Source organism: Salmo salar, chromosome ssa24 (assembly GCF_905237065.1).
Source record: "Salmo salar chromosome ssa24, Ssal_v3.1, whole genome shotgun sequence".
Classification (NCBI taxonomy): domain Eukaryota; kingdom Metazoa; phylum Chordata; class Actinopteri; order Salmoniformes; family Salmonidae; genus Salmo; species Salmo salar.
Window position 1 is genome coordinate 27,477,855 of NC_059465.1, and position 117,177 is coordinate 27,595,031.

At 41.4% G+C, this 117,177-nt stretch overlaps 9 protein-coding genes and 1 pseudogene across 14 annotated transcripts; 4 read left to right on the forward strand and 6 right to left on the reverse strand.

The window, feature by feature from the left end:
• Positions 1 to 4,725: 4,725 nt before the first annotated feature.
• Positions 4,726 to 21,447, reverse strand: scarb2a (scavenger receptor class B, member 2a). The gene is made up of 13 exons (XM_014171522.2): positions 20,928 to 21,447; positions 15,324 to 15,481; positions 14,810 to 14,957; positions 14,087 to 14,281; positions 13,121 to 13,212; positions 12,631 to 12,750; positions 11,980 to 12,158; positions 10,834 to 10,952; positions 10,538 to 10,611; positions 10,371 to 10,422; positions 10,012 to 10,164; positions 8,863 to 8,910; positions 4,726 to 8,549 (listed from the first exon to the last, which is right to left on the reverse strand). Exons 1-13 carry the CDS (start codon positions 21,048 to 21,050, stop codon positions 8,412 to 8,414), a joined length of 1,599 nt encoding a protein of 532 aa, XP_014026997.1. The 5' UTR covers positions 21,051 to 21,447; the 3' UTR covers positions 4,726 to 8,411.
• Positions 21,448 to 30,798: 9,351 nt separating this feature from the next.
• fam47e (family with sequence similarity 47 member E) lies at positions 30,799 to 41,305 on the forward strand. Its single transcript, XM_014172298.2, has 8 exons — positions 30,799 to 31,048; positions 35,647 to 36,022; positions 36,378 to 36,556; positions 36,670 to 36,832; positions 37,007 to 37,204; positions 37,364 to 37,507; positions 37,632 to 37,709; positions 40,850 to 41,305. The coding sequence occupies exons 1-8, from the start codon at positions 30,963 to 30,965 to the stop codon at positions 40,949 to 40,951; spliced, it is 1,326 nt and encodes a 441-aa protein (XP_014027773.1). The 5' UTR covers positions 30,799 to 30,962; the 3' UTR covers positions 40,952 to 41,305.
• On the reverse strand, positions 41,306 to 53,042 carry LOC106585732 (coiled-coil domain-containing protein 158). Of its 4 annotated transcripts, none has more exons than XM_014172296.2 (23): positions 52,593 to 53,041; positions 51,046 to 51,100; positions 50,754 to 50,896; positions 50,406 to 50,572; positions 50,137 to 50,246; positions 49,589 to 49,895; positions 49,411 to 49,487; positions 49,093 to 49,203; positions 48,396 to 48,510; positions 48,132 to 48,251; positions 47,330 to 47,761; positions 46,902 to 47,070; positions 44,965 to 45,117; positions 44,419 to 44,531; positions 44,075 to 44,233; positions 43,878 to 43,970; positions 43,595 to 43,702; positions 43,109 to 43,263; positions 42,796 to 42,855; positions 42,545 to 42,627; positions 42,186 to 42,356; positions 41,885 to 41,989; positions 41,306 to 41,450 (listed from the first exon to the last, which is right to left on the reverse strand). In XM_014172296.2, exons 3-23 carry the CDS (start codon positions 50,860 to 50,862, stop codon positions 41,383 to 41,385), a joined length of 2,985 nt encoding a protein of 994 aa, XP_014027771.1. In that variant the 5' UTR covers positions 50,863 to 50,896; positions 51,046 to 51,100; positions 52,593 to 53,041; the 3' UTR covers positions 41,306 to 41,382. The 4 variants fall into 4 exon arrangements, with proteins under 4 accessions (XP_014027771.1, XP_014027769.2, XP_014027770.2 ...); XM_014172294.2 differs by having other exon boundaries at positions 52,225 to 53,041; XM_014172295.2 differs by having other exon boundaries at positions 42,557 to 42,627; positions 52,225 to 53,040.
• A 98-nt stretch (positions 53,043 to 53,140) lies between these two features.
• LOC100194937 (cyclin G2) lies at positions 53,141 to 59,497 on the forward strand. Of its 2 annotated transcripts, none has more exon segments than NM_001139966.1 (8): positions 53,141 to 53,308; positions 53,907 to 54,036; positions 54,120 to 54,257; positions 57,078 to 57,328; positions 57,468 to 57,546; positions 57,637 to 57,735; positions 57,996 to 58,198; positions 58,445 to 59,497. In NM_001139966.1, coding segments are annotated over 7 exon segments (1,014 nt in total). In that variant the 5' UTR covers positions 53,141 to 53,308; position 53,907; the 3' UTR covers positions 58,560 to 59,497.
• A 1,061-nt stretch (positions 59,498 to 60,558) lies between these two features.
• On the forward strand, positions 60,559 to 76,500 carry LOC106585731 (sia-alpha-2,3-Gal-beta-1,4-GlcNAc-R:alpha 2,8-sialyltransferase). The gene is made up of 4 exons (XM_014172291.2): positions 60,559 to 61,140; positions 63,382 to 63,504; positions 63,698 to 64,255; positions 72,429 to 76,500. Exons 1-4 carry the CDS (start codon positions 60,977 to 60,979, stop codon positions 72,709 to 72,711), a joined length of 1,128 nt encoding a protein of 375 aa, XP_014027766.1. The 5' UTR covers positions 60,559 to 60,976; the 3' UTR covers positions 72,712 to 76,500.
• A 1,112-nt stretch (positions 76,501 to 77,612) lies between these two features.
• On the reverse strand, positions 77,613 to 87,378 carry LOC106585376 (ras-related protein Rab-27B). Its single transcript, XM_014171513.2, has 6 exons — positions 86,728 to 87,378; positions 82,835 to 83,012; positions 80,139 to 80,224; positions 79,913 to 80,016; positions 79,043 to 79,166; positions 77,613 to 78,607 (listed from the first exon to the last, which is right to left on the reverse strand). Exons 2-6 carry the CDS (start codon positions 82,985 to 82,987, stop codon positions 78,421 to 78,423), a joined length of 654 nt encoding a protein of 217 aa, XP_014026988.1. The 5' UTR covers positions 82,988 to 83,012; positions 86,728 to 87,378; the 3' UTR covers positions 77,613 to 78,420.
• On the reverse strand, positions 87,370 to 94,619 carry poli (polymerase (DNA directed) iota). Its single transcript, NM_001140237.1, has 10 exons — positions 94,419 to 94,619; positions 90,998 to 91,132; positions 90,704 to 90,868; positions 90,376 to 90,522; positions 89,881 to 90,117; positions 89,516 to 89,694; positions 89,311 to 89,402; positions 89,087 to 89,220; positions 88,632 to 88,840; positions 87,370 to 88,490 (listed from the first exon to the last, which is right to left on the reverse strand). Exons 1-10 carry the CDS (start codon positions 94,498 to 94,500, stop codon positions 87,597 to 87,599), a joined length of 2,274 nt encoding a protein of 757 aa, NP_001133709.1. The 5' UTR covers positions 94,501 to 94,619; the 3' UTR covers positions 87,370 to 87,596.
• On the forward strand, positions 90,342 to 102,047 carry LOC106585729 (RNA exonuclease 1 homolog). 2 transcript variants are annotated; one of them, XM_014172288.2, is made up of 17 exons: positions 90,342 to 90,548; positions 95,103 to 95,203; positions 95,566 to 97,208; positions 97,291 to 97,389; positions 97,491 to 97,761; positions 98,028 to 98,221; positions 98,419 to 98,559; positions 98,685 to 98,799; positions 98,968 to 99,039; positions 99,185 to 99,328; positions 99,801 to 99,914; positions 99,985 to 100,058; positions 100,156 to 100,260; positions 100,414 to 100,529; positions 100,643 to 100,781; positions 101,001 to 101,121; positions 101,520 to 102,047. In XM_014172288.2, exons 1-17 carry the CDS (start codon positions 90,499 to 90,501, stop codon positions 101,609 to 101,611), a joined length of 3,591 nt encoding a protein of 1,196 aa, XP_014027763.1. In that variant the 5' UTR covers positions 90,342 to 90,498; the 3' UTR covers positions 101,612 to 102,047. The 2 variants fall into 2 exon arrangements, with proteins under 2 accessions (XP_014027763.1, XP_014027764.1); XM_014172289.2 differs by lacking the exon at positions 90,342 to 90,548 and adding an exon at positions 93,974 to 94,294.
• A 760-nt stretch (positions 102,048 to 102,807) lies between these two features.
• Positions 102,808 to 105,278, reverse strand: LOC106585641 (UDP-glucuronosyltransferase 2A1-like; annotated as a pseudogene).
• A 3,850-nt stretch (positions 105,279 to 109,128) lies between these two features.
• Positions 109,129 to 111,318, reverse strand: LOC106585373 (T-cell acute lymphocytic leukemia protein 2). Its single transcript, XM_014171507.2, has 2 exons — positions 111,016 to 111,318; positions 109,129 to 110,373 (listed from the first exon to the last, which is right to left on the reverse strand). Exon 2 carries the CDS (start codon positions 110,359 to 110,361, stop codon positions 110,023 to 110,025), a length of 339 nt encoding a protein of 112 aa, XP_014026982.1. The 5' UTR covers positions 110,362 to 110,373; positions 111,016 to 111,318; the 3' UTR covers positions 109,129 to 110,022.
• Positions 111,319 to 117,177: the final 5,859 nt, after the last annotated feature.

Here is a 117,177-nt window from a genome sequence, read left to right on the forward strand (position 1 = left end):
TCCATTTGTGATGTTATTTCTGAAGGTTAAAAAGCATTTTATTGGATTTTCAGAATTGATTGAGAACGTAATTGCTCTGTTGGCGATCCACAAAAAAAACGAGGCCCAATAAATATTAAAGTGTGAACCACAAGGAAGAACCACACCTTTTATGACATGGAAATATTAGTTGAACAAACCAGTGGCTTGAAGCAGTACTTTCTTGGCTTACCCTTCTGTGACCTAGACTCACAAACAATTATCATAAGCATCAGGAACACATTTCCTAAAGGATTTTGAAATGAATGACCATTAAGTCATGTCTCAACAGAAAGAATAAAAGGACCAGAGAGAGAACACGATCTGGTTACACCCACACATTGCAGACAGTGCCCAAACATGCCTCAAACATGCACTGTTGGAGCTAGGAACACAAGCATTTCACTACACTCACAATAACATCTGCTAAATATGTGTATGTGAACAATACATTTGATTTTATTTTTATTTCAAAACAACTATGGTAGAAGATATGGAGAACCATGCCACAAGTGTCCATTTCAAACGTATATAGGACAAATAGAATGGCTTATAGGAATTCTGAGCCTGAGGTCATGTTAGAAGAGGGACAAACACCACTATTATCTGCAAGGCGAGGTTTTCAATGTTTTGAGACTACTGTGTTCCTTAGTTGCTCAGGAGCCATATAGGGCCTATGGGGTGGTTGCTAGCTGGCCAATAAGGTGAATGACCACCAAAGACGGCCCTCCGGCCCTCCTCTCAGTCACAACCCCCACATCACACATTGGTGACTAATGACTGCAAAGACAGGCTGGGAGCGCATCAGGGGACATGCATTGTTACTGGTCACCCTAGGAGATCTGGGATACTATTTACTTTGGCCTCTTCTAAACCAAGTTAAAAACCTGCTGTTGGAACAGAACCTAGGTCTGGAACTCCGAGGCTAGCCCAAAAGTTATAAGTAGGCCTAAACTTGATGGTTAAGATGAGATCATCGCTAGGGGTACTACTAAGGAGGAAAACATTAGTATTTTGTTCAGTTAAAGCTGTAGTTTCTGACCATTTATTGTATAGTTAAGCTGCACAAAGCTCTCATCCTGAATGGAACGTTACAGCATTTCACATACGATCTAGAGGAACATGCCATCTATTCGATGACAAGAGGAACCACAGACTATGAAACCTGATCAGTGAATCTGGCCAACACAAACCTCCTTTGTATAGTAGTCTAAATGATCTGTATAGTAGTCTAAATGATCTGTATAGTAGTCTAAATGATCTGTATAGTAGTATAAATTATCTGTATAGTAGTCTAAATGATCTGTATAGTAGTCTAAATGATCTGTATAGTAGTATAAATTATCTGTATAGTAGTCTAAATTATCTGTATAGTAGTATAAATTATCTGTATAGTAGTCTAAATGATCTTAGGGCAGTCATGACTATTCAGATCTGCTGTGTCATGGTTCTGTTGCCTTTTCTGACCAAGCTTGTTAAAATGTGAGTCATATTTTTTTCACAAAACTCGTAGAACTCATAACCAAACTCCCAAAGTGATTTCCCTCAGTTCTCAAAAACGAAATGCATATATTCTAATATACTACACTTTACAGTGCATTTGGAAAGTATTCAGATCCCTTTCAAAGCGAAAACAGGTTTTTAGAAATGTTTGCAAATGTGTAAAAAAAAATAACCAGATACCCTATTTACCTAAGTATTCAGACCCTTTGCTATGAGACTCGAAATTGAGCTCAGGTGCATCCTGTTTCCATTGATCATCCTTGAGATGTTTCTACAACTTGATTAGAGTCCACCTGTGGTGAATTCAATTGATTGGACATGATTTGGAAAGGCATACACCTGTCTACCTAAGGTCCCACAGCTGACATGTCAGAGCAAAAACAAAGCCATGAGGTCGAAGGAATTGTCCGTAGAGCTCCGAGACAAGGTTGTGTTGAGGCACAGATCTGGGGAAGTGTACCAAAACATTTCTGCGGCATTGAAGGTCCCCAAGAACACAGTGGCCTCCATCATTCTTAATGGAAGAAGTATGGAACCACGAAGACTCTTCCTAGAGCTGACCGCCCTGCCAAACTGAGCAATTGGGGGAGAAGGGTCTTGGTCAGGGAGGTGACCAAGAACCCGATGGTCACTCTGACAGAGCTCCAGAGTTCCTCTGTGGAGATGGGAGAACCTTCCAGAAGGACAACCATCTCTGCAGCACTCTACCAATCAGGCCTTTATGGTAGAGTGGCCAGATGGAAACCACTTCTCAGTAAAAGGCACATGACAGCCCGCTTGGAGTTTGCCAAAAGGCACCTAAAGACTCTCAGACCATGAGAAACAAGATTCTCTGGTCTGATGAAACCAAGTTTGAACTCTTCAGCCTGAATGCCAAGCGTCACCTTTGGAGGAAACCTGGCATCATCCCTATGGTGAAGCATGGTGGTGGCAGCATCATGCTGTGGGGATGTTTTTCAGTGGGGACTGGGAGACTAGTCAGGCTTGAGGCAAAGAGGAACAGAGCAAAGTGCAGAGAGATCCTTGATGAAAACCTGCTCCAGAGCGCTCAGGACCTGTCTGTGGCGAAGGTTCACCTTCCAACAGGACAACGACCCTAAGCACACAGCCAAGACAACGCAGGAGTGGCTTCGGGACAAGTCTCTGAATGTCCTTGACTGGCCCAGCCAGAGCCCGAACTTGAACCCGATCGAAAATCTCTGGAGAGACACGAAAATAGCTGTGCAGCAACGCTCCCCATCCAACCTGACAGAGCTTGAGAGGATCTGCAGAGAAGAATGGGAGAAACCCCCCAAATACAGGTGTGCCAAGGTTGTAGCATCATACCCAAGAAGACTAGCTGCCAAAGGTGCTTCAACATAGTATTGAGTAAAGGGTCTTAATATGTATGTACATTTTATATTTATGTTTTTTATGTTTAATAAATTAGCTAAATGTTTTTAAAAACTGTTTTTGCTTTGTCATTATGGGGTATTGTGTGTAGATTTATGAGGGGGAAAAAAACAATACATTTTAGAATAAGGCTGTAAAAAATGTGGAAAAAGTCAAGGGGTCTGAATACTTTCCGGAGGCGCTGTATATATACAAAGTATGTGGATACCCCTACAAATGAGTGGATTTGGCTATTTCAGCCACACCCGTTGCTGACAGGTATATAAAACCAAGCACACAGCCATGCAATCTCCATAAACAAACAGTGTCAGTAGAATGGCCTTACTGAAGAGCTGTGACTGTCAACCTGGCACCGTCATACTGTAGGATGCCACCTTTCCAACAAATCAGTTCGTCAAATTTCTGCCCTGATACAGCTGCTCCTGTCAACTGTAAGTGCTGTTATTGTGAAGTGGAAACGTCTAGGAGCAACATCGGCTCAGCCGCAAAGTGGTAGACCACACAAGTTCACAGAATGGGACCACAGAGTACTGAAGAGTGTAAAAATCATCTGTCCTCGGTTGCATCACTCACTACCGAGTTCCAAACTGCCTCTGGAAGCAACGTCAGCACAATAACTGTTTGTCTGGAGCTTCATAAAATTAGTTTCCATGGCCGAGCAGCCACACACAAGCCTAAGATCACCATGTGCAATGCCAAGCGTCAGCTGGAGTGGTGTAAAGCCATTGGACTCTGGAGCAGTGGAAACGCGTTCCCTGGAGTGATGAATCACGCTTCACCATCTGGCAGTCCGACGGACGAATCTAGGTTTGGCGGATGCCAGGAGAACGCTACCTTCCCCAATGCGTAGTGTCAACAGTAAAGTTTTCTTTCTTTCTTTCTTATGGGGTAGATCAGCTTTATTGCAAATAGATTATAGCTTCCATCAATGTAATTGTCTGCATCATTTCCAATCCCCCATAGATTTTTTTGCAAATATATAATATATATACACACAGATACACTTTCCACTAACCCTACCACCCCTCCCCTAATTGGAGTAAACTAATGAACAACACTAAGCTTCTACTTCCAGCTTTTACATACTTGTACATTTTACAGACACAATCTATTTTACAATAATAATCTGTAAAGTTTGGTGGAGGAGGAATAATGGTCTAGGGTAGTTTTTCATGGTTCGGATTAGGCATCTTAGTTCCAGTGAAGGAACATTTTAACGCTACAGCATACAATGACATTCTAGACGATTCTGTGTTTCCTACTTTGTGGCAACAGTTTGGGGAAGGCCCTTTTCTGTTTCAGCATGACAAATACCCCGTGCACAAAACAAGGTCCATACAGAAATGGCTTGTCGAGATCGGTATGGAAGAACTTGACTGGCCTGCACAGAGCCCTGACCTCAACCCCATCAAACACCTTTTGGATGAATTGGAATGCAGACTGCGAGCCATGCCTAATTGCCCAACATCAGTGCCCGACCTCAATAATGCTCGTGGCTGAATGGAAGGAAGCAAGTCCCCGCAGCACTGATCCAACATCTAGTGGAACTCCTTCCCAGAAGAGTGGAGGCTGTTATAGCAGCAAAGGGGGGGGGGACTAACTCCATATTAATGGCCATGATTTTGTAATGAGGTTCGACAGGCAGGTGTCCACATACTTTTGGTCATGTAGTGTGTGAAGGCACCAACAAATACCACAAGCAGAAAAAACATGTTAAACTACTACGGTCTCCATGTATTAAAAAGTAAAACTTTAGTATTTAACAGTAGTGTATTAAAAGCAAGGAAGACTGAAAAAAATGAAGTCATCAACTGTATTCTTTGCATTCATTGCAAATTTATTTATTTTTGCAAATACACTAAAAATGTTTACAAAAGCATTATATAAACATTTGTGCAGTGTAAATTAACTAAAAATTATGGATTACTTTTGAAATAGTTTTGCACCCAACATGACGATTGTCATTCAGCAGCAAAAAAATATAAATCTCAGAAGTAACATGAAATGTCTGTTAGTCGGTGACTGAGAAACTTACACGCAATGTCATGTGAACATTATACAGTTGCTACACTGCTTAAAACAAAAATCGGTAACTTGAAAGTAAATTGATGAAATAAAAGGATGTATGGCACCAGCGTTCTTCTTCCCTGAAGGAGGGCTTCATTCATCTATGGGTTAGATTGTGTGTACACTTCCCTTGTTCCTGTTCTGGCACCAAGGCAATCTCCCAGATAGTCAGCCTTCCAATTAATCACTCCAGTTTGACAAAACTGTGCATTAGCTCCACAAAAATAGGTCTACATTAGCTTATTATCCTATACACACACATTCACAACCATCAAGGAATTCTCTCAGAACATTTGGGGACTTTGCTACTCTCACTGATGGATCAATATATCACATTATGAACCATCTTTACAAGATGCATTTTTCTGTGAGAAACATTTCATGATACAAACTGAAAATGTGTGCGATAACCCTCGTTGAATATTAAAAAATAAACTGTACTTAGAAATGAAACAGGACCACAAAACATGTACACTCGGGACAAATATAACATTGAACATATGGATACATAAATAGTGTCAGATTAAAAAACATTTATAAAAAATTGTACATAATCTTGTATTGCTGTGTCAATACATAACTCCGTTTTTTACCCTTCACATTAGAGATGCATTTTAACCCTTTGAAGTTCGCTTGATATTAATAATCCTGATCAAATTGTAAAAACCACATGTTTTGGCCTTGATGGGAGAAGCACATTACTCAAACACTGTTGTAAATACACAGAGCCTGTGGGCCCTGGTCAAAAGTAATGCACTGTATAAGATATAGGGTGCAATTCCAGACGCAGCCATAGTGTAGAAGGTAGGCAGGCGCTGGTGGCGGCACAGCCGTTATCTCCGAGGAGAGTAAACACGAGCTGGAACAGATCCATGTAGGTTATCTTTGGTCAAGCACAGGGGAGCGAATGGACTTGAATGATTGGGTACAAAAGGTGAATGGGACTAGTCAGTCAGACAGTGGTAAGTATTGGCTCAGGTGTATGTGTGTGTGCGCATGTGCACACAGTTCAGGTTTAAGGTCTTATAGATTCAAGTCAATAAGGATGGTAAGATATACTGTGATGATTAAACAAGTAAGCAATACATGCACAAGGCCATGATTGCTTGTATAGAGATTGAGCTGAAAAGGCCTACTGTTTATTGGTCCTTAACATAGAATATAACCAGGACCAAAGTTTCAGAGAGTATGGCCAAAACCATGTCTGACAGACGTCCTTAATTGCACAACCAAACTCATGCTTGAAAAAATTAAAAAAATATATATTAAAAAAAAAAGATTACATTTGTTTACTAGGGCATCCCATCTAGAACTCCAGAGTTTCCAGTTGAACAAACCCTATCATCACCCACAGAAACAAGTATTATAAATATCTAAATTATCCCAATATGGACAATTCCTCATGTTACAATGTGTTGCTATCTATAGTTATGTGCTAATTCCAGTAAATGACAGCAAGCTTTGGGCTTTGTATCCTGCTCAAATATTCTTCGATATTTAAAGAGTTGCTTCACAGAGACCAGACATAGCAATTCATAAGTTGATACTGGTTTCTGTTGGAACAACCTTAAAAAACAGAATATGAGCATGGATGGCTCATCCATAGAAAAATACAAGTCCATAGGTTATGGCAATTAATAGCAGCAATAATAGATACAACAAAAAAAAGAATATTCAATGTACTGAAAAGTAAGTAACAAAGGCAAAGTGTCCATCTAGAATAACCCTTCAGGAACCACATTGAAAAACAACCCTGGGGCAAACTACTGAAATACACAGAAGGACCCTTGCATTTTATATAACAACCCCCAAAAAATACAGGGCATGTTCTCTTTTTTTGGGAAAGTGCAGGAATTTTCAAGTTGACAGTATTATGGCCTTAGTTCATTTTTTCCAGAAGCAACTGCCAAAAGGCTTGACACGACAGAGACTAGTGACCAACGATGGCCAAAAAAACATCAGACAAAGAGTGTTTCAAGTGCCATGTTCGTCGGAATACCTACAGCTCCTTGGCAAGCCAGTTGACTCTGACATAACATGCACAGCAGAAGCGGTGTGCAGGGCCCGACTGTTTATTCTACAATTCACCTGTGTTTTCTTTATGGCGCACCAGTCGGTGTTTCTAACAGTGTTTCGTCTTTATGTGAAAACCTGGTCACCTTATGAGGACTGTACTATCAATCCAAATTGTGCTTTCTCCAAGTATTGATGCAGACAAAGTGGGTCGACACTGATGTTAAAAAAAAATAGTGTCTTCGGCACACCTGTGACTACTTGCTGGATTAGGTCAGAGGTAGCCAGACATTTCCCCATTGCATATGTACAACTATTAAGATATCCAGCTTTTTACCATATCAACAAAGAAATACTGAAAATTGTAAGGCAGAAAGTAGGTTCAAGTCTCCCTTGTAAGTTTTGTGGGTATGTTTTTTTTTTCTTACAATTTCAATATGAGATTAAAGTTTAGGCCATATCTACTTTGGCTATTAATCATCCTTAATGGGAAAGCAGCTATTTACTAATGCCTTATCTGAGGAAATGTCTAAGATTTAAAAAAAATTCTGTCTCAAACTAGTGTTGGGGAAAAAGGTGAAGGGGAAAAAATCTAAATGTCTAGTTTCTCAGTTGTCATACTACACTGAGCCTGCGTCAAGAAAAATAGTCACCCATAGTCCAATCAAAACAGGACACTGCATCGTAAGACATGCACACACAAACTGTCAGAAATTCTATTTGATAACAACTTGGGTGTGTGCACTGACGGATTCATCCCAGGAAAAGAAAATATATTATAAATAGTCCATTTCTTTTTTCTTCAAAAAGTATATGCCAAGTACAGTTTTACTAGCAAAACCACTTCTATTCTGAGTCAGTGAATAATCAGTTACAGGGAGGGAAGAATACCAGATGTTTTAATCTGATGGCTGTTTGAGGTGACCTCACAAACACTGATACAAAGAAATGTTTCAGGACCCTCTAGTCTTCATTAAATCAGGTGAATACTACCCATCAGTCAGTGGAAGGCTGATAGTGACTGCTCAGTGGTTGTTATTAATAAGTGTGAATACTGCCTAATTTGATACTTATTCCCTCGCAGAAAATACTCAAAAAAGCTTTGTCCTGGCTGTCCAAGTGTTCCTTCATGAACCCAGCGCTGAGCCCAACAGAACAGAGACAGAAGTGACAGTAGTAGTAGTAGTAGTAGTAGTAGTAGTAGTAGTAGACAGGAGTTGTCGTTTTGCACTATGGCAGGCAGAAAGACCATGCTCAGCAGGATAGTCAAGAGCGTCATTGAGAAGAGCAGCATCTTGATTGACATGGACATTTATTGGGGTTGTTGCCCAAAAGTGAAAACCCCTGGCCGCACTGCAAAACCCTGCCTTGGTTATAATACCACGCCCAGGCTGCTCCGCCACACAATGCAGCCTGCATCAACACTTCTGAGCCTCCACGGGAGACATGGCGATGTAGGAGCCGTTCCTCATTGGCTGGTTGGTGTAGTTGTTTTCTGATGGTTCAACCTCTGGTTTGTCGCTGACTTGAGTGTAGGCCGTTTCATCTTTTGCCGTCTGAAGAGGGAGAGGGGAGGACATTTTGTAAACGACAAAGCAGAAATCAACCATGAAAACAACAAACATTTGATATATTTACAACTAAATCGGAATTATATTGCAATGGTAGATAAAACTAATTGTGGATAAATCATTAATTAATGTCACTGTACAAAACCAACAAACTCAAAATACTTTCAACTTAATGAAGAAATACCACTATGAAGCAGGAATGTAAAATAAATGTATATATTATACCTAAAGATATTAAAATAAGCAAGAATTGCTAATAACTGAACGAAAATGACAAATGAAGCAAATGAAGACTTACAGTAAAAGAATGAAAAGCTTCAGTAAAATCAATACGTTTTACTTCATTCTAAAACAGAAAGGAAAAGGGGGGGGGTTACAGAACATTTTAATCATAGCACGGTAACTATACAGTTCTTCAAAGCTGGAATCCTTAGTTGATACATTCATCTTTGGTCTTATAAATGAACGATAAACTCATTGATTTTGGAAAATATAACTTATGACTCAAAAGCTTATTTCAACTGTCTTACCCCATCAGAACCCAAAATACAGGCTTGTTTTACTCCAATGTTTGTAAGCGATGTAAATGTAAACAAACACTGAAGCCTCAAAACATGGTTAAAACTCTATTTTATATCATCAATGGTCAGTCCATGCATCCATGTCTGGTGCTTCTGTCAGTGGCTACATTTCTCCAGACCCATTCCTCAGCTTTTTACCAAAACACAGCTTTGTTAATGTTTGAATGAAGGATTATAGCTTTATTTGATATTCCAAGATATGACGTGAACTTCTACTAAGATAACCCCTATCGAGCCGAGTCACAACTGATGGGTGGGGAATGGGGTCAGAGGGACTAACCTAGACAAACACAGATAAGTGTTGAAAGTACCCTGGCTATCCTACAAAACTATTGTTACTAGAGTTCAGAGCACTCTTTGGCCTGTACGGTAGTGTAGACTATACACGGTCATCATTGAGACTGTCTATCTGCTAAATTAAGATCTATACTTCCTGTTTTGACCTCAGTTATTTAAAATTGTTAGAAAGGCCAGCAGCACTATCATTTCACACGGAGATTACAGAAGGCAGCACATGTTGACTATGTGAGGTTCCTCATGCACGGTGTTAACTTAACATGCAAGGAGATGGAGAACTCAGACACCAGACCACTGATGTTAATATAGAAGAATAAATTGTATATAAAAACAGATCAAACATGCAAGAGCACAGTCAAAGCTAACATAAAACCTTTGTTGTGTCAATGCACCATTCAATTCTAATCACTTAGAACCTCCTGGGACAACAACTGACATATTGTGAGTGACGTGCACAATTTACACTATATTTTAGAGAAGCTTATAAATAAATATTATAGATTTTTTGCTACAAAAAAATTGTTTGGGGTCTCCTGGTAATAAGCGCAGGGGTAGAGGACAGGTCTTACCTTCTTCTGGCGAGACCTGCAGACCAGGACGACTAGGACAATGAGCAGGATGGCTCCCATGCCCACGATGAGCAGAGGGAAGTTGGACACCAGGGTCACGATGAGCAGCAGGGTCCTCATCTGGGCAGCAGAGTCATCGTCAATAGTAGCCGTCTGGGGGAAGGGGGGGGGTCACTAAGGTTATTAACCTGTCTTTAATATGTTGTTATTAACTGATCTTAATAATAGACTAGAAGGTTCTCCAGCTAAATATCTGGATTTTTGTCTAATACAACTTAATTTTACATGTCTTGGCTGCACGTGAGGCTGACTGAATTTCACAAAATAAATTGGAGCGAAAGGAAGGAGATAAGTCTTACCTCATTGACAAACATGATGGGAAAAATGATCTCGTTTAGATGTTTGGTTTTGCTGTGGAAGAGAAAATGAAGTGAGGACTTGAGGTTCAACAATAGGCCTTTTCACTCAGTTCGTTTGAGGGATGAGAAGGGTCAGTGTGGCAAACTGTTCAGATTGCTATACTTACGGGAAGCCTTGAACTCTGTTCAAAATTATATTGAGCTGGGCCCTCTTGCAAGCACGGATGGGAACCCCAGTGGTCTAAAAAAACAAAATAAGCCTTTAAAATGAAGTAATATAAACTAATTCAGTTAGAACTGGCCCTTTCCAACATCGAGGCATTAACACATACAACATGTAATAGAGCTATTAAATACAGTATACTTATACTCACAATGAGATTATGTAAGTGTATAGGCCCCATAACTGATCATGCATATTGGCCTCATCACTATATGTGGTAGATAAAATGTTTGTTCATACCGGGTTAAGGTCAAGGTAAGTCTCGTGCTCCTCCTTGTTGGGGTGCAGTCCATCAACAGCATTAATGTACTTGTCATCTGCCTGATAAAAGTGGGGGAACGACACCACGATAGGTGCACCTATGGACAAGAGGAAGGAGATGGGAAAGACACACGATTTAAGACAAAACACCACAAGCAACCTAAATGATCAAATGTCTTTATCCTGGACTGCCATAAGAGAGGATTAGGCAAAACAAAGTCCAATGTTTTAATATTGGGGCTCTAAAAGGGAAACATCAAGGACAAAATTGAGAGATTGATAACGTGTGCATGGAGATAACGGAACAAATAGCAAAAATATGTCAAGTTCCTTCCTTGCCATTGGAAAGGCGGCCTGTACCGGACATGTTCTGATACAGTGAAATTATGGACGGGTTTTTACAACCCAAGACAAAACGATTCCTTTGAGGTCAGAATGACCATTATGAAGTTCCACAAGGTAGTACTCATAGAGACACCATGTAATGTGTTCCAGTGTGGGAGCCAATAACCCTCACTAAGGAATATGGAAACTATTCAAACTGCTATATCTGACAAATGGAATTCAAACCACCACAAGGAATTAATAAAGGGTCCTATTCACTTTGTAGCCCGAGAGGACGCGGTTAAAACAGCCTCAAATCAATAGAACTGTGATTTCAGCATTACGAACACTGAGGAATAACTTTGCCCTGATTGTTGAACTTTCTCTGCACCACACTACGAAAGCGGATGTTTCTTAAAAATATATCTACTTCCCTCACGAGACTTAAGGGTCACAGTAGTGCATTTATATGCCATGTGATCGTTTTATGAGGGCCTTTGGAGATTATCCTTATCCTCAAATTCAAGTGTTTTATAGCCCTCATCCAGAGTTATTCATTCACCATCTACACTACTATGAAATCTGGATCCTCAAACATGGACATTTCTGATATCTATTGGAGCTTGGATTGCAGCTAGAACTAGATTGATTGGGTTATTATTATTATAATTTTAATTTTTATTTTATTAAAATCGGTCAAAAAAACTAGGTTATGGGGTTAGTCAAAACAAACAGTGGGTATGTGGGGCACATATAATGTTATGCCAACCAGGGTTGTGACAGTAATGAACCATCTCTTACCTTCTCTGCAAACACTGACTTTTAGCACCCCGGTGCCGAGGCAGTCCCCAGCTGGCACACAGAAGCCGGCGTTAGTGGGGTTCTCCTCAGGACTCTGCAGGACGTCGTGGGGCGGGGCGAAACGGTAGGCTGGGATGCCCTTCACGTCCACGTCCTCAACATAACCCAGATGGATAGACCTAAACCCCAGAGGCAGGTAAGAATAAGGAGGAGAACACATAAGCTGTGTAGGAGTTTCTCAGTTCACAAAACTTACAGCAGGAATTTGGAATTCAGTTCGACACATGTCATTTTGCAGAGGAGATTGTGAGGTCTGTGTTAACAAATGTGTCACCTACTGTGTGGAACATTGGGTAAATATGAAGACAAAGTACAACGGTCTTGATTGAGTCAAAGCTCCATTTTATATTATGTGCCTCTTCTCCAGATTCTCCTCACGCATTATGGTGTTGGTTGGACCATGCCCAACTCACACCTGTTTACCATGGCCAGGGTGTGGCGTCTTCTACAGCGGTTTACCAGTCCGATACGAATACGAGTCAGTCGTTTCTCGATAATTCTTGGCTGTCACCTAAACCACCATCCCTCTCTGTACTGGCTACAAATAATAAAACTACAGACAATACAGATTTGGAGATATAACTGACGTACCTGCAGAGGTCAGCCGCAAAGATGTACAGTAGCTCTTTCCTGGACAACAGAGGGTGGAACACACTGCCGTCCGTCCCGTTGATCATGTTGCTCTGGTTAGAGGACCACCACGACATTTCACTGTCGATAGGGGAAAGGTATGGGATATGTTAGACATCAAGAAGAAGCTTTCGTTTACACAAGGTTATTATAAAACAACATGGCGGGGCCAAATACTGATTTCATTTCAAATGCCTGGAAGCGGTTTTCTATTTCTGATATTTAAAAATACGAATTTGTAATCTGCTCTGTCATGACAGGGAGCAAATGAGTTTATCCTTGGACTTTGAATACTTGATTTGGACAGATCCCAATTCATTCCCGTTCAATGAGTAAGCCCAATGTCGCAGGGCAAGGACCAAAAAGAAAAATGCTGACATGAGAAATGTTTTTTGAGAACCATTAACTACAACAACATGAAGGTGGAAAACAGGGAAATACAGGTCCTTACGTCAACCCGTTCCATGTGTCTATTCTGCCATATTCCATGTAGTCACGTTCGCCAGTCAAGAACACAAACTCTCCTTCATGAGTTCCATTTTTCTAGGAGAAGAGAGAGAAAGACAATAGTTCAGTTAGACTGTCATATCAAAAGGAATACATCCAACATCCAGGAGAACAGTGGACAGGTACAGAATTAGAAACAGACACATGGACTCTTGATAAGCAGAGGAAAAACAATGCTGTTAAAACGGTCATTTGGGGAGGAATTTCAGTGTTTAAAGTGTCTGGTTGTAGTTGTTGGAACTGTACTGACGGGGGATATTGTGCTATAGAGGGAAAAAAATGCCACTGCATTACTGTAGCCTGCCTATCCTGTTCCGTTTTTCCTTCTCATTACAGTTTTATAGGCAGCGGTAAGAGACTGTCGTTGACCAAAACGGTTGACAAATGCTTTGACAGTTGAGATTTTACAATTTTGGTAAAATTCTACCCAACGTCTAGTTCTTTCAGGGGATTTCCAAATAATGCACCATTATCTGGTTTGTGGAACCTGAGAAAACTATTCGCATTGTTATTGCATGAGGTGGAATAGCAGATGTGAGTCTCCATAGACACGAGTCTCCCAGAAAAAGGGGAAGTAAACAGCTTCATCAGCATTTTGTCATTTTCACTCATCACGTGATGACTCCACGAGACCTCCTCCCAGGCCCTACCAACAGAGACCTCCTCCCAGGCCCTACCAACAGAAACCTCCTCCCAGGCCCTACCAACAGAAACCTCCTCCCAGGCCCTACCAACCACCTACTGGTTCAATGACTAAAGGATTTCTAGTGCAATTTCACACAACTTTCGGTTAAATCACAAATTTCAAGACCGGCCATTAGCTAAGGTTATAACTTTAGTGAATGACTATTCAGAAGTGTAATCTGACTAAGCATATTTCGAGGTTTTACTAAACACAAACAGTGCCTACCTTCCACATCAGCCCAAACATCTCATCCACTTCTGGCCTAATGTTGTGGATTTTGGTGAGCAGAGGGTCCTTGAAGCCCCACAACACCTCGTGGACGGTGCGGGTCATGAAGATCTCCACGCCGATGGAATTCATATACATGGAGACGAAGGTACGCAGCAGGAAGGGGTAGGAGTTCAGCTCACTCATCACCGCCTGTAGAGGGAGAGGAAACCGAGAGAGAAGGGGTTAGAGCTCACATTCTATCATACCACTAGTAACAAAATTATAAACGTTTCTAAGTCTATAGCTTTTGTTGCTGTCTAGACTCTGGTCTGGTTCTCATTAATGGAAATTGGATTATGTCCATGAAAGTGTCTGCTATAAAGTAAAAAGTTGGTAGGAACAAGTCACCAAGATGTCATAATACAGCGTTTAGCATAATGCTTGGAAAGTCTACTGGAATGATGCAGTAAAGGAATGTCAATACAGGGTTACAGTGGTTATACTGGGACTCTTGAAAGGTTAAACTTAACCAAAACAGAAGAGGATACACTTGTGGAATAATTCACACCCTCATGTTTCTAAGTACTCAAACTGTGTTGCACCACAGTTTATAACACACTATACTGCAGATACAACGTGTCCATGGCAGCTAAGATACAGGGCATAAGCGAAGACTGTACAAGTATACCAAATGTAGAGGTAACAAGCAGAGGTCGAGAGAGACGCATACTAACTCACCACAGCTGGGATGTTGACTGTCCTCAGAATGTCGACCTCTGGATTACCTCTGGACTTCTCTGGGACGAAGACAAAGCTTTTGGGATTCAGGGCATAAACCTTGGTTCCATTTTCAAGGAAAGTCACATTTTCCCTGGGTCTGTATTCCCTGTTATGGAAAGATGTGGATATGAGGATTAAGTCGGTCCACATAGATGTTCACATGGGGATGAAAGACATGTTCAAACAAGTCCAGCAGCAGGTTCAGCATCATGGAACCGCTTTCATTCAATAGGACTTTCCCAAGACCTGAATTACCAGCTTCCCATGATCAAACAAACAGATAATAAAACAAATACATTGTAAGCTGAATTTTAACTTGAGATGCGCACATGCAAAAACCTTCCATTGGCATCGATACATGATTTCCACTTAAGTCAAAGTTATGATTCTGGATCTCAAGATAAGATTCAGCCCTGTGTGAACTGAGGCCTCCTAATTTCAAAGGACAGCAGTGAGTGTGTTGTCAACCCACCTGTAAGTGTAAGGTCCAATCTGGGTGACCACTGCTTTTCCCCCTGCTAAGAACACTTCTGGATTGGTCACGTTGAAGAAGTAATACTCCATGTAGACTGGAGGCGGCGGGTTCTTCCATGACTCAAATACTTGGCTTGCCTCTGTCAAAGTCAATTCCTAAAAAAAATATTGTAATAGAGAAATACAGTTATTTAAGGACGATCCAAAACAACAATGATCTCTCCAAGTGTAATCTGTTTAGGGTAGTACATTTGAGGGATAGAAGGAGCGTTGGCGGAGCGTTGGCCTAAAAAGCTATTTGAAACAGTAACCCCATTAATCTCTAAACTAAAGATATTTTGGCTTTCAAAAGCTATTTAATTTTTGATTTCAGCTACACCACCCATCAACAACCCTTTCACCTTATACCAGGAGAGAGCACACACACTGCAAATAATGTAGCGAAGACGCAATGCCAGCACACCAAAACCCCAGGGGAAGGGGGAAAACGCCTTCGTAGGTGAATAACTGTCAGAACAAGAATAAAACCTGAGTGAAAACAGCAAAGGAGGTTTGGGCGAACCCCAGCAGGCTGATCAAGGGATGATTGCATTTTTCCTTAAATGACCACTCACCAAATTGGCAGCATGACAGTTTAAATAAACAATACGGAGTAGTAGCACTGTCCTATTGGTCATCATATGAATAGAGGAAAGTGGTTAAATGTGTTCAGATAAGTCTCTCACACCACAGTAATCCATGTGGGACTAAATTTGTCCTGTTTTTGAAACGCTGCAATGATCAGATAAAAAAAAAAAAGTTTACCGGTAAATTCTAGGGCTGGGAGGATACCAGTATCGTAGTTTCAACCCGGTCTGGTCTCAGACTAGATATGGGTGTTTACTATGTTGCGTCTAGTCTGAGACTAGATATATAAAACGATACTAATGAGTATTGCGATACTGGTATCCTCCCAGCCCTAGAATTTATCCGGTAAACTTTTTTTTATTTGATCATTGCCGCATATAAAACGTTTGGTAAGGTTACTTAAGACAAAAACGAAAGGAGGATGGGTGGGCGTATAACGGAAATGTTGAATCTCACCACGGACAACGTTAGCATTTTAGCTAATTAACAACTTCTCAACTACTTACTACTTTTTTTGACCTACTTTGCAAGTTAGCTAACCCTTCACTCTAACCTAGCTAACATTAGCCACCTAGCTAACAGCCACAAGAAATTGGAATTCCTAACATATCTTACGTTTTGCAAATTCATAACAACCCCCCCCCGTCCTTTACATAAGGGGTTACTGATTGCCTTCTCTGTCCCTTGAGTAAAGTGAGGTGTACATGAGAAAGGCCTTTACCATTCACACCGCTCACTCGCTCATCTTGAGGTCTCAGAGAAGCTCAGTTGTCGCTTTTAAGGTGTGGCTCAACACGGATGCACAAACTCGTTTCCCGTCCAGACTTTTTCAGTCATTGAGCCAATGGACTGTCCATTTAAAAGTGCGTCTCAGAATAATTATATGCATAAAAAAAATGTACATCATATTTGGTGGCAAGAATTAAGCAGCGGTGGGCCACCTCTACTAAATGAATATAGGGGAAACAGAGTCCTAAATGATCTGACAATAATTTTGCCTCATACACACATTCTGACAAACACTACACAACACAACTGGGCAGAAGGTCACCACTCACTAGCTAGAGCATTGAACTGGGGGCATGCTCCTCTGGGGGAAAGCAGAAGCCTGTTGCTTCACTTAGACTCTAGTCAGTTTTAAACATAACTGGAGTGGGCATATTGAGCCAGTGAAATAGGCCGTTTCCAGCACAAGAAATATGAATCAACTCAATTAATAGGCCATTTCATGCTGTACAGCAAAGTATGAAGGCTGTGGAGTCAAATATCGCTTTGCATGGAATAAAGATATCCCTGAGATCTCGAAATATATAACAAAATAGCATATTTGATGCTGAGAAGCCATTTCACTTTAATTTTACTAGATCATTTGACTCACCTGAAAGTTGTGAAAAGTCAAGCCAAACTAAGCCAGCTATTCCAATCATGCCTGTTGTATTGGCTGCATTTATAGTTAGAATCCGCAGTTGAAACAATTAAAGCAGTCACTCCGCCCGTTTTGGTAAAAAGCTGAGGGATGGGCCTGTAGAAAATGTAACCATTCTCAAAATCATGGACAGAGCTATGGATGCAAGGACTGACCATCCATGGCATTACAATTATACTTTTACCCATGTGTTGTGGGTGTACAGTGTTTGTTTACAAACAACGGATTAAAATAAGCTTATATTTTGGGTTGATGGGGTATGACAGTTGAACTAAAATCATGAGGCATTTATAAGTTGCAGTACATTCGGAAAGTATTCAGATCCCTTGACTTTTTCCACATTTTGTTACGTCACAGCCTTATTCTAAAATGGATTAAATTGCCCCCCCCACTCAATCTGCACACAATACCCCATAATGACAAAGCAAAAACAGGTTGAGAATTTTATGCAAACGTATTAGAAATAAGAAACTGAAAGTCACATTTACATAAGCATTCAGACCCTTTACTCAGTACTTTGAAGAACCTTTGGCAGCAATTACAGCCACGAGTCTTCTTGGGTATAATGCTGCAAGCTTGGCACACCTGTATTTGGGGAGTTTCTCCCATTCTTCCCTGCAGATCCTCCCAAGCTCTGTCAGGTTGGATGGGGAGCGTTGCTGCACAGCTATTTTCAGGTCTCTCCAGAGATGTTCGATCGGGTTCAAGTCCAGGTTCTGGCTGGGCCACTCAAGGACATTCAGAGACTTGTCCCAAAGCCACTCCTGTGTTGTCTTGGCTGTGTGCCTAGGGTCGTTGTCCTGTTGGAAGGTGAACCTTCACCCTAGTCTGAGGTCCTGAGCGCTCTGGAGCAGGTTTTCATCAAGTAGCTCACTGCACTTTGCTCAGTTCATATTCCCTCAATCCTGACTAGTCTCCCAGTCCGTGCCACTGAAAAACATCCCCACAGCATGATGCTGCCACCACCATGCATCACCGTAGGGATGGGGCCAGGTTTCCTCCAGACGTGACGCTTTCTATTCAGGCCAAAGAGTTAAATCTTTGTTTCATCAGACCAGAGAATTTTGTTTCTCACAGTCAGAGTCGTTAAGATGCCTTTTGGCAAACTCCAAGTGGGCTGTCATGTGCCTTTTACTGAGGAGTGGCTTCCGTCTGGCCACTCTACCATAAAGGCCTGATTGGTGGAGTGCTGGAGAGATGGTTGTCCTTCTGGAAGGTTCTCCCATCTCCACAGAGGAACTATGGAGCTCCATCAGAGTGACCATTGGGTTCTTGGTCACCTCCCTGACCAAGGCCCTTCTTGGTCATGGAGGTGACCAAGGTCACTTTCTCCCCCGGCCAGCTCTAGGAAGAGTCTTGGTGGTTCCAAACTGTTGGAGGCCACTGTTTTTGGGGACCTTCAATGCTGCAGACATTTTTTAGTAGCCTTCACCAGATCTGTGCCTCAACACGTGTGTAGATTGATGAGGACATTTTATTTAATCTATTTTAGAATAAGGCTGTAACGTAACAAAATGTGGAAAACGTGATAATCTGAATACTTTCTGAATGCACTGTATATTCTTCAGGAATCAAATGGATGTAGCAACTATGGATTCTAGTTTTAAAGCCAAACACTGACTACATACACGAAAGGTGAGTGTGAAAAACACCACCAATATGTGATTCAGACTCATCTTCAGCAGTATGGTGCCAAGTTTCAATCAGTGATGTCTGTTTTGTTTTTATAAATCAAATGGATTCCCTCTCAAATGGATACAATTCCCAAGAGTGACCGTTTCTCTGCAACACTAACATTTGGTAAAGTCAAGGCCTATATTAGAAGAATACCTGTTTTTAACACCCTTGAAAAATGTCTCTCAAAGGCTTGCATAGATGTCATGTTCACATCATTTCGCTCTTAGAAATGCTTCAAACCTTGATCTCACAAGCACAGGCAAGCAGGGACAAAGGGCTGAGGGTTTATCAATGTTATCTAAAATCAAAAAACTCACTATTTTTGTAGCTGGTGGTTGGGGATGGGTCACATGAAGAGTGGTAAAGACATTAAAACATAACCATCTGGTTCACTCAAAAATAAATGAAAACCTGACCTGAAACATCTGTGGGAGTTGTGGTTTGATAACGTTTCTCAAGTACATAATAAATGTTATTCAGTGTCATGTTTTCCAGTCTAGAGGATGACACACTGTTTGAATGAAAGTTAACATATGTCATACGTTTAAATCGTTGTCAACTTTTTTGACGGGGACAGAGGGTTGTTTTCCAGGCAGAGCAGTCCTCTAGACCTAGATCAGGCCAGGGCTGAAACAATTAAATAGACGAATGCTCACTGTTGTTTTAAGATCCAGGAAAGTCGTTCTATGAGCCGTTTTAGATATAAAAGTGGTACAGTTGTGGATGGACATTCATTCTTAATTTATCCATTATCTTTTCAGTCACCGGCAATATGTCCACATAACACTCCTGCACTTTATTGAACTTAAAATACAGGTAGGCCGATTGACAACATCAACAATATTTTGTTTCATTTCATGATGTTATGTATTCTAGGTCTAGGGTGACACCATATCCCAAATAAACCCAGACCCAAATTCATTTAACAGCGGCCACGAAACGAATGTTTATGTGTCTATACCCTATGACAGTCTGACATTTCTGCTGATGTGGGCATGGCACTTTAAGAAAGAGGGCTTCTCAGATGCGAGAGATGTTGAACCTGGTAAGCAAGAAGGATGAAGAGTGAAATGAGGGAGCGGGACTCAGCCTTCATGGTCTCTCTCCCTTCCCCCATCCATGCGCACGCACCTCCCCAGACCCTTCTCTGACGAGATGCCAACCCCTTACTGATAAACCCAATAAACCACGAGGAAAGCTCTTAGAATTTTAAATCCCATTCCCAAATAAATTATATTGTGACAGACAGGTAAATGAGATGAATACCCCGCAAATAAAGATGCAGCAGTACACTTGTATTTCAACTCATCTGTCAACCATTATGTATAATAAAGCAAATGAAGTGAGTGGGCTTTATTTTACTGTTGGAATAAAACAGGCTGCTTGCCTACAGTGCACCAATCCATGGTGATGATGATGTTACCGCCACGCGCTGTGACAGGAACATACCTGGCATTGTAAATCAGCCGGTGAGATTCAATCAGGCTATACATTGAGTTTAAATGCTAAACGCCTTGCAGAGCTATTCAAGAGGGTTGAATCAATATTGCGGATTTATGAATGATACAATGTTGCTTTCCTACCACACAAAAAAAAACATCACTGGTTGGTGGTAAAGCATGCAGCACTTGTAAATTGTCGACCTTGGAAGGCATGCTGCACTGACCCATGTTGGGTGGGAGAATGACTGGAGATACGGATTGAGCAAACAAATACTGTAACGTTATCAATCGAACATAATCACCTAATAACAAGGGATGGGAAATGTCACTCACCGTCTACTGTTCAGTGCAAATACAACTAACAAATTAAAGCCACCAGACTATAAAACTATCAAATGCATGTTTGAAGTGGGAAAAAGTTGCAACTCACCTTTTTTAGCCGGTTGTGAATCATTGTTTGGAAGACTTGAGCCACCACCAAGGTGATCCCCACTATCAGTAGGTGGGCGCAGACAATTCCAGTAGCGTAAATTACACAGGATCTCCGAGTCATGATGCCGGCCAACTATCAAACTAATTTGGCAAATGTGAAATTACTTACCAAATAACATTAACGATAATACTTTAGGTTCTGATCTTTTAGGGTTTATTTTACTCAAAAGGTAGCCGCTACTTCTCACTTTGCCTCTTACACTACAGCGAAACTCACTATACGAATTTCAAAATTGCTCGTTGATATGCATCTACTTGCAAACTGTCTTCGAAAATAAGAAATGCTGGTAGTTTCCTTAGTGTCATAGAACAATGTTCTTCTCCCCATACAGCCGTTCTCCTAATGAGAATCGACTGTGTTATTCGAAGGCAGCGGGAGAAATAACAGTGCTGAGGACGGGTGCCAGACCTCCACTCCCTCCCTCACCAGATTCAAATGAACTCGGTCATGCGAAGAGGTTCGTTTTGGTGTCTGGTGGGCGGTGGGTGTGTTAAAATGTAGCGTGCTTTCTGTGGCTGAGGTCACTGTTTTACTTTTTAGCACCAGAAACATAAGACGGCACAATCTAAATAACTACGATTTGCCCTTGATTTGATCTACCTACATAGCGCTGTTTTGTATTAGGATACATTCAACCAAGCAAAGATTTAAAAGTAAACTTGAGGTTCTGACGTAATTTGAGACCAATTCACTTTCATGTGTAACTATGCAAGTAATATTCTTTCAAGAGATAGCAGTGTATTTATTTATATACAGATCAACAATTTACATTGTTACATCATACAAAACAGAACGCAGGTATTAACAAGAAAAAACTAAAGCATATAAAAAATATAAATTAAATAATCAAAAAATTAACAATTCTAGTGCAATTATAATCACTCTGAAAAAATCTTATTATAATGATTCAGGAAAATGTTATTCTTGTTGTTTGTTATTCACTAGGGTTAATGTTTTAATAAGATCGTTAAATTCAATTAAACATGTGTAATTTTGGTATAGAATTTTTGTTTGTTAAGAGATAGCAGTGTAGTAAAGTGAAGCTAACAACGTCTGACAAAGAGCTTGTGAATGAATTAGCAACGCATGCTCGTTCACATGTGATGTCACACTAGGATTGCTACTAGTTAGTTAGTAACTTTCTAGACTGAGAGAGTGGGGTGTGTAGCCTAGTCCTGCTATACTACTGCCACTTATTCTTAGCAGGGTGCCGTATAATATTGGATAACTATAAAACATTAAAAAGCACATTGCATCTGATGTGGTGAGTTAGCTAAATGAATGTACACATGATTCTGCCTTCATACATGTTTGGGAGTCATCGACCGTTACTTCTCAACATGAAATACCGCTATCTCGCCTCATCATCATCAGGTCTCCCTTAAATAACCAGCATGAACATGAATAATGTGTTATTCAGAGAACCAACGATAGTTGACGTGAAGCTTTTGTTCACTGAGCAGTAAACTTGATTGGCTAACAGCTTCCCGGACCACCATCCTAAGACCACCCCTGGTGGGTTATGATTGGACAGACGAGGTTGAGCGTGATGCAGAATTTGATCGACTGATTCTGGGGCGGGGCTCGTTTAAAGGGGGACTGTCAGGGTGATTCGCTTGCACTGCATCAGATGTACTCACAGAGCTAACTGGAAATCTCCCCTACTACCCAGTCCAGCCAAGGTCGAGGGAAAATAACAAATAAGTACAGACATACTACTTGAAATAATTTATAATTTCAGCAAATACTTCTTTTTTTCCCTTTTTAAATGTTGTTACATTTCCTTCATTTGCACAATAATAGGCTACTGTTGCAATGCTTAGTAAAAACACTAATGACAGAATGCCAAAACTTTATACATTTTTTATTTAACCTTTATTTTATCAGGGAGTCATACTGAGACCACGGTCTATTTTACAGATGAGCTCTGAATTACATACATTACAGAAAATACACACATCAATATAAATACAAAATACAAGCAGAAAGAAAAACATGGTCATAAAAAACAAACACATTCATCAGTAATAAGGTCCTCAAGCAGCTTTATGAATTGCCCAAGATACATATACAGTATGTCAATACTGTATAGTGTCTATTATTTAAATCAATGCAGTAAATTAAATAAGGCAAGTCAAAAAAAATGTTTTATAAGAACACAGAGGATCGAAAACAGGGATGGGCAACTGGTGGCCCGCGCCCCCAGGTCAATTTCCAAAGACAAAAAAATATATATTTTTTGGCTTAGAACCCCAAAAGACTTCACGTGTGGGTACACAGATCCACTGCGGCCCCTCACCCACAAAGTTGCCCAACCCTGATGTAAAATATGTGTGGGTATATAAAGGGTGTGCAGCATTCTTATGGCACCAGGAAGATACAGAGTTATATCAATGTGCACACTGGACCGTTTCAGTATAGACCATTCTAGACCAGAGGCTATTTACAGTAAGCTATAGAGTTCTGCACACAAAACAGAAGATGTTTGTTAGAATAGGAAAATTCATGAATAGATTTTATAGCCTAATTGTGATATCAGTGGCAGGTAAATAGAGGATGAACTACAGAAGCAATGCTTGCTGCATGGGGCCTTGACATAGCTGAGAACCAGTCTTTTGTAAACTGACAATTGCCAGGGGACAGTTATCAAGTTTTTTGTTTAATTTGTTTCACAGTCACACAAGTTAACCTTCAGAGACAGATCACGCCATGTTTCAACTAGATGTCCGGATGAGACGTCTTCCTGTTTCATGCTCAAGCTCATTGCTGCTATTAAGGGGGTTTCAGGACCTTTTCAGGACCTATTTTCAAAGGACATTTTTGCCTTTTGGATGCTGTGGCATTCACAACTTGAGATGGACGGTTGGGTATAATGGGATACGTTTAGAGCACATTAAGAGCAACCATCCTTATTTACAGACAACACCTTCTGCTTGACTCAAGGACATGTATTTACACATAACTTCTGTGGGGTGACTTAGTGGTCAGATAAAAGGCATAGGGAAATGTCTGTTGTGTTCTGACTTGGAAAATGTGGCAAATATTTATAAGGAACAGAAGACTGCCAATGCTGTGCATATCTGCTATAGATCCGCCTGAAATCGCTTGTTTACAAAACAGTAAGCCTCTACTTTAACTTGAGGTTTAATCCAGCACCAAATTAATATATGTTTCACAAGTAGGCCTAAGATCGTGACTGCTGAATCAAATTCAAAGGGATGCTTTACCGGCGTCTAAAATGTAATCTGTTTCCCACTGACTCTCACCATCGCTTAATTGTAGTTTGGTTGGCCAATAGATTCGTTTTCTATTATTTCTGTATTTCTTTCTCTCTGCATTGTTGGGAAGGGCCTGTCAGTAAGCATTTCACTAATAGTCTACACCTGTTGTTTATGAAGCATGTGACAAATAAAATTAGATTTGATATCCTGCAAAAAATGCTGTTTGGACAGTAATGGAGGCTACAGAGAGAGCTGTTGAGTGCGTTCATGCAACAACACGTTTACCTCAGACAACCTTTTGCATGCCATTCACTGGAATCAAACAAAAGAGGCCCATGGTTTTATAAACCATAGGAAATGTTATACATCATATCGTTTGATGTCGCTATCTGGAAAGGGAACTTACTTGGGTGTGCTCTAACATTAATATAATTGCGTGTTACTTCATTGTACTAAGTACTATAACAATCCCGGGGGACGGGTCATGCTGGAGGGGGGCGGCATCTGTTCAAACAAGAGAAGTGAAAAATGCTGAAGAAAATCATCAGGGGGGAAGGTTAACAGTCAAGTAATGCAGCAACATTGTTTCTGGCCAAAAAGAAAAAGACAAAAAGAGAGAAAAAAAACTGGTCAACCTTTGTAATATTCTTTTTTAGTTTGGTCAGTGAAGCGAAGACTGGTTTGTTTGGTAGTTGCACCTAAGATGGTTTACTTTGAAGACCTACACAATGATATTTGATCATATTGGGAACAAAAACTTTTGGGTACAAGGGACATATCCTTGGTGCATTCTAAAAGGGTCCAGTATGCGAATAAGGCAACCATTCATGCATCCCAGAACAGGGAGACTTTTATTTAGAGGGTAAATACTTTTTCTTCTAACCCATCTGGGTATCTGATGTCCCAACAGATCATTCATTGTTTTCTCACACGTTCCTGTCCTATAAGCAAGAAACTGTAACCATAGCGCTTGGTTTGCACTTTGGAGGCAGGACCTGTAGCACAACAGTGAGGCATTTGTCGGACAAAACATGAATTGTGAAATGCAATTAAATGACAATGTCCCATAATTTCTGTAAATGCAGCAGTTTTGCATTCCCCGAAATAGTGCTAAATGGATTCAGTCAAAGAGCCAATGTGTATTTGCCTTTCACATGTAAGCGCACTTAAAGGACAAGCAGATTTGTGTATTGTTCAGTCAACAAGCACTCTGAATTCAGTGCTTGGCTGCCCATGCCCTCACAGTAGTGAGTGGTGGACATGTTGCAAGTCTAGTTGCAGCTTGTCTGACCTAAGATAGTAGAACTTTCATTTTGAGTGAGTTTACAGAGAGGATTCAACCCATCTCTAAATAACTTCCTAGAATCGCTCATCTATTACAGTTCTTTACAGTAGATGGAAACTGATCCAATAGGTCGGGGATAACATCTTTTACTAGATCATTCACTGACCTAAAGCCTTTAAAGAGCAACTACTTAATAAAACCCCATGTATTTGAATAGTAAATTAACTGTCAATGTAAAGCAGAAGAAAAACAACAACATTAACAATACTATGGCCACTTTGCATCACTCCCTGGCTTGCAGCACATTCTGAATCATGGAAAAATCTGTGTGCACTTCAGGCCCAGTCAAGCCCAACTTACAAAACATTTAACATGTCTCGTCATCTAACTCTTAGATATTTCTCATCATCTAAATCTTAGACAAGAGGAGAGAATTCCTTGATGGACATCCAATTCACCAAACACATTATGAATGCCCTCCAAAATGCCCTCCTTAAATCAACACAATTGGAATAATATTAATACTTTCAGCAAACAGAGCTTAACATAAGTGAAGAGTTCATGGAGGCTAATCACAGTGCACCCTGGTACTGCCTGTTTGTCACGCCACTTTCAGGCACCAGACAGTCTTTGTAGACCAGAGACTGATATACAGGCATAGCTGTGGGAGTGGAGACTTGTAAGGAGTGCTAGACCTTTTCAGGAGACTTGATTGATGCAGCCAGAGCCATTAAGTACCATGGGAGGGTACACTATACTGAATTTATATTTGTGTTATTCCATTCCAAGCTCTCCTTGGAGATATCGTGGTGTTAAGAGAGAACTTGTGGTGCCAGGGTGAAAAGAAAGGACAATAAGTGTTAAGTAGTAGAAATTGTTGAGTGCCATAAGTAGAAATCTATTGCATAAAAAGTTGTAACTAAATCTATTATGTTAAAATAATGAATGACAATGTCTTTGATGCATTGTTTAATTCATTCATTGGTCAAGGTAAAAGAGCCTATCACACATTTTTCATGGTATTGAATTTATGTACTTAACTATAAAGCTTTGCACTGGCCATCTGGGTGTGGTCCAGTTCCCACCATTGAGTGAGAAGTTTTGTACCTAGTTGTTTCAGGATGGAGCAGTGATTAGTGTAAGGAAGAAGGGCAAAGCCATCTCATGACAGAAAACAGAGCAATGTCTCTGTTATAGCAGATCCTAAAACATTTCTTATAATACAAATGTTATAAGCTTACAATATAGTTTTGCACTGGTCATTCAAATTCCAGTGGTAACCTAGATGTGATCCTCCTGTTCTCAACATTGAGAGGAAAACTTTGCTACAACACTAAAGAGGATGCAATGCTGAGTGGCTGAAACGCATTAAGAAGGAAAGAAATTCCACAAATTAACTTTTAACAAGGCACACCTGTTAAATGAAATGCATTCCAGGTGACTACCTCATGATGCTGGTTGAGAGAATGCCAAGAGTGTGCAAAGCTGTCACAAAGGGTGGCTACTTTGAAGAATCTGAAATATAAAATATATTTTGATTTGTTTAACACTTGTTTGGTTACTACATGATTATTCTACAATATAGAAAATAGTAAAATAAAGAAAAAAAATGGAATGAATAGGTGTGTCCAAACTTTTGACTGGTACTGTCAATGTCTTACACTTTTATCTTATGGCATACAATTTTAGGAAAAGCTTGACAGTTTCCCACTTTTTTTTTTTTTTACTTCTGTGCATATTTCTGAAAGTGAACAGAAGCAAAAATCCACAAATTGCAGAGGTTTGAAAAACAATACATGAAAAGGTTCATATTTCACACCTTTACCCATTTATTTTACAGAACACAATCTGAGGAAAAGCTTGACAGTTCCCCACCCTTTTTACTTTCTATGCAGATTCCTCACCCCGTGAGAACATCATCTATGGTTGATTGTTTTCTACAGATAATACCTCAACATATTTTTGGCTGTAAAAGGTTGCTAAATGTGGGCCGTAACTCCCTGGCTACTGAAAACTACAGTGCAGCCAAACCAGCCTCTGATTATTGTAAACAAAAACATTTCCTGTATGTTAAGCTGGTTTCCCCCAATTGTATGTGTGCTGTCAATGACAGGTAAACACCCCCTAGAGAAAAATATTATGTCCTGTTGCTTTGGTTCCATAGCTGTTTGTAAATTTTTGGAAATGTGCACTTTATTGTCAATACAACATCATGTGGAACAAAATATACAATGGAATATATTTATGATTACAAAATATGATTAGCAATAGAATAATAATAGTTCCACACACATCCACCTAAATTAGTTAGAAAGTTTCCATCACGCAATGAATACTAATGGTAAATTACACTGACAACATCCACCTTGACAATCAGAATTTGAAGTCCAAGTATGTGATGTGTCACAATGTCTTAAGGTTTGTACATATCAATAGTGTTTGTGTTCTGGGAGTATGCCGGACAAATAATCCTGAGATCCTTTTCGAATCCTAATATTTACTCCCCTATGAATATGCCAAAGGGCACGGCTCCAGAGAGAGTTGGACCAGGGCCAACACAACCATTTGAGAGCATTGTCCAAGTGATCACAACTGTCAAGGGTGTCATATTTCAGTCAATTAACATCCATGACACAAGTGGTGGAATTGTTTCCCAACCTGAAATGCTGATCTGTTTCTTATCAAGTGTTCTGAACCATAAACCAGAAGACAGTAACAAGTATGATGGAAAATTGTACAGTAACCTAAACATGTCAAAACTAGACAAGGAAAGTAGACAACCTGTCAAAGGGACAACAATTCCCTGTGAGATGGTCCTGGAGCCAAGAGGATACATTTGCCAAAGAAGTTCCAATATGTTCTGGTGGTCTGGCTAAAACAATGTAATGTCTAGGGTTGCAAAGGGACGGTATATTACTCGAAACGTAAGTTTACCAGTAAACTACCAGAATGTTGGTATCTTTCAAGAATTGTATGTAATCTATCACAAGACATCTAGTGGTCATTTTGGGTAGTTCAGATTATCATAGGTGTCTGTAATTATCTCTGGCCTTACCATGTAAAATATACACAGAGTGTACAAAACATTAAAAATACCTTCCTAATATTGAGTTGCACCCCCCCTTTTGCCCTCAGAACAGCCTCAATTCGTCAGGCATGGACTCCACATGGATGCTGGCCCATGTTGACTCCAATGCTTCCCACAGTTGTGTCAAATTGGCTGGATATACTTTGGGAGGTGGACCGTTCTTGATACACACAGGAAACTGTTTAGTGTGAAACCCCCAGCAGCACTGCAGTTCTTGACACAAACCGGTGCTCCTGGCACCTACTGCCATACCCCCTTCAAAGGCACTTAAATATTTTGTTTTGACCACTCACCGTCTGAATGGCACACATTCCCAATCCATGTCTCAATTTTCTCAAGGCTTAAAATCCTTCTTTAACCTGTCTCCTCCCCTTCATCTACACTGATTGAAGTGGATTTAACAAGTGACATCAATAAGGGATCATAGCTTTCACCTGGTCAGTCTGTCATGGAAAGAGCAGGTGCTCATGTTTTGTACACTCAGTGTAATTCAAAAACATTATAAATAAATGTAAGTAAATATGACTAAGTTGTAAAACATTATCCTAAACATAAACCATCAACTTAGTGAATACCATTGGTGTTTAATATGAGGGGTTTTAGCATGAACTATTCTTTACACATTGATTTTACTATACCAATATGTATTTGTTGTCAATGTTTTGGCATCAAACTAGTGGCAGTTGTGAAAAAAGTCAATAGTTGGAGTTGCAGAGATAATTGCTAAATAATAACATTGTTGATTAGATGCCTTTGTCATTAATTAGTATATTCTCTGCTGAACCATGTGGTCTATCTACTAGAAACTCATAGACAATATGGATACAGATATTAAAAAAATATAAACTACCAAACTTACGATAGATTGCCATAGATATTCTGTTAATTACCAAAATTACTGAATATTCCGGTAACTTTGGTAAATTATCAGTACCTTTTCAACCCTAGTCATGGCCTTTCTGTGTCCAGCTCCAACAGGCCCAGGCTGTTTCACAGTGTGCCGAAGAGGTCAAAGCAGCGGTCAGCCGGTCACCCAGCCAAGCAGGTCACAATATGGTGCCTAGTCAAGCTGAGGCATGTGGGTGAAAGCTGTCAGAGGCACTAACTAAAAGCTGGGACTTCTACAGTCCACAAATCCGTGAAGTGGATTTTCCCTGGCCTAACAAATGGTGCAATGTTGATGGAATTGGATGATGATGATGAGGATAATGATTTGTCATTTAAGAGGCTGTGCTGTTGTTCAACAGCGTTGACTGACCTCAGTCCTGTGACAGCACGAGTAATACATAGAGAAAGAAGGAATGCAACCTCTGAAGACCTCAAAGGAGCCGTACATTACAATTATTTCTGTTAGCACTCTTTTCTCTGTCTACACAACCACAGGCTGGAAATCAGTTTTACTTAACTTACTGTGGGATAATGTATGACTATGACGTGATCATCTGTTGTCATAATAACCACTTCTACCACTTGAAGAGGTATTTATTTTTGATTTATCCTTATTAGTAGTGGTAGTAATAAAAAGTAGCAGGTTTTAGTTAATTTGTTGCTATAAATTGAGTTTGACGATGCACAAACAAGGGAACAGTAGCAACTCTCTCATTTTCACTTTTTTCACTGGTTTGTTTAAACAAGACATGAGGGCCTATGGACCTGAACTGAGACTTATTAGCTAATTCATGAGCCCTGACCAGAACCGCATGTAGAGGGGCACATGGTCAACATACACATGCATTCTACATTCAAATTATGTAAACATCATCATACAATAATCCCAATACATGTAGAATTAGAAAAATATCGATTTAAATTACACAATAACTAGTTTACTAATGCATGACGGCCAGAAAAACAAGAGCAACCAATCTGACACCAAAAGGGCTCTGCTCTGTACTTCCAGCTATAGTTTTCAGATTTGTCAAAGTACTTATTTTTTTTAAATCTAGTAGTAAAATGTTAACAATGTTTAGGATCACCCAAAAGAAGAGGAACTCATCAGTTCCATCTGATCACATACCACCATCTAGTGGTCAAAATCCTAGCAAGGCTGTATTGTCTTCAGTGAAAACCGCATTAAGATGATATTGCTCTTATTATTATTTTTTGACGTGTTGATTTGTGACTGTCAAGTTAGTTCATAACCGTAATTACAGCAAAGGCCCTCTGGAACGGAAACTACATTTATATTTTGTGACATCCCATAAGAACTACAATTTATCGCGAAACACTATCACCATAGTAACCATCTAACAAACTTTGTATTAGGACCATGGAGCTAGCCAGATCGCTTTAAATAATACCGGAATTACGAAAGGGTCGATAGCCTTTTGACGTGCCCCGAGGGCAACACTCGTTTGACTTTTATTACATGGAAATTGATGAGAAAACAAGGACACATAATGACTGATAAAAAGTTTCAAATTGGACCACCGGAGACTAGAACGACGCTTCCTGCCTACCATTGGTAATGTGGATGTGCTAGCTGGCTAACGTTGCATCACACTAAAGACAACATTGGGTAGCCTCTTTTGTAACAATATAGTCATAACTGTATGTGGTTGACAACATAATTGTATGTACACTGAACAAAAATATAAACGCAACATGCAATAATTTCATGATTGCACTGAGTTACAGTTCATATAACGAAATCAGTCGATTGAAATAAATTCATTAGGGCCTAATCTATGGATTTCACATGAATGGGAATACAGATATGCATCTGTTGGTCACATATACACTATCTACAGTGCCTTCGGAAAGTATTCAGACCCATTGACCTTTTCCACATTTTGTTACTTTACAGCCTTATTCTAAAATTGATTAAATCTACACACAATACCCCATAGTGACAAAGCAAAAAACAGAAATACCTTATTTGCATAAATATTCAGAGCTTTTGCTATGAGCCTCCAAATTGAGCTCAGTTGCATCCTGTTTCCATTGATCATCCTTGAGATGTTTCTACAACTTGATTGGAGTCCACCTGTGGTAAATTCAATTGATTGGACATGATTTGTAAAGGCACACACCTGTCAATATAAGGTCCCACAGTTGACAGTGCATATCAGAGCAAAAACCAAGCCATGAGGTCAAAGGAATTGTCTGTAGAGTTTCCCGAGACAGGATTGTGTCTTGGCCAGTGGTGGAAAAAGTACCCATTTGTCATACTTGAGTAAAAGTAAAGATACCTTAATAGAAAACGACTCAAGTAAAAGTCACCCAGTAAAATACTACTTGAGTAAAAATCTAAAAGTATTTGGTTAAATATAATTAAGTATCAAAAGTAAATGGAATTGCTAAAATATACTTAAGTATCAAAAGTAAAAGTATTAATAGTTTCAAATTCCTTACATTATGCAAACCAGATGGCACAATAATAAAAAAAAAATGTATTTACAGATAGCCAAGGGAACACTACAACACCCAGACATTAATTTACAAACAAAGCATTTGTGTTTAGTGAGTCCGCCAGATCAGAGGCAGTAGGGATGACCAGGGATGTTCCCTTGATAAGTGTGTGAATTGGACCATTTTCTTGTCAAAATGTAACGAGTACTTTTGGGTGTCAGGGAAAATGTATGGAGTAAAAAGTACATTATTTTCTTTAGGAATGTTATTAAGTAAAAGTTGACAAAAATATAAATAGTAAAGTAAAGTAAAGATACAGTACCCCCCAAAAATATGTAAGTAGTATTTTCAAGTATTTTTACTTAAGTACTTTACACAATTTGTCGAGGCACAGATCTGGGGAAGGGTACCAAAACATTTATGCAGCATTGAAGGTCCCCAAGAACACAGTGGCCTCCATCATTCTTAAATGGAAGAAGTTTGGAACCACCAAGACGCTTCCAGCCAAACTAAGCAATTGTGGGAGAAGGGCCCTGACCAAGAACCCGATGGTCACTCTGACAGAGCTCCAGAGCTCCTCTGTGGAGATGGGAGAACCTTTCAGAAGGACAGCCATCTCTGCAGCACTCCACCAATCAGGCCTTTATATTAGAGTGGCCAGACGGAAGCCACTCCTCAGTAAAAGGCACATGACAGCACGCTTGGAGTTTTCCAAAAGGCACCTAAAGACTCTCACACCATGAGAAACAAGATTCTCTGGTCTGATGAAACCAACATTGAACTCTTTGGCCTGAATGCCAAGTATCACGTCTGGAGGAAACCTGGCACCATCCCTATGGTGAAGCATGGTGGTGGAAGCATCATGCTGTGGGGATGTTATTCAGCGGCAGGGACTGGGAGACTAGTCAGGATCGAGGCAAAGATGAACTGAGCAAAGTACAGAGAGATCCTTGATGAAAACCTGCTCCAGAGCGTTCACCTTCCAACAGGACAATGACCCTAAGCACACAATGCAGGAGTGGCTTCGGGACAAGTCTCTGAATGTCCTTGAGAGGCCCAGCCAGAGCCCGGACTTGAACTCGATCGGACATCTCTGGAGAGACCTGAAAATAGCTGTGCGGCGACACTCCCCATTAAACCTGACAGAGCTTGAGAGGATCTGCAGAGAAGAATGGGAGAAACTCCCCAAATACAGGTGTGCCAAGCTTGTAGCGTCATACCCAAGATGACTTGAGGCTGTAATCGCTGCCAAAGGTTCTTTAACAAAGTACCGAGTAAAGGGTCTGAATACTTATGTAAATGTGATATTTCAGTTTAGTTTATTTTATAAAGTAGCAAAAATGTCTAAAAACCTGTTTTTGCTTTGTCATTATGGGGTATTGTGTGTAGATTGATGAGGAAAATAAACAATTGAATACATGTTAAAATAAGGCTCTAACCTAACAAAATGTTGAAGAAGTCAAGGGGTCTGAATACTTTCCGAAGGCACTATATACAAAGTATGTGGATACCCCTTCAAATTCGTGGATTTCACTATTTCAGCCACACTTGTTGCTGACAGGTGTATAAAATCAAGCACACAGCCATGCAATCTCCATAGACAAACATTGGCAGTAGAAAGGCCTTACTGAAGAGCTCAGTGACTTTCAATGTGGCATCGTCATAGGATGCCACCTTTCAAAAAAGTCAGTTGGGCAAATTTCTGCCCTGCTATAGCAGCCCCGCTTAAGTGCTGTTATTGTGAAGTGGAAACGTCTCGGAGCAATAATGGCTCAGCCGCGAAGTGGTAGGCCACACAAGCTCACAGAATGAGACCGCCGAGTGCTGAAGCGCCTAGCGGGTAAAAATCGTCTGTCCTTGGTTGCAACATGCAGTACAGAGTTCCAAACTACCTCTGGAGGCAACGTCAGCACAAGAACTGTTCATCTGGAGCTTCATGAAATGGGTTTCCATGGCAGAGCAGCCCCACACAAGCCTAAGATCATCATGCGCAATGCTAAGGGTCGGCTGGAGTGGTGGAAAGCTTGCCACCATTGGAAATTCGTTCTGTGGAGTGATGAATCACGCTTCATCTGGCAATCCAATGGATGAATCTGGGTTTGGCGGATGCCAGGAGAACGCTACCTGCCCCAATGCATAGTGCCAAATGTAAAGTTTGGTGGAGTTAATCTTAATTAACACTACAGCATCGAATGACATTCTAGATGATTCTGTGCTTCCAACTTTGCGGCAACAGTTTGGGGATGCACAAATGAGGTCCATAGAGAAATGGTTTGTCGAGATCGGTGTGGAAGAACTTGACTGGCCTGCACAGAGCCCTGACCTAGGTAGGGGCATGTATCAGAAAACCAGTCAGTCTCTGGTGTGACCATCATTTGCCTCATGCAGCGCGACACATCTCCTTCGCATAGAGTTGATCAGACTGTTGATTGTGGCCTGTGGAATGTTGTCACATTCCTCTTCAATGGCTATGTGAAGTTGCTGGATATTGGTGGAAACTGGAACACGCTGTTATACACGTCGATCCAGAGCATCCTAAACATGCTCAATGGGTGACATGTCTAGTGAGTATGCAGGCCATGGAAGAACTGGAACATTTTCAGCTTCCAGGAATTGTGTACAGATTCTTGCGACACTGGGCTGTGGATTATCATGCTGAAACATGAGATGATGGCGGCGGATGAATGGCACGACAATGGGCCTCAGGATCTTGTCATGGTATCTCAGTGCATTCAAATTGCCATTGACAAAATGCAATTGTGTTCGTTGTCCGTAGCTTATGCCTGCCCATACCATAACCCCACCGACACCATGGGGCACTCCGTTCACAATGTTGACATCAGCAAACCGCTCACCCACACAACGCCATCTGCCCGGTACAGTCATTCATCCGTGAATAGCACACTTCTCCAGAGTGCCAGTGGCCATCAAAGGTGAGCATTTGCCCAATGAAGTTGGTTACGACGCCGAATTGCAGTCAGGTCAAGACCCAGGTGAGGACTACGAGCATGCAGATGAGCTTCCCTGAGACGGTTTCTGATAATTTGGGCAGAAATTATTCAGTTGTGCAAACCCACAGTTTCATCAGCTGTCCGGGCGGCTGGTGTCAGACGATCCCGCAGGTGAGGAAGCCGGATGTGGAGGTCCTGGGCTGGACGTACTGCCAAATTCTCTAAAACATTGTTGGAGGCAGCTTATGGTAGAGAAATGAACATTCAATTATCTGGCAACAGCTTTCGTGGACATTCTTGCAGTCAGCATTCCAATTGCACATTCCCTCAAAAGTTGAGAAATCTGTGGCATTGGGCTGTGACACAAAACGGCACATTTTAGAGTGACCTTTGTTTTGTTCCCAGCACAAGGTGCACCTGTGTAATGATCATACCGTTTAATCAGCTTCTTGATATGCCACACCTGTCAGGTGGATGGATTCTTTTGACAAAGGAGAAATGCTCACTAACAGGGATGTAAACAAAATTGTGCACAAAATCTGGGAGAAATAAGGTTTTTGTGCATATGGAACATTTCTGGCATCCTTTATTTCAGCTCATGAACCCTGGGATGAACACTTTACATGCTGCGTTTATATTTTTGTTCAGTATACATAATATTGACACATAACCTTCCATCCAGTCTCTTTGGACTGGAGCTTCCAAATGTTAATGAGGGCAATGTGAAAGTAGAAAGCTTTAATTTAGCTTTGACCCACAGGTACAAGGAAAAGTTGATGACCAAATGCCTGAAAGATGCAAAGAACAAACATCATCTCTCAGGTGCTTTGGATGGCCGTCGTTGGCGTTTTCTAAATGTGGGACTTGATGACTTCAGAGATGGGTATCCTACTGCTGGGACAGCGGTTTTCTCTCAGGCCCAGAGGGGCATGTCCCCTTCCATTTTTGGGATTCCAAGTCCTACATCTCTCTCTGATAAAACACAATGGAAGCGCTTCTCGAAAGAGCAGGCTTGCTTCTCTAAGAAGAACCCTCAGCAGCAGGCACACCGGGAGCATGTGGCTGCAGTGGAGCTCAAACTCAAACAGCATCCTCTGGCTCTGTACCCACATTTAGAGCATAGCATGCCCCCAGAGGTGAGTGGCAGGTAGATAAGACTAATCAGCGATGTAATCACATTGCAGATAAAAGTTGCCTCTTGATCCTTTTTGCAATAAGGCATAAAGGGCTGGTTTCCCGGACACCGAATAAGCCTAGTCCTGGACTAAAATTTGAAAAACATGTTGAATGGAGATCCTCCATTGTAAAGGCTTCAGTCCAAGGTAAGATTTAATCTGTGTCTGGTAAACCAACCCCTAAAGTATACATCAGATGGCCCATGCACACACAATTCTGAATTACAGTAATCAACTCTTACGCTGTTCTTACAGCAGGACTTTGTTTTGCTTACTTGTAAACACAATGTCCTACTGATTGTCTTTCATCCCGTAGTTGTTTGATCAGGTGATATGTGTCCTGGACCCGGATATTTGTGTGAACAGAGCTTCTGCAGTGACTTCACCAGAAAAAGAGGAGCAGGCGGATGACTGCACTGAGCCGTGGGAAACCATCATGCAGGAATCGGAGTCAGAGAAGGAAGTGAGAGAGGGACCACTTGTCAGTGCAATAATGTAAGTAGATTTCTAGAGAAGTCTGTTTTGGGGCAAACTCTTCATTACTAGGGTATAAACTGTTCATCTAGTGGTATAACTACTGTTGTTAACCCTTTATTATTTGGCTGAAGGACAGACGATTTATGTGCAAAGAACCCTTACAAAGGGCTGCAAAGAAAGCAGAGCAGTGCCAAGGAAGACCAGATTGTAAACGTCAAACGACTGCGCTCCCCATCTCAAGACGAGGACATCAAGAAAGTCACTAAGCTTTTCTGTGACTGGGTCGCCTCATTGGTAAGCACAGCTAACAGAAACCAGCCAAGAAGGTGAGGAATACACAACCCAATTAAAGGTCAAGTAAAGATCAGAATGATGAATCATCATCATATTCTAAATGACCTTGTAGAAGCAGGAACAGAGGCTTAATGATCTTAACCTCCCTGGTAAATGAATGGTTGACTCTCGCAGGGAGGAGAGAAAAACAACCTGACTGAATCCACCCTACTGGGCCTGTTTGTCAGTGGGTATGAGAAGAAGCCGTCCCTGACCTTCCCTATCCAGGTGGTTGAGCCTAAGAACGTGCCAGAGGAGCTATGTAACTCTGTGGAGGATCTGCGCAGAGCCCACACCTGTGAAGACCCCTTAAAGGACTCAGAACCATACAAGGTATTGAGTGTCTCAGCTTGAGGCCCACAGAACTCACAACACAGATGGATGAAAATGTATCAATTGCTTGTACAGTTCTTCACTTTCTAAAACAGCATTATCCACAACTATGTCCACATCCTGCCTATGGAAAAAATATAAAATGCACATGTTCAACAGAGCAAACCAGGAACTAAAAGACCCAAATATGGAGCATGGTACCTGGATACTAAAACATGGAAGAAAAGAGATGCTGATGAACCATTAAGAGACCCTAATGTCATCCCTGAGGACTTTAAGTTTCCTGCACAACCAAGTGAAATGGTGGGTCTTTGGTATAACTCTTACACTTGTCCTTGTTCTTTGTGGGTATTGACTATTAATCAGAATATCAATCCCCATTCACGGTTCAGGTAAAATTGTCTGATATAATTTGTCTTCTCAATAGGATGATGAACTGAAACAGATGCATGGGACTCAAGCGTTCAAGCAGTTCATCATCAGCAAAGGGCTGAGGGTACCTAGGGTAAGACAACATTGCGTCACATTTTTACACAGGTCATGCTTCACAGCACAGGTGTTTGAATTTCAATGTCAGTTAATACACTGCTCAAAAAAATAAAGGGAACACTTAAACAACACAATGTAACTCCAAGTCAATCACACTTCTGTGAAATCAAACTGTCCACTTAGGAAGCAACACTGATTGACAATAAATGTCACATGTTATTGTGCAAATGGAATAGACAACAGGTGGAAATTATAGGCAATTAGCAAGACACCCCCAATAAAGGAGTGGTTCTGCAGGTGGGGACCACAGACCACTTCTCAGTTCCTATGCTTCCTGGCTGATGTTTTGGTCACTTTTGAATGCTGGCGGTGCTTTCACTCTAGTGGTAGCATGAGACGGAGTCTACAACCCACACAAGTGGCTCAGATAGTGCAGCTCATCCAGGATGGCACATCAATGCGAGCTGTGGCAAGAAGGTTTGCTGTGTCTGTCAGCGTAGTGTCCAGAGCATGGAGGCGCTACCAGGAGACAGGCCAGTACATCAGGAGACGTGGAAGAGGCCGTAGGAGGGCAACAACCCAGCAGCAGGACCGCTACCTCCGCCTTTGTGCAAGGAGGAGCAGGAGAAGCACTGCCAGAGCCCTGCAAAATGACCTCCAGCAGGCCACAAATGTGCATGTGTCTGCTCAAACGATCAGAAACAGACTCAATGAGGGTGGTATGAGGGCCCGACGTCCACAGGTGGGGGTTGTGCTTACAGCCCAACACCGTGCAGGACGTTTGGCATTTGCCAGAGAACACCAAGATTGGCAAATTCGCCACTGGCGCCCTGTGCTCTTCACAGATGAAAGCAGGTTCACACTGAGCACATGACAGACGTGACAGAGTCTGGAGACGCCGTGGAGAACGTTCTGCTGCCTGCAACATCCTCCAGCATGACCGGTTTGGCGGTGGGTCAGTCATGGTGTGGGGTGGCATTTCTTTGGGGGGCAGCACAGCCCTCCATGTGCTTGCCAGAGGTAGCCTGACTGCCATTAGGTACCGAGATGAGATCCTCAGACCCCTTGTGAGACCATATGCTGGTGCGGTTGGCCCTGGGTTCCTCCTAATGCAAGACCTCATGTGGCTGGAGTGTGTCAGCAGTTCCTGCAAGAGGAAGGCATTGATGCTATGGACTGGCCCGCCCGTTCCCCAGACCTGAATCCAATTGAGCACATCTGGGACATCATGTCTCGCTCCATCCACCAACGCCACGTTGCACCACAGACTGTCCAGGAGTTGGCGGATGCTTTAGTCCAGGTCTGGGAGGAGATCCCTCAGGAGACCATCCGCCACCTCATCAGGAGCATGCCCAGGCGTTGTAGGGAGATCATACAGGCACGTGGAGGCCACACACACTACTGAGCCTCATTTTGACTTGTTTTAAGGACATTACATCAAAGTTGGATCAGCCTGTAATGTGGTTTTCCACTTTAATTTTGAGTGTGACTCCAAATCCAGACCTCCATGGGTTGATAAAATGGATTTCCATTGATTATTTTTGTGTGATTTTGTTGTCAGCACATTCAACTATGTAAAGAAAAAAGTATTTAATAAGATTATTTCTTTCATTCAGATCTAGGATGTGTTGTTTAAGTGTTCCCTTTATTTTTTTTAGCAGTATATATACACACAGTACCAGTCAAAGGTTTGGACACACCTACTCATTGCAGGGTTTTTCTTTATTTTTTATTATTTTCTACATTGTAGAATAATAGTGAAGACAACATTTGAGATTCTTCAAAGTAGCCACCCTTTGCCTTGACAGCTTTACACTCTTGGAATTCTCTCAACCAGCTTCATGAGGTAGTCACCTGGAATGCATTTCAATTAACAGGTGTTCCTTGTTAAAAAGGTTATTTTGTGGAATTTCTTTCCTTCTTAATGCATTTGAGCCAATCAGTGTTGTGACAAGGTAGGGGTGATATACAGAAGATAATTCTATTTGGTAAAACACCAAGTCCATATTATGGGAAGAACAGCTCAAATAAGCAAAGAGAAATGACAGTCCATCATTACTTTAAGACATGAAGGTCATTCAATCCGGAACATTAAGAGCTTTGAAAGTTTCAGTCGTAAAAATCTTCAAAACGCTATTATGAAACTGGCTCTCATGAGGACCGCCACAGGAAAGGAAGACCCAGAGTGACCTCTGCTGCAGAGGATAAGTTCATTAGAGTTAACTACATCTCAGATTGCAGCTCAAATAACTGCTTCAGAGTTCAAGTAAGAGACACATCAACATCAACTGTTCAGAGGAGACTGTGTGAATAAGGCCTTCATGGTCGAATTGCTGCAAAAAAACTACTAAAAGGACACCAATAAGAAGAGACTTGCTTGGGCCAAGAAACACGAGCAATGGACATTAGACCAGTGGAAATCTGTCCTTTGGTCTGATGAGTCCATATTTGAGATTTTTGGTACCAACTGCCATGTCTTTGTGAGAGAGTAGGTGAACATATTGTCTGCATGTGTGGTTCCCACCGTGAAGCATGGAGAAGGTGTGATGGTGCTTTGCTGGTGACACTGATTGATTTAGAATTCAAGGCACACTTAACCAGCATGGCTACCACAGCATTCTGCAGCGATACGCCATCCCATCTGGTTTGTGCTTAGTGGGACTATCATTTGTTTTTCAACAGGACAATGACCCAACACACCTCCAGGCTGTGTAAGGGCTATTTGACCAAGGAGGAGAGTGATGGAGTGCTGCAACAGATGACCTGGCCTCCACAATCACCCGACTTGAGATGGTTTGGGATGAGTTGGACCGCAGAGTGAAGGAAAAGCAGCCAACAAGTGCATATGTGGGAACTCCTTCAAGACGGTTGGAAAAGCATTCCAGGTGTAGCGGGTTGAGAGAATGCCAAGAGTGTGCAAAGCTGTCATCAAGACAAAGGGTGGCTACTTTGAAGAATCAAAATATATTTTATATACGTTTTTTGATTACTACAGGATTCCATGTGTTATTTCATAGTTTTGATGTCTTTACGATTACTTTTCAATGTAGAAAATAGTAAAAAAATAAAGAACAACTAGTAGGTGTCCAAACTTTTGACTGGTACTTTAAATATGATCTGAAATTGGTTGGCTTTTAAACTTGGGTTTCTTTTCAGTTTCTGAGTACTCTCTTTGAAGAAGAGGAGGAGGGAGACAGCCGATCAAGGCCAGATGGACCAGGCTCTGCTTCAACACGGAAGGGGACAGTGGTACTTTAGGCAGGTTTCAATAGGCAATATGTAGGGCAGTTACACAGTAGTATACTCAATTTGTCAAAACAAACTGACATAAAACATTTGACGCTACGCTGGTACAAAGGTTCTCCTCATTTTTCACGAGTTTTCATACGTTTCCAAATCACTGACTGGCTGTCAATGCATGTACATCAAAGATCATCCTCAGTTACCTTGACTAATGACATCTTTCATGAATAACAAGAATATCCTGCTAGCCTGTTGTTTATCCTCCTGTCATCATATTTGGTGCCAATTATATTTGGTGTCAATTTTGCCATGTTGATAGTAATATGCCATGGACAAATTGTATTCATAATAAAAGACAATTCACCATAATGATCATTGAGTGCCTTTACTTTTAAATACAAGTTTATTTTTATTACAGTACACATTCACTCAGAGCCTTGATTGTTCTAAAGCTTCCTTTTGTCTTTGACATTTCTCATCCTCTTCTCCTGACCCTTTATCATAGAGGACATTTCTGAAAAAAGTAAATCATTATTACTTAAAATGCATTTTGTAGAGTTTCTTCAAAGAAACTGTGTTTTCAAGATAAACTGTATTGTCCCAAAGGTGGCAGTTATCTTATCGGACATAAACAGCAATGGAATTTTTCTGGATTAATCAGGAATTTCTGTTTTCATCAACTTGACCTATCCCCAAACCAATATAATCATTGTCCTGATTCTCTGTGTCCTGATGACATTCCAGTTAAACAATTTGGTCTGGTACGTGAGGCAGAGAGGGCCAGACATAATAAGGAAGTCAGGATTCTCACAACTGTTATGTTTGGACAACATTGGGCAAATTCAAAACTCCTAATACAGATTCAGTTCTTTAGCACTGATGTCAGTCACTAACCACTGTGCTGCACAGCAGTCAGATGAACAGAAAAAAACACTCTGTTCAACAAACCTTGGTTCTTCATCTGCAAGTCCTCCACTATGTTTTGGAGGCTGTCCAGTTTTCCATGCAAGTGCTTGCATGTGTGTCCTGTAAACTCAGCCTGCGGATTGGCCACTGGACAAACATTTCAAGTGAAACCACAAGTTACTCACTCAGAAGTCATCAAATTAGAGTTCTGAAATTTAAAACATTATTATGATGCCATACTGTAAAGTAACCAAGGTTCTCCAAGGCCATTTCATTGGGGACATTGTCTCCCACATTGGTTACACAACAGAGTTGTAATAATGCTGAAGGCAGTGGGACTTACATGTGTGTGTGTCTATGAGAGAGCTTTCTGCCTGAGTCCTGCTCTGTGGTGGAGGTGTGGGGTTGTGGTCAGATGTCAGAAGCGAGTGTACAGGGGACCTGCGGCCCAGTGCCATGGCTCGAGAGGACGATGTGTAGCAAGGCAGAGATGCAGCAAAAGAAAAGTCATGGCCTGTAGAAATAGCAACAATGTCTGAAGTGGAGGAATGGTTAACTGCTGAAAAACTGTATACCTTGAACATATGTTTGAAGGGGGACCACAGGGATGATAATGGGTCTAGTAGAGTGATATGAAAGGTGAAATGAGGAAAATAAAGCACATGATTGGTTGAGTGTGTTAAAATGTTTGATTGTACTAACAGAGAAACTCACTGGCGCTTGAGAAGGTGCTGTTTAAATTCCGCTCATCCAGATCAGTTGTCCTAAGGAGGTGAGCCACACCACTGCACATATTGCATACACAAACATGCATTAGAACGAAGCCACAGACAGACACTGCACATTCATGTGGCCTGAGGATTAGTAAAGCCAAAATACAGAGGTAGGGACCGGTTGCCAACAGCCATGCTCAGGCAGTCAGAAACAAGAGGTTCAAGGATACATGCTCTTACCTGCTGTTGGTCCCCTTTATCGTTTTGGCATTGCTTGTAACATTTTTGGTCACTTCGTTGCTGTAACAGACATTTTTATTGCATGAAATTTGAATGAAAGAAGCTCCACATGATTGTAGTTGATGGGTTGATTGAGAACCAAAAAGAACACAAGCTCTGCATACATTGAGAAACATGTCACATGGCTGTGAAACATTTTTGTGAAATAAACCACTGTGGTTTCAGAAACCAAGAGAATGACGCACAACAACAAAAAATGTGTGGGGGAAAACACTAGTAGCATGGTGATCTTTAACGTCACACAGAGACTTACAGTGTGGTCCTGTGATCTCTCTCTGGAACAGAGCTCCTTCTGAGGGTGCTTTTGTTGGTGTGTGGTCCAGGATTTTCAGAAATCACACCTCGTAGCTCTTTGACTAGGGACCGCAGCTCCGTGGTGGGGCTTTCCAGCAGCTGCTGAGGTTTCAACTGTAAGAGGGGTGAAGAGATGCTGAGTAAAATACCATTATGGGTTACACTATATTCAACACAAAAATCTATTGTTGACCACCTGGCATACTTCCATGCTTTGAATAAATTGGCTTAGATCCGGCTGTTCCGGAGTCAAGTCAAATGGTTGATGAACGAGTCTGTCATGCTGCCACAGGAATGCAATCAGGGAGTGTTTTTAATTTTGGGGAAGTCAGATGTGCTGAGCTTGTGTCTTTCTTTTCCACCACTGAAAAAACCTCAACAAAGCCAGGCCCTGGAAGGATTGGAGCCACAAGGCATTTTGTAGGAAGTTTCTGTATTGATCTACCTCTAGCAGGCACTTTGAGCTGTGCTGGCTGGAGGGTAGTGCAGTCAGGGCTGTTGGGCTGGAGAGGGAAGCACGCTGAGCATTCCCTGTGGCTCGCAGGTGTTGGCCCTGCAGCTCATGCAGAAAAGACACAGCACTTGAAAAAGCATACATACAGCATAGAAGGCTATAGACAGTTTAGAGGAGAAAGGATATTCTGAGTACAATGCAAATCAAACAATAAAACAGCATATGCATTAGACCTCTATAGAGGCAGATGGACACCCATCCTAGTGAGCTGTACCTTCACATCCAGAGCATGCTGCAGCTTCAGCCGTACAAACTCCTGCTCTTGCAACTGGATGAAGTCTTGACAGTGGACAAAGCTCTCAGACATCTGAAGAACGTCGTAGGTGTAAATGGGGGTCAGTCAGAGCGAGATGTATATTTCTCTTCATACTGTGTGATAAAGTAAGTAAATACAAGGTAGTGCCACACCACCTTGTGTAGGGCCGTCTCCAGTTTGGCCACTTTCTCCCTGAGCCGTCCCTCCAGGGAGCGGACGGTCTCCACCTCCGCTGCCACCTGTCTCTTCTCCTCAGTGACTGAAGCCAGCAGCTGGATCTGACGCTTACTCTCTAGACTCTGGTAACGCTTCTCCTGGGAAGGGAAAGACCATATTGAAGGCAGATTATTATGCATTTAAGTGAACACAAGAATATCTTGCTGTTTTAAATCCCTACTTAATTAAGGACACAGGGCTTTTATCTGTGTGGAAGCCAGGGCATGTGTAATAACGATAGACACGATGTGGAGCACTAAAGTAAACATTGAGGTGTTCCTACCTCGGTCAGTTTGTCCATGGTCTCCTCCAGGAGCTGGATTCGGCCCTGGAGAGTGTCAATCTGTTCCCGCTTGGCTGTTATCTGCTTCTGCATCCCCATGGCAACCCTCAGGCCTGGACAGAGAAAGGGGAGACAGGGCAGAGAGGATCGAGTCAATCAAGGTCTATCTACTCTCATCTCTTTCTGTCGATTCAATGGAGGAGGAAATGAATCAACCAAATCCAAAAGGTGAAGTGTCACAATGAGTGACACAGAGCATGAAAGATAACAGAAGGGCCCGCACACTGAATAAGCTCCCAATTACCACATTTATCGACCACGTTTCGATCCAACACGGATCTTTGTCATGTTAAAAGAGCAGCCATTTTGGGGGGGGGGTGTACAAAAATTCTCATTACTTCCAGAACTATTTACTTATCAGTGTCCCTAGTTAGTCCTCTCTCATCTAAAAACTCATGCATAAAACACATACTGTAGACTTCCCATAACCATATAAACACAGATCTCCGCTATAATATAATGATCTCAGTGATGTGCAGTGCTGACCGTGTCCGTCCGCTCCCTCCAGGGTCCTCAGGGTGCTCCTGGCCTGGTCCAGCTCAGCTCGGGTGGTCTTCAGCTGGGCCTTCAGACCCACCACCACGCCCTCCTGCTCTTCACTCTTACTGCTGTGGAGCCTCTTCAACTCCTCATACTCCTCTGGAGGACAGACAGATGGTGAACAAGAAAAACAGACAATACATGCTGTACTGTTTTCCAACACAGTCTAGCAACATGATCATTGTTCTTGCCGTTTGCCACTGAAGACCTGTATTTTTCCCTAAAGACTGGAGAAATGGAAGCCGTTAAATCAAATCACTGAAAGGTCTTTATTATTGCAGAATTAATAAAGATCATAATTCATACAAAAACGTTAGCATATAAGTGTTTGAATGAACAGAGAGTCGATGCATCATTTTATCTGTGAGGGGAATATTCTCATCTGAAAGCCATCTAAACTCAGCAAAAAAAGAAACATCCTCTCACTGTCAACCTCGTTTATTTTCAGCAAACTTGTGTGTAAAAATATGTGTAAATATTTGTATGAGCATAACAAGATTCAACAACTGAGACAAACTGAACAAGTTCCACAGACATGTTATTAACAGAAATGGAATAATGTGTCCCTAGGAAAAGAAAAGGGTGGGGGTGGGGGGTGGCCACCAGCTGCATTAAGTACTGCAGTGAATCTCCTCCTCATGGACTGCACCAGACTTGCCAGTTCTTGCTGTGAGATGTTACCCTACTCTTCCACCAAGGCACCTGCAAGTTCCCGGACATTTCTGGGGGGAATGGCCCTAGCCCTCACCTTCCAATCCAACAGGTCCCAGACGTGCTCAATGGGATTGAGATCCGTGCTCGTCACTGGCCATGGCAGAACACTGGCATTCCTGTCTTGCAGGAAATCACACACAGAACGAGCAGTATGGCTGGTGGCATTGTCATGCTGGAGGGTCATGTCAGGATGAGCCTACAGGAAGGGTACCACATGAGGGAGGAGGAGGTCTTCCCTGTAACGCACAGCGTTGAGATTACCTGCAATGATAACAAGCTCAGTCCGATGATGCTTTGACACACCGGCCCAGACCATGACGGACCCTCCACCTCCAAATCGATCCCACTCCAGAGTACAGGCCTCGGTGTAACGCTCATTCCTTCGACGATAAACGCGAATCCGACCATCACCCCTGGTGAGACAAAACCTTGACTCGTTAGTGAAGAGCACTTTTTGCCAGTCATGTCTGGTCCAGCGACGGTGGGTTTGTGCCCATAGGCGGCGTTGTTGCCGGTGATGTCTGGTGAGGACCTGCCTTACAACCGGCCTACAAGCCCTCAGTCCAGCCTCTCTCAGCCTATTGCGGACAGTCTGAGCACTGATGGAGGGATTGTGCGTTCCTGGTGTAACTCGGGAAGTTGTTGTTGCCATCCTGTACCTGTTCCGCAGGTGTGATGTTCGGATGTACCGATCCTGTGCAGGTGTTGTTACACGTGGTCTGCCACTGCGAGGACGATCAGCTGTCCGTCCTGTCTCCCTGTAGCGCTGTCTTAGGCTTCTCACAGTACGGACATTGCAATTTATTGCCCTGGCAACATCTGCAGTCCTCATGCCTCCTTGCAGCATGCCTAAGGCACGTTCACACAGATGAGCAGGGACCCTGGGCATCTTTCTTTTGGTGTTTTTCAGAGTCAGTAAAAAGGCCTCTTTAGTGTCCTACCTTTTCATAACTGTGAACTTAATTGCCTACCGTCTTAACGACCGTTCCACAGGTGCATGTTAATTCATTGTTTATGGTTCATTGAACAAGCATGGGAAACAGTGTTCAAACCCTTTACAATGAAGATCTGTGAAGTTTTGATTTGGATTTTTACGAATTATCTTTGAAAGACAGGGTCCTGAAAAAGGGACGTTTCTTTTTTTACTGAGTTTATGACAGCCAGTGTACCTGTGAGGCAGACCAGTTGCATGCGTTGCACCTCTAGCTCAGCGGTGAGCTGCTGTTTCTCCAGCGTCAGCTCCTTGACACAGCAGCTCTGTTTGGACAGGCCAGCCTGCTGTACTCGCCTCTCCTGCTCCAGCACCGCCAAACACTCCTCACGCTGCTCCAAGCACGTCTGTAAAGGGAGGGACTCAGCAGGTTTGGAACGGTATATAGTAGGATAGCTTTGAAAACACACCCAAAAAGAAAAATATGGAGTATTATACAATCCAAGACAATGAACAAGTCTGAGGATTCCCCTTAGCAGCCTGAATGACCTCAAAATCTGGTCTTGATTTAGAAGCATGCCAAGTTCCCCCCCAGAGGGGTAGGAGACAACCAACCTTGAAACTAAAGTAGATGATCAAAACTAACTAACTAGCCAACTAACTAACCCTTAACTGTTGGATCTCCAGCTTGTGCTCATTGAGCTGGTTGCTGAGGCGGCTCTTCTCGTTGTGCAGGGAGTCAATGCTACGTCCATGCTGCACCGTCCTCTGGGTGGTGCTCTCCATCTGCAGCCGCAGCAGGTCCACCATCTTCTCCCTGTCCTCCAGCTTGAGCCTCAGCACCTCAGTCTCTGCCCTGAGGGCCTGGCAGCTGCCCTGGGCTTCCTCCAGCCTGGCCCGTCCCTGCTGCAGCTCCCTGTCCCTCTCCTCCAGCAGCGCCAGGACCTTCCTCAGCTCCTCGTCCCGGTCACCCTTCAGGGCTTGCAGCCGCAGCTCCTCGTCCTTGGCCTTGTTCAGCTGGTCTGCGGTCAGTTCCAGCTCCCGTCGCACCACAGCCAGCTCCTTCTGCTGCTCCAGCTGATGCTTCTCGCTCAACAACTGGCAGAGACAAAAAATAATGAGTGTTTGACAACTAAAGCCTTGGTGTCATCTTCCATTAAAAAAATAAATGATGCTTGGTCTGCTCCTGCTCCAGGGCCAGCTGCAGCTCTGACTGACCCCACACACATAATACACTACTGACTCTTATTCAAACATCTGTTTGATTTCATGGGTTTGAAATGATAAAAAAATAAAAATAAACTTATCAAAGCCAGATTCATATTTATATATCAAACACAATGACAACACTGAGTTGCTGGAATCAAAGAATGTGCAATGTTAACATAGTGTACCTCTTTCTACAGCTGCAGGGAGCTAAGGACGTACAGTATCCTTGCTGTTTGTGTCTGAGGCTGGGCTGTATTACCGTGAGCTGGCAGAGCCGAGAGTCCAGCTCCTCTGTCTGCTGGAGGGATCTGTCTCTCCCTCTCTGGGCCTCCCCCACCTGAGACTGGGCCTCGGCCAACAGCATCTCCAGAGCACCCACCTGGTACACAACATCATGACAACCCAAAGCATCAGAACCTTCACATAGAATATTACAATGTCTCCCTCCTAAACCTTTGTTTGAAAAGACTAAGGCCACTCTATTATTCTACATCACAACCGGCATGTGTGTGTTAGCGGTAACCTTGTCTTCATGGCCCTGCTGGGTGTCCAGTAGTTTGGAGCGCAGGACAGAGAGAGCTGACTCCAAGTCATTGACCTGACACTGGTGCACTGAAGCCTGGCTTTCACCTTGTTTTCTGGTGAAAGGAAATAATGCATTCATTTGGACACTTTCTGAAAGATTTGACTGAATGAAAAGATGAGTGACTATATACATTTATATTCATTTTTTTTGCATTTTACCCAGTTTTTCTCCCCAATTTCGATCTTGTCTCATCGCTGCAGAAGTGAAGGTTGGGTCATGCGTCCTCTGAAACATGACCCACCAAACCGCGCTTCTTAACACCTACCCGATTAACCCAGAAGCCAGCTGCACCAATAAGTCAGAGGAAACACTGTTCAACTGACAACTGAAATCAGCCTGCAGGCACCCAGCCTGCCACAGGGAGTCGCTAGACTGCGATGAGCCAAGTAAAGCCCCCCCGGCCAAACCCGGACGACGCTGGGCCAATTGGGTGCCGCCCTATGGGACTCACGGTCACAGCCGGTTGTGACACAGACTGGGATCGAACTCAGGTCTGTAGTGACGCCTCAAGCATTGCGATGCAGTGCCTTTGACCGCTGCGCCACTCGGGAGGCCCGAAAATAGAGAGCTTTGAATTTAATTCAACTCAGGAAATATGTAGATATAGTATTGCTAGATAATTCATGTCGCTCACTGTAACAACTCCACCTGGACATGCAAGCTGGAGGCACTGCTTCTGGAGCTGCTCAATTTCTCAGTCAATATCGCCACCTCCTGGTCATGAGTGGTAGTGAGCTGCTCCATTCTGGAAAAGAGTAAAGCAACTCAAGCAAGGCAACTTTACATGTCACCTCTAGGAACTTGCCTCGAACATACATGCGGTTTTAGGGTTACAACAAATTCTATACCAGATGGCCTTACATGCAGGTAATGTGTGGGCTAATCAGATTAGAGAATGACTGTAATCCCAAGTCACTGAGACAAGAATTGTGGAAAGTTAATGAATATGCACCTTTCCCTTTGCTCCTTCAACATGATCTCTGCTTTCTCTTGGCATTTCTGTTCTTGAATCTCCATCTGCTCCTTCAGCTGGCACAATGAGTTAGGAATGGAAAATACAATGTCAAGAACAACATTTCAAACCCTTGATAAAAGTGTTGTGTGAAATAAAACATAACACACTGTCTTACCAGCAGAAGGCTTTCTCTCAGACTGTGATTTGCATGCTCCAAGTCGTGTAATACTTTCTCCACTGCAACACCCAGTGCGTCCTGGCTGGTGTACAAATTGTTTCCACAACGTTTTTCGTAAGCCAACAGCGTGGAGTACACCTCCTGTAGTGTCCGCTCCCTTGACTCTGCTCTCCTACTCTGAGACTTTGCTTCATCCTCAGCCTCCAGGAGCCTCTGGTCCCCGGTCTGTTTAGTGGCTTGCAGATCCCTGATCATTGCTTGCATTTTCCCCATTACATCTGCCTGTTTTCTGCTCTCTTTCATTCTGAGGGACAAAACAATTAACACCCAATTGACACTCACTGGTTGAATTAACGTTGTTTCCATGTAATTTCAATTAAATTAGGTGGAACCAACGTGAAATAGATGTTGAATTGACGTCTGTGCCCAGTGGGCATTGAAGGGACTGTAAAACATGTCCTATACTCCCGTTGCAAAGAACCTGTATGTGTCCAAAGGTATATAGTACAAATGGCCTACAGTGCAACAGTTTCAGATTCAATTACCTTAGATCAGCCAGGGCATCTTTCTCAATCTGGAACTCCTGCAATTTTGTCTGCAGCTTGATGATGGACTGACGGAAGTAGAACTTCTGCTGTTCATGAAGCTCATGTGTCTGAAAAAGTATTAGCAAAGGTTGCAATCAATGGCACCTCGTGGCAAAGAACTGCATGGATTTTGATATTAGAATCATTGAGTTCAAGAGGCCATCCACAATAATATATAACTCTCACCAGGAAAGGAGAAGAAAAATAGGACTGTATCTCACACTAACCTCACTCAGCTGCTTTTGGAGCTCCGACACCTGTTGAGAGTAGTCCCCTATTGCATTTTCCAAAACATCTTTCCCAGGGAAAGTTATGCCACTTCTGACCAGCTCCAGGCCATATGTAAGAGGCTGGATCACAGACAGCACTTCTGAGTTCTCCTCCGATGAACCATCTGTAAAATAAAAAAATGTAGTGGCAATAAGGAACACTTATCACAGCAAACTACTACAAGTAGTTTCATAATTCAAAATAGGCTAGTGACATATTTGGTTGTGACAATAGCTCCGATGTGTAACTGTATAGCTAGTACTGGCTATATTTTTCTTCATGACACAAGAAAACCACATACTCACCCATAAAGATGGGAAAGTAATTCATTTGTGAAGGTGAGCTGCTGGGACATGTGCGTCCCATTTTCTCCATGGTAATTTTAGTTGCATGTTCCACCTCTTCTTGCAGCATTTGGGTCTCCTTGGTTCGTCTGTCAAGCTCCTCACTGTAAAGAAAGAACGTAACAAACTTGCTTCCAAATGGATGATGGTTCATGGTGCAAAAGGCAGACAATCTGTTTTCAAATACTAGTGTTATGAAAAAGGATGTGGGAGTTAGTTAACTAGAGTAATTTAAAGAAAAGGGCAAAATTACCTCAACTCATCCAGATTGTTGTACCTTCTAGGGACAGTGCTTGTGTCATTTGTACCTGTAAGGTAGAGGTAGCTTGCTAAATTAGAAAGCCAAAGAGGGATTGCTCAGTGCTGCCACTGATGCCAGGAGAATCAGCACAGTGATGTGATAAGACCGTGAACTTTGCTAGAATGTTAGTAGTTAGCAACGTTATACACTATATATACACACAAAAGTATGTAGACACCCCTTCAAATTAGTGGATTTAGCAATTTCAGCCACACCCGTTGCTGACACGTGCATAAAATTGAGCACACAGCCATGGAATCGCCATAGGAAACATTGGCAGTAGAATGGCCTAATTGAAGAGCTCAATGACTTTCAACGTGGAGCTGTCTTAGGATGCCACCTTTACAACAAGTCAGTTAGTCAAATTTCTGCCCTGGTCAACTGTAAGTTCTATTATTGTGAAGTGAAAACGTCCAACGGCTCACCCACGAAGTGGTAGGCCACACAAGCTCACAGAATGGGCCCGCCGAGTGCTGAAGAGCGTATAAATAGTCTGTCCTCGCTTGCAACACTCAGTACAGAGTTCCAAACTGCCTCTGGTATCCACGTCAGCACAAGAACTGTTCATCTGGAGCTTCATGAAATGGGTTTCCATGGCCGAGCAGCCGCACACAAGCCTAAGATCACCATGCACAATGCCAAGCGTTGGCAGGAATGGTGTAAAGCTCACCACCATTGAACTCTGGAGCAGTGGAAACACGTTCTCTGGAGTGATGAATCGCGCTTCACCATCTGACAGACTAATCTGGGTTTGGCAGATGCAAGAACACAACCTGCCCCAATGCATAGTGCCAACTGTAAAGTTTGGTGGAAGAGGGCTGTTTTTCATGGTTCAGCTTAGGCACCTTAGTTCCAGTGAAGGGGCATTTTAATGTTGCAGCATACAATGACATTCTAGACGATTCTGTGCTTCCAACTTTGTGGCAAGTTTGGGGAAGGCCCTTCCTGTTTCAGCATGACATTGCCCCCGTGCACAAAGCGAGGTCCATACAGAAATGGTTTGTTGAGATCGGCGGGGCCAGACCAACTCCATATTAATGCCCATGATTTTGAAATGAGATGTTCGACGAGCAGGTGTCCACATACTTATGTAGTGTAGCTAGCTAACGTTAGTTAGGTTAATTTACTTACTTGTTGTTGGAATCTCGTGCAATAAATCATCAAACAATTCAGAGGATTTGTAAATAGATAAATTACTATCTTTGGATATGGAATTTTGAAATCCAGATGACATTATCAGTTGGTTAGCTAGCTAGCGTATGGGATAGCATGAGGAAATCAACCAGCGCCTGCAAGCAACAAGTAGTAGCGAAGCTTCATCGCCATGGAAACTGTTGATTTCGCGCTTTCTTCACTCAGAGTTGGTGGATTTTAGAAACAGGCACTCCCCAAAGTTGTTGCTAAATCTGGACGTTTGTAGATACCATCTCAAGAACAAACAGAAATATGGTTACTTTTCCGTTAAAACAAAATATTGAAGGGTAGTAAAACATAGTTACCACAGCCATTAAGCCATATGCCGCGTTCAACACAACTGGGAACTCGGAAAAATACAAGGTCAAATCATGACGTCAGTGATCTTCAGGCCGGAAAGTCGGCGCTCTAGAAAGAGGCCGAGTTCCCTAGTTGGATGACCGTTCAAATCGATATTTTTCCCAATCGGATCATTCCGAGTTCCCATTGTTTTGAACGTTCTGAAGTCGGAGATTCCCGAGTTCCCAGTTGTTTTGAACACGTCATGGTAATTCGGAAATCTTCGACGTCCGACTTCAGTGCGTTCAAAATATCTGGGAACTCGGGAAAAAAACGAGCTCCGACTGGGAACAATCGATTTGAACGGACTTCCAACTCGGACCTCTTTCTTGACCTGAAGATCCTGACGTCCATTACGTATTTTTCCCGAGTTCCCAGTTGTTTTGAATGCAGCATATGATGGAAACCCTGTCCGTCGTTAGCCTACAACGTGTCGTCATCCACTGGTGCAAGATGTTGGATGTTGTAGTCTCGCAGTTTGTTTAGACAACGACCGTTTGATCCTTCCGCATTTCAGATGGAAATGATCAATACCAACATCAGGAGATGAGAATTTAGGAACTATCGTGTTAATTTACGTTATAGCTAACTAATCGATACAATTTGTTGTAAACGAAATGGAAATTTGAGTATTGAGTTGCTATATTTTCATAAAATCGTCTTGTTTCAAGCGTTTGACAAAGTAAGACATGTCTCTGTCTTGTTAGCTAACGTTAATTAGCTGGTACTAGCTTGTTGACCCAGTGTTTTGCTGATGGTAACTACTGTAGCTATATAACGTTACTCTTTGCATGTAATTTGAGATACATGGGATAGTTTATATGATTAATGTGAATAATTGCGTCAGAAATAATTTTCCACATACGGCTACAAATATGAGCTTGATAGCTAACTAACCTACGTGACCCATATCGATTTCTCACGTAGATAACTTAAACACCTCTCCCTTCAAGTAAAGCATTAGAATAGACTGGTTGCTTTTCAACAAGGTTCCGTCCATCCATTCTACTGTCGAATATTTTCCTGGATACTTTATATAAGAAGTAATGTAAATGATTGAAAATGCTAGCCTTTTTTGTGTTTAAGATGACTGTATTGGGCATATATTGTTATGTCATAGCTAGCTATCTAGCGGGGTGATGTGCATATTATTGGTGGCTTACCGTTGATACTTGACACCCTGTGGGTGGGGTAAAGACAGTCTAAATGTCTAGGCTCTTTCTCGGAGGGAAACATTTTAGTTATTTCTTTAGGATCTAGCTAATCGCGTGTTTTTTCAGGATGCAGGATCTTCAATACCTTGACAATGAAACATGTTGGCTTGTCAAAGAGCTGAAGTCAAACATTTCTCAAGAATCATACTTTTTACCTCGGGAAACTGGCCTGAATATAATGGAGTCTGCAGCAGAGGTAAGTATTGCTGACCCAAGTACATATACTCACTGTACTTACCTTTCAGTTTTTTGATGTGCTATTTTACCATTCATTTTCAGAATCACAATGGAGTCTCTGCAAAATGCAGAAATGCCAAAGTTGAAGACTTGTGGAGCCTGACCAGTTTCTTTGGTTTCAGCACCCAGACATTTGTTCTGGCTGTCAATCTACTGGATAGGTTCTTAGCCATTATGAAGGTGTGTATTTTAACCTATTATAGGCTAAGCCCTGTCTAAGCTTTGGGGGGGTTCTACTAAGCTATATGGAATTGTTTTAAGAAGGTCATACCAAGGACCGTTTAGCTATTTGATTTACATTTTAGTCATGTAGCAGACGCTCTTATCCAGAGCGACTTACAGTAGTGAATGCATACATTTCATTTCATGCATTATTATTTTTTTGTACTGGCCCCCCGTGGGAATCGAACCCACAACCCTGGCGTTGCACACACCAAGCTGGCATTGCAAACACCATGCTCTACCAACTGAGCCACAGGGAAGATTTAGAATTGTAAGACCCCTTGAAGTATCCCTAAAAATGTTTACCTTACTGCTATTCACCCATACAAATGCATTGAATAACCGATTCTACATGGAACAACAGATAGTCCCCCCCAAAAAGTAAAAAGGAGAGAGATAAGAAAGCTCATGATTTTTAATTACATTTTTACATGTATTTAACCCCTTATTTTTGGCTCTAAACAGTCTCCATATATACTTCCATTCAGTTTTTTCAACTGGTACTGGGGGACCTTCAGATGAGTCTTGTGAGGCCTTTGGGTGTCATAGACCAAAACATGTATGTGAGAGTCTCACCTTTCCACAGAGGGGTCATATTAGTGTGTAGCCCAAACTGTTTGGACGCCACAGACAGAAGTTGGCAGATCGGCTGTACCGACTTCAGACGAGTCCCAAGACGGTGGTGGGAGTCGCCAAACCGCTTGGACGCTACCAATGATTTTGTGAGAAGATGGATTTTCAGGATGTCTCATGGTCTAACAAACACTGCTCTAGCTCTGTCACTTTTCACCGCAGAGGCGGAAGTGCGACATCGGTGGATGCGGTGGATTGAGACGCATCCAATGCAAAAAAACATATCTATATCTCTATCTTAAACTGACAGATTTTTAGGGGGATTTTTGTATTATGCTAATTAAATTTCAGTGGGGGCGAGGACATCGACTTAAAGATATGCTTGTTGTGTTGAGATATGGTAATTCTGGATATTCTACGGAATTAGCGTTTTGTATGCATTTTGTTTGTTTAATACCTGTGTTTGTTGTTTAACTTATGTCAATTTGCGTGCCCTTTACCTTGTTTAATTATAATGAACAAAAATATAAACGCAATATGCAACAATTTCAAAGATTTTACTGAGTTACAGAAAGCAGTCAATTAAAATAAATAAATTAGGCAACCATTTTCTATGGATTTCACATGACTGGGAATACAGATATGTTGGTCACAGATACACACCCCTACTTTTTTTTTTTTTTAAAGGTATCAGAAAACCAGTCAGTATCTGGTGTGACCACCATTTGCCTCATGCAGCGCGACACATCTCCTTCAGCATAGAGTTGATCAGGCTGTTGACTGTGGCCTGTGGAATGTTGTCCCATTCCTCTTCAATGGCTGTGTGAAGTTGCTGGATATTGGCGGGAACTGGAACATACTGTTGTACATGTCAAACCAGAGCATCCCAAACATGCTCAATGTGTGACATCTCTGGTGAGTATGCAGGCCATGGAAGAACTGGGACATTTTCAGATTCCAGGAATTGTGTACAGATCCTTGCGACATGGGGCCGTGCATTATCATGCTGAAACATGACGTGATGGCGGCAAATGAATGGCACAACAATGGGCTCAGGATCTCGTCGTGGTATCTCTGTGCATCCAAATTGCCATCCATAAAATGCAATTGTGTTTGTTGTCCGTAGCTTATGCCTGCCCATACCATAACCCCACCGTCACCATGGAGCACTCTGTTCACAACGCTGACATCAGAAAACCTGGTCGCCCACACAACGCCATACATGTGGTCTGCGGTTGTGAGGCTGTTTGGACGTACTGCCAAATTCTCCAAAACGACGTTGGAGATGGCTTATAGTAGAGAAATTAACATTAAATTATCTGGCAACAGCTCTGGTGGACATTCCTGCAATCAGCATGCTAATTCTGGGGGGGGCTCCCAGGTGGCGCAGTGGTCTAAGGCACTGCATCTCAGTGCTAGAGGCATCACTATAGATCCTGGTTTCATCCTGGGCTGTATCACAACCGGCCATGATCGAGAGTCCCATAGGGCAGCACACAATTGGCCCAGCGTCATCTTGGTTAGGGGAGTTTTTGGCCGGGGAAGACCGTTTATTGTAAAATAATAATTTGTTCTTAACTGACTTGCCTAGTTAAATAAAGGTTAAATAATTGCACGTGTAACCGATGTGAAATGGCTAGTTAGTTAGCGGTGGTGCGTGCTAATAGCGTTTCAGTCAGTGACGTCACTCGCTCTGAGACTTGAAGTAGGGTTTCCCCTTGCGTTGCAGGGGCCGCGGCTTTTGTGGCGCGATGGGTAACGATGCTTCGTGGGGTGTCAGTTGTTGATGTGTGCAAGGGTCCCTGGTTCGAGCCCAGGTTGGGGCGAAGAGAGGGACGGAACCTACACACGCTCCCTTTGTGTTGAGTAACAAAACTGCACATTTTAGAGTGGCCTTTTATTGTCCACAGCACAAGGTGCACCTCTGTCATTATCATGGTGTTTGATCAGCTTCTTGATATGCCATAACTGTCAGATGGATGGATTATCTTGGCAAAGGATAAATGCTCACTAACAGGGATGCAAACAAATTTGTGCATCAAATCTGAGTGAAATAAGCTTTTTGTGCGTATGGAAAATTATTTCAGCTCCTGAAACATGGGACTTTACATGTTGCTTTTATATTTTTGTTCAGTATATAATAGAATTCAGCAGAAGTATCCCATTTATGCTGACTTATGTATCACTATAATGGTATGTTCACAGGTCCAACCTAAGCATCTGCCTTGCATTGGAGTCTCCTGCCTCCATATTGCTGCCAAAATGGTTGAGGATGAGTGTAACATCTCACCCACCCATGAACTCATCCGCATCAGCCAAAGCAAGTTCACTGTTTCTGACCTCAGCCGCATGGAGAAGATCATCTCTGGAAAACTCAATTTGGAGCTCAAAGCCGTCACAGCCTTAACCTTTTTACACTTATACCATGCTGTCATCGTATCACTAACATCAGAAAGGTGAGTGCTTTGTTTCTTAATTGATCACTTTTTGCATTATGTCATCAGTGAGTATTTTTCCAATTGCTAGAAGCTGTAAAGTTGATCTTCTGATGATCAATTGACATGAGGCTCACATGAGGGTTGCCTTTATTTTAAGGGAGGAGATCCCAAGCATTGGGAGACTGGAAGCCCAGCTTAAAGCCTGCTTATGTCGGCTTGTTTTCTCTAAAGCAAAAGTAAGAATTATTCTCAGGCCAACACAATTGCTAAATTATAAGAATGTTTACATTGAGTTGCAGGACCGATATGTTATTATTTTTTTTCAGCCATCGGTGCTGGCACTGTCTGTCATTTGTCAGGAGTTTGAAGCCCTCCAGTCTCTTGCCATGTTGGAAATTGTCCAAGAAGTCCAAAGGCACCTAAAGGTATTATACAGTTTAATTACAGACCTCAGTATGTATGACATGATGGTGTCATGACCAATGACAGGTATTATATTTTTATAATACAAAGACCCACTGAGACTGACATACAGTAGCTTGACCCTGCCACTAAACAAGTGACATCAAAGGAAAACATGCTACTTGAAAACTAGCACCTTCTGACTTGGCTGAGACAACATTTTCCAGGACTATTCTATTTGTCTTCTGTCAGCCTCCTCAGATGTTTCTTATTTCTTTCACAGATTGTTGACAGTGAGTTACTCTACTGGAGGGGACTTGTGGCCAAATGCATGACCGAGTACAGCTCAAGTGAATGTAACAAACCAGACAACAAAAAACTGGTGTGGATCGTGTCCAGACGAACCGCCCAAAATTTGCACGCTAATAACTTCAGTGTCCCTGAACTGCCGACCATTCCAGAGGGCAGCTGGGGTGAAAGTGAGAGGTAATCAAACAGCCCCTTTAATGCACTTTACTGTATAATAATATTCATATTTCATATCACTAGAGCTAATGTGTGTGTGTATATAAAGGCTCATTATTGAACTGTAACATAATGCACCACATTACTTCTACATTGTACAGCATTGCTATGATGTTTCAGGGAAGAAGAAAAACATAACATTAGATCAGTGGAACAGTGACTTGAAGACAGTAATGATGACATCTGTTCTCCCCTATGTATATTTAGTGAGGATTCCTGTGAGGACATGAGCTGTGAAGAGGACAGCCCGTGCAGCTCTCCTGGCAGCGACGAAAAGGGACCCTTCTTCCCCGTAGAGTTTCGCAACCAGGGCAGAAAATGATAGTCCCTCTTTTTGATGAGCTCAAACTTGTGATTGAGATTATGTGTAACCAGGGTGCTAACTGTAACTTTCCCTAAATTTAATGTTCCCCTTCCTTGTAGTCATGATTCAGAACAAAATTGTTTCTTTCACTTAGCATACTGTATGTGTGACAGACTGGTATCAAACTCGGGTTGCCTGCGAGCCTGGTTAGCCCTCTCCACTAAAGCCTAGGTGTGGACATAAGTCTTCCTGTCTAAAGCTAGGTTACTGATCACGGGAGAGTAGTCCAACAAACCACCTCTGCTACATACATATGTATTCTGGAAATACTGAACAACAGGCCCTATCAAGTGCCTGTGTTAGTCCATGTGCTGTTTTTAAACTTTTGTTCTGATTTTTAGATCTGAGTGAGATTTAAATTGCAATATGTTGGCAGCTGACTGGCAATAAGATCTTTGAAAGCCTTTTTAGATGTTGCTGGTGTCAATCTATGTCCAAATTTGACACATTCCAGGTGACATTAAGCACAACGGTGAAGTTATTTTCTTCCTAGGATGTCAAACCTGTGCACTGACTGTTTAAATCAATGGGAAATACCCAACATATTGGTACATTTGTGCAAAAATGTACCTGTTTTATAGAATAATATTCATGTAAAGGTTTCCTATACACCACGTTATTGTAATGTGTTTGTAAGATTATGCAGGATGATACTGTATTCTATGAATGGTGACTTGTATGTAAATGTGATTGTGTTAGAGAATGATGGTGATTGTTGTCTATTGAGATTCAGTACATGTGCAAAATATTTATATTTTAACAAATAACAATGTACATAAAATGAAGAAAGTTGTATCATGCTTTGTAAATAGGCCATCTTATGTTACTGTATATCAACATATTGTTAGAAATGAACCACAAACCAAGAACCCTACAGATAAAATAGTATTTTTAAACCTGTTGTGTATTCCCTATTATTCTTAATTTTGTTTAACGAATGAATCATACACGCTATATATACAAAAGTATGTGGACACCCCTTCAAATTAGTGTATTTGGCTATTTCAGCCATACCTGTTGCTGACAGGTGTATAAAATTGTGCACACAGCCATGCAATCTCCATACTCTCCAGAGCTGCCCCAGTCAACTGTAAGTGCTGCTATTGTGAAGTGGAAATGTCTAGGAGCAACAACGGCTCAGCCACGATGTGGTTGGTCCAACAAGCTCACAGAACGGGACCGCCGAATGCTGAAGTGCGTAAAAATCGTCTGTCCTCGGTTGCAACACTCACTCCCGAGTTCCAAACTGCCTCTGGAAGCAACGTCAGCACAAGAACTGTTCCTCTGGAGCTTCATGAAAGCAAGCCTTAGATCACCATGAGCAATGCCAAGTGTCAGCTGAAGTGGTGTAAAGCTCGACGCCATTGGACTCTGGAGCAGTGGAAACGCATTCTCTGGAGTGATGCGTCATCATCTGGCAGTCTGACAGACTAATCTGGTTTTGGCAGATGCCAGTAGAACGCTACCCGCCCAAATGCATAGTGCCAACTGTAAAGTTTGGTGGAGGAGGGGCTGTTTTTCATGGTTCGGGCAGGCCCCTTAGTTCCAGTGAAGGGAAATGTTAACACTAGAGCATACAATGACATTCTATATGATTATGTGGTTCCAACTGTGTGGCAACAGTTTGGGGTAGGCCCTTTCCTGTTTCAGCATGACAATGCCCCCGTACACAAAGCGAGGTCAATACAGAAATGGTTTGTCGAGATCGGCGTGGAAGAACTTGACTGGCCTGCACAGAGCCCTGACCTCAACCTCATCGAACACCTTTGGGATGAATTGGAACTCTGACTGCAAGCCAGGCCTAATTGCGATGCTGATCAGGCTTCCACATTTGCTTAATATTTTGTGCTGCAGTATTTTATACAGTCAGCAAGTAATCTTGGATGGTATGCATACCACTAAGTTAATTGCTCCCATCTGTAAACCCCAGAGAGTTATAATACAGCCATGACACTTTTAGGTTCTTCTTTTCATCTTGGCTCAACAAACACACCGAAATATGTGAAATTATTTCCTGAGGAAAGGGTGCGTAACAGAGCAGTGAGATGTTTGCTGGTTTGATGCGTTGACGTGAATTTCAGATGCATCGCCCTAATTGAATTAATCGGGCTGGAGAGAAATTGCATTTCAGCGCGAAGCCAAGGCAGGGATGATGAGAATGCACGAAGACGGATCGCCAAGGCAGCCGACTGCCATCCAATGACTATCCTGCCCTCTCAACCGCAGTGCACATTTGCCGTCCGTTTTACATGAGAAAGCATGTTTATTTTTTATCATAATACCAATACGTATAGCCAAAATCAGCATCTCGAATCGAGGTGATGAAGGCTCGCACATTTTAATCGCTTTTCTTCAAGGAATGAAAACGCTCCAAGATGGTCCGCATCTCAAACGCCCTGGGTTTGGTCATATTGATGGTCGCTCTTCTCATTTTCTCCTTAATAAGTTATGTGTCCATTAGAAAGGACAGCATCTTCTCTTCCACAAAATATGACAACATGGGAGGACCACCACGGATAATGTTCCACGCAGGATTTCGGTGAGTAGGCTAAATCAAGACCTTGAAACTCATTATTTTTTATTTTGACATGACTCAAACCACCTGAAATTGTCAAATAAGATGTGATTTATGTCACCGACAAGGCGCATGCGTGACAATTTTGTTCCTAACAATCTTTATGATTGTTTATGGCCACATTGTTCTGTAGGCTATGGCATAATATGGCTAACTGCATCAGGGCCTTAATAAATAATACAAATAAATAATATTCTGCTGCACGCTACAGTAGCCTAATCTAATGCAAATCCCTGCATCAATTACATTTCTTTTTTTTAAATGAAAATTCAACTGTAGAATCATTGACAGGAGGTTAGTGTTTAAATGTAAAAAAAATGCCATATGTGACAACAAATCGTTGCTCCACATGGAGCCGGATTTCAAACAAGAGAACTGTCCAAGGTGCTGAGTGAACGAATCTTGCCTATTGTGACAAACCCACGCCTGAATGCATGCCGTAAATGGGCTTTGGTCAGTGCTATCTGGAATCCTTGGGACGTCCATACCTTAAACCCTTAACCCCTACCCTAACCTTAACCCTTAACTTAACCAGTTTAAAAGTCAACTTCAATGGGGTAGGGACGTTCCACTGAGCCCGGATAGCACGGACTGAATGGGCTTGGACAAATAATCGAAATAAAAAATATTCCTCTGCACGCGACTGTAGCCTAATCTAATACAAATCCAGCATCAATTACATTTTAAAAAAGTATGAAAATTCAACTGTAGAATCATTGAATGTCCATAAGTATTCACCCCCTTTGATTTTTTTCTTCATATTATGTTGCCTTACGAAGTGGGATTGAAATTTATAATATTTTCATGGTTTGTAATTGATCAACACAAAAGACTTCATATTGTCAAAGTGAAAATATAATTCTACAAATGTTTCCAAACTAACACAAAATCATTAACTAATATAGGCTAATGTTAGTCTTGCTTAAGTATTCACCTCCTTGTTTAGGTAAGCCTAAATGAGTTCAGGAGTAAAACGTGGTTTAACAAATAAGTTACGTGGACTCACTCTGTGTGAAATAACAGGCATTGACATGATGTTTGAATGACTACTCTGTCCCCCATACATGCAACCTCTCTAAGGTCCCTCAGTCAGGTATTGCATTTCGAGCACAGATTCAACTACAAAGACCAGGGAGCATGGTCAAGGAGCATGGTCAAGTTAATAATTAAGCTGTGTATTAAACCACTCAGATACAACAAAGATACGTCATCATTCTGAACTGAGCTGCAGGACAGGAAGGAAACTGCTCTGGGATGTCACCATGAAAAACAGCTACAGAGCTACAGACTGATGAGAGAAAACTGAGGATGGATCAACAACATTGTAGCAACTCCAAAATAATGACCTAAATGACTGAATGATTGAAAATAACAATATACAGTAAATATAATGAATACAAATATTAAAAAACATGCATTATGTATGCAACAAAGCACTAAAGTTATACTGCAAGAAAACACAGCAAAGGAATACAATTTTTGGCCGAAAGCAAATCGTTATGTTTGGGGCAAATCTGCCTCCTTACTTTCATAAAAAGAAATGGGATTGCGCAAAGCACATACAAAATCCTATTGCAAAACCTGCTTCAGTCTGCTTTACACCAGACACTAGGAGGAATTAACTTTTCAGCAGGACATTGACCAGGCCAAATCTACACTGGAGTTGCTTCCTAAGAAGACAGTGACTGTTCCTGAGTGGCCAAGTTACAGTTTTGACTGAAATCTGCTTGAAAATCTATGGCAAGACTTGAAAATTGCTGTCTAGTCATGACCCCCAACACCTTGAAAGAGCTTGAAGAATGTAGAAGAATAAGGGGCAAATATTGCACAATCCAGGTGTGCAAAGCTCTTAGAGACTTACCCAAGAAGACTCACAGCTGTAATCACTGCCAAAGGTGTTTCTAACATATATTGGTTCGGTGGGGGGTGAATACTTTTCTAATCAATGTATACAAGTGTTTCATTTTTCATAACATTTTCAAATTGAAGACATTTTAATTTTTTTGTCATTTTGATATTACAGTGTATTTTGTGTAGATCGTTCACAAAAAAATAAAATTCAATCCATTTGAATCCCACTTTGTAACACAATAAAATGTGAATAAATCCAAGGGGGTGAATACTTATGATACTCACTGTAATGCTTACAGTACATGCTGACAATATCAACAGTGTCTTTACTAAGGGAAACCCTCTTCCTCTCAGGTCACAGTTTGCCCTGAATTTCCTGGACCCATCCTTCATCCCATTAACCCATGCTCTGAATGAGGAGCTGCAAGGGAAACCATCCAAATGGAAATTTAATAGGACAGCTTTTTATCAGCAAAGGTATTATGATTATGTGGGACATCTGTAATAATCTGTAGAAACTTTTATATTGTTTGTAAAGCAGTTTAACAGAATACTGTTTGTGTTTAGTAAAACATGACAGTTTATTTGCCATTTGCAGCTGGCTACATAACTACATTTTGTAGAAACAGCAGCTGTGAGCTGATATTTTTATCTGTTAACTACCTTTCAGGAAAGAGATCTTCCATTACATTGATGTGGCCAACAACTTCTCCCTCACCAAGAACAGTGTACGCGTCGGCCAGCTGATGCACTTCGACTTCTCCAGTCACAAGTATGTCTTCTCCATAAACAACAACCTGAAGTCACTGCTTCCTGATGCTTCGCCCATCCAGAACAAGCACTACAACGTGTGTGCCGTGGTGGGTAACAGTGGGATCCTGACAGGAAGTCACTGTGGGCCAGAGATCGACAGCGCCGACTTTATCTTCCGCTGCAACTTCGCCCCTACCGACTCCTACTACAAGGATGTGGGCCGGAAGACCAACCTCACCACTTTTAACCCCAGCATCCTGGAGAGGTACTACAACAATCTGCTGACCATCCAGGACCGCAACAACTTCTTTCTCAACCTGAAGAAGCTGGAGGGGGCCATTTTGTGGATCCCTGCATTTTTCCTCCACACCTCGGCCACCGTCACACGGACCCTGGTGGACTTCTTTGTTGAGCACAAGGGGCAGCTGAAGATCAAGCTGGCCTGGCCGGGAAACATCATGCAGGATGTCAACAAGTATGGAGAAGGAAGGGACTGAGTTTTGTGCCAGAGTTCTGGGCATCAGGGCAGTCATGGGTGGTTTTGTTCTCACTTTCAGACACCATTGTTACTACAAACTGTACATTTAAAGCAAATGCTGGATTGCAGGCATTGGGTCACTTAGTTGTGTTGTGTTCTTTAAAAAGAGCAAGGTTGGGTTGTTGATGCTGGGTTATTGAGATATAACCCAACAGAGGTATGTATTAATAGGGGCGTGGCTTTTAGGTGGGTTTTTTTGGCCACCGGTGATAGTAAATGTCATTCTTGTTCATCTGTTCTATACCGGATGTTACCGTTAAACACTTTTCAAGCTTTTATGAGGCTTACAGAAGGCTTACAGGAAAAGTCCACCCCAAAAACATATTTTGGTATTTGTTTCATAAGTCCATTGTTGATATTGTCCTAAAATGTGTTGTATGTCAGCAACCAAGTTAAGATATATAACTTTCAAAATTCAAAAATACAGCCGGTATGATGCATTTTGCATCATATGTTGCTAGGCCTCTAATAAGCCACTTTTATGTTCCCCAGCAAGAAAACCAAATAATGTCACTCAAAGAGAAGGGCTACTAACAAAGAGTCACTGACCACAACCAAAATGAAACAGGTGGGGTTTTAGGAGGGGTTCTGAAAGACACTCATGGAGGTGTCCACTGAAAGTTGACTAGCAACAACAACTGGAACCTAAAAGACACCCATCATGAGCGCCCACTAAATTTGCCCAAGAGGCAAACAAAAAAAACCACACCAGTAAGACAGTAAGCAAAACAAAAATGGGAGCAAAACGAAAACTGGGAAGATCAGATAAAGGATTGTTTTAACTCTCTACATCTCTCAAGACAACTGGAGCACTGGTCCAGCCACTCGTAAATATCACCTGGGTCAGCACAAGTGAAACACCTTCCCACTAACGAGATGACAATGAGGTGACACCAATCAGTGCGCCCCATGTTCTAGCATGCATCCTCAAAATATAAATGGAAAAATCAAAGCCTGTAACACCTTCCCCTTAAGACAACAAATATATCCTATATGTTTGTTGGACAAGTTTGTTCTCAACCAACAGAAAATAACTACCATCTCACAACATGATCAACTTAAATGCATCCCTACTTAAATGTGTCACCTTCTCCAATATAAACATTGTGTCTACTGGCTGTCAATAATTCAATGCCAGACTGAACAGCCACTTGTTTTTGGTAAATATGCAGTGAATACAGAAAGTATTCAGATCCCTTCACTTTTTTCCACATTTTGTTAAGTTACCGCTTTATTTTAAAATGTATTAAATTGCTTTTTCCCCCATCAATCTACACACAATACCCCATAATGACAAAGCAAAAGCAGGTTTTTAGAAGAAAAAAATGGAAATATTACATTTACATAAGTATTCAGACCCTTTACTCAGTACTTTGTTGAAGCACCTTTGACAGTCAGAGACTTATCCTGAAGCCACTCTTGCATTGTCTTGGCTGTGTGCTTAGGGTCGTTGTCCTGTTGGAAGGTGAACCTTCGCCCCAGTCTGAGGTCCTGAGCTCTCAGGAGCAGGTTTCCATCAAGGATCTCTCTGTACTTTGCTCTGTTCATTATTGCCCTCAATCCTGACTAGTCTCCCAGTCCCTGCCTCTGAATAACATCCCCACAGCATGATGCTGCCACCACCATGCTTCACCGTAGGGATGGTGCCAGGTTTCTTCCAGATGTGACGCTTGGCATTCAGGCCAAAGAGTTCAATCTTGGTTTCATCATTTTTTTCATGGTCGGAGAGTCCTTTAGGTGCCTTTTGACAAACTCCAAGCGGGCTGTCATGTGCCTTACTGAGGAGTGGCTTCCAACTGGCTACTCTACCATAAAGGCCTGATTGGTGGAGTGCTGCAGAGATGGTTGTCCTTCTGGAAGGTTCTCCCATCTCCACACAGGAACTCTGGATCTCTATCAGAGTGACCATCGGGTTCTTGGTCACCTCCCGACCAAGGCCCTTCTCCCCCGATTGCTCAGTTTGCCCAGGCAGCCAGCTCTAGGAAGAGTCTTGGTGGTTCCAAACTTCTTCCATTTAAGAATGATGGAGGCCACTGTGTTCTTGGTACCCTTCCCCAGATCTGTGTATCGACACAATCCTGTCTCAGAGTTCTACTGACAATTCCTTCAACCTCATGGTTTTTACTCTGCCATACACTGTCAACAGTGGGACCTTATATAAACTTCTTTGGGCTAGGGGGCAGTATTTTGACGTCTGAATGAAAAACGTGCCCAAAATAAACTGCCTGCTACTCAGGCCCAGAAGTTAGGATATGCATATAGATTTGGATAGAAAACACTCTAATGTTTCTAAAACTGTTAAAATTATGTCTGTGAGTATAACAGAACTTATTTGGCAGGCAAAACCCCGAGGACAAACCATCCAGGAAATTATTTTTTTGAGGTGACAGTGTTTTCAATGGGTTTTCTAGATTTATAAGGCACATGCTTGCAGTTCCCATTGCTTCCATTGGATGTCAACAGTCTTTAGAAATTGGTTGATGTTTTTCTTTAGAGAAATGAAGAAGTACGGCAGTTCAGAACGAGGGTCCACCCGAGTGCTCTCTAATGTTTTGATGCGCACTCCAGGTCACGCGCTTCACGTTGTTTTTATCTGGTATTGAACACCGTTTATCCCCTCTTAAATTTTATCGATTATTTACATTAAAAAATACCTAAAGTTGTATTAGGAAAGTTGTTTCAAATGTTTCAAAATCGAAAGAAATTATTACAATTCAAGAAAACTCCAGTCTGTTGTGTTGGCCCTCATGTCAGAGAGAAAGCTGATGACACAGGTAACTTATGAGATATTTTGTAGTCATGCTGGACGAGTTGGAACCGGTGTTTTTCTGAATCAAACGCGCCAAATAAATGGACATTTTGGAGATATAACGACGGAATTAATCTAACAAAAGGACCATTTGTGATGTTTATGGGACATATTGGAGTGCCAACAGAAGAAGTTCTTCAAAGGTAAGGCATTAATTAAATCGTTATTTCTGACCTTTGTGTTGCGCCTGGCGGGTTGAAATCTGATTTTCATGTGTTGGTATGCGGGGTGCTGTCCTAAGATAATCGCATGGTTTGCTTTCGCCGTAAAGCCTTTTTGAAATCTGACATGGTGGCTAGATTAACGAGAAGTTAAGCTTTAATTTGTTGTGTTGCACTTGTATGAAAGAGCCATTTCACCAGATTTTGTCAAATCGATCCACGGGATTTGAGCCCAAAGAAGTAACATTTTTAAGGCTAGGGGGCAGTATCTTGAATTCCGGATGACTGACGTGCCCAAAGTAAACGGCCTGTTACTCAGGCCCAGAAGCTAGGATATGCGTATAATTGGTAGCATTGGATAGAAAACCCTCTGAAGTTTCTAAAACTGTTAAAATAATGTCTGTGAGTATAACAGAACTGATATGGCAGGTGAAACCCCGAGGAGAATCCATCCAGATTTTTTTGTTTGTTGAGGTCACAGGCCATTTCAATGCAAGCCTATGGGATATTCAAAAGAATTCCTCTCAGATTGTTTATCTAGTGGAAGCCATAGGAACTGCAGTCTTTAGAAAGGGTTTCAGGCTTGTTTTTTGAAAAACGAACAAGTAGTTGTAGTTTTTCCAAGGTGTCTCTCATTAGAAAAGTAGTCTTGTTGTGCGCGTAAATGAGGTTCGCGCTCTTTGTTATTTATCTTCCCTATAGAACATACTATTCTCCGTCTTAAATGTTATCATTTATTTAGATATTAGAGTACCTGAGGATTAATTAGAAACATCGTTTGACTTGTTTGGACGAACTTTACTGGTAACTTTTTGGATTCGCTTGTATGCATGTTGAACGAGTGGATTACTGAATCAAGCGCGCCAACTAAACTGAAATTTCTGGGATATAAAGAAGGACTTTATCGAACAAAACGACCATTTGTTGTGTAGCTGGGACCCTTGGGATTGCAAACAGAAGAAGATCTTCAGAGGTAAGGGATTTATTGTATCGCTATTTGTGATTGGGGCGCTGTCCTCAGATAATCGCTTGGTAGGCTTTTGCCGTAAAGCTGACAATGCGGTTGGATTAACAAGAAGTTAAGCTTTTAAACGATGTAAGACACCTGTATTTTCATGAATGTTTAATATTACGATTTTTATATTTTGAATTTCGCGCTCTGCAATTTCACCGGATGTTGTTGTGGTGGGACGCTTAAGTCTCTGGTTGGAACTGATGTATCTCCTAAACAAGATTTTGTATCAGATGTATATGAACCCTTTGTTTCAGACGGGTTTGTGTCTCTGCAGATGCTGTTAAGCAGCCAGTGAAGATACTGCGAGATACTGGGGCAGCCCAGTTCTTCATTTTGGAGGGTGTTTTGCCTTTGTCTGACACATCAGCAACTGGTTACATTACCAGTCAAAAGTTTGGACACATCTACTCATTCAAAGGTTTTTCTTTATTTTTCCTATTTTCTACATTGTAGAAAAATAGTGACGACAACAGAACTGTGTTAACACACATGGAATCATGTAGTAACCAAAAGAAGTGTTAAACAAATCAAAATGTATTTTATATTTGAGATTCTGTGACACTGTATGTGATTTATTTAGAATTCAAGGCACACTTAACCAACATGGCTACAGTACCACAGCATTCTGCAGTGATACGTCATCCCATCTGGTTTGCGCTCAGTGGAACTATCATTTGTTTTTTAACAGGACAATGACCCCAACACATCTCCAGGCTGTGTAAGGGCTATTTGACCAAGAAGGAGAATGATGGAGTACTGCATTAGATGACCTGGCCTCTACAATCCCCCGACATCAAACCAATTGAGATAGTTTGGGATGAGTTGGACCGCAGAGTGAAGGAAAAGCAGCCAGCATGTGCTCAGCATATGAGGGAACTCCTTCAAGACTGTTGGAAAATCATTCCAGGTGAAGCTGGTTGAGAGAATGCCAAGAGTGAGCAAAAATGTCATCAAGGCAAAGGGTGGCTACTTTTTGAAGAATCTAAAATCTAAAATATATTTTGATTTGTTTAACGCTTTTTAGGTTATTACATGATTCCATATGTGTTATTTCATAGTTTTGATGTCTTCAAATAAAGAAAAACCCTTGAATGAGTAGGTGTGTCCAAAATCTTGACTGGTACTGTATATATTTTTTAAGTACATACAGTACAGTGCATTCGGAAAGTATTCACATTTTGTTACGTTATAGCCTTATTCTAAAATGGATTAAATACATGTTTTCCCTCATCAATCTACACCCAATACCCCATAATGACAAAGCAAAAACAGGTCTTTAGAAATGTTTGCAAATGTATAAAAAATAAGAAACAGAAATATCTTATTTACATAAGTATTCAGACCCTTTGTTATGAGAATCGAAATTGAGCTCAGGTGCATCCTGTTTCCATTGATCATCCTTGATGTTTCTACAACTTGATTGGAGTCCACCTGTGGTAAATTCAATTGATTGGACATTATTTGGAAAGGCACACACCTGTTTATTTAATGGGCTGGAGTGCTCCCATAGTAAGAAACAGCTTTTTCTCTCTTTCTCATTCTCACAGCAGTAATTACAAACTGTCGGATACAAAAAAAAAACTGTTTTCTGATGATTTTATCTTTGGGCACTGTAGAAAAGGACTGAAACCTCGCGGTAGGAGGTGACTTCTCTGGATTGCTTTTTGCGTAGGGATAACTACTGGGTGCTTTATTTGTGGAAGTAGTTTTATGTGTCAACACAAACTCATCTGCCAGAACTGCAGCTTTCTTAACTCATAAATGTATTGTAGGTAGCAACCCTTTTGTGAAGCCAATTCTTGAATTGCTCGAGAAGTATGAGTTTCTTTAAATCCTCAAGGTCCTTGACCTCTTGAGAACCACAACACCGATCAAAAAGACATGCTTGTTGCCTTGTTAACTCAACATGGCTTTGTGATTCTGTCTTTCATAATTTACGGAACTGTTGTCTGTATGCCTCTGGGACCAACTCGTAAGCCTGAAGGATAGCAGCTTTAAAAGTTTCATAATCTGAACTCTGGTCAAGAGATAAAGCGGTGTACACTTTGACTTTACCCACAAAAACACTTTGGAGGAGCAGTGACCAAATTTAGGGATGTTGCAATCCGCTCAAACAGAGTAAAATATACATCCACCTCCTTTTCATTGAAAGGCGATAAGTCGGCTGTTCCGACAAAGATCAAACTCTGTTGAGGGTGCAGGATAGCCTGATTCGATTCGGAGCACTTCCAGATCCATCTCTCTTAATCTCTTAATCGAATGGCATTCTTGTTCTAGTCTGGTGTCGTGACTTTACTTTCATTAATCTGATGGCTGTTATTTATCTAATCAACTAACTATGTTTAATTGTTACCCGATTAAATGAATCATGTAACAATTAACTAATTAGGAATTTGGGGCACCATGAGAGCGGTTGTTTAAAGAGTTACCATCTCCAGAATTAAACTCTAAAGGTCTTTACCTATCACATCCATGAAACAGTCAACCTATTAATCATAACCTCGTATCATATCGTCATTCTGAACAGTCGTAACCTCCTGCATCTGCAAAAAACCCAGCCTTACTTATGATTCATTACTACACAAATTAGTTGAATTATTTATTTACTAGCTAACTAAATGATAACACAGGATAAACATGCACACTTAACACATTACAAACAGGTCCCGAGCGGACTGACACAACATATGGTGGCTTGTTACAAAGGAGATGGAGAGGAAGGGAGTGAGAGAGACACTTCTCTCACAGTAATCATATACTTTGCACACAAACCACCGCCCATTTCAAGAAAGAAATCATGAATGTATTTACGTGTGAATGCCTTCATTTGCCATTTATCTCAGTCAGAACCAGGCCTTCTTATGAAGGGTGTTAGGCCTTTCTGTGGCACGCTTGTAAGGCTCTGATTGCCCAAAAGGTGTCGTTCACTTGTCTCTTCTACTGTTGCTCTCCTCTGCGTCGGGTAGTCCTGAACAGAGCTACAGAGCTCACTCTGCTTCCACTTGCTCTGGAAGATAGGCTAGCCAGCTGTGTTGATGGTTCCCATTGGGTGATGAGAGTAGCGTACTACAGTGATTTGAGAAGAGTAGTAGAATGGTCCCAGTTAAATTCGCTTTTCTAGATACTTTACCTAGGACAGCAAATCAGCTGTACCAGTGATTGTCCGGGAGATGAGCTTCTCACCTCCACTTCGTGCTGATATTCAGAGTTTGAACCACTTTGGACGTGAGCTGCAGCTATACGCCTCTCTGGTCTAAATGTTAATTTCTTTCCCAATCCTTTTATGCACTCTGGTCGAAAGGGCCTACAATACTCAAGGGAAAGAAGATCCCGGACAAGCCCCCATTTTGTTATGTTCCCCAGCAAGAAAACCAAATAATGTCACCCAAACAGAAGGGGGCTACTAACAAAGAGTCACTGACCACAATGAAACAGGTGGGGTTTTAGGAGTGGTTCTAAAAGACACTCATGGGGGTGTCCACTGAAAGTTGACTAGCAACAACAACTGGGACCTAAAAGACACCTACAATGAGAGTCCACTAAATTTGCCCAAGAACAGGCGAACAAAATAAAAACTCACACCAAACTTAAAGGCAGGAAGTGGAACAAGAAGAAAACAGGGAGAGCCAACAAAAAGTGTTAATCCTCCACGTCTCTCAAGACAACTGGAGCACTGGGCCAGCCACTCTAAAATATCACCTGGACCAGCACAGGTGAAACACCTTCTCACTAACGAGATGACAAACCAGCACAGGTGTAATGCATACTATACTGACTAACAAAATATGAATGGGAAAACTAAAGCCTGTAACAGCCACACCTCCTGAAAATAACCTGGATCAACCCAGCATGAAAGTGAATAAATCCAACTGATGGTTACATTAACCCATGTTTTAGTTAATCCCAACAACCTAACATGTTGGGTTATTCATGCAACCCAACTGTCTGGGTCAAAATAACCCAGAGTGTGTTCTGTCCATTATTTACCCAGCACTGGGTTACAAAACCCCCCAAATTGGGTTGTTTTTAACCCGGCATTTTTTAGAGTGTAGATGTTCTGTCGAACAATTCGTTGTCCATAGCTTACACATAATTGTTTTTATTGTGTTGACTTTTTTCCCACAGATATTGGAAGACCAAGAACCTGTCTCTCAAGCGACTGAGCACTGGTATCCTCATGTACACTCTGGCCTCGGCCATGTGTGAGGAGATCCATCTGTATGGCTTCTGGCCCTTCGGCTGGGATCCCAACACAGGCAAGGAGCTGCCCTACCACTACTACGACAAGAAAGGAACCAAGTTCACCACCAAGTGGCAGGAGACCCACCAGCTGCCCAGTGAGTTTAAGCTGCTCTACAAGATGCATGGAGAAGGTGTGACCAAGCTGAGCCTTTCACATTGTTCTTAGACATTCCATCCTGGGTGACCGGGCTTAAGAGATTCATTTGGTGACGCTCCAATACAGCAGCTGACCTTGCGCTCACGTAATATATTTTGCGACTCAAAGCAGACAATGCATGATTTAGAATTAATACTTTTATATTACGCTTTCACTCTAGAAACACACTATCATATCACCACTGCATCTTGCCTCAGTTTTGTCCAATGTATGTAATTCACACTAACACTTTGGGTTGCGAGGAACATGGCGGAATATTCCAGATGTGGATTACTGGTTGATGATGACGTAACAATGTATGTTCTGCTGAATATATCACACTATCATAGTACTCATCATACAATATTTCACATCACTTTATTTGCATTGCTACCATAAATGTGTGGATAAATAGATCAATAAAACACACATAACCTATTTCAACAAGAAAACACAAGGGAATACATTTAATGCAAAATAATCACTATTTCCAAACTGTGTTCATAGTGTAGGGGTCGGGTGGGGGGCATACTGTAATTGTTATTATGCTGTAGCCTTATTTCAAAGGGATTTGATTGTTCTTCTGCTTAGTCTCAGGGATGGAGTTGAGATCAGTGTTTAAAAAAAAAAAATCTGATTCAAATGCCTCCACTGAGGTGCAAACAGACACAGTCTATTTTCCAGCCCTTTTGAGCATACAGTGAACCACCACAGGTGCCAGTAGACAGACAATGGGCCCAGCCAGCACACTGCACTGTTATGAGATTTGTTTACAAGGCCTCTTTATGTATGTCAATTGCTGCCCTATATAGATAAAGATACTGCAGTGATAGCCCTAGTCCCACTATTTTATTGGGATTCTGGTGATAGCTCTGGTAATATTTCAATTTGAGGATGAATAATCTGCATTCCAACACCAAGCCATAGACTGAATTTCATTACAGTAAACTTTAAAGTACATGTATATTGTTGTTATCATCATCATTACGATTAAGAATTAAAGATGCACTATGCAGAAATGGCTCTGTCATTTCCTGGTTCCAAAAATTTGAATAGTTTGCCTAATTTAAGTTTATGTGATAACAAGCAAGTATAGTGTAGATAATCATTGTACCATCCAAACCTCTGTGAAATATATTTTCAATAAGCAAACAGTTGTTTGAAGCTGGTGTACAAAAACGAAAGTAATAGATGCAATGCAAAACTTAAGAACAGGAAGCATAGAAATAATACACCTAGAACAGATCTACAGCTTCTTAGATTTGTTTTCAATGTGAATTTGGTCGGGTTCCCAAAAAGTTACATATTGCAGCTTTTATTTTTAAGGTGTCTGTGTTCTGTTTTAGTTTCAAATGACTTCAAATCTTATATTTTCAAAATACGATAGAACATCATAGTGATAAAAGTGAAAGGGATTTCACCAATCACTCTTCACATTGTGGGAATCAGTGGGATGCATACAGTAATATATATATATATATATATATATATATATATATATATTTTTTTTTTTAATGTATTGAACCACCTCAAATGAACACTACTTCCTATCTTTAGTCAATAACACATCACTATTGTTATGATCCATGTAGCAACACTGGGAAACGTTTTGCATTCTACCACATAGACTTTACTTTTTAACCAGATATTCATGTTTTGATGAATAATTATAGCATCTTGTACAAAGAGCATGACACACTATTGAATCGCATTGCATGTAAGAGACTAACAAATGTTAGCTACTTTGAAGGAGATTATGTTTCGAGGGGATAAGGGTGTTTTTTGTTATTATTTGTATTTGTGCTGATATTTTAATTGAAATATCACCAGAAACTTTGTATGAAAGTTGTTTTAAAGCATAAATTCCTATCAAACCACTGGGACCAAAATTATTTGTTTTACCTTTCTGACAATAGAACTAATGTAACTTTTTTATATCTCTAGATTATCTTTACTCTTCTCAGCAAAATGTTATATGAAAAATATCAAGTCAAGCTCCACTATGTTAGAGGATTGGGTATGGATTGGACATTTTCAGTATTTAACCATTGATGTCTGTACAACGACTTTGCTCAAACGGTACCACATGATAGCCACATGACTCACAGCACATGCACTCGTTGGGAAGGTGGTGACCCTGCTTATGAGTTCAGATTTACTATCCTCATGAACCAGATCACTGGTTCTTTTCAAGTTCTTCAGTCTTAAATGGATCATTTATGCCCACAGAAGTATTTTAGAACATACCAATTTGTTTTCCGTCATTATTATAATACAAATATATGATACAAATGTGCCATTAGTTTGTTAGGTAGTACTTTACTCTTAGTCCATACCCTGATTATGTAGATTAGATTTGAAATGTAATTCGATTTTCCCTCTTAGAATGTTTATTTCATATAAGTAAATATACCAACGAATGCCCATTAAAACTAGACATGTTCATTTATCTGAATGTAACGTGATTTGAAATGTTGGCTTAAGTATGGCAATGATGTACAACAATATCTTTCATTCGATGGAGGTTTTTTATTTGATGTGTCGACAAATGATTTCCTGACATAGAAAACGCTTGGATAGTTGTGTGGTATATTTGTCTTTTCAATCTCATCTAATAGGTTCTGTTGGTGAATTATACTGTTTGTGCCTCCATGAATGTCTTCCTTTGACTGCTTCCATGTCCTGATCATTACCAAAGAAGACTATAGTACTGCTCACATGAAGGAAGGGAATTTATTCTCCCCCACATTTCCTTAGAGAAAAATGTCCAATGTGTGTGTTAGTATGTGCCAACACTTTTGTTTTCAAAAGGAATGGTACCAACAGAACCCAGTGTCATAGCGCAGTTTTGCGGTCCCCCCACAAGGTCTAAGTTTCATAGCTAATTTCATGCTGTTTTACACATTTTTCCATGAGGCTGAGTGAAAATGTTGCTGTTTTAGAGCTCAGGGATTCTTGAAAGATGGGACAACCTCAACTTTTTCCTCACAATTATTTGTCTTAATATTAATAACATTTGAAATATACATTTTGATAAACCAAAGTAGCAGCTAGCGTACTATATAAAGGAAAAATCTATTATTATAATTTTTTTCATAAAATACAACTAACTGGATTTAACTCCATCTGACACCATAAAAGGCATTTCATTTGTACAATTATTGTCCAACAAGTATTTAACCCTACAGTTTTTTTTGTTGCATGGGCTGTATCTCAATCCACCGAATCGGAGATGTCACCTTCCCACATCTTCAGTGAAAGGTGGCAGAACTAGAGCGGTGTTTGTCAGTCTATGAGATATCCCGAAAATTGATATTCTCAGAAAAACCTCTGTAGTGTCCGAAAGGATTGGCTATTATTATGACCCCTCTATGGAAAGATGAGTCACAAACACAATGGTGTTCTCTGTTTTGCTCAAACCCCGACAAGCATCATGGGACTCCTCTGAAGATGGTACAGTCGATCTGCCAACTTCTGTCTGTAGCGTCCAAACAGTTTGGGCTACACACTAATATGACCCCTCTATGGAAAGGTGAATCTCTCACAAACACATGCATGTTGGTTGGTTTGCTCTGGGATGCCCACAAGCCTCACAAGACTTGTCTGAAAGTAGCAGGTACCAGTTACATTTTTTTATGGAAGAACTGTATATATGGAGATAGTTTAGTGCCTAAAATAAGGGGTTAAATAAAAATAGTTTCCTGATCTTTCTCATATCTATCTCTCAGATATAGGAGACACTTCAGAACAATCTTCCTTTTTATTGTTTTGACTGTTTATCCATGTTTCATCATATATATATATATATATATATATATATATATATATATATATATATACACATATATATACACACATATATATATATATATATATATACACATATATACACATATATATATATATACACACACACTTCAGGTCAAAAGTTTTAGAACACCTACTCATTCAAGGGTTTTTCTTTATTTTTACTATTTTCTATATTGTAGAATAATAGTGAAGAGATCAAAACTATGAAATAATACATATGGAATCATATAGTAACCATACGTGTTAAACAAATCAAAATATGTTATATTTGAGATTCTTCAAATAGCCACCCTTTGCCTTGATGACAGCTTTGCACACTCGTGCCTTAAGGGATCCTAAAATTCTAAATCAAATAGTTAAATGATCCTTGGTATGACCATCTTAAAACAAGGGTTCTTTATGGTATAGCTGACCCTGCTCATTCCTAATTAATTCTGGATTTTAGACAAATCTGTCAAAGTTGACCAAATCTCCAGACACAAGTTTTGAGATAAATATTATTTAAAGTCACAGAGGGCTATTGAAAGAAACAAAATACATTTTCAATTAATATCCATTATTTTTTAAGCACTTTTTGGGAGAGTTTGAAATTGGAATCCTTTGCTCCGGGACAAGGGCATTTCCAGGCATAGAGCAGACATGGAAACAAATAATATTGAAAGTATATTGAAAATTCCCCCACAAAAAGGTTTTCCTTATATAATTTTGCTAAATGTACATTTTAGATCAAAGAATGCAACAAAATCACTTATTTTTCAACTATAAAAAAAACTTTTTGTGCTGGACAATGATTTCCCCGACTTTCAAGAATCCATGACCTAATTTCCTGCTATTCTACACATTCTGCCATGAGGCTGAGAGAAAATTTTGCAGTACTAATTTCCTGTAATAAAAAAATTATTAATGGCTTATGATGTTTTCAGTACCATCTGCGTGGCTTGACTGACCTCCGGGGGTTTGGGGCCCCCCAAAGCTCAGGTGTGTGCTGCGTTTTTTTTTTGCTATGCCAGTGATAGAACCCCTGAATTCCTATAGGATTGCAAATCACCCAAAGTTTGTGCTTGTATGTATTTCTTCGATAAGGACAAAGCAACTAGACATTTTCATGTCAAAAGGCAATCATTGGTAAAACGGACATTAACTTTATTTAAAATGACTGCATTTACTCTGAAGACTTCGTATTAAAACATATTCAAATAATTTTTGTCTGGGTTAACAGTATGTATGGGCTCTAAACATTTTCTATACTTTATTCAATGTGCATGACAATTTTGTTCCACTAATAGTCAAGCTAAACACCAAATGTGCTCCTTGTCATATAGAACTCATGGATCCTGTAATGCACTTTGCTATCTCGGTTTGTGAAACAGAATAATACATTTTCTCATTCGCATATAAGGAAATAACCATGATTGTTAATGAGTTGTTGCATAATTTGTTAGGATTATATATTGTCAATGATAAATGTATGTGCCTGTATTTTCCTTCCATCAATGCTTCAATCTGTGAAATAAAATAAAAATAAAAAAAAATCTCTGATATACAACCTTTTTTAAACACTTCCAATTAGTATTTACCTATTTAGAATCACAAAAAGCATAGTCATATTGCAAATATCAGTTTGAGATGTACATACACATGGTGCTTTCATTTACTTTGAATCATTTTACAGTATTAGATTGTGTGTTCTTTTGCTCGTTTCATATCATTAACATACAGTACATGTACAGACTCAGCAGGTAATGATGACCAGGTTGGGAATAAATAGCTTGACAGTGCGGCAGTTATCAATCCAGACAAACACACATTAATGCATAAGAGGATAATACACTTCCTATAAATACTGTATGGGATAATTGAACTTTCTAATGTAATAATACTCCCCTGATGCAATAGTGACACATTTGAATGGATGGACATCCCTACATCCTAACAGGCACACCTCCTGCTGGTGGAGGTTTCAGCCTGGTCGTTAGTGGCAGCACTCCCATTGGCAGCCTCTGACGCAGGCCCCTCTGTGCTCTGCTCCATGCGTCTCATCACCAGATCCAGCAGAGTGGTCACTGCCTGGTCCACCTCAGCCCCTGTGGCACTACTCGTCTCAAAGTAGGGGATACTAAGGAGGAAAGGAGTAACTTATTATACCGAACACTATAATGAATGGATAAAGAACAGTTAACTTGTGGTTTATGTATTAAGGTCAGTTAACTTGTGGTTTATTTCTAATAGGGTAATTTCTAGTTTAAAGATGCTTAAGAAGATCCATAGACCTTGGCTTGTAGTAGCTCACTGATTCCTTCCTTGTGAATTAACAGAGGTATTAAAATAGTGAGCCTGTTTCCAGCATTGGATCTGGATCGGTACAAATGCTTTACAGTGGTGCTGAAGGTATGAACTCAAACAACCTCAGTTTATGTTAAGGCACTGGAGAAGTTAGCCGTGCCAATGGTAAGAGGACTAGCCAGCCATTTTATTGCATTGTACGGTCAGATCAGATTTCATAGAGGCAGCAGAATTTTGTCCTGAGCAAGCAAGTATTGATCTCACTTACCCATATCTGTCCGCCAGGTCTCTGGCTTGTTTTCCTTGTACATCTCTCAGGTCATTAAGGTCTGCTTTGGTGCCAACTAATACTATGTCTGGACTGTCACAATAGGCATTTGCCTGCAGCTGACCTGAACAATCATAGCAAGACATAACATTTCAGTTATTTATGGATATGTCAATTCGTATTTGAATCACAGCAAGCTACCCTGCTACCGAGATCATTTACTATAATGCCCAGTGGTGGAAAAAGTACCCAATTATCATACTTGAGTAAAAGTAAAGATATCTAAATAGAAAATGACTCAAGCTAAAGGAAAAGTTACCCAGTAAAATCCTACTTGAGTAAAAGTATAAAAGTATTTGGTTTTAAATATACTTAAATATCTAAAGTTAAAGTATAAATAATTCCTTATATTAAGCAAACCAGACGGCACTATTAAAATAAATAAATATATATATATATATAATAATTACGGATAGCCAGGGGCACGAACCAACACTCAGATATCATTTATAAACGAAGCATGTGTTTAGTGAGTCCGCCAGATCAGAGGCAGTAGAGATGACAAAGGATGTTCTTTTGATCAGTGTGGGAATTGGACAATTATCCTATCCTGCTAAGCATTCAAAAATGTGATGAGTACTTTTGGGTGTCAGGGAAAATGTATGGAGTAAGAAAAGTACATCATTTTCTTTAGGAAAGTTGTGAAGTAAAAGTTGTCAAAAATATGAATAGTAAAGTACAGATACCCCCAAAAAACTATTTTTACTTAAGTACTTTACACCACTGATAATGCCAAATACAAAGTGAAATACCCGATTAATGTGGTCTGGTTCTTAGAGGATGTACTAAATGGATGATTCACAGACATACTCATCCAGTTCCTGACATTCAGAAAACTCTGCTGATTGGTTAGATCAAACATGAGCAGGAAGCCCATGGCGTCTCTGAAGAAGGCTGTGGTGAGACTTCTGAACCTGGAATTTATACAATTACAACAATGTTCAAATACTGGTAAAGCTATGGATGTGGACTATCATTGAAAACCTCATCTTACAAATGATACAAAATGTACTGTCTGCTTGTTTATGTGGCCTACCTCTCCTGCCCTGCTGTGTCCCAGAGCTGTAAGTGCACTTTAAAAGTCTTCTCTGTCGTTCCATCAGAGCCAGTCCCCAAATACGTCTGAAGACATAAGAAAGATGTCAAATAAGTGTCATATCAAGAGCTAGGACCAAAGACATACTCTTTGGCTCTGGAATTTGTTTTACCAATCCAACGTACTGTTTTAATTAGGGTTCCAAGCCCCGGAGGAGCTTGAAACCTATTATAATTGTTAGGATTATTATTATCCTATTTTTGGAGCACTATAGCTCTTAAAATGGTAAGACCTATAGAGACCAAACTTGGTGGGATGGTGTATGTTGGTGGACAAATACATCTGGTTAATACGGGTGCAATTCGGCCAAATGGTGCAATTCAGGCTCCCAAGTGGCACAGCGGTCTAAGTCACTGCATTTCAGTGCAAGAGGCATCATTACAGTACCTGGTTCAAATCAAGGCTGCATCACATCCAGCCGTGATTGGGAGTCCCATAGGGCGGCGCACAATTGGCCCAGCTTTGGCCGGGGTAGGTCGTCATTAACAAGAATTTGTTCTAAACTGACTTGTCTAGTTAAATAAAAACAATAATACTTTTTTTGTGTTCTTTAAAATGGTGGCGCTATAAACAACTTGACTTCAAAAGGTCAGCCCCGCCTACTCATTTGACCTTGTCACAGAGTTGGGTACAAAGGTTTCTCTTTACCCAATAAACACATTTTCCTCTAGGACCAATGACATCACTATGAAGATCATCTGACATTTTGAAAAATATTTTTTTCCCCAAAATGTTCAACAACTCCTCAGACACCGCTAAACCGATTTCTCAGAATCTTGGTGTACAGCATCTATAGACCAATAACGTCATATTCTCCATAAATTAAGTTGATTTCTTAAACGTCATGGCCGCTGTGAGCCAATGAAGTTCAGTGAGCTCGGGCCTGACAATTCAAGTCAATCTTGGAGGGAACAGAGCCCCCTCCTGGCCATTCATCTCAATACTCTACAATGTTACCTGAAGTGTGCACTTGTCCACTATCGACATGGAGTACGTTTACATGCACACTAATACATCGATATTGAACTGATTATGGCAGTAGGCAGATTATGAAATAGTCATGTAAACACCTTACTCTGTTTATCTTAATCGGCATGACGTCAAAATCGAAGTTTGCATCAACCGATTAAAACACCTAGTTATCTGAGCGTTCTTTCTTATTATTAGGTCACGTAAACGCCTTAAAATCGGCATTCCAGCGGTGTATCTGATATGCGCAGATCAGTGAGTTCGGAACAACTGAATATTTGCGTCTTAGACATAGTTTTCACATACAAACTTTACATGATCGAACTCGGAATCAAATATGCTTCCCAAAAATAACATGGTCGCTGTTGTAGAATGTTTATTTTGAATGTCGATTTTCTGCATTATCAGAGTGCCATCAGGACGCCTGATTTCAGATGTGTCCATGTAAACAGCATTATTAGGGAAATCGTTCTTCTTGCAAAGCTTGTTCGCGTTTGAATTAAATTATTATATTAATCTGACTATCCACAATAATCACACCATTGTGTGCATGTAAGCATACTTATGGATTCAAGAGTATAAAATTGGTGCGAGAACCAGAGATGAAGTCAGGACCAGAACCCTTTAGATCCAGACTAGACTTTCTAACACCCAGACCAAGGACCAGTTGATCGAGACCACGACCAAAGCAAGACCAGTTTAAATGAGTAGAAATAAGATCCAATAGAGTTAACATGAGTAGTGTATAGTTCTGTTAAGTTCAGTACATTTTAGTCATTTAGCAGACACTCTTATCCAGAGCAATTTACAGTAGTGAACGCATACATTTTCATATTAGTACCCCGTGGGAATCTAACCCACAACCCTGGCATTGCAAGCGCTTTGCTCTACCAACTGAGCCCCACAGTACACCATAGTTTAGCACAGTACAGTTCATTACAGTATTTGTTTTACTTTAACCTTTATTTAACTAGGCAAGTCAGTTAAGAGCAAATTCTTATTTACAATGACAGCCTTGGAACAGTGGGTTAACTGCCTTGTTCAGGGGCAGAACGACAGATTTTTACCTTGGTAGAGCATGGCGGTTGCAATGCCAGGATAATGGGTTCGATTCTCACGACCACTCAAATGGAAAGAATGAATGCACGCATGACCGCAAGTTGCTTTGGATAAAAGTGACCTGTTAAATGGCATATATTAGTGTTACAAGATTGAGTCAAGACTGGAACCTGCAATTCATACATACATTCATGCTCTTCCACAGTGTTCGACCCTCATTTTTGTTGTGGTCAGAGGTTTAGTGCCTGCGACTTGTAATACATGACAGCCCAGGTTCAAATCCCACCATTGCCGGTTTCAGATAGACATCCCTAGACAGTGAGGGATTGTTGGTGTTGTACCTGAACTAAAATGTATGACTTGTAAAATAAGGCATAATATTTGAGAAGGCGAGAAAGGCTTGGACCCCGGGTCATCGCTGCTTGCAGCTATTTTTGAGTTGATACCCTACTATTCCTTGCAAAAAACAATCAACTGTTCAACCTTTTGGATTTGCAGAATCACATTATCATAAATTGGAAGTTGTGGAGCAAGGATGACTGAAAATGAATTTTATCTTGGAAATGAACATCATGGGCTACACAGTGAAGTAAAGCATCACGACTCACCACTCTCTTTTCCCTGAAGTCTATTCCCACTGTGGTGGTGAACTTGTGGTTGAACTTGTTGTCTGTGTACCTGTAGAGGAATGTGGTCTTCCCTACTCCAGAATCCCCTAACGACAGGAGCTTGATCAGAAAGTCATAATCCCAATCTGTCATTGTGCAGCCTCGTGCTGAACCTGCCCTAAAATATTAAACAAAAGTACCATATTATGGTCATATTCTTACTTGCATGTGACATGCTTTTGCATAGAGAACACAACTACATTACATACATTACTGTAAATAGTTGTACATTCACCATTATTATAGTAACAATAAATACAGTTGAGTCACTATTACATTGCCAGGACTTCAGAAGATTCTATACAGGTCTTCCTGAGGACATTGCAGGCTTGATTTGTGCCCTTACCTAATTATATACTTGGAAATGGTCATAAATATACAATGTAATTACAGTACTGTTAATATAGCCAATATACTGCAAATTGCCTTAACATTTAGAAAACAGGCAAACACAGGTCCAACAGAACACATAGCTCAAATTCCCAGTGAATGGCTTCATGATCACAGGGGCTTAAGGTTCCGCCCCTTTTTTTTCAATTTTCACCGAAAAGGACATACCCAAATCTAACTGCCTGTAGCTCTGGCCCTGAAGCAAGGATATGCATATTCTTGGTACCATTTGAAAGGAAACACGTTGAAGGTTGTGGAAATGTGAAAGGAATGTAAGGGAATATAACACAATAGATCTGGTAAAAGATAATACAAAGAAAAAAAACGTTACTTTGTAAAAAAAAGAATTGTACCATCATCTTTGAAATGCAAGAGAAAGGCCATCATGTATTATTCCAGCCCAAGTGCAATTTAGAATTTGGCCCCTAGATGGCAGCAGTGTATGTGCAACATTTTAGACTGAACCAATGAACTATTGCATTTCTGTTCAAAATGTTGTATCAAGACTGCCCAAATGTACCTAATTAGTTTATTAATAACTTTTCATGTTAAAAATTGTGCACTCTCCTCAAACAATAGCATGGCCTTCTTTCACTGTAATAGCTACTGTAAATTGGACAGTGCAGTTAGATTAACAAGAATTTAAGCTTTCTGACAATATTGGATATGACTATGTCCTGAGAAATGTTCTTGTTACTTACAACCTCATGCTAATCGCATTATCCTACTTTAGCGCAACCATTACATTTACATTTAAGTCATTTAGCAGACGCTCTTATCCAGAGCGACTTACAAACCATCCCATGGACAGGACACCGATCCCAAAGATGTTTTAAAAGTTGATCAGAGAGGAGCTTGCACATGACTTGACCCAGCTTTCACATGATTAATCAAGTGGCTGTCTTGTGTGAGCTGTAGGAAAACTCAAATGTGGCTTCTATTGATGCAAGGAAATTCTTTCATTGTCTACATACAGTATACTCTCAAATAGTTCTGAGAGAATACAAAAGAGCACAAAGAACTTGTGCTCCTCTAACTTATTCAGTTACACTGGTAATTCTTTATTTGAGAAATGAAATGACAAAGCATCGTGTAGTCTGAAAGATCAAGTGGAAGAAAATATCAAAAAGGATGTTTACATTTTTACATCATTACCATCATGGACATCCATTGACCCATTATAGAGTTGAGAACAGTCTAAAAGCACAACCTTCTTGATTATTTCAAATGTTTTGTTTATTTCCAATCTGTGTCATACTTAAAAGAGGCCCGTCATGAGACTCAGATTCCTTAAACACTGAAAAAGGAATGAGATGCCCATATTAAATACTGACACATTTCCCGTGTGGATTATAAAAAAGATATTTGCTCCGTTCATCTTTCCCTCAATTATGACTAGTCTACAAGTCCCTGCCGCTGGAAAACATGCTGCCACCACCATTCTTCACTGTAGGGATGGTGCCAGGTTTCCTCATTCAGGCCAGTGTTGAATGTTGGTTTCATCAGACCAGATAATCTTGTTTCTCATGGTCTGAGAGTCCTTTAGGTGCCTTTTGGCAAACTCCAAGCGAGCTGTCATGTGCCTTTTACTAAGGAGTGGCTTCCGCCTGATTGGTGGAGTGCTGCAGAGATGGTTGTCCTTCTGGAAGGTTCTCCCATCCCCACAGAGGAACTCTGGAGCTCTGTCAGAGTGACCATATGGTTCTTGGTCACCACCCTGACCAAGGCCCTTCTCCTCCCTCAGTTTGGCCAGGTGGCCAGCTCTAGGAAGAATCTTGGTGGTTCCAAACTTCTTCCATTTAAGAATGATGGAGGCCACTATGTTCTTGGGGACCGTCAATGCTGCAGAAATGTTTTGGTACCCTTCCCCAGATCTGTGCCACGACACAATCCTGTCTCGGAGATCTGCGGACAATTCCTTCGACCTCATGGCTGGGTTTTGCTCTGACATGCAGTGCAAACTGTGGGACCTTATATAGACAGGTGTGTGACTTTCCAAATCATGTCCAATCAATTGAATTCACCGTCCAACAGGACAACAACCCTAAGCATAGTAAGACAATGCAGGATTGGCTTCAGGACAAGTCTCTGAATGTCCTTGAGTGCCCAGCCAGAGGACGAATTTTAACCCGATCGAACATCTCTGGAGAGACCTGAAAATAGCTGTGCAGCGACGCTCCCCATCCAACCTGACAGAGCTTGAGAGGATCTACAGAGAATGGGAGAAACTCCAAATACTGGCGTGCCAAGCTTGTAGTGTCATACCCAAGAAGACTCGAGGCTGTAATCGCTGCCAAAAGTGCTTCAACAAAGTACTGAGTGAAAGGGCCTGAATACTTATGTAAATGTGATATCAGTTTCTGAAAAATAGTTTTTGCTTTGTCATTATGGGGTATTGTGTGTAGATTGATGGTGAAAAAAACAAATTTGATCCATTTTAGAATAAGGCTGTAACGTAACAAAATTGGTAAAAGTCAAGGGGTCTGAATACACTGTATATTGTTTTATAATATAATAATTGAGAACTAACAAATCACCAAAATAAAAGCTAAACAGTCAGGGGAATTGAACATTTATAAAAACAATGAATTTAACAGTATTGATTTAGTTATTGAGTTTGACTAAAATAACACAGCATCCGCCATGGCAAAATGCATATAATTGCAGGAATTGTTTTAAAAAAAAACAACATTTTTCATCATTTAGCAGACGCTCTTATCCAGAGCGACTTACAGTAGTGAATGCATACATTTCAAACATTCTTTCTCCGTACTGGTCCCCCGTGGGAATCGAACCCACAACCCTGGCGTTGCAAACACCATGCTCTACCAACTGAGCCACAATTATCCTTTAAAACTACAAATATATATACAATTTCCTGCAATTCTCAGAAATCCTCCTCCTCCGAACATACATACATACATACATACATACATACATACATACATACATACATACATACATACATACATACATACATTGCATGCTCGGAGGAGGATTTCTGAGAATTGCAGGAAATTGGCTTAAAAATGCTAAAATTGCAACACCAAAAAAACACCAAGATGGGGACCTCTAAAAATGTTCTGCTAAATGCAATACCACGTGCTCTGCCACACCCACCACCACAGCCCCTTTTTGATCCAGTTCTATCAGTGGCATGTGTTTGTAATGCCAGAAATATTTGAGAGCCATAGAACAAAATCAAATCAATCAATATGCAAATTCTAATGATGATAAATGGCCATTATGCACATAAGGAAAGTCTCACGTAGCCTTTTCAGAAAATGTAGGCCAATTATATAGCCCCCAACAATACAGTGTGACAGACAACACAATGCCTGATGAAATGCCTGAAGATGATTAAGCCAATATGCCACACACTGATGCGGCTGAATAATTAGATTAACTTTACCAAGATTTGACAAAAACAAATTCAGTCTTACCGATTTAGCCGGAGGTATTGCCAACTTCCATTCAGGGAGCTCAACCCGTGCTTGGTAAACACATAGTGGGGGGAGACATGCTGTTGATTGAACCTTTTCCCCTCTCACATGCTATAAGGGAGGAGTTTCCAGCTTTAAAAAAACAACAACCACAGAGTGTGGTGTTCACAGACCTTGTGCTTTCTGGTATTTCTCAGGAGAAAAAAAATGAAAAACTGGATTGAGGCCCTGTCCACAAATAATGTCCTGCTGTTGATTTCAGTGGAACTCAGCCAACTGGAAGTTTTGTAAACCCCTTAAAAGGCCCCTTCTCCCGCGTACTCTTCTGGAAGCTCAACAAGTAGGCTAATCTTTGGCTAATACTCAAAACTGAGTTTTTCCTGTCTAAAAAGTATGTTTTAGGACATAATTATGAAGTCAACTTGTGGGGGGGCATGTGGAGTTAACATGTACTGTGTCATCCACTGTATGTAAATCATTTTTATACAAGGTCTACACTAGATATACTGTATATTAATCAATCATATGACACTGAATTGTGCACCAGGGAGCAGAATTTCACTGAAAAAAATCCACGTTTTAAGGCTCACATGTAATGCAAACTAATTCCAATGTTTATCCATTTAAAACTGTACAATAAAATAAGGAAATGATCTTTATTTACATATTTCTTGGAACATTACCATATGTTTACAAAATGTAAAACAGTTTGAAAAATGTATATTTTAACATTAAATTCCTTATATTTGCATTGACTAAAATAACTATGAATCTCACTTGCTGAACATCCGAAAAATAAAAAGAATGATTTGAATATTTGTCCAAATTCTTAAACACCACATAGTGACCTTTGATATAACGGACACATTCTAACCTGAGCTGGGTTTGAAATACTTCAATAAGTTATTAGCCTGACTGCTTTTAGCTGGAGCCTTCTTCTCTCTGGCCAGGGGGCTTTTGCCCTGTTTTTTCAAAGAGGAGGAAATCTTAAGGACAGGTATCTGTTGTCTCCACTCAGACAGTAGCTCTCTCTGAACCTCTGGAGGTAGTTCTGAGAACACCTTGGGGTCAACGTTTCCTGGGAAACCACAGTCAGCCAACTGCCGCTGTGACACGAGGCCTGTAGAGGAGTTCCCCTCCTCCAAGAGGTCTGTGAATGAATACTGCAGGGAGGAGACTGTGTGTTCTTGTTGGTTGTTCGTTGTCGGTGCATTGGGCTGTCTGTCAAAGCCCTTCACAGTTTCTCTTAGGTCTATGGGAGTGCTGTGAAATGAGTCATTACGTTTGCATGCAGCAGGCTGAGAGAGCGAGGCAGGCTGTTCTGAATGGTTGTGGTGAGATGAGTGGGCTCTGTCTGCTGGATCAGATACTGTGGGTCTGACGGACTGAGTGCTATGGCTGTGGAGGCCATGGGCGGTCTCTGGGTAGGCAGGTGATAACAGTTCCTTCTGGATGTCCTCAGGCAGGAGACTAAACACCTCAGGGTCAATGTTGGGGGGCAACGGAGGAACATCTGTCATCCCAGGACTGTTGGTCCTTTTATCATCTACTGTTCCACCTATGCAGCACTCACCCACCATAGGCCGCTGCTGGGAGGCCTCAGGGCTATGCATTGTTGACTGTGTGTAAGGCTTGATCTTAAGGTTGCTAGGTATGTCTGGTATCCAGTGTGATGCATCCTGACCAGTCAACTCCTCTGTCTTACCTTCAACATCAGATCCAGCCTGTCCCCTGAGGTTACCAAGCACACTTTGAGACAGATCCTCCAAGAGGGGAAGGAGAGAGAAATGATGCACATTTTCAGAATTCTAAAGACAACACATAAGGAGTACACATGGCAGGGTAAAGCCTGAGACAGAGATACTAGTTTACTTCTAATGGGTGACATCCACATGTCTTCTTACCTGGCACCGAGAGGAGGCCTGTGTTTTCTCAGGAGATCTGTGTGTGAAGAAGGAGGCGATGGATCCCTTGCTGACAGCAGCACACTTGGCCTGCAGGTTACTGAAGCACACATTGAGAAGGGTGAGGTGGAAGGCTGTGTTGGTGGCCACCATCTTGTGGAAGAGCTTCATGGCCATGGTGACCAGCTGGGCCAAGGCATCACAGCTGCCTGACAAACACCACAGCAGATTTAAGAGGTGTTAGCTGCTAAATGCACAGTAACTGATCTACCATTCAAGATCTGTGAAATCCATACTTAGAAATTAATGTACAGTTAAAATGTAGATACACAGTACAGTAGGTACTAAACAATAGTATTTGCTGAAGCCATTGGCAGTACATTGGCAGTTTCAATGCCTAATGACTCGCAGACAAAATATATTCCATATTTGTGTGAGAATTATTTAACAGGTACCAGAGGTTATCTTTTGCCCAATGTGGTTGGGGATGGGACACTGCCTGCTCTCCCGGCTGAACCACTTGTTGGTTGCAGAGTAACGCCTGATGGTCAGTCGAAGGGTGAAAGGCTGCCTGCCATCTTTATGCATCCTAAAACCAAGACAGCTTAGTTAAACTTAAGAGCAGAAACACTACTTGGAGAACCATTTCTGCACCTTGCAATTCAAACCCTATGATTACCTGTCTAAAAGGCTACTCAACAGATCTTTAACCTTTTGCCAAACTTCATTGGTTGAGGACATTTTCTTGAAAGAGTCTTCATCGCTAAGAGACTTGGTATGTTATGAAGACAAGGAGAAAAAATACAGAAAGACATATCAATATGTGCACTGTAACAGTATTAGCTGAAAATTGATTATTGTATTGATCCGTTTTCATCTCACACCTGTGGAGCACCAGTGGGGGTGACTGGAGTGTCATCGATGCCCAAAGCCAGGTTCTGGAGGCGCTGAGCAGTGGAAACTCCAAACTCCCTCACCAGGTCAGCCAATGGGAAGAGCTGCAAGTCCTGCACACCAACCAATCCCAGGGCCTGAAGCCTCTTAGCAGTCTGGTGGCCTACTCCTGAAATGGGCCATAATGGGTAAAGGTAAAGCACTGAATGGCATGACAACAGCTACAGAGAGGTGATTACGGCTGGGGCTACATGGATCAACAACAGGTTGGATAATCTACCACAATACTCTACTTCATGTAGTGACTTGGATAACTTGCTGAGAGTCAAATTAGGAATAAAGCGTAAATCTATACCTGGTACTTTACGTAAACCATTTAGACTGCCCATAATGTCTTTCACACTCTCTGGCAAAAGTGTGGTTTGTTGATTTGGCTTGAAGGTGCCCGCCACCAGTTTGGCCAGCAGCTTACTGGTAGCAATGCCCGCACAGCCAGTGAGGCCCAGCTTGCTGTGGATCTCTGCTCTCAGTTCAGCTGCGATATGTGAGCCCACCGCTAGTAGAGGGTGTACCATGACTTTGGCATCTGAGGCTGAGTAGACAAAACAAAAAGATACACAATTCACAGTTACATTTCACATCATCTCAACCTGATTGCTAGTATGTAGACATGGAATTTCTTAGAACTAACGGCTAAGGTTAAGAATCCAAACCCACAGTGGCTCAAATTGTAGGAAACTGAAAGTGCAATGCAAATGTTTATACATTTAGCTTCACAAGTTGTCTCACAACCCATATCCTGGTTTCATAAGTCCCCAGTCTGAATGCTGCTAGACTTTATGCTACTCACTGTCAAGACTGTAAACGTGGCCTTCATATGAATAGTGAGCAGACTCTGGGGTCTGTTCCATCCTCCTCTCCACCATCTCTGTGATGTCCATGAAGTTCTCATCAAACCCCAGCCGTTCTACTAATGGACAGAATGACATCAGCAACTCTGAATGGAGGAAAGCACAGAGACAGGTGAGAGTTTTTCCATAAGAAAAAACTGATAGTAAGGTAGAATTCATTAGAGCGTAACACTGTGGCTATAAAAATAAATGTATCATCTGAGGTTTGTGAGATCATCACTGTTCTAGCTGTGGTTAACTCATTTCAAGAGTTACTGAGTTGATTACCTGTAACTTTGTAAGATGTCTCTCTGTAGTGTGTCAGGTCCTCTCCCTTGACCAGCACGAGCTGAGGACACTTCTCTTTGGCATCCGTCACTAACATCAGCTTTGTCACACCAAGGTCCCTGGCCACATAGTTACAGGTGACGATGATGTACTTTTGCTGAATACCTACAAGGAGTCCAGAGATAAGTTGTTACGCAACCAGTGCTTCCATTAACATGTTGAAAAATGATACAGTAAAACGTTTAGACACAAAGAATAGGAGACAAAATAGAAATAGTATGTCAAATAAATCACCTAAAGGCACATTCCGCAGTGCTGGGTTGCGGATCATTTCAACCTGGGCATAGAAACAGTCCAGGTCAAAGTGCAGGATGACTCTCTGTACTGGTGTTACAGGTACCTTATCGCAATATTTGCCCCCGTGGATCACTGAAAGAGAGAAGTGCAGTTTCACAGTGAGAACAATTACAGGTGAAAGAGCTATTACACCAGTGGTTCCCAACCTATCCACTGGGGTACTTGAGAAGACTCATGAGACCATAGACCTACTGGTAAAATGCACATGAGGGGGTATTTCAGGGGTACTCCTAGCCCTTGATCATGACTCCCAGTTCTGTTACATTACACATAAGTCATTGGACGAATGCGTCTTCTGTACGAGGAAGTTTTGTTAAGAGCCCAGATACTCTGTCCGAGCATTAACATGCACTGCTTGCGGTACAGTTTTTGAAGAATACGAACTTCATCTTTCATATCAGGGAGAAAAAAACAAAACGTTAAATTGATACACATCTTTAGAGGCACTAGCGGACTTACCATTTGGCAGAAAAGGCAATTGCCTCAGGCCTCACATCAAGGGGCCTCATGAGCTGAGCATAAAAAAATATATAATAATAATAATACTCCACTCGAGGCATAACAAAAATCTTTTAAAAAACTATTTTTTTATACCTACAGGGGGTCCTTATTTATATACCTACAGGGGTCCTAAAATCAAATAGCTAAAATATCCTTGCTTTGACCATCTTAAAACAATTCCATATGTTAGCTTAGTAGTAGTCGTCGTCTTGCTTTGCTATACCTCCAATATCGCATCGCTGTCACACCGCCTTTGGAGGTCTGGATAATATTTTCTTGCAAAAACGGTTTGAATGAGTCGCTGGCTCCCAGCGGCAAGATTTTTGATAGGATTTTACGGTTCAAGAACCCTCTCCCCCCATGCCCATCGGTGCTACGTGTTATGTTCGCCACTGTTTTCAGACAGGGAAGGACACATTTTACAGAGAGTTGTTCTGTATGCTAGTTTGCAACATTGCAGAAAATGGAAGAAAGCCTGGAAGAAAAACATAATTCTGTTTTGTTAGATTTTCTTTCATTTATTTTTATTTCATCTTTATTTAGCCAGGTAGGCAAGTTGAGAACAAGTTCTCATTTACAACTGCGACCTGGCCAAGAATAAAGCAAAGCAGTTCGACACATACAACAACAGAGTTACACATGGAATAAATAAAACATACAGTCATTAATACAGTTGAAGAAATTCTATATACAGAATGTGCAAATGAGGTAAGAAAAGGGAGGTAAGGCAATAAATAGGCCATGGTGGCAAAGTAATTACAATATAGCAATTAAACACTAGAGTGATGTGCTCTAAACATAAAATTGCATACATCAACAAATTTTGATGGGGTTTTAAATCAGCGATTTCCTGGCCATCCTCACCAAAGAATCGTCAGGCACTGTTGCACCTACGACATTAATCTAGTGAGCACTATTGGAGCTCCGCCCAAGCAAGGCATTTGATTGGTTTGATGTGTACCAAGGCATCACTGATTTACACCGGGTCTCCACCCCTATTTAGCCATTTTTCAACAATGAACTTCCCCAGGATTGCCTGTATTAGGGAACCCTGGTTCTCGACCAGGTTAGTTTAGTAGAAACTCAGCCTCGGGCCCTTAGACTCTATGGGGATACAATACGCATTTCTTTAGTAAAAAGACAGGTGCTGCTGATATTACTGCCATCGTCATTGAGGCAGAGGACATACATTTTTTATTTTATTGAACCTTTATTTAACTAGGCAAGTCAGTTAAGAACAACGTATGTGTAGCCCATGTATGGCATATCATACAATTTTTTGGCCAGACAGCATCAGATAGATTTAGTAAGACAGAGGGGCACTGTTTCCCTTGCTCGGATGCTTTCTCCGGTGAGAGAGTTTCAACCACTCGCATGAGTGAAGGAAAGTTGGCGGATGCACAGTGCACTGTTCGCATCCTGGAATTATTTTGGGTGAATGTACAAAGGTAACCTACTTTGTGAAGTGATTTGTTTGACAATCAGATGAAAACATCCTAACTGGTTGTGTTCATGGCACATTTAAAAGGTAATACATTTTTACTATAAGACCCATTCAAATGTTAAAAAAATCTGGGGGGGCTAAAACTGGGGCCTCCAAAACACTAAGTCCACCCCTGTTTATAGGGTTAATGTTCCCACATGGCCATATCACCAACTTACAGCTTGTGTTTATGGAAGACAGACAGAAGACAGAGGGACCACCTGTGCTAATTCGCTATCTCGCATGCTCTGAACACCTGTGTGTAATGGAAGAAGGCCTCCAGAAACGTGTTGTCACTGAAAAATACTTTTGGCTGCAACTGGTTAAAACAGTGACAGTAAGTGTGAAATAATGTTTTATGTGATATGAAAGTAAAGGGCTTTATGTTTCTAAAACTACTGGGTTAGGGTACTCTTGCCAGATCAACATTTAGTTGGTTGTACAGTAAGCAAAAAAGGTTGAGAACCACTGGACTAGGGTAGTCTGGGCAGAGCAACATTCAGTAGGTGGTACTGTAACTGAAAAAGGTTGAGAACCACTGGGCTTGGGTAGTCTGGGCAGAGCAACATTCAGTTGGTGGTACTGTAACTGAAAAAGGTTGAGAACCACTGGGCTTGGGTAGTCTGGGCAGAGCAACATTCAGTTGGTGGTACAGTAACTCTCAAACTCTAGGCGACATTCTGCCTCCTCCCTAAGGTTCTCAGCCATTAGCTTCACCCACGACTGCCTCTGTGAATTACAATATTGACGCTGTGTTTTAACGTTTAGAAACGTAAATAATAATTTCTTGCAATATGGCTTTCGAAACATATGGCCCTCATCTTTCATCAGCGAGAAAAAATGATTCAAAAAAAAAATCTACACTTACTGTAGCAGTTTTGTACAGATCCATACAGCTATGGGTGCCTCCATACGAGGAAACGACACTTCCGCTACACTTCCCGAGTTACTCTTACACACAGGTGGTCAGAGCATGCTAGATAGCCTCGTCTTCCGTAAACAAGCGCTGTAACATGGATATATTGCCGTGTGGGAACACTAACAAGGCGTGTATCAATTTAACTTTTTGTTTTTTGAAAATTATTTCTCGCTGATATGAAATAAGGTCCGTTATGTTTCCAAAACCGTAGTGCAAGCGATGCATTTTAATGTTCAAACCGAGCATCAGGGCTCTTACCAAAACTTCCCCCTACAGAACACGCCTAATGTAACAGAGTCATGACCAAGGAGTGGTACAGTAACCGAAAAAGGTAGGGAACCACTGTGTACACACTGAGTATAACATTACACACTTATTATTCACTACACTTAACATGCAATGTAAGTAAAGCAATTTGCTTCCGTCATTTGGTGTCACTTGTGTTGTTTTCTTACCAACATGGGGGGGTTGAACAAAGTCCGAGTAAATGCTCTTCCAGTCAGTTTCATCATCAATGTCCTCAACACCCACGTCCATTTCTAAACAACAAGAACATTCTGATGTACTCAAAACATCTAATATGAATATGTTTGAGTGTTGTTTCGATTTTTCATGCAACACACGAACGTCTCTTGGATGTCTTCTTCTGATTCTGGGTTCGTTGGCTTTAGCAGCAACAAGCGCATTTGCACCACCTACAGTTCTGAAGTACTTCCAGAGTAGCAGACAGGCACAGCCACTGGGTGGCACCAGCCACTAGGCATATTTGTATTTTAGCCTTGGGGAAAGCTTTATCAATTACAGGTGGATTCCCTGTCAATTCATTTCAAATGTGCTAGCTTAACTCTTTACCAAAGCGAACTTATTTCATATGATCATCATCATCATGAATTTAAATGATTGTGCATGGCAGTCCACTATAATATTTTTGACAGAATGTCCCGCGCCACGACTGATGCTATAAAACTGACGTAACACTGACGTCATGACAGGTGCATAGTGTTGTGAGTGGACAATTGATGGAAAGCGCCCACGCGTGAATAAATGTTATTAAATATAGCCGGAGTACAGATAAATTATAAGTAGTCGATGTTGTCTTCCATTGGGTTCTTCGCTGAAATAGACTGTCCATTTTTCAGACGTGACCACTGTAAGCGGCCCCACTGTCTGTACAAGCATGACAAAGACGAGCGAGGAATGTTTGACAACACCCTGTATGGGTCACCGGTAACAGCAGCAGGTCAGTTTGGTTTTATTGTAATTCATTTACATACAAATTCCCCGAAGTATTTTATCTTCAGCTTGCCTTTAGTTTTGCCATAGTTTTCCAAAAAGGCATACTCGTTAATTGCCACATTACATTTTCAAGTGGAAATGGGCAGTAGCCCATCAATTTGAAACCGGATTACTTATTTTAAAGTCTGCCTATAACCTAATTGCAGTGCATCAACCTGGCCTGACCATGTTTTAAGGAATTATGAGAGGTGGCTGCATTTTTTTTTTCTTCACTTTGGAAAAATAGTATGGCATGTGTGTAGTAATTTACATCGTTTGATTTTCTTTATGACATCAGTTTTCTCTTTACTTTTTCTCCATGAACAGGTGTTTGGAAAACTCATTCCACTTCCATCAATGGAGTCCCACAGGTCAATGAAGCCAAAGACCCTTGCCTTTTGGAGTTGGAGAGGATCAACAAAGAAATTGAGACTGTGAAGAATGAGGTTGAGAAGGAGCAAAGGAGATTATCTCGTTACCAAACTGTGCAGGTGGACAGTGAAAGGACAGGGTCCAAGAAAGTCTTGATTGCCAAATCTGAAACACCAGGTAAAGATCTGAATGGAAATAGCGTAAAGTCTTCACACAGGCAGTCAACTACAGCCTATTCTCCCGCCCGGAGGAAGTATGTGGTTGACAACTCCAAACCCAGGACTGATTTGGAATACGACCCCTTGTCCAACTTCTCAGCTTCTTTGCGATCTAGTGGTTGTTCTGAGTACAAACCAGGTAATGAGCAGAAAGTGAGAAGTGGGCAAGGTGTGAAGAGGACTAGAGAGAATGTTTGTAAGGAGGACCAAACTAAGCCACCTTCTCAAGAGTTCACTGTCTCACCAGCTAGTAGTAACAAGCTAGTTGATGACTCTGAAGAAGAAGAAGAAGGGGTCCTCATCATTGATATTCCACCTCTGGAGAGCGATAGAAAGAAGTGTCGGGCTCAGAAGCCCTGTAAGATCACCACAAACCAATCACAGGAAATCAAAGAGGAAGTCCACCCTGTTTTTGTTCCTACTGTGGCTCATGCTCCACTTAGTATTCCACTTCCTGTGTCCACTCCTGGTCCTGAAGTAGTCGAAGTCCTATCCCCACCTGCAGTGTCTGAGATTGTGAAAGATGATCACCTCAACACTTATGGCCTATCTAGTGTTTCCGCTAGTCGGGAAAATGAAGGTGAACCCAGTGCTGAGAGTATATTCGATGACTTGTCCAAATGCTTGGAAAACCTGAGGAGTGAAAGCGAGAGAATAGTTTATTACCAAGAGGCTGAATCCACTGCGGAAAGCAACTGTGGCCCAGAACCTGTGTCTCTCAAAATGAGTCTTTCATCCTTACAGACACGTCACCATAATGAGCCAGTTAAGACTGATGTCAACTTACTGATGGCAAAGCCTGGATTGCTTGAACGTGAGCTTGCCTACAACTCTGTTGAGAACAGTAACCATCTTCAACCCAATGAAGTCTCATATGGACATATATCTTCACTACCTCATAATGTTTTAGTCCCTCCCTCTGTCTCCTCCCCCCATAAACTCCCCATTGAGACCCAGAGAAGTGAGCAGCCAGTAGCACAGAGCTCTGCTCAGAGTTACTGGTCACCTGTACAAAGCGTATCATCAGTGCCATGTCTGCAGAAAATACCAGGCCAAACACCAGGGCTTGATTTTGCCCTGCCTAATCCAGTTCCGGTAGCAAACTTTGTAGAGCAAGCGGCCACTACTGTGGGTTTCCCCCAATGCCAGCTGTTATATGGGCCAACTACGTCAGGGACTAATGAAGTAGAATTACAATCTGCTCCTTTTGAGCAGCCTACTGTGGAAGCAGTGAATGAACACATTGTTATTGATTCAAGTTCTGAGGAGCTCGAGTATTCAGAGTTATCTGATAGTGACACAATGGAGGAATGCTATCGTATCTTCATGGAGGAAGCCAACAAGGGTGAAGAGGGATCGACAGACCAGGCTTGTACACCTGTAAGTGCATCTAAACACACATTGGGTGGGATAGTTGTACAGTTCAATGGAGATAGGAAAATGTTGTCATTGTGTGTTTTAGGTAGGAGCTGTGGATGTGGAGACACCAGGGTTAGCAGTGAAACCCAAACCGTTGCCAGGACCCAGGAAGAGGGTGGCCCATGTGTCCAGATATACTGAGGTACACTATTGAAGGCTACAACTCAAGCATATGACTGACTTTTATAAACTGTGATTCATGAAACGTTTCTTATTGTAATTGACTGCCTTCCTGTCCTATAGCCACCGGTGGGCAAAAGCAAAGCCCAGGTCATCGTTCCTTTCCGAGGAGGAGCCCCCCAGTTGTCCAACCCCTCTAAGATCCAGCAGCTGCAGCAGAGGGCCTCCGTTTTGTCCGCTGCTCTGAAAGGAGGCCAGGCATTCATCTCCTCCAACTCACAGAGAAAAGTGGTGATGCTGCCTTCTCCTGCTCATCAGGCCAGTCATCAGGCCACCCACCATCCAGTTCAATACCTCATTCACCAGCCAACTCACCAAACTACTATGCAAAACTGTAAGTGTCCATAACTTTAATATGTAAACTATACTTTTGTATGTGTGAGGAATGTACCAACCACTGCAATTTGATGAAGTTGTAAATGATAAAGTACAACAGGGTGATGTTGAGGTGAAAATGCACTCCTCCAGTCAGTTGGCATGTATATCCTATTGTACATATTTTTTGTCTGTTATGCATCAGAAGATTTCATCTATATTAAATGCATCTTATTTCCATCTGTACATGATACTAAGTTATTGGTTATATATTTTCCCTGCTAGCCTGTGTGAACGTCATACCTGTGGGAACAGCCATCCAGGTGGGCAACAACCTGCACTTCATCCTCCCAGAGGGAAGCTACACTCTGCCCATCACTTCAGCTAATTCTCCAGTCACTCCGGTCCATACCCCGGTCCATACTCCAGTTACCCCTGTTCCTGTACAACCTCAGCCTACTGCCTATATCCCTGCTAAGGTGAGTACCAACATAATGTAGAGATGGAATGAAATGGCTTTAGTGGTTTTCTTTCTATTGACACAGTAGCACATTACTGAGCAGATTATTTTCATTAGAGCTTGCATTCATATGTTTTCTAAAAAACTGTGCATGCCAAGGTCATTTTTGTTATGTTTCTCAAGTAAAAAGTCATTACTTTGCTTTTGTCCTCCCAGCCCATTCCTACCAAACGTAAAGCCAAGATGCGTCCTGAGGTCAGCGCCAAAGTCCCACATGACGTACGGCAGCGCTACGTAAACCTGTTTGTAGAGGAATTCCTCAAAACGTCTGTCACTGTACAAGATGCTTTTGAAAAGGTTTGTCCCAGAGCAGTCAACATTTCTATTAGCCATGATTATATTAAATGTGATTTGTCATACATGTTGTTGCCATGATCTATTGTTTTATGTTGGAAGCTGTTACAGTGTGATTTATACTTTAGGCTCTTGCTGAGGAGAAGACTGTGTATGATCGCAGCATCAACAAACTCAAGTACCTGAGTGTTGCAGTGAATGCACTGAAGAGGCTGAAGAACCAGAGCTCCGTCTCTGTCAAAGGTGCGAATCTACAGCAACTGAGTGAATGTATTCTAAATTGCTTTTTGATTAGTTGCTATAGTATGATATTATATTGTTAAATATCTTGTGGTGGGACAAAGATGTAAACAAAGGATATTTTGGGCTAAGCAACTCTAGTTGAATTGTTTCTTGTCTGTTCTTTTGCAGCTGGAAATGAAACTAATGTCCAGCTATCCAAAGGAAATATTCCACTCAATGAAAAAGCACTTTGGGCAAATGGTATCATGCATTCCTCAACACACATTTTCATTAAAAGGATAAGATTAGTTTCTAAGTTCTTATGCTATGCGTCATATCAACATCTTGACTGCTTTTCTGACACTTCCATGACTCATTTAGCTTTCCTATTCATTTTTTGCTGAAGGAGATGTTGCATTGTATGACAGTTTGAAGGAGCACATTCTGTCAGAGGAGATATTGACGGAGAATAACTATCCTCTTCAGCACCCAGAGAAATCTGGCAGTGCCATACTGTACCGTGAAGACTATAAAAAGGGAATCACTGATCGTGAGTACAGTATGACACATTGTTCGGTCTATATTGCTGAGTAATGACCAAATGTAAAAATGTACCTCTTGGAATGTGACATTTAGTCATAAGCATGTATTTTACATGCTTGGTACAAGCAATACATCAATAGGCCAGGGGTATTCAAATCCAACCCTGGAGGTCCAGAGTACTGTTTCTCTGTTGCTGGTGTCCCAGGTCTGAATCAGTCCCTGATTCGAGGGGAACAATGAAAGAAAGCAGTGGAACTGGCTTCAACAGTTCATATTTTAGGGCAATGGGCTGTGGTATGAGTCATTTCCCTAGGACTGGTCTACCTCGGGTATTGTAGTCAACATGGGCCTGTTCTTTTCATCATTCCTCATTCTAGAAGAGGGCATACTCCAGCTTTATAATGTCTTTGCTTTCAGGGCTCTGTTTAACTCCTGAATTGGCAACTTGTGTTTTTGTTTATGTTTCTGTGGGAAAAAAGCTTTGAAGAGGATTTGCTGTCGGTGTGGTGCCACTTACTCTGTGAACCAAGTGGGAAAGCACACTCGCAAGGAGGAGTGCAACTACCACTATGGGAAAGGAGTTGAGAAGAAGGGTGAGAGGACGTTATGGTATGTTCTAAATGTCTGAATACAGATATTTAATAACTTGCTCTTACTGTACAGTTCCAGGTGGAGTGGAAACACGCTACAGCTGCTGTGAAGGTGTGGCTGGGTGCCCTGGATGCCAAGTCTTCAAGGTAAGAAGATGACTGGTGCATTACACTTATTTTCCTTAAGACCCTTCTAAGATGTCAGGAAACATTTTGAATCGCTCACATATGTCTCCCCCCTCAGCTGCATGTCCATGATGCAGTTAGCCTGGATGGCTTTGTCAGTACCCTTCCTAGGCCTGCCTCTGACAAGGGATGCCCGGGTGTGTTCTCAGTCGACTGTGAAATGGTGAGATTCAGCAGTCACGTTATGGAATTCGTAGGCAACATTTTGCATGACATGCCAATTAAGGTTGGGTCAGTGTGTTTTGAATATCAATGTCCAAACTGCCACACTAGTGATCTGGTTTAATGTATGACTAATACATTTATTTTTCTTCAGTGCTATACCACTCAAGGTCTGGAGCTGGCCAGAGTGACTGTTGTCAACTCCAGTTTGCAGGTCATCTATGACACCTTTGTGAAACCTGATAATGATGTCATTGACTACAACACCAGGTAAGGCCACACAACACTCCAGAATTAATATTGAATCTTGACAGACTGCTTTATTTAATCCAGTATTTTAGACAAGGATGGCATGGAAGTCATTATTGCTCTCTGTTCCTTAGGTTTTCAGGCATCAATGAAGCTGATGTGAAAGGAACAAGCTCGTCCATCCGAGACGTTCAGGAGACTCTACTGAGCTTTGTCAGTGCAGAGACTATACTGATCGGCTACGGCTTGGAATCTGACCTCTGTGCATTAAAGGTGAGTTGCGCTGCATTATTTAACTATTTATTAGTGAATGGACACTGATATGGAAAGTCAATATCAGTCTTTTTATTTTATTTTTTTCTCGATACATCAAATAAAACAACATTACCACGATCTTCTTAGAGCATGTTTTTTTTAGTCCTGACTAGGCCTAATCTGTGTCTGGGAAACTGGCCCATAAAGTTTGTCCCCTTGCCTCCTTGCCTGTCTCAGCTGCTCCATGGCACCGTGGTGGACACCTCTGTGTCGTTCCCCCACCGCCTGGGCCTGCCTCATAAGATGACCCTCCACAACCTGACAGCAGACTACCTCAGGAGGATCATCCAGGAGAGTGGTGGGTCAAACACAAACAAGTCTGGCAGTGGGGAGGATGTCTATCTACTGTGTGTCATTAAAGTTTGTTTTTTATACCGTCAAACTGATCATGGTGGAATCAGGGAGACATGTTGCATGAATGTTCTTAATGAAAAATATTTCACAATCCCAATTCTGTCCATTCACTACATCTTTTAAATGTTCTTAGAACACTAATAAAAAGGAACATTGCAGGTGAGAAGGAAAATCTGAGAGATAATATTGTGTTGTCTAGGAGGCTACAGTCCTAAAACATGTATCCACTAATGTGAGAATCATTCCTGATCCAAGGCTTTCCGATACATGTAAGATATATACAGGCCAGGCCTACATTAGTCTTGCAGTAAGTGTTTATGGCATTGTTCCTGTCTCTTCCAGTGGGTGGCCATGACTCAGCAGAAGATGCTGTTGCCTGTATGGAGCTCATGCTGTGGAAAGTCAAAGAAGATGGCAAAACTAAACGATGGTGATCTGAATAAAACTGGCATCTCCCACCTTCATATTCATGAAATCACAGAGATGTATGTTAAAATGTCACTTATTTGTATAAAGGTGAAATGTTGTTGGCTCATTTCTTCAAATGCTCTGGGAGGGACTTAGAGAGGGACTGAAATTATATTTATGTACATTTTAGTTTTTTGATAGAATTCATTTTTGTTTAATCTTTGTTCAGTTATGTTATGCTTCTCAGTCTCTTATGCCAATGTAATTATTATTTGGGGATGCACTCAACACTCGGAAAGAATAATATATTGAAAGTAAAAGCACAGTAAAGAAATCTGTTGTGGGGTATTATTATGATCATGGTTGATGGGAACTGCAGCATTATGCTTTCATAGCTATGTGTGACACCTGAGGAGGTTAGAGTCAAGTCCAACAGCCAATAAACTCAATGTGCACAAGAAACAGGTCTCCCAGTCTATCTACAGTCCTCAACACTTTCAGATGTTATGTGATGATACGTAAAACCACAGTGTCACTGAGGATAAACTATTTCAATAATTATCATCATCCGTTCTTTTGAAGGAAGAGGTTCAAATTGTGTAAAGCCTGTCATTTCGTCTACAACCAGGCAATGAACGCAAACGTGAACTAAAATAAATGGAACGTACAATATGAGACAAAAAAAATTCTGATTCCGTTTGGTGGCTATCACTTCTCCCTGATGAGGAAGAAAGTCAAGTAACAGTATTGAAATAATATTGCCTGGTGCTGAACCCATAAAAAATAGAATGAACGGGCAAGGAACCTCTAACCCTGGCAATTTGAATGATAAACTCATGGGTACACTCTCAATTGCTGCCTGGTATTGCGATGCAATAATTTCCATGGTAATATAGAATGTTCATTCAAATTATGTTAACACATCAGTTAGGAAATAAAAGCAGTAAGTAAAAACATGTGTTGTGATTTGTTAAATCAACTCAACTGACATTACAAAAAATACATTCCATTGCATGAGCCACATCAGGCTCATGCAATGGAATGTATTTTTTGTAATGTCAGTTGAGTTGATTTAACAAATCACAACACATGTTTTTACTTACTGCTTTTATTTCCTGCTCCTATGTGTACACTCAGAAAGGCTTCCAGTCCACCCATTATGCCATAATTGACGTGAATAGAGATGTCCATTCTATTCATTGTATTTCTATGGCTGAAGCTGTCACTCTGCTGTGCTTTTAAACTTGGTTCCATAACAGCAACTCCTGATGCAGAAGAGGCCTGATTTGATGAAGAGGAGGGTTAGGAGCAGCAGGACAGCCAGAAGCAGAGCCAGCACATCCAGGCTGTGGTACTGGTACCAGGTGAGCTGGTGGGCCTGGACCCTCAGGAGCCTGTCCCCTCTGTTTCTCATGGTGAACTCCAGCCAGAACAATGCCTCATCCTTAGGACTGATCGGTCTGTCATGATGGATTCTGGACAGCTTTATGGCGTTCTCCCTATACCTGTTGATCAATTCTCAGATGACCTAGAATACGTAGAGCCTTCTATTTATTTAATATTTTTAATAAAGATGTGTATTCATGTGATAGCAAACTAGTTGCTCATTTACTCTGTACTCTAGCAAAATAAATGTTTGTGAAAATGAGGACAACTTACGATGGGTTATTGATCACAGCATTGAGTCCATCCACAAGGTCCCGGGTTTGCATGAAGTTGAAGTCCCTGATGACAGCAGCTCCCTTGGCCTTCATATGGATCATATTGTCTGGCTGGTCAGCAAACATAGGAATACCCACCATGGGAACCCCATTGTAAATAGCCTCATAGATTCCATTGGTTCCATCATGGGTGATGAAGGCTCTAGTTTTTGGTGTGGCCTTATAGAACAGAAACAAGTATTCCTAAATGTAGATATTCCAAAGATAGTCTCAAATAATGATGTTCAACATCACACTGGTGAGTAGATTGGTTTATGCACTATACCAAACAGGCATAATAATGAATTATTGTCTTTGTTATAAAAAACCTAAAGCTACCCAGCAGGTCGTTCTATGGGATCCAGTTGTACACTGGTGTTGTGAGCCAGAGTCTCAGGTTTCTCCCCACTGTGCCTCCACAGAATCTGGCCATGACAGGGACTTATTTATATGTTATTATTTATACTTTATTATATTTTATATGATATTTTATATTGTTTAAGTATGTTACACAGGCTGCACAAGACACATGCAACACGTCTACTTTGTTTGCTGTAAATAAGAATCAATAAGAACAATAAGACCAATAAGAACAATAAGACCAATAAGAACAATAAGACCAATAAGAACAAACATGCTTAGGGAATGTTCTACAGTAGGTTTATAGGTTCTCTCTGACCTTCTGTGGTATCTGTCCCAGGGCTGAGGCGATCCTATCCGTCTGCTCTGTGGTCATGTTCCTGATCATGGACCCCAGAGTGAACACAACAACGCCGTGATCTCCAGAGCTCTGCACCAACTCCTCCAGGGCCTGATGGGACAGTAATCCTCTCACTTCACCACAGAGCCATAAATAGAACTTTACTGTATATCTAGCTCTTTGTATTGCTCTGTTTCAAACATTTACATTTTAATCATTTAGCAGACGCTCTTATCCAGAGCGTAATGACATTGACATGACTATGACATGACATGGCTAAAACATGACCAAAATGTACTATGTAGCCTTAGTTAGAATTACATTGTGTATGCAACGGATGCTGCGGAGAAGACAAACGGATATCTGTGAGGACAGATTGATGTTGATATACTTAATATGTTTTGTAGTGATACTGATTTAAGGTAAGTGTGCTTTTGCCATAGCCTACCTCTGGTAAGAGCTTGGCGGTCTTGCAGTGGATTCCTCCAACAAACTTGCAGTTTGGGAGGAAAGGTCGGGGGTACTCAAAGTCCCAGTATGTACGGATCAGCCAGAGATCAGCGTTTCCTATCATCGCACAAGTTGTTGTTGGCTACACATCAGTAGAATGTAAGTAGTATTTGCATTAGAACCGACATTTAAATATAAATAAATACACTATGCTACGTTATTCTGTGGTTATCATCAAATGTGGCTACCTCATCCAATGACACTGTAACAGCTCACCCATAGCCTCACTGTAGTGGTCATCTATATCACGCCAAAGACTGTATATTGTCATGTCCTGCGATGCAGAGAACAGGAAATTCATCAGTCTCAGCAAAGTTCATTTTGTCCGTTCATTTTACCATGGCACTAGGGACGTAGGATGGTGGGCCGGAAGCTGCCCACAGAGCCTCTCCCTAGTGTGGGCGATAGAGAAACGTGTACACCAGAGGAAGTCCCAGCATCTCTGCCACCAGCTCACTGCCAGGCCAAATGGGATCAGCTAATAGAAGTTCATACTTGGCCTCTCTCAGTCTCTCCATGACACTCTCTGACTTTAACAGTCCATCCACAATCTGCATGTTTAGCTGAATTTGTCTTTGTATGAGTTCATAAAGTCTCCAGTGGATCTGCCAGTAGTACAGGTGGTCCATCTCGTACGTGGAAAAGTGTATGAACTCCTCAAGGCAATCCTCCAAGGCCTCCACAGAGACTGAGCCATTGAAGGGTTGTTAGCTGAAGCGAGAGCGTTCCGTGGGGTCCATGCACAGAGAAGCACTGTTTACCAGCACTGTAACATTGTGTCCTCTGTCTATCAGAGTCTCCAATACAGGCTTAAGGTTGATCCAGTGACTGCCTTCAGTGTGCCAAACTAATGTTTCCACAGTCTATGCGCCCTATGATACATAACTGTATGATTATTTAAACCGGTATGCTCTCTGCCAGCCTCATGGTGAGTGTGTAGACAGTGTCTATAATCAATCCTTTTTAAACTAGTCATTTAAGTCAAGCAATCGTTAATTGAAGAACTTGAACTCTGAATCATAGTAGTACTCATCTTATCTCATGCCACCAGGTAGAAGAGCAAACCGGTGGACTTTGGGGGTGAAAGGTAAAAGCCGACATTGTAAATCTGAACAGAGTCAACAAACAGAGAAAGTCAACAAAGTAAAACAGATATAAAAGTGTATAAAAGTCATCATTCGAAATGTTTGTGTTGCTACTACGTGTGACAAACTATTACATTTGGGAATAGATATTTCTAAACTAAGTGAACTTCCCTGCTAACTACAGTATAGTTTATTTTATAGGACCCTATCTCTGTTTAGCAAGTGAGATGTAGCAGCATAGACGTCAGGTAAATTAGGCAGCTGGTTTAAGTGTGGGGCCACAGGGTTCTCCCAGGGTCAGGGTTGGGTGAATAGACAGTGTATGCCAGCCTTAAGAAGCTGTGGTATTGTGGAAGTTTTTCTCTGGGAAATAATGGTCCTCGGCTACTGTTGTTGTGAAGGATGTAGGTGTATACTGTACATGTGGTCAGTAGAACTTTTAGTGTGTAGTGTTTGATATATACATGTGAACAAGATTTATTGGAAGTTGTTGTTCTCGAAATGGTTGCCTCTGCTGTCCTTTCTCTCTCTAACCATCCCTGGTACTTCCCTCCCTCCCTCCCTCCCTCCCTCCCTCCTTCCCTCCCTCCCTCCCTCGCTCTCTTGCAGCGCCTAGGTTTGGGTTACAGTGTGTTGCTTTTTGAAAATAACATTTGCATAATCTGATTAGAATGTGGGATTGTCAGTGGCGGGCCCTATAAGAAAGTGCTCCAGAGGAGAGGGTTCTGTCCAGCCAAGAATGGGGTCCCCATTCCGCCGATGAGCCTGCACCTGCATTCATCCCTCATTGGGCTGCCCACTTCTCCCTGTCCTCGCTGGGGAAGACCAGAGCAATGGAGAGGAAGAAAAGAGGGGGAGGAAAGGAGCTGATGGGGAAGGAGGAGGGGAAGGATGAAATATTTAAACATGCAGTGTGAATTGGTTTAAGGGGATAAAGAGCTCAGGGCCTATCGGTTGGCACCCAGCTCCAGAAATTATTTTTCATGGCGCCTCAGCCAGGAGAGAGAGGGCTTGCCTGCACTGATCTGGTCCATTGTGATAACAGATTCACACAGTGTGTTAGACGTAGATAAGGAAATGTGCTCTCAATAGACCATTACCACTGTACTTGGGAGAGAATAGTCAATCAGGCAAATATACTTGGATGAGGAGATGAGCAGAATACAGATTTGATTTAGCTAGTGAGTTTGACATTATCCTGCTGAAAAGTTGTCAGGGAAACATCTACTGTGTTTGGATGTTTTCTGCCAAGAATGTACATAAATGTCTGTAAATGACACAATGATTCAATATGACTACACTGAAGGCCTATGTGTTGTGTTGAAAATGTTACATTTGTTTGGCCTTAAAAGAGTGCTATAGTTTGCTGATCAACAACAAATCCATTTACTGCATCATGTGTGCATTTTCTCTACCATATACACTGAGTGTACAAAACATTAGGAACACCTTCCTAATATTGAGTTGCACCCCTTTTGCCCTCAGAACACCCTCAGAGCACTGGCCCATGTTGACTGCAATGCTTCCCACAGTTGTGTCAAGTTGGCTGGATGTCCTTTGCTCATATCGGTACCCTGACTTGAATGGAATTTGTGCCACAAATGCAAAAATTGTAGCATTTGTAAACTGTGCCAAGGAAACTAAACCAAAGCACGGATTGCTGTCATACATTGTCCAAAGACTGCTTACAGGGTAGGAAACCAATATGTAATGTTGTAATTTGGGGGAACTATCCCTTTAATAGCAGTCACCTGTCCATTCCCACGGACTGTATGCCTGTGTTCAGCAGCTGCACATTGCTCCGTTTACACACCATTAGCAGGTTTAATTGTGGTGGAGAAAAGGCCTTACACCAACTCACTGTTTACCCTTCAGCTCAGTAGTTGCAGCCTGTTGGCATGGGCAGGACATGGGGCAGATTTAAACAGTGACAATAGGTGATTAGTAGCCTGGTTAAATGTTAAACAATGGTGATCTCCACATTCAGGCTGGTTTAACCAGGCTAGGTGATTAGGGCTCTAGATGTGTGACCTTGGGGTATAATCGTCTTCTTAGTTGATGACATCAGGGCCAATGCAAGGGTGAAACGAGGACTGTTTTGTTTTTGTTTACATTTGTTCACCAATCGGTGGCACTTTAATTTACATTACAGTTTTTTTTTTGTTCTAGAGCATTTAACACAAAATCAGAGGAGGGTCCAGCTGAATATAAGACTGTATCATCTGCATATAAATGGATGAGAGAGCTTCTGTTACGGATCCCCCCGCTACTGATGCTCATTCTGTTCACCAGTTCCTGAGGTTTACGTCACCGGCTTTCTAGGCTTCACTGAACGGGATTCATTACCACCAACCCTGGACTGTCTTGTCTGCTTACACACACCTGGTTCCCATTTCCCCTGACTAGTATGTTATATATGTGCCCTCTGTCTTTGTCGGTTATTGTTCCCATGTCTGTTGGTGGTGTGAGTACCTATGCGTTGGTGTAGCTGTTATGCTGAGTGCTATAGATATTGTGTATTACGGGTATCGTCCCATATCGGTCAACGAAGTTTACCCTCGCTCTTTTGTTTGGGTACAGCCCAGTGTTTTTGTATACATGTTTGTTTTGGGTGTATTAAAAACCCCTATTGTGTATTCCTGCGCCTGTCTCCAAAATCCTTTATACCAGCGTGACAGCTTCCTACTGCTTGAGCTATGTTGTTGATGTAAATTGAGAAGAGCGTGGGGCCTAGGATCGAACCTTGCTGGTACTGGTACTTATTGGTACTGGTACTTACTGGTACTTGACAAAATAGATCTGTTAATTTGTGTATTTAACAGATGGCCTTTTTTCTGAAAACATAATGTTTATTGTGTTGTAAGGTTATGCATTTCTCTAAATCTAATTTCACAGTTGTTACATAATAATCCATAATTAGAGCCTAGAGGGATATTTAGTAATTCAAGTTTAATCTAATATGTGTGTATCCAAATAATGACTTATTCCAATTCAAACGTTATTGGACACAGAAATGGCCAAGCCTGTGTAAACTACACTGGCATCTGACTTCATTGCCATTTTGTCGCAGAAAGGGGATAAAAACACTCCATTCAAGAGCCCATAGGAGCCCCTCAGGACTAGCAGCGCTGCATCTGCCTGTTGGATCAGGGATCAGGGTTTGACTGCATGTTGACCTGTGTGATTGCAGGGCACAAGTTAAGTTGTCCTTTTTCTCTTCCCCTCTCTCTGCCCTCGGACACTAGATAAGGGTTCAGAGGTCAGGGGTTGTCTCTGTATCCACACAGTGGTCAGAGGGTTTGTAGTGGACAATCAGAGGCTCGGCCATCACTGTCCCCATTGAGAGGAAACAAGGGCGTTACTAGACTAGAGGGTCCAGAATGGACCAGTACAAACACATATGGAGCAGCTGTACTGTTGACTTCCTGGCTCGGCACTGAGGTGTTTGTTAAATGAGTACAAATGGTTGCATGGTGTCAATGGAATACCAGGGTTATTTACAATAAGAAGATGGTACTTAATGTGTACTTACTTTTGATAAATTCAAACAAAGTTTATATTTTTTTATTAACAAGTCATTATTAAATAAATAGTTATAATAAATAACATTCACAACTTAATATTAACCAACATAATTTACAAAAAATAAATAATCACAATAGTCTTGACAAAAGATGGTAAAATGATAATCTTTGGTGACATGCTTATTGTACAAAAAGAGCAAGATTAATAAATACTTGAATGGACAGACAACAAAAACTATTCCTGTTATCTGTTCACACAATACAGTCCTACGATTGGAACATATTTCAAAGAGGATTGTCAGTATCATGCAGCTCAATCCTGTCGTCCTAATAAATAGTCAATTAATGCGTATAACAGCAATGTGTCAATCAATGAATGTGGTCATATTGCAGGATTTTGATAAATATTGATTTGCAAATAAGCAAGGTCATAATCAGTCTCATCATAAAATCATCATTTGAAGAAAAGAAAGTCCCCTTTGCATTTTGTAATTAGATTGCAGTCCTTGATGAATTGGACAAGACTATCTTTCCTGAAATGTCTTTCCCAAATAAATGCCCTTAAATGATCCTTTATGGCCTTAATGCATCCTTATTTCTTATTTCAAAACAAAACTTTTTTGATGTGGACATCTTTCCCCACCGACCAGATGAAAATACATGTCTGACATGGAGGGAATACATCCAAGCTACATCCATGCAGATTACAGATTATATTTCACAAGGCTCCCATCTCAATCTATTTAATTCAGCAGGCAGGACATCATCCACAAATATCTTCTGCTTGCCATCACAACCAACACTGTACTCAAGTGTTACAGAACCAAAATGGAGTCTATGAATGGGGGCCTTGTGACAGACAGTTCAATCCAGGGAGTTGTAGATGATCACCCATCAGAGGAAACTGCAGCAAGCACACTACCAGGCCTCGGTGCTGTCACAGCTTGATCCAGGGGAGAGGGCGTCAGTGTCGCTGGCCAGGCCCCAGGTCTGGGAGGAGGAGTGGAGACGCTCCACGTTGCCCCTGAGGAAGGTGAGCAGGGCTGTGGGGGAGTGCGAGGCAGGCTGGCCACTCTGGCTCTCCAGCAGCTGCACCAGGAAGTTGATGTAGCGCATGGCCAGCCGCAGGATCTCGTTCTTGCTCAGCTTCTTCTCTGGTGGGTGGGTGGGGATGAGCTTGCGGAGCTCAGCGAAGGCAGTGTTGACGTTGTGCTGCCGCCAGCGCTCCCGTGTGTTGGTGAACACCTTTCTGGTCATGGTGCTGCTCTCCTGGAGGGAGGAGAAGAGGAGAGCGTTTTAGAGAGAAATGTACACACAATTCAAACTCCCATGGGGCTGTTCTAATAGAAGGCAGGTGTTGTTCAGTAGGGTGCCATTTCTGGCGCAGACCCTAGACAGAAACACTATATGGTGGTATCACATAAAACGTGGCACCAGAGAATCTAAATCTCAACGATAACTGAAATATGACGCATTAACACTGTAATGGTGAGTAATAGATGTAAAATATAGTTTAAGTATGACTAATAGAATGCATTTGACATTGGAATTCAGTTTCATCTTTAGAAGATGAAAAATACCATAATGAAAATAGATGTTTGTGGAAAATGTCTGACCTTCAGTCAATGCATAGAAGATGCTTGTGCTATTGTGTTACGGCATTATTAGCGTACATACAAATAATTACACTTTGGCTGTATTGAAGAACTATCTATTTCTAATATGGTACACTCATGAATATAAACTGATAATCATTTATTTTATCTTAACAACAATAAGGTTTCTTAACATTTCATGAGAAATGTAATTCCACCAATTCCTTACTCCAACAATTCCACAACATGAAATTCAACAGAGGAAAAGCTCAGAGGTAAAAAAAAACCCGAATCCACTTATTGTCCGTGATCTCACCTGTTAAGTGCTTTAGCGTGCAGACAGAGGTATCAGAAGTGTGTACTCCTGCTGCAGTAACCCAGTCCTGTGTATAGTCCGTCCAGTCAGTCCAGCCTTCTCATACTCTCTGTGTGTGAGAGGGAGGGATGGAGAGAGGGATGAGGAGAGAGGGAGGGATGGAGAGAGGGGAAAGGCTAGCGCCCGCTTCTCCCATTTTATAGCAGAGTGAGCCCCTATTGTGTGACGTGTGCTGTCGTTGAGCCTCTCCTTCAGTCTGCTGCATTGTGTGAGGTGTTCAACTCAAGAGAGATGTTTCCAGTCACAGACCGCTGTGTTGGGTGTTCTATTCTGTCTGTAAACAAATAGATGACCAATGGGTTAGACAAATGAGGTTAGGGGTAAACACAAATACTGATATAATATCATACAATAATGTTTAACAATTTGAAAGAGTATTTGGAAACTTTGCTTTCATATCATCCACAACTTTTTGTTGAGTAATTTCTAGGGTTGCAAAGCTACCGGTAATTTACCAAAGCTACTGGAATTTTCAGTAATTTTGGTAATCAACAGAAAATCTATGGCAATCAATCGTAACTTTGGTAATTTGTACTTTAATCACTTTTTTTTTAAAGATATCGATATATAGTATTCATTTTTTATATTTGTATTGTCTATGAGTTTCTATTAGATAGACCATATGGTTCAAGAGAAAATAGCCTAATTAATGAAAAAGCATCAAATCAACAATGCCATTTTTTTTAAATAAACTCTTCCAACGATTGACATTTTTCACAACTGCCACCGGTCCTACGCCAAAACATTGACAACAAACACATATTGATATAGTAAAATTAATAAAACGGTGTAAAAAAAAATGGAAAGCATATTTCATGCTGAAAACTTAGCATTCACTAAATTGATGGTTTATATTAAGGATGTTCACAGCTTTGTCATTCTATTTTCTATTTTAAAATCATCTTATTAAATTATTTCATATATTTGACATGTGATAAGGCCACACAGAGGGCAAGAGATAATTACAGACACCTGTGATAATCTGAGGTACCCAAAAGTGCCACTAGATGTCTTGTGATAGATTACATAAAATCCTTGAAAGATACCAACATTCTGGTAGTTTACTGGTAAACTTAGAACGTTTCCAGTAATATAACATTACTTTGCAACCCTAGTCATTTCATTAAATTATTAATAATGTTTAACACGTAACGTGACTATTAAAGGTTACATTTACGCTTACAAATAAATTCCTATTGTGATGAAACTGAGATGTTTCCCTGCCTGATCCTACCCTTACAATTCTGGACACTTGTTACCTTCTATGGTTAAACATCAACCATGGGTAGCCGGTTCAGTAAAACTTTGATATCGCCCATCCTGCTGCCATTTAATTCACCCTGATTGGGCCAGAAATACCATATCCAGATTGACAGTTTAACAATGTGGGTTTTGTTATGACTATGGTAATCTTGTTGATCCATTCCAGGGGCCACACATAAATTACAAAGTGGAGCATGGGGAACGAGCCAGGTGGGTGCAAGTAGAGTCCTTCCCTGGGTCACAAGCATGAGCGCATGCCAGACCATCTCTCTAAAACCATTCTTCCTCGCCACTCCTCTTCTATATCCCCTCTCTCTGCCTCCCACTTTCAACCTCAGTTTCAGATGTTTTTTTATTTAACGACGTCTAGTTTAACCAATTGCTACTGTTCTTTTTGCATCCTTCAAGTGTTGTTTCAAAGACGCAGCTTTCCATAAAAGTATCTCTGTGTGGAGTAGAAATTTACATAATCCGATTAGGGCCTGGGATTAGCGCTGGGGCCTGGAGAACAGACCCAATGGGGCTGGCCCTGAATTGCTGCCATTCATGGGCCTTGCTGCACTTCTAAGGGGCTGCACCTGCAGTGGTGGGTCCCCACTCCCCTGCTCTCTGCACTCTACTTGGCCTCAGGTCTGCAGACACACTCACAGCAGGCAGCAGGCCCCTTCAGCCAGCCAGCCTGTCCCTCCATCCCCGTCTCATACACACACCAGGGCCGCATTCAGCAGGGCCAGATCGTCTTGTTTTTCCTGTCACGGAGGGTAGTGTGTGGGGATATAAAGCCGAGCAGCTTGACAACCCTGAGGAAAACAACAACATAAAGCCCCTATGGAGAAGTGAGGGAAAATACATTAGTCAGTACAGCAAATGAAGTAAGAGAGCCATACTGTAGTGCTGTCAACATAATAAAAACATCCGTGTAGCTAAAGAAACAACTATGCAGAGACTACAATTACAAAGGTACATTTTAACGTCTCTTTTCAACTGATATCCCCATCGAGAGCCTGTCCAATCAAAGTATTGTATCTAGAAGAACAGAGTGATATAAAAAACAACAGTAGTAGCGTGACCTTTGAAGCAGTGGTAAGGAAATAACTCTGCTCTAAAGGTTAGGTTTGAACAGCCTGTTCATTTTCACAATATGTCTGCTATTCACTCCAGGGCTAAAGTATGGCAGGCAGGACCAATTACTGGACCATTACACAGATGTTGATTTAGCCTCCACGTGTTGGACTTTTTTAACAATTTTCTCACTCAGCTTTTGTTTCGCCTGCCATTAAAAACACCCCCTTTTGGCTCTTTTGTTAGGCTTGTTGTTAAGACAATGTGGCCAGAGACATATAACCGAAACTAAAGGTTAGTTAGGTGGTTATTTATGGTGTGTGTGCGTGTGTGTCAGTGTGTTAGCTTATGGACATAGGAGGTTTGCTGCTGGCAGGAATCTATGCCCTGGGGGGCTCCTTGTCTGAGGCTAATTCCTGCGGGAGAAGGCTTCAGACTGCTGGCTCGTGAAGATAAGCACTCTCTCCACACTCTGAGAGACTGTGATAAGGGGATTGCTGCGCTAAATGAAAAACGACCTTTTGAGCTCTGAAATGGAGGGAGACTATCCGTTTTAGCTGGAAAAATAAAACCTCCATAAAAAAATTGCATTTTGATTATGAAATATTGAGAGTGTTCTATGTAAAATGTTGTATTCGTTAATAATATTGTATCTGGGTTTTTTCATCTACCCTTGCTCGTAAACAGACACATTTTAGACTGTAAAATTATTTATGTATCAAGTCGGAATGACAAGGTCTAAATTGCAGGTCAATTACAGAGTAAAAGGTATACTTCTTTTCATTGCAGGGACAATCCATATCAACCTGAATTCCCAGCAAAAACAAAGCATGTTTTGCTTTACCATTGGTTACTTCACCCACATCTTCCAAATGTTTAAGATATCAAAAACAAACGTTATTTTTTAAGTCTAAATATTTATTCGTATGTAATATTTATTTTGCCATTCTCCCTCTAACCCTGCGAAACATTTCTCTCAGCACCCATTCAACATTGGAATGCAGTGTCGGTCGGACTACATAATAGAGCCTTTAAACAAGTTGTAACTGAGGTATTTGGGACCACTATAGTCTTAGTGAAATGTCCCTCATTGTTGGTAAACACAGTGGCCATGATTGTGAATGGAGCTTTTACTGCAGTCCTGATGTCCAGTCCACCTGCTGTTTCTCACACAGCACAGAAACACTAACTATGGAGAAACAGAACTGCGACATAAAGGTCACAGGATGATAGCATTAGACTAGACCAGGGGGTGTTAAACATACCGCCAGGCTCCAATAGTGCCAGCGTGAGGTTTCAGTAAAAAAAAAATATATATATACATATATATTTAAAACTCAATATACTTAAAATGACTAACACCAAATCGAAACTGTGTATAAATGACCATGGAACTACATTAATACAGTTTTTACACCTGGCTTCACCAGCATTGCGGCCCGCAGGTGGTTTTATATTTGTTCCCCCCAAGTTTTCTGATCTAAATAAAATAAAAAATTACATTTAAAATGTTAATTGTTGTGTATAAGATCGTATAAACACCAGGAAATCAGATCCAATTGGAAATCTGTTCCCATGTTTTCCCACACATATATATCATATCTGTTTGGGATTCTTGCGGTCAATTTGCAGTCTACAAATGATTTGAAATGATGTTCCGCCCCCGACCAGCCACTCAAGAAAAGAAATTGTCCCGCGGCTGAATAGTTGATGATCCCTGTTCTAGACTGTGTCCGACTCTCTAATGATCACCCAAATCAAAGTTAGACAGTCAGCCAGGATCATAATTTCAAAAAATGACATTTACATTTTTTTTGTTGATAGGCGGGAATTATAACACATTTTAATTGTGGCCCTCTGGACCTCGTTGAGGACCGAATGTGGCCCCCGGGGCAACATGAGTTTGACACTGCTGGACTAGTCAGAAGAAGATATGCACTAAATTAACATTTGAATTCATGGAAATTACTGTCATTCATTCATTTTAGTTCATAAATATTAATCCTGTCTTGTTCATAATGCTGATACATTTCCTAACACATTCTGGCAAAAGCTTCAAAACATTTCAGATTGGCTTTAATTTAAAAAGTATTTGTCCTAGCATAACATACAGTTATTTATCTTTAGCATTATATGTTTTATATGAAGTCAAAATATAACAAAACCGTCTATTTAATCTTATCCTTCTTAGAAAAGATTAACAAAATAATTATAAAAAAAACCTTAACACACATAAATTGACAAATATTTTCCCAACAACAGTTGAACATTTAATAGTGTCTTTCAAACACTCAAGAACCTATGGCATACTACATGTATTTCTTACATACCCAATATCTGTAGTTGTAGACAGGGCAAGGGACTGACAGGATACTGTTCACTTTTCAGGCAAATCTTAATATCTCAGTACTTCACAGATATGAGACATTTTAGAAAAAGGTTAGTCTTATCTGTCCATCCCTTCAGCCTAACACCTCATAACTGAGCTTTCCCCTCTTCAATGGCGTTAAAACTGAAAAGAATACATGAAAACAGAACAATATAATCTCGTAATTGCTCACGTTTACCTCAATAATGATATAATTTCCACACTAGAGGCTATACTGGAACTTTCCCAAACCACTAAAGGAGATCTTTAAAAATATATTTAAATGCAAACGTGCTTTATCAGCAGTCTAACATGTTACTCTCATTGTTCATCTTTGGGCCCTCTGCTCTCCTCTTCCTCTCTATCCCCGTCCTATAACTGGTCCCATAGTCAGGTGTCTCACTCATGTCACCCCTCCCCTGGGTTGTGCTGTAGGGGCTGTCACTGCAACTGCCCCCCATGGCAGAGCTCCTCTAGGCGAGGCCAGGCTGCCATCAGGGTACTGCTGCTGTTTACTGTAGCCTACTGTAGAGAACGAGTACATCTGGTTGTCGGAGTACGCTGGTCTCTGTGTGTTGGTGCTGTAGCTGAATGTTGACGAGGGGTCTGTCTGAACAGGGTTCTCTGGCGCGTAGTCTCTGGGGAGCCACGGGGCTCCTGGTGTAGGGATGCTCTGGATGTCCACTCCTCTCCTCGTCCTCCTCTATTCCAGCCTACAAATTTCACCTCATCTGCCTCCCATGGGTTGTGGTTCCAGGTGTGCTGAAAAGGGGCCTGACTCAAGTCCACCTGGAAGTCTGCACTGTCCTCCTTGGTAATGAGAGAGCTCTCTTCATATAAACTCCTAGCTAAACTCTCAGCACTGGGGGAGCCAGCGAGGCAGCTGTTGGGGATAGGCTTGAATGGTTCTCGTCGCAGTGTGTGTGTGGGTCGCGGTGTGTGGGTGGGTCGCAGTGTGTGTGTGGGTCGCGGTGTGTGTGTGGGTCGCGGTGTGTGGGTGGGTCGCAGTGTGTGTGTGGGTCGCAGTGTGTGTGTGGGTCGCGGTGTGTGGGTGGGACACAGTGTGTGTGTGGGTCGCTGTGTGTGTGTGGGTCGCGGTGTGTGTGTGGGTCGCGGTGTGTGGGTGGGTCCCGGTGTGTGGGTGGGTCGCAGTGTGTGTGTGGGTCGCGGTGTGTGTGTGGATCGCGGTGTGTGTGTGGGTCGCGGTGTGTGTGTGGGTCGCGGTGTGTGTGTGGGTTGCGGTGTGTGGGTGGGTCGCAGTGTGTGTGTGGGTCGCAGTGTGTGTGTGGGTCGCAGTGTGTGTGTGGGTTGCGGTGTGTGGGTTGGTCGCAGTGTGTGTGTGGGTCGCCGGTGTGTGTGTGGGTCGCAGTGTGTGTGTGGGTCGCGGTGTGTGGGTGGGTTGCGGTGTG

Excerpts from the sequence above, each read along its gene's own strand:
- LOC106585732 (XM_014172294.2), bottom strand. The coding sequence starts at position 52,327 with ATGTCATCTGGATTTCAAAATTCCATATCCAAAGATAGTAATTTATCT. Across the intron at positions 43,264-43,594 it reads GCTCAAAGTGCCTGCTAGAG|TTGAAACCTCAGCAGCTGCT; the intron begins GTAGATCAATAC and ends CCCCTCTTACAG. Across the intron at positions 41,990-42,185 it reads TCTCATAGACACACACACAT|TGGCCAATCCGCAGGCTGAG; the intron begins GTAAGTCCCACT and ends ATGTTTGTCCAG.
- scarb2a (XM_014171522.2), bottom strand. The coding sequence starts at position 21,050 with ATGACTCGGAGATCCTGTGTAATTTACGCTACTGGAATTGTCTGCGCC. Across the intron at positions 14,282-14,809 it reads CAGTCAACATCCCAGCTGTG|GCGGTGATGAGTGAGCTGAA; the intron begins GTGAGTTAGTAT and ends CTCCCTCTACAG. Across the intron at positions 8,911-10,011 it reads GCAGGTCTCGCCAGAAGAAG|AATGAAGTAAAACGTATTGA; the intron begins GTAAGACCTGTC and ends TTTCTGTTTTAG.
- LOC106585376 (XM_014171513.2), bottom strand. The coding sequence starts at position 82,987 with ATGACAGATTGGGATTATGACTTTCTGATCAAGCTCCTGTCGTTAGGG. Across the intron at positions 80,225-82,834 it reads ACTTCAGGGAAAAGAGAGTG|ACGTATTTGGGGACTGGCTC; the intron begins GTGAGTCGTGAT and ends TTATGTCTTCAG. Across the intron at positions 79,167-79,912 it reads GAATGTCAGGAACTGGATGA|GTCAGCTGCAGGCAAATGCC; the intron begins GTATGTCTGTGA and ends ATGATTGTTCAG.
- poli (NM_001140237.1), bottom strand. The coding sequence starts at position 94,500 with ATGGACGTGGGTGTTGAGGACATTGATGATGAAACTGACTGGAAGAGC. Across the intron at positions 90,118-90,375 it reads CCACGTTTACAGTCTTGACA|CCTCAGATGCCAAAGTCATG; the intron begins GTGAGTAGCATA and ends TTGTCTACTCAG. Across the intron at positions 88,491-88,631 it reads AGGCCTCCTCTCGGTGCCAG|GATCTGTCTCAAAGTGTGCT; the intron begins GTAAGAAGACAT and ends CCCCTCTTGGAG.
- fam47e (XM_014172298.2), top strand. The coding sequence starts at position 30,963 with ATGAGAAAACAAGGACACATAATGACTGATAAAAAGTTTCAAATTGGA. Across the intron at positions 36,833-37,006 it reads GTGACTGGGTCGCCTCATTG|GGAGGAGAGAAAAACAACCT; the intron begins GTAAGCACAGCT and ends TGACTCTCGCAG. Across the intron at positions 37,205-37,363 it reads AGGACTCAGAACCATACAAG|AGCAAACCAGGAACTAAAAG; the intron begins GTATTGAGTGTC and ends CATGTTCAACAG.
- LOC100194937 (XM_045706570.1), top strand. The coding sequence starts at position 53,908 with ATGCAGGATCTTCAATACCTTGACAATGAAACATGTTGGCTTGTCAAA. Across the intron at positions 54,037-54,119 it reads TAATGGAGTCTGCAGCAGAG|AATCACAATGGAGTCTCTGC; the intron begins GTAAGTATTGCT and ends ATTCATTTTCAG. Across the intron at positions 54,258-57,077 it reads GGTTCTTAGCCATTATGAAG|GTCCAACCTAAGCATCTGCC; the intron begins GTGTGTATTTTA and ends GTATGTTCACAG.
- LOC106585373 (XM_014171507.2), bottom strand. The coding sequence starts at position 110,361 with ATGACCAGAAAGGTGTTCACCAACACACGGGAGCGCTGGCGGCAGCAC.
- LOC106585731 (XM_014172291.2), top strand. The coding sequence starts at position 60,977 with ATGGTCCGCATCTCAAACGCCCTGGGTTTGGTCATATTGATGGTCGCT. Across the intron at positions 63,505-63,697 it reads ACAGCTTTTTATCAGCAAAG|GAAAGAGATCTTCCATTACA; the intron begins GTATTATGATTA and ends ACTACCTTTCAG. Across the intron at positions 64,256-72,428 it reads ATCATGCAGGATGTCAACAA|ATATTGGAAGACCAAGAACC; the intron begins GTATGGAGAAGG and ends TTTTTCCCACAG.
- LOC106585729 (XM_014172288.2), top strand. The coding sequence starts at position 90,499 with ATGGACAGAATGACATCAGCAACTCTGAATGGAGGAAAGCACAGAGAC. Across the intron at positions 97,209-97,290 it reads CAGACCAGGCTTGTACACCT|GTAGGAGCTGTGGATGTGGA; the intron begins GTAAGTGCATCT and ends TGTGTGTTTTAG. Across the intron at positions 100,059-100,155 it reads CTGGATGCCAAGTCTTCAAG|CTGCATGTCCATGATGCAGT; the intron begins GTAAGAAGATGA and ends CTCCCCCCTCAG.